Raw genomic sequence first — 135,062 nt, 5'->3', positions numbered from 1 at the left:
AGTGCTTTGGGTGGGAAGGGACCTTAAAGCCCATCCCATCCCACCCCCTGCCATGGCAGGGACACCTTCCACTGCCCCAGGCTGCTCCAAGCCCCGACCAGTCTGGCCTTGGGCACTTCCAGGGATCCAGGGGCAGCCACAGCTGCTCTGGGCACTCTGTGCCAGGGCCTCACCACCTTCTGAGTAAGGAATTTCTTCCTAATGAGGATCCTACAAGGACCAGGGATCTAGTTATCACCTCATTCGTGGTCTAACGGGAAGTGATAACTGCTCGCAGCACAGTGAGGGGATTTCACCTCAGTTTCTTTCCAGGAAAGGCTTTTTTCCATACTGTATTCCCAGGCTGCTGCAATCACCGACAGGGACAAACCCACCCACCCACGTACAGACCTTTTCTCCCCTTCCCAGTGCTCCACTCCCAACTGGGTTTACTCCATGACTCGCACGTACTGTGCTAGATAATTACATACTCAGAAAATACAGAAATGCCTAATCAGATACAGCCTTAAATGCGCAAGAATTAGGGTTGTAGGATTGCGGCGTAGCATCCCTGGAGCTCTCTGCATCTGGCTCACACAACCAGCCCACGTGCACTGTGAAAATGTTGGGTTTGGGGCACAGACTGCTTTTATCTCCCTTATTAACTCCATCCATGAATTCTTTGTCTTGCCAGCTACTGAATGGTGTCATCAGTGGTCTTTGAAATACCATTCTAAATCTGTTGAGGCCAGGAGAACAGCAAAAAGATTTGTAAGAGGGCACAGCACCAGAAAATGTGAATCAAGTTCAGCCACTTCCGTTGATATTTATGCTGTATCTGGCTTCTACATCAATGCATCTTCCATTCATTACAAAGGGTATAAATATTAGGAATTATCGTGTCATGAGGGATGTGCAATGGAGTGCTTTGGTAGACGATCACTAATAGGGTGACAGAGCTGTTTGGGAAATGAAAGAGGCTCAAGCCCCCAGTGTAATGTATCCTGCAGGATGTGTGTGGGCTTGAACTGATTTGTCAAAAGCAAAGAAAACAATTTTACTAATGGGTGTTTGATGAAAAATGAGCACGATGCCTTGGAAATTTCATTGCTGTCTTGTGCTCTCTCTCTGTGGCAGCCATGGAGAGGAGACACCTCTTTTACCTGCATTTTACTCCTTTGGCCTTAGGACTAACTCAGCCTTGCCGGATGCCAGACAGGTCATGTGGAGGGCTGAGGAGTGTGTTTGAAACACCCTCCTCCTCCAAAAGCACCTGCCTGACTCCTCCAGCGTGTTTGCTTTGGCTGGATAATCTCCCTGGAATCTCCAGCTCACTGTGTGGGAGCTGTGACTGGGCAGCAGCGTTGCTGGGGCTTCCACTTGAGCACAGAGGCACAGGAGTGATTCTCTCCTTAACAGAGGGATTCCCTTCACATGACGTTTTCTCAGCCTCTGATTCACAACCATACTGTTTAAATTATTTTCCTTTCCCTTCCCATTTAGGAAACTCCTGTAAACTTCCCTCATGCTCTGCCAGAGACCTGGCAGAAGGCTGGGAAGCTGAAAAGCAGGGTCTCCTGCACTGCCTTTCAGTGATATTTCAGTGATACCGCTTCAAATGCAGCGAGTCCCAAGTACTCTGGGCCCATAAACCCAGCTTTCCCCGGTTAAAATGTGCTCAGCTTTATAAAACTAACACCTTTTTACTGGATTCTACTATTCTGGATTCAGTAGAATGTCTGCTTAGGACTGAGTTACTTGAATAACTTTAAAAATACGAAATGTTGTCAGCCAGAATGTTAAAAAGGCAGGTATAAATACTGCCCTGGATCTAGTAATCATTTAAAGCACAATTGCAAAGCAAGCAGCACTGCCCTTCCATCTGACACTGGGGAGCCAACACAACTGGGAGGCCGGACAGGGATTTGTATTGGATCTGTTATCAAAAAATCACTCCCAACTGCAAAATCTTTATGTAGCAGTCATTAAATGGCTCCAAATTCTAAACAGTATGCCAGGCAGGCAATTAACATCATTAACTGAACAAAATGAATCCAGAATAATTAATTTGGACTTAATTGCAAGACCCAAGATGTATCTTTACCTTTTGCAGCCACTCTGAGGATCCCGGTGTTGAGCACATTGTCCCTCACAGTTTCTGGGAATCTGGAAACAATCCACCTCAGCTCAAATTTTTTGAAGGAGTTGTTTTAATTTACTCCGGAGAAAGCTGCCTGTGTGTAAAGTCACCGATCTGCTGATGAGTAATCGGGGAGCTTTTGTGTTTTAATATTTTGATATTTAAGGGAAGCAGTGTGAGGCTGACAGAATAAATCCATGTATTTACAAGCTGTTCTGCACTGACTGGGGTACAAAGAGCAAAGGAATAAAAGTTCAACAAAGAGCACATAACTAAAAGATTTTAACACAGCTCATCTTTAACTGAGCGGTGCTGGAGGAGTCTAATGCCAAGAGATGATTCCTGGTCCAAGAGCTGGAGGCTGCCCTTTCCAGTAGACCCTGAACTACGGAATTTAGAGCTAAAACCCAAGGAGACAGGAGTTCAAAGAGATCCTCCCCCCTCAATTTACATTTGGGGTTTAGGTTTGTAAATGAAGCCACGTAGGGATTTAGGAATGGTGTTAAGGAAATGGATAGGACAGGTGCTGGGCATCTAAAATCAGGAAATTTCTATGGAAATACTTGGCTGCTAACAGGATTTACGGGTATCTCCTTGTTCTAATGGACCTTTCTCTTCCACATAATTTCATTACATGTTGCCTGCCTTTCCTGTGTAGTCTCAGCATCCCTGAAACTAGTGGATTCAGTAGAGGTAGGGGCTTTGGGCATCAAAGAGTGGTATTGTAACACCAGAAAGGATCAACAGCTCCACATTTAAAGGGTGGCAAACTGGAAACCAGCAGAGCTGGACAAGAGCTGGTACAAGGCACCAATCTGGAGAAGGCAGTGGAAGTGAGAGGCCTTTAACTGCAGGGCAGGATCACCCCAGCCCGTATCTAATGAACCACACGGTATTTACTGCCTGTGTTTGTGTATCACAGGCATTTATCAGCACACTCGCTCTACCCTCCTGTTTTTTCCACTTTTTTTCTTTTTTTTTCTCTTTTCTGTGGCTTACATGTGTTAGGCATTTGAACTGCTGTGTCATTAAATAATTCAAGTATTGAAGTGCAGACCCCAAAACCCTCTTGGGCTTGGAGATATTCCTCAGCCTAGTCTAACGGGAAGGAGTTTTACCTCTACTTAAGTTGTCTAGAAGTGAGGTGAACAGGAGTACGTCCACACGTGGGAAAAAGGATAACTCAGTGCATGCAGAGCCAGGAAGAGTTGGACTCGGTGATCTCAGAGGTCTTTTCCAACCTAACTGATTCTGTGGAAGCACCACAGGTGCGCGAATTGGCCCGAATTCCTTCGTTTTTTCACTCCGGCAATGTCAGCCCTTCGCCAGCCTCGGAGGCGGCCGGGCTCCCCCGCAGCCTCGGCAGGCAGAGGGCAGCAAAGGAGCCTTTTCACGTTTTCCTTTTTTTTCTTTTTTTTTTCTTTTTTTTTTTTTTTTTTTTTTTTGTTCTCAGCCCGTTGCAGTCGGAGCTTTCCAGCCCGATTGTGCTAAAACGCTTCTGTACCAGCGTTTTGCATTTACCAGCTCGGCCTCCCCTCCCCCGCGCCACCTCAGCCCGCTCCCAGGCCCCCGGATCCAGGGATCGCCCCCATCCCCAGGAACTCGGGGGGAAAGGGGCTCTTTTTGGGGGATCTCTTCCCCCTGTCCCCTGGCCATGCCGGGCTCTCTTTTCCCCCACGCCGTTGCGTTCCCCCGCTCCCCAGTGCTCAGTTTTGGGGGTAGAGAGGCGCTCCCAGCTTGTGAGGAAAAAAATGGGGGTCTTTCCTCCACACCCCGGGGTGTGAGGGGAAAGGGGCGAGTCTGCTCTTCCAGACCACAGGTTGTGAGGGGAAAAGGGGAATCTGCTCTTCCAGACCCCAGGCTGAGGGGAAAGGGGGAGTCTGCTCTTCCAGACCCCAGGTTGTGAGGGGAACGGGGGAATCTGCTCTTCCAGACCCCACGTTGTGAGGGGGAAAAGGGGAGTCTGCTCTTCCAGACCCCAGGTTGTGAGGGGAAAGGGGGAATCTGCTCTTCCAGACCCCAGGTTGTGAGGGGAAAGGGGGGAGTCTGCTCTTCCAGACCCCAGGTTGTGAGGGGAAAAGAGGAGTCTGCTCTTCCAGACCCCAGGTTGTGAGGGGAAAGGGGGGAGTCTGCTCTTCCAGACCCCACGTTGTGAGGGGGAAAAGAGGAGTCTGCTCTTCCAGACCCCAGGTTGTGAGGGGAAAGGGGGGAGTCTGCTCTTCCAGACCCCACGTTGTGAGGGGGAAAAGAGGAGTCTGCTCTTCCAGACCCCAGGTTGTGAGGGGAAAGGGGGGAGTCTGCTCTTCCAGACCCCACGTTGTGAGGGGGAAAAGAGGAGTCTGCTCTTCCAGACCCCAGGCTGAGGGGGAAGGGGGAGTCTGCTCTTCCAGACCCCAGGTTGTGAGGGGGAAAAGGGGAGTCTGCTCTTCCAGACCCCAGGTTGTGAGTGGAAAAGGGGGACCTGGTCTTTCACCCTCCAGATTGTGAGGGGAAAAGGGGAGTCTGTCCTTTCACCCTCCAGATTGTGAGGGGGAAAAGAGTTCAGCCCCCACCACCCCTCACGGAGGTTATGAGGGAGTTTATCCCTTACTTCTCCCTGTTCCATCTGAACAGGAAGAGGGGGTAAGTACCGGTCTGAGGGGTGTCAGCGGGTTCGGGGGGCGTCCGGGCACGGGGAGGGGGCTGTGCCCTGCCCCCCCTCCCATTCCCGGCCTGGGACTCTTTCGCTCCCGCCCCCCCTCGCTCCTAAGCGGGAGTTTCCAGGAAGCGCTGAGGAGAGCCGCAGTACTGCACAGCCGCTCGATCAAGCGCGCTCCTTCCGCCGAGGCCGTGGCAGGAACGCCAAGTAGTCCCAACAGCCTCTTCTTCCTCACTCAGCAAAAGGCTCCGTCCCGCGGTCCACGCAGCCGGGACCCAGTTACAGGAACAGGGTGGGAGAAGCGTTTCTCTCCCCGCGTCCTCCCCGCAGCTTCGGGAGGGATAATCGGGATGAAGCGGTGGGGGTGGGGGAGGTGAAAAAGCCCCAGCGCCGGCTGCGGCGGAGGGATCCGGAGGCGCGGAGGAGTGAGGAGGCGCGGGGAGCGGGGGGTGAGCGGGAAAACGCGGCGCGGAGCCGGGAACAGCGCCCCCCTCCCCCTGCGGCGGGGGCGGGAACAGCCGCTGAGGGGAAGGGGGCCCGTGAGGGGTTCGCTGAGCGGGGACGGGACCCCCGCGCCAAAGTTTGGGGAAACTTTCCCCTGTTTTGGGGCCGGGATCGCGCCTCAGCGCCGCGCTCCCGCTGCGGGCAGGGAGCGCCCTCAGAGCGGCCGCGGGGCCGCCTGTGCCCCCCTTCCCTCTGTCAGCGCACCTGGGCTCTCCCTCCCTCGCTGCTTCCCTGGCCGCGGCCGCGGAGCCGCGCTCCCTGCGCCCCACAGATAAGGCCGGGGCTCGCCCCACCCCGCGGGGCACCCCGGGCTCGCCGTGCTGGATAAGCGGAGCCGCCACGTTGAGGGAAGTTTGCCCCGTGTTCCCCCCCCCACGCCTCGCCCGCGGGTGTTGTGACTTCGCACAGGACCCCACAAATCCCAGCACACGCTGCCGGGAGCCCTGCGGGGAGCTGCGATCCCGCCGTGCCCCCCCGGCCCTGCCCTTATCCCGGTGACACTCGTGTCCTCCTATTAACCCTGCGGAGAGAGGACAAAAGCTAAACTATGATCCTGCGCTGCTTCCCCCCCCCCATCCCGCTGCCGGCTCCATGAGCTTCACATCCTCCTGCTAAGGCTGAAAGGAACAAGAACAAGAGCTGCTGATGGTTGTAAGGCCTCGCTCGGTTCTCCCCACCCCCTCCGCCAGCACCATCCCCCACTGCAGCTCCCATGGACTCGTATCCTTCCCATTAACGCTAGAAGGGGAGGACAGGAGCTCTGATGGGTTTTTCTCAGGTTTTACTCTGTTTTCTCCCCCCGCACACCGACCAGCACCAGCTCCACAGCCCTGCAGAAGTGCGGAGCTGGCTCTGCTACCACATCCATGAATGCCCCTTCCCTCTGAGCTCCAAGGAAAAAGGAAAAAAACCACCCTGATTCCCGTCGTTTTGCTTATTCATTATAAGCGCTTGGCAGTGTGCTGTTAAAAACGTGCGATCTCTTGTTTCAGAAGCATCTGTGCTTTAAGAATAAGGTTTTGTCTTCTTGAATGTGGCTCTTCATAATAATCTCTTGAAGTGCTCCATTTTTGTCCTTAAAGTTCTATTTTATTACCTCTTCTGGATCAGCGAAGGTCGGTTTAACCCTTTAGAGATGAGAATCGGCAGCCACTTTAGGAAAACGTTGCCCTTCTCTTTATTAATTCATGGTTACAATAATATTTTATGGAGGATTTTTTTTCCCCAGCTCAGTCCTGCTGCATGCTGAAGGAAGCATGTGCTTCAGCACTGATTAAAGTCATGTATGAGTTAATGAGAAGCTTGCAGAGTATGTGAAGCCAGAGAAAATCTTTAACCAGCTCTGCTGTTCCTTCTACATAGCATACATAAACTTGCACGCTGTAACCAGAAGGTGGATTGAATATGTGTGAAATGCTGCAGTAGGAGACTCTTAAATCGCATCACAGGTGGATGCTCACTCAATTAATATGTTATCATTTCAGAATACCTTGAAGTTAGGTCGGTTTGTTGATTTCTAATTTTTTAAAATGTATTTTGAGACTTCCCATTTCCACATACATAGAAATGGATGAAAGATGCTATAAGTATTGTTTTGTGGATGGATTTTTAGGTTTTGAACAGCCTGTGGTCCCCTGCTCTCACTGCTTCCCAGGTTAATGGATTGATAGCACAGGAGGGACTCTGAGGTGCTGGAGGAACCAGCACTGGTGTCAACATTCCAGTTGTGGGACTTCTAATTTAAGAAACGTATTGTCATAAGGAATAAGATCAAGGCTGAATCCTGCTTGCGTTTAGGTCCAAATACAAAATACGCTTTGGAAGGAGTCTCCAGGGAGCACTGAGAGTAATTAAGTAAAAATAAAACCTTTCACTTCAGCCCCCCCCTTCCCCTTTTAACATAGACAAGTCAGTGCAATGCTGGTTTCATGCCACCATTTTCATTATGTGTCCTGATATTTCTTAATTTTGTATTGCAGCTGAAATACTCGGGTGACTTATAATTTCAGTGATTTGGGGGTATTTCTAGACCATACTTTTAAAGAAGTCATCTCACTGTGTCCCAGAAGGAGCCATTGAGCAGTCGTTCTCATAAACAGCACTGAACTTCTTAGAGCCTTGCCTTTCCAAACACCTTTTTTTTCTGTGTAATTTTCATCCTTAACTGTTGAATTCCCTTTTCTTTACATTAAGTAAATATTTATTAGTACCACTTGGATTTTTTTCATCTTTTTAGAAGAACAGAGCCTTGTCACTGAGACAATCCTTTGGTATTGAGGAGGTGACATAAAAAAGGAGTGAAGGAGAGTTGTCTTGTGCTGGGAAATGCCATTTTTGGAAAACAATACTATAGGAAATGGCAATGAAAAATACATTTTATGCTGGTGGGAACTTGTAATGAGGCTAAGAGAGGATTTAGTGTCTCAGAAAAGCAATGATTACAAGGGGAAAAGTGGGACTTTATCATCCATGTGTAAAAGTTCTCAGGCTGAATATCCTTTTGGGGACCTGAAATTTGGCTCGAGTCTGTTTATGAACATCTGTTGAATGGAATTTTAAAAAGGCACAGATTATAATCTCAGTTTCTGCTGGCTATTTAAGATGATAAAATAAAGCAAAATCAATGTATCTGCAAGGACATTTTGGGGTTTGTTTTGTTAACGACGAGCTGCGTGAATGTTCAGTAGTCTCCACTGCTGATTATTGGGCTCTATATGTGTTCCCATACATTTTTCTATGTAACATATAAAATATGCCTCTACCCCTTTCTGTAGCTGTCTGATTCCATTTGAACACTCCTAGAAAGCACTCAGGTTTTTGTAGGGTTGTTTGTGACAGCAGGCTCTTGGAGTTTGGTGTGTGTGACATTTCTTCCCCGGGAGCAGTGTTTGAAGGGGATGCTGAGAGCTATTGGGTATTCCCAGAACTGCGGCCGTTTGCTTCGGTTCACATCCTGCCTACCTGTCCTCTGCCTGGGCTGTAAATGCAACCACTTTGTGTCCCCTGGCTCAGGATAGCACCACTTCAGCTTCTATTTCTGCAGCCTTTGTGACCTCCTCTTATTCAGGGAGGACTTCACTGTAATTTTCCCTCCTATTATTTTGCCTCTTTTCACAGCCTGATGTTTTTTTGCTGTTGTTTTCTATTCCAAGCGAGGATGCTGTGAGTGCTTCAGCTCAAAATTTAGGTCATCTCCAATAGAGGAAGGGAGACCTAAAAAGTAAAAATAAGATTTCAATGTGCCTTTAAAAGTGACAACTCTTCGGGAAAAAATGTACGAGCTCACCTGTATTTTGTGGCAGGACAGAAAAGGAAGGGGCCTTTCCTCATTCTAGAATGAAAGCTGAGTCTCTCTTTGTGAGTGTGGTTTCTTTTCCATGTGCATTCCCAGTCTTTCATTTTCACACCTGATTTGAGCTTTAATCACTCAAATTATTCATAGACTTGCCCTGGAAAAAGAAGGGAGTGACCTCTTCCCATCTGGAGTAGATGGATTCACCACCAACAATTGCAAATGGATGACTTAATGTTGAGTTTGCACTTAAAATTTTTAATTCTGTGGTTTCATTGCCTCTCAGGAATTCTGTGTGTGGTCTTTTCTGAACTGGTAGGTTGGAGTTGTACCACAGATATTTATTTCTTGCAGTTTGTCTCTTAGCATTGGTTCCTGTCTACAAAGAGCTGATGATCCCCTGAGCTGCTGAGCTGCCAAAGCACCTTGCCCAGGACCAGGCCTGTGAGTTATTTTTTTTGTCTGTAATTATATCCAATGTCTTCCATGACAAGGAACCTCAAGACAATTTATGAAATCAACAGCCACGAAAGCAGTGCCCGTTGGAGGTTATGTGATTACAATTTAGCTGTTCCTCAGCCTGAGGGTGCCTGAGGGGACACAGAGCCAACTGCTCCTCAGCTCCTGTGGGTGGCTGGAATCAGCCACTGGAATTGATGGATATCTGTTGCTCTTTCTTTCCTGTTACTTTAGTGGCTTAATTTAAATAATTAAGGAACTTGTGAATCTGTTTTGTTTGGTTTCTGCTCTTCCTAGCAGCTCTCTGCAGTTTTATATGTATTAAAAGTGCTAAGCTTCCTCTGGCCTAGATGTACAATAAATACCTTAGTCAATGCAGTTAAGTCCAGTTTCCTCTATTCACTCAGAAGAGATTTGTTCCTTATCTGAATTGTTCCTCCATTCAGAAGGAGAGAAGCCTTGTGCAGCCAGAGCTCACCTCATAAATCACCCAGACAAATGGAGCTTGGGGCACAAGAAGATACAAAATGGGAATAGTTGTGATTTAGGCTCCATGAGGTTTGGAGTTCTGCTGTGGGAATGTGCTTACCAACTATTTGAAGTACAAATGTTTAAAATGGTCACCATTTTCCAGCTATTCCTTCAACTGAATTTGCAGTTATCAGCTGGGCCCTGCTCCTCAAGGGTGCCTCCCTTCGCCTTTAAACATCCTCTAACATTCAGTAGCTTCTCTTTAACAGTATTAGCCTCTCTTTGCTTGGTCTCCTGCCTAACCTAAACAATTCATCTCATTTGCCTTCAATGTAAGGTTATTTTCTACTGTTAGCTCCTTTATAATGTCTGCATTGCTTACAGTTCTGAAGAGTTGGTATCTTTCCTATTCTGAGAGTGTTTGATAAATACATTTGTTGGCACCTGTCCTTGTTTCCTCCCTTCCTCCCCTACTCACTCTAAGGACCCTTCACAGCAATCTCACCTCAGTTACGAGGGGTCCCTCTGCCAGATTGGAGCTTCCTGTTGGTGTTGTGTCATTTCTGAGCAAGGAAAGGCTGATACCTCTGAGCCCAGTGCTTGCTTCTTCTCCTCAGCCCTCCCAGGGGTCTTGCAGGCGCTTTCAGTTCTGCCTCACGTCTTTGATTTGGTGAGGTTCCCTGCTATTTACATTTCTTCACATATATCCTCTTCCTACCATCTGCTACCTTATGTTTTGCTCATCTCTGAAATGTACTGACCATATTTCATTCAATGTTGTTTTACATGATTTTCTTAAAATTTAATTAAAAGGTTCTGAAAGAACAAAGCAAATTAGAGTTCACCCATTTTGTGCAGACGCTTTAAGTGAATGGGAAGCAGCTCAATAAAGACCTTCAAATGCCTTGAATGGATTTGTAACTAAAATCCTGAGCAGTGTTTATCCAAGGAGTCTATTATTGAATTCATGAGGAGAGTTTCATTAGTGACAAAAGTTAAGGTTGTTGTTGAGGAGCAGCACCTTCTCTAGAAACTCTCTTTCTTTGGAATTCAGCAGTTCTCCTGAGCAGTATTTACTTTGGAGTGAGTGTGTGGCTGTGCCTTGTTAGATAAAAGCTGCAGCACTAAAACTGTTTTACTGAACTTAGCTCCTGACCTGCCTTCTGAGGCCACAGCTACAAAGGGATGATACATCAATCTAGTTTGTTTGATCTAATTACAGCTGTTTAACCATCCTGAGCACAAGTGCACTCACCCCACTTTGTTATGCTGATTTCAGGTATTTTCACTGTTAATCGGGTGCACGGTGCTTGGTTCTTTCTTGTATTAATTTACCTCTCAAGATATTCTGGGCAGTTATCCCACAGAGAGGTGTTCTGCTACTCAACTGTATGTTATTTTTCACAATGTGTTGACAGGGAATTCTCAGGAATTTGAGGATTCTGTGGGTCAACCTGACAAATGACTACTCCTTTTCTCCTGACATCCATTGTTTTTTTCCCTGTGCAACTTCTTTTCTGAAAGGCTGCAAGGTTCATGAAGAAGAAAGTGGTAAATCCATTTAAACATCCCTTAACATGCAGAAGCCCATTGCCACCTGTGGAAGAGCAGATTTCTGATTATTTCTAACTGAAGTCTCTGGGGTTTATGTCAAGAATATTGTCATGGGATCTTCTTTTAATGTATATATATGATCTTTTGTGCTTGTGAGGTATCCTCTGGTGAGAGCACTGAGAAAAACAAAAAGGTAATGAAAAAAAGGAGGAAATCCCCCCAGCAGAAGATGCTTTTTTGCTCCATGCTTGTGTGTGTTGGTGTTTATAGGAAGGGGAAGAGGTGGCAGATGCAAGGAAGCTCGGAAGAGTGGCATGGAAAGCATCTCCAGTGGGCAGGCAGCTGGGACAGGAGATCCCAAAAGGGCAGCCCTGTTTGTTGCTGTTTTGCTAAAGCAGGTACATTTTGTGTGGAGAGGGGAAGAGGTGTGAGATGAAAGAAATGCTCCTGGTGGTTCCTCATGATGGAAACAGAAAGACTTCAGGAAAACCAGGCCTGTGGTGTGAGCCCTCCTGGTGTTGTGGGAGGTGCAGTGCTCTGGGATTTTGGAAGCTTCTCCCTTGGAAATGTCTCTCCTTGCAGAGTTCCCTGCAGAGCAGAGCAGCCCTTGCTGAGGTGACAGTGACAGTGGCAGTGTGTGCAGGCCTGGCACACAAGGATCGGTGCTGAGTCCTCCCAGCCCCGGCTGCCCCAGGGAATGTGCTGAGCTGGTGTGTGCTCCAGGCCCACGTTAACTCACCCTCCGCTCCGTGCTTCTTCGCGCCTCTGTGGCCCGGATGAATTTACCAGGGAGCTGAGCAGGGTGTTCACTTCTCCTGCCTGTGTTCTTACACTTTTGCCCACCCTAATCCAGTTCTTGGCGCCATGATGCAAACTCTAATTATAAATCAAATCATACAACCTGCCTTCTCAAACTCTTGTCTCATTCAGAGTTTTCTTTTATCCTTGTTATTTGATGTTTGCTTCCATATTTTATTTATTGCATATAATTCAAGTGCTGCAGTAAATACAGAATTACTAATTGTAATGGATTTTTGTTACACTTATCACTACAGTGTCTGAATACTTTTTAACCACCATTAATGAATCTTCACAATATTGCAGAGATTTTCTTCTCATTTCACTGATTAAAAGTGGGGAAAATAATGACAAAAGTGCCAGAGTTCTCCTCTGGGTCTGTGTTCCCCAGAGGAAAGGAGGAGTCTTTAAAATCTAGTTTTTCTAATAATAAGACATCCTATTCTAGCAATCATTTTAATCATTCTCAGGCCTTTAGACATGTATTTGTTGCCCACATAGCCCTGGAGTTCAAATACTGTCTTCAAGCCATAGTCTGTGTATACAAACTCATCCTATCACCCCTCTCTTTGTTGGAGTTTGCTGAAAGGAAGCTTCACTCTTCTCTCCTGACAGATTCCTTGCTCTTGTAACCAGCTCAGGGAGCTTTTTCTGTGATTATTCCAGTTATCATGTGTCATTCTTGAGTAGAAACTGTACCCAAAATTCTGTAAGAGAGCTGTTGCCATAACATCTGGATGTGCCTTACCTGGTCTTTAGATCCCATTTGTCATCTTGGTTTCTGTGACTAAATAGCACTCCCGAGTCTCCATCCTTCCCTAGCTGTGCTGGATTCCCAGGTTAGAGGAGCTTTGGCTGTCAGTCCCCCTGTGAACTGCCTTGTGATTTGCATTAATCTTGTTACTGCATTCCACCAGCCCATTCCTCAGGATTCCTGTGCTGTTCCAGAACCTCATCCAGGTCCTCATTTAGGCTATTCCAGTCTCCTGACTGGTGCCCTTGGATGTTGTCAGTCACCACCTGCATCAACATTCTTTTTCAGTTCCTTGTGCTCGTGTCTCTTAAAGCCCATCAACAGCATCTCTAGCCCAAAACTTCCCATTTCAGCACAATCCAGCTCTGGATTTTTAGTCAATTTTACCCACAAAACTTCTCTTGCACTGACCTTCATATTTATCAATTTAACTGGTATTTTTACATGATGCACCAGACCAAACACTTTACTGGTTTGGGGATGAGTGAGATCTACTCTGTTTTCCTTTGCCCAGATAAATTTGCTGCCCTATCAAAGAAAGACATCAGCTTTGGCATTATTGCAACCTTTGTTGTCTTTTATCTCTTTACTTTCCTCTACATCTTTTCCCCCTCCTGAGGAAGAATAATTTAAGTTTTGCATCTCACTGAGGTCAGGTTAATTAGCCTCTCATTGTTTGGACATTACTTTCACCATCTTTGGCTTGATTTTGGGTTTTTTCCTTTCTCCCCATAATAGCATGTCAAATTTAGATTATTTTTGTACCTCTAGAAGTGGTAGAAATTAATTCGCTCATTTGCATCACAACTCAGCTGTAGTGTTTCGTCTTTGGGTTGGGTTTTGTTTATTGGTGGGTTGTTTGGTTTGGTATTTTTTTTTTATTTTTAAAGAAAGTTGCTGTGCTGTGGCTATGAAATAGGTAAAAAAAAAAAAGAATTTTGGAATATTTGTGAAGTTCTTTAATGCATAATGATAATGAGCAGTTTCTTGAGCAATGATAGCTGAATCCAGGGCTCCGTTATCCTGTGGGATGCTGATAAGTGCCAAGGGCTCGTTGCAGCCCTGGCTCATCGCTGCCCTGCAGAAGTTCTGCTCCTGCTGCTGCCTCAGCATTATTTACTGCTCTCAGCCTGTGTTTGAACAGAACATGAAGCGTGCTGGGCACTCTGCACACACGTCTGAGGCAGTCCTGCACAAAATACTCCCTAGGAGTAGACAAGGTGGGTGAGGCAATGTTAGGCAGTGATTGCAGAGGGTCGGGCAGGGCAGGGAGGGCTGCAGTGCCCCCAGAGACTGCGGGAACCCGGGCTCAGGAGAGCCCGAGGTCAGTAACTATGTTTCCCGAAGCTGGGAAAAGTAATAATTTTAAATACTTTGTTTCATAATACCGTTAATTGCACCTTTTTCTGACAGCTGTAATGACTCTGACACCTTCTGATCACGTTTCACTCAGGATCCAATTCTAAAGATTGAGATACAAGCAACAACTGTTACATGTTTGGATTTGGAGTGGGTTTTTGTATTTTGCCAGATATACTCAATAATTTCAAACATATTTGAAAATTATGTCTTTTTTACGATTCTTCAGTATGTCTGGAGCTCAGTTTTACAGAGGAAGCTCAGGCCAGTGCCTTTGTTTTAGTGAAAAATGCGTGTGATATCCCAGGCTCTACCAGCAGCGCTGTTGCTGAGGTGTGATCACGGGCCTCTCTCAAGGCAGAGATAACTGATAGATAAAAATGACCTCATTTCACAGTCCCAGAGCTGAACTCTGAAAGTTCCAGCGAGGCTGGTCAGAATGTGTTTGAATTTTTGTTTGTGAGTAAGTGTCACCGAGGTCCCTACTTGTAAGGTTGAGAAGGTGACTTCAGGCCACGAGAGCCCGAGGGGTGGAGGCCTGGAGCAGAAAATCCATCCCCACACAGGGACCTTGAGAGTGTGGGAAGTCCCAGCACTCCCGGGGGGGCTGATTACAGAATTCAGATTGGAATTACGCATTTATGTGAGGCTGCTGAAAGGTAGATAAGACAATTGCTGTTTGACCCTTTCTTGGCCAGTGTTTGCAAGCTGCTCAACGCCGTGTTGATGTGGAATGTTGCGATTGTTTTGGGCTATTCATTTTTTTCTCAGCAGTTATTTGTGCCTGCCTTTGTACAGCTGGAATGAAGGGACGTTACTAAGTGTTCTCCCCATAGCATGAATATTTAATAGTTTGTGTGTTCCTTCTCTGTGTCGTGTGTGTGCCGATATAATACCAACAAAATCTCTTAAAGTCAGTTTCTGCAAGAGATTTTCAAAGCACATCATGTAACTGAGTCACGGTGCTGAGTAAACCACTATTGTAGAATTTCACCTAAGATCTGAATTTGCCAAATGGTGATATTTTGCAGATAAGCACTGATTCTGCTAACTTCCCCTTGAGATTTTATTCCAGTCTGATCCAATTTCCCAGTATGGACAAACTGGTGTCTCTTAGAAATAAAGCAGAAATGTTTAGCCTATTGAAAAGAGGATTTTCTTTGTTTCTCAGATGTGCAGATACTCATGTCCTGGAGCTCAGAGCTGCTCTGAGTGTGCTGGGCGGATCCTGCAAAGTGCTGAGTGCATGGCTAACTTTAAGGGAGTAGATCCTTAAAATCACCGGGGCTGCCGATGTTTAAAATTACGCAGAGACTGAAGTACTCTGATGGCCCCCGGCCAGTGGCTTTCACATCTCCTGGGACTGAGCCCTGAGGAGACGCAGTGATCAGCTGCAGCTCCATTTCCTTCTCCCCTTTTAAATATAAGGTTTAAAGCCCAAATTCTGACAGCTGTTTAATTAAAGATACTCATTTTAACTGTGAGGAATGTGATATGCAGCGGCGCTACGCCTGCTTTCTTTCTTTCTGCCTCTCCTGGCATCCCAGCTCACTCCTCTCAGCGTTAGTGCAGGGCTTGCAGTTTTCACTGCTGCTCCGTTCCTGCTTTATCCTCTTCCATCTTTTCCATCTGCTTTATTCTGTTTGGAAAATGGCAATGTAGAATGTGTTTGGTGTAACCTTAATCCTGACCAGCATCTGGGCTCCGTTTGAAAAAAAAAGCATCTACTGCAAGGAAGGTTTCTGTATATGTTTCCCCACTTTACTAAAACAAAGTTGGGGGGCGGGGAGGGGCTGAACCCAAAATAACCGTGGCAAAATTATATTTATTTTAATTGACTTGTTAATTAATATGCGGGGTTTAATGTGTTTTCCTGCCTACATGGACAAACCGTGGGGTTTGTGCTCTCACCTCTGTCCGGGTGGGGGTCGAGTCAGAGGTAAACCGGATTTGGACCATTTTGGGAAAGGAGAGAAAGGGGGGAGGGAGGTGGTTATTTAAATCTGCTTTTAACAGCCTCGCTGCTAATTACTCCCAATATGTAAAAGTTAACGCCACCATAAACCACGGGATGCACTGAAATTCCTGCCTGATACTTCCTGACGTTTCCCTGTTAAACTTTCCCAGGCCCGCAGAGGTCCCGGTGGGACACGCCGGGACCGGGCAGGACGGGGAGCGGGCAGGATGGGGACAGGACAGGGAGCGGGCAGGACGGGGAGCGGGCAGGGCAGGAGCAGCCGGTGCCCCGCGGTGCCCCCCGCCCGGGCAGGGCAGCTCGGTGGGGCCGGGGCCGCTCCCGGGGGCTGCTCGGGGCCGGCCCCGGGACAGGGCAGCGGTGCCCGCGGTTGCGGCGGGCCGGGGGCACCGGGACCGGGCGCGGCTCGGGCACCGCGTCCCCCGCGGAGCTCAGGGCGCTCCCGCCCCGAGCCGGCTCCGATGCGGGGGTGGGACCGCTCCCACCGGCCCCGCTGCGCTTCCCGGGGGGGGCGGCCCCGAGCCCCGAGCCCCCTTTTCCATTCCTGCCGCTGCTGGATTCCCCCGAGCCGCATCTGCTCCGCGCTCCCAGCCCGGGGCTCTTGAACTTCAGTCCCCGGCCGCCACAGAGGTCGCTTCTGAGCTCCACGCGAAGCCTTTTTTTCGTTCATTATTTATTTATTTTCCCCCAGCTCAGGCTCTCCCTCCCTCATGGCCGGACTGGAAAGGCACGTTTAAATCCCGAGCTCGGCTTTCCCACGTGGTGTCTCGCTGAGCTGCTGCTGTCACAGCCACGCCGCGCTCTCCCAGGGCACCGGAGCTTCTCCCCTGCCCTGCCGGGAAGGCACAAGGTGATGAACGCTTTTAATCAAACCCTTTTTTCGGGACACCTCACTAAACCCCAAACTTGTGCTGAGAAATTCGCTCGCCTCGTGATCAGGCTCTTGCTTTTGAATTCCACCTGGACCGAGTGTACAGATAATGAGGGGATTAGTTCTGCTCCCCCTTCCTGGGCGCCTGCTGAAGGGATGGATGTTTGTCAGCGATTTGGGGGTTAATTCAGACAAGTTTATTTCACATTCTGGGTCTGCATACACGCAAAGAGCACGCGTGGTTTGGGGTGAAGGATTAGCGTGCAGGGGGACAAAACCAATTGTGGATGTGAATATGGGATGCACTGGATGTGTGTCTAAGCATTAAATCGAGGGGGGGCTGGGTTTTAGGTGACTTTTCACCCCATTCCGAGATCATGGTCACAATGCTCCGTGTTTCAACACTCCCTGGGCAGAAAGGGACACGGAGGGGAGGCAGGGCAGTACCCCAAAGTGCATCTGGGCTTCAGACCACGCTGCAATCTCTCAGGGAGGGTATGCCCAACCTTTAAGTATTCACTTTAAACAGGCCTAGAGCACGCCACATTTTTAAGGCCTTTTCCCTGGTGTCTCTAGGAGGCAGCCTTCATCGAGCGAGGAGAGCGAATCTTGGCAAAAAGAGCACCGAAGGATGTGAACCCCTTGGAAAATTCCACTTCCTGCCCAGCACTGCGTGTCCTTGGGTCTCTCACTCATTCCCATGCACTTAACGAGGGATTTCTGCCTCAGGCTACCGCACCAACTTTCTAAATAAACGCCGCGCACACCCGAGCGCGGTGCTCTGCAGTTAATCTCAGCCCAGCACCGGCTCTCTCTCCTCTCTTCCTACTTCCCTCCATTTTATTTCTTCGCTGGTTTTTCTCTCCAGCAGGCTCCAACTCTCTCTCCTGCTGAACTTGCCGGGAACAAAAGGCTCCGTTCCCGATCCAGCCCGCAGTTGCCGTGAGAAACTTCCTTGCCAGCGCTGTCTGTCGCTCCGCTCTCCCTCCCTCGCTCCCTCCCTGCCTCGGGAAAATGGCAGTGCGAGAGCTTGATGAAAAGGGGGGAAAAAACCCTTCTTTCTCAGCGCCTGCCTCTCCCGCAGCACCCCCCTCCCCAGTCGTGACGCCTCAACTCAAACTTCTCTAAAAATACACTTTAGGAGGGTAGATTTTCACGGGAGGGGCTGTGCTTTTTACGCCCCACTGAAAAGAGGCACCGAGGTGGGGAAAGGCCGAGGGACGGCTTTTTCCAGACAGAGAACCTGCTGCAGACCCCTCCCGCACGGCATCGCCAGGTCCCAAGGATTTGGAACACAATAAGTTTTCCTTCAGTGGGAAAATCCAGGCCCAGAGTTCAGATCTTTCTCTTTTTGCAGATTTAAAAGCCCTTTCCCCCCCCTTTTTTTAACTCTTCACAGTGGGGTTTGCAGCAGAAAGTGGTCACTCTGCCAACCCACCCGAGAGCTCCCAAATCTGGTGGCATTCAGGGAAAACAGAAGCAGAAGGTTGGCTCCGGATCCAGTGCAGGGGTTTTTGCAAACTCCGGTCCGCGTTTTGATTTTCTTTTTTGCCCTTTTTTTTTTTTTTTTCAGTAGATTTACTCTTCCTTCCCCGAGCGCACCGGAGCGCTGCTGTCCGAGGGCAGCCGGGGTGCACCCCCGGGTGTACAGAACAAACGGGGTTCGTCTTTGCCTGCACTTCATTGTTGTTTTCCTGCCCCTCCCGATGTCCCCCAGTTTTCCCCGGAATCACTAATTCCCACCCCCACCCTTACTTTCGCTGCGGGGTGAGCGCTGCTGTCCCCGCTCAGCCCCAATCCGCACACATGTGCCCCCAAACTCGCTCCGTCCCGCTTTTCCCCGCTGGGTCGGCTCGGTGCGGGCCGGGGGCGCGGGACACTCGTGGCCCCAGCCCCGGCTGCCCGCGGGGCGCGCAGGATGCGCGGGGGCTGCGCTCCCGCGTCCCTTCCCCTCCGCAAACTCCGCTTCGCTTTTTCCTCCTCCTCCTCGCCAGCGCTGCTAAAATAATGCATTTCCTCGAGTCAGGCCGAGTCCACTTTCCTGCCTTAAAATGCATCCAAAGTTTCGCAGATCGCTGTCAGATGTCACCGGCGGGCTCTCGCCGGGGCTCGCTCCCTGCTCGGGGGAACCTGGCGTGGGAAGCAGCAAAGCCCCTGGAAAATCCACGCCTGCCTTTGAGCTGCGGCATTCAGCAAAGGGACAGAGTTACCTTTGCCTGGCACTCACGGCGCACAGCCATTGTGTCTCCCCAGAAAGAGAGATTGTACAATATTTTAGCATTATGTTGAAGTGGATAAGTGAGCGTTGTCTCGCACGATGCCCAGCAAACAAATCATTCAAATAATATCAATCTTAGTGGTGATGGAGCCACAAGGAGAGTGCTTAACCCAGATACAACAACGCTGCAAGGAATAGGCTGGGCAAATATAAACACATTGAAAGGAAATGTGATTTTCTTTAGCAAAAAACCTATAAGGGAAGCTGAGGCACAGCCAATAACCCTCCCAGCTCCGTTCCGTCTTTTGCAGGGCACCCCACGGATTATAATAGATGGGTCTCTTGTTCTCGGGTCCGGCGTGCACATCCCGGCACGCCCGGTGCGGGTTTAGAGCATCCCTCCCCATCCCCGCACAGCTCCTCCATCCCTGCCCAGCTCCCCTCGCTCTGCCCTGCTCGCTCCTCCAGACTTGATCGGGAGCCGCAGCCGGCTCCGGCAGCCGGATCCAGTCCGTGTTTGTAGCCAGGGAAAGGCTGGATAATGATAACTTGTGTGTGCGAGCTGAGCCGAGGCAGCGCTGACTTTAGTCCGGTTTCCATGTCAACGATTCAGTCCATATTTGCCATCACACAGTTGGCAGAGCCCGGGTTTTTTTTTTTCGTGGAGGGGGGAGACACTACTCCTGTTTCTAGTACTCTAATCTAGACCAGGTTTCCTAAACTGCCTCAGTGCTGGGTTAAATGGCACGGCCACCTTCATGAAGGAGACTTCCAGTCAGGAGCAGGCAGCGCGGCGGCGGTGGCCCGCAGTGCCATGTGAGCGCTGTTCCCAGCCTATCTGCGAGCCGGGAGCCGGGCCGGGCCGGGCGAGGCGTGCTCGGCTCCGGGGGCACGGGCACGGAGCTCTGCCGGGCGGGGACGGCCCGGCTGCCCACAGCGAGCATGTGCCGCGGGGAAAAGTCGCTGCCGGTCCCGCGCGTGGCCGCGACATCCCGGGACGGCCGGAGGATTTTCAGCTCTTAGGTGGCAATGTTGTTAAGAACTGTGCTGTCATCTGCTTCCCAGTGCTCATGGCTGGGAATTCACTGAATGCCTCAGTATTGAGGAAAGTGCCAGGGCCTCATTGATGAGGCGTATTCCAAAATCTGCTGCAGCTTTCACAAACATTTGGTAAAGTGAGTGTCTCCTCATTGTGTGGGTGGCTGGGGAATCCAGGCTGCTTTGCACATTACTATCAACACCGGGTTTCATAGTCTGACATAGTGCTCCTTGGAGGGGGTTCCAAAAGGCGGACTCAGGTAGAGAGGTGTGAGCTCGGGATCTTTGCCTGGACGCACCCGAGCTGCTTCCCAGGCTCCTGCAGTGAAGTGGTTAAACTTTCGGTGATGCTCAGTGAGATGGTGGGGCTTTGCTCCCATAGCAGACCTATCTCTGGGGCTGGGGAGGTGGGGGATTGAGATGGTTCTGGGGTAAAATGGCAGAATTCTCTCCAGTTTGTGCTTTTTCAAGTTCACTGCCAATGAAACACCCAAGGAATGGCGTTTTGGTGCTGGGCCCCATGGACATTAACAGAACACTGGGCTTCACTTCTGAGAGTCCAGCCTGATATTGGAGGAGTTTTCCCCCTCTTTTCCTTTATCTTTCTAGTACCCAGGATTTAATCAAATAACTCCTCCGATAAGAGGATGTAGATCAATTTTCGTTCTAGTACATTCCATAGTTTCCAAACTCTTCTGAAGAAGAATATCCTGGTGTTTTTCCTTCTCTGTGGTCCACACACATCTCACTAAAGCCACAGGGCCTCCCATGTGAGATTTCAGCATTGTACTGGGGCTCCAACCCTTGAGAAGGCCTTGAGTACTATCACAATACCAATATCATCATTTATTACTTATTTTTTCCTAATAGTTTATTCACAGCTGAGGAGAAAGGCTGACCAGCCAATTTGCTGGATGGAATCTGCTCCATATTGCACAGTCAACTGTGCAGCCTGAGAAATGGCAAAGGTGCTTTGTTTGGAGCCTGAGGGGCAGTTCCTTGCTCCGGAAAACACTTAGAATTTTGCTATTTATCACCGTATCCCACCTCCCCTCCCACTTTCCAGCTTTGGAAAAACCCCTTTGTTCCTCCACCTGCACTCTAGATGATAAATATTTCATATTATAAGTTTTATAACGGGTATGAGGGCTGAGCTGCTGTCAGCAGACACTGACACATTCACCTGATCCCCGGCAGGCACACAGTGCTGGCACGGACCCAGGCCTGCTGCCCAAGGCTTCTCCTCCTGCGCTGGACTGGCGTTTGCTCCCTCCCAGAGGGATTCCCTGTGTGTGTCCTGCTGGGTGCTGGGCTGGGGCCAAGCCCTGTTTGTTGTCCCTGCACAGGGGTCACTTCTGCCACATTATCTGTTCTGTGGTGAGGTTCTAAAATGGCAGCCTCAGACCTCAGAGTCTCTTTTGGCTCCCCACCTACTGTTTTCTAATGTTTTCTCTCATCTTAAAGTAGTATTTACTTCACTTTTCTAAGTATTTTCATATTCCAGAGGAACTCCGGTACATGGGACCCAGGCCTAACCCACACCATGCCTGCCATTTTTATTGGACACCCATGTCCTGATTTCTAAGAACTTGGTGTTTATATCCCAAATAACTCCTCTTTGTGTCCCTCCCGTGCCCTGCACCACCTGAAGTTAAGCAGGCAGGTTCAGACCCCGCTGGCACAGGCCAGGCTATGTCCAGGGCAGAGCTCCAGGTACATTGCTCTCCTCCCTCTTCCCGCTCTGCCAAGGGCTCGGCATGGAGGAGGAGGTGGGAATCTGGGCCTGAAAGGGTTGCAGAAGAGCATGGCCCAGTTCCCAGTTCACCTCTTGACAGCCGGGGAGCTCCAGCCCGGCTGGGCTCTGGCTGCCAGCGCATCCTGTCCCGCTGCCCAACGTGTTGTGTCTAGATGCGCTCAGGTGGTTTTGGATCTGGGAATTCCTGGTTCCGTGCCCACCGCCCTCGCCTTGGCAGGAGCGGGGAGCCGGACTTTCTTGGATTGTCCGCGCGTGCAGTCACAGCCCTGGCGCGCCGCCAACGCCTTTTCCAGAGGGACACGGCCAAGCGGAGAGGAAATGACAACCGCTAACAGTTCGCAGAGGGCTTAATTCTAAATGGAATTTCTAGGGACAAAGAAGAGGCGCTTCGGTAACCCGCGGGCAGAAACCCCGGGGCCGGCGGCCGCCCAGCGGCCAGCACGCCCCCGGAGCGCTCGGGCCGCGGGACATCGCCCGCTGCCCCCGGGGATCGCCGCGGGCGGCTCCGGCCCGGCGGGGGAGCGCTGCCCCCCGGCCCCCGGCTCCGCCGATCCGCCGCGGGTTTTGCGGGCGGCAGCTCCGCGCCGGCGGCGGCCGGGGCCGGCCCGCTCCTCCTTTGTGACGGGGGGGAGGCTCCGCTCCGGGCCGGGCTGCGCTCCGCTCCGGGTTTGGCAGGCGGCCGCGGCGCTGGGTAAAATGGCAGCGCTGAGCCTCGTGTCGGACTGAGCCCGCTCGGCCGAGCAGAGTCGGAGCTCGCCCAGCCCGGCCCCGCCGCCGCTCGGCCCCGCTCCGGGGACGGCGCCCGCCCGCCCGCCGTGTCCCCCCTCCCTCCCTCCCGCCTCTCCCGCACCGGGAGCCCCGTCCCGGGTCCCCCCCCACCCCCCCTTTCCTCCTCCTTCCCCCCCACTCCCTCCTCCTCCCCTTTCTCCGCCGGCTGCAACCGAGGAGGTACAGCGGGGCCAGGCCCCGGGAAGCCCAGCCCAGCGGAGCCCTCCCCGCCTCGCCGAGCAGGCCGGGGGGGAATGAGCCCCCGCTGCCCTGAAGAGCCGCCCGCCGCCGCCTGAGCGGGGAGAGCAGAGCAGCGAGGCCTCACGCCGGCCGGCCAGGCAGGGAGCAGCTCGGGGGGACCGGTCCGGGGGGGTGGCCGGGCGGGGAGGGGGGGGATCATGGCTGCTCAGGTCGCCCCCGCCGCCGCCAGCAGCCTGGGCGCCCCGGCTCCATCCGAGCTGAAGAAAGCGGAGGCGCAGCAGCGGGATTGTCCCCCGGAGGAGGCGGGGGGTGAGGCGGCGGCGGCGGAGCGCGGCGAGAAGCAGGCGGAGAGCGAGGGCCCGTCGGGGAAGGAGCTGCAGGACGGGGCCGAGAGCAACGGAGGGGGCGCAGGGGCCGAGTCCGACCTGAAGAGCTCGAACGGGAACCCGGGCCCCAGGCCCGTCGCCGCCGCCACCCTGAACAATAACCTCCCGGAGCCGCCCGGTGGCGGCGGCGGCGGCGGCAGCGACGGGGTGGGGGCGCCGCAGCCGCCGCCGCAGCAGCAGCCGCCCCCTTCCCACCCGGCCGCCTTGCCCCCGCCAGCCTACGGCTTCGGGCAGCCCTACGGCCGGGGCGCCGCCGCTGCCTTCCACCAACATGGCGGACAACAAAGCCCTGGCATGGCAGCGCTGCAGAGCGGGGGCCTGGAGCAGAACTACCCGGGGCCGGCGGGAGCCCCCGCGGGGCCGCCCCCTCCGCAGAACTCGCACGGCGCCGGGGCCGAGCACGGCTTCCCCAACCACCAGTACAACTCCTACTACGCGGCCGGGCGCAGCGCCGGCTCCTACCCGCCTCCCCCCCAGGCCTACGCCCTGAGCTCCCCCCGGGGCTCCGCGCCGCCGGCCGCCAAGTCCCCCGCGGCCGCCGCCGCCGCCTTCCAGCAGCAGCAGCAGCGCTTCGGGGTCATGGGTCCCTCGGCCGCCGGCGGCGCGGGAGGAGGGGGCACCACCCCGCAGCCCACGGCCACCCCCACCCTCAACCAGCTCCTCACCTCCCCCAGCTCCGCCCGCGCCTACCAGGGGTACCCCGGGGGCGACTATAGCACCGGGCCGCAGGACGGGGCGGCCGCCGCCAAGGGCGCCGCCGACATGGTCTCGCAGTACGGCGGGGGCAGCGGCCAGGGCTGGGCAGCGGCCGGCGGGGCCCCGCCGAGGAGCCACCACGCGCCCATGAGCCCCGGGAGCAGCGGCGGCGGGGGACAGAGCCTCGGCAGGAGCCAGCAGGTACCGGCCGGGCCGCGCGGGACGGGCCGGGAGGGGCACCGGGCACGGGGCCGGGCGGGGGGCGCGGGGCTCGGGGGGCTCGGGGTGGCGGCGGCGGCTCTCCCGCCGGTTCCCCCCGCCGGGCCGGCGCTGCCGGGCGCTGCCATTGTCTGTGCTGCTCGCTCGCTCTAAAATGGCTGCCTCGCCGCCTTCCCTTCCTCCTCCTCCCCGGCCTTTGTGCGGGGCTCCCGGGCCGCCGCCGCCGGGCTCCCCGCCGCCCCGGGGGGCTCTGCCGGGGGCCCGCGGGTCGGGGCGGGCGGCGAGGGCCCGGCGGGGCCGGGCGCGGGGGGCCGGGGCGGCGAAGGGCGCGCCCGGGACATCGCGTGGCCCCGGCAGCGCCGCCGCCTTCCCGCGGCCCCGCGACCCCCGGCGCCGGCCCGGGGGGGTCCCGCGGCCCGCGGCGGGGTCCGGCGGGGCGGGCAGGGCCGCGAGGGGCCGGCGGGGCCGCGGGGCGGGCGGAGGGGCCGCGGGCCGGGGCGGGAGCGCTGCCGGGGAGCTGGGCGATGGGAGCAGCGAGTGCGGATCGCTTGGGTTTGGGATTTGAATTATGGAGGTAAAATCCTTCTGTCAAAGCCAGGAGACAGTTGGTCTTAGGTTGACATCCCATCTGTGATCTGATTGGCTCCCCATCCCCTGCTCTTGGCCATTTATAATTGCCTCTGATGTAATGGTACAACCATCCTGATGAGCTCATAAACTTCCACACTCGCCTCCTCCGCCAGCCCCGGGACGGGGCAGCCCCGCGCCCCTCTCCGCATCCCCCGGCGTGACCTTGAGCCCCGCATCGCTCTGCCCCGTGCCCCGCACGGAGCGGGGGGCCGGGGCACGTTGTTTGTACCTTGGCTTTATTTTCCTTGTGATGTCGGGTTCAGCCTGGAATAGAGTCTGTGTTGTCGGAACGGTGGCAGGGCTGCTCCGCACAATGGGCTTGCTGTTTATTTTGGTTATGTGACTTTCCCCTTGGTATAAATGATTTCTTTGATGGATCTGAGGATGCGTTTGTTCCTGCCTGGTTTTGGCCCTTTTCAGAACTGGGGCTGTTTGGGTTCTTTATTAGATGGGAGCATGTGGGGGGTTCTGGGGTGTGTTACAGCCTAAAGAAGGAGGAAAAATCCTCCAACAACCAAACAATCAGAACCGAACTTGTGGCCAAAATGCTGAAATTGGTCGATTACCAAGAATTATCAATTTACGTTCAACAGAACTGTGATACAGGGCAGGAGTCTCTAGCTCTGTGTCTTAGGGCACATTTTGACTTATTTTGAATGAGAACTGATCTGTCTCCTTCCCCCCCCATAAATACAGGCACTTCCTAGAGACTTCAGGTGCTGGTTGTGGTCAGGCTTAGCAGTGTCACAACTCTTCTGAGGAGTGGAACTAGCAAAAGCAAGCCTGAGGATTACCTTTATTGTTGGATGTGCAGAATTCCCTCTTTGCTGGAATAGGAATGGCCAGGAAACGTGCAGAGGAGAAGGCAGCACAGCATCAGACATTTTAGATACGGGGAAAAGAGGTGCTGGTGTCTTTATCTGACAGCCTCGACTCAAAGCAGGTTCCTTTCTGTGCTCAGACTCGCATCTCCAAGGCCTGTGCAGGACTAAACTTCCCTTTTCATTCTGTGTGCTTTGCTCCAACTTTAGGCCGCGGTTGGAGAGATTTGGTACCAGGTAGGGTGACCTGCAGCCTCCAGAGCTTCCCTTCTTGCCCAGGACTTCTCCTGCACTGATCTGAAGCCTGCTCAGTTGTTTGTCCCTTGATTACCAGAGGCACCCTCTGCTGCAGCACCTTGAGTGGTTGGAGTGGCTTTTCTTTCAGGTTCTGCTGTCCCAGAGAGCAGATCTGCTCTGCTGGGGCTGTCAAACATCCAGTGGTGGCTGGCACTGAGTGCTGGAGCATCCTCAGGGAAGGTTTCAGCTGCTCGGGAATGTGGCCGTGTGTTCCATGGATGCACACAGTGTTTACTTTGTAAATCCTGGAAAAATCTCAATTTAGATAAAATGTACACTAAAATACAGACTCAGGTTGAACTTCTCAGGTGTTTTCCTGCAGTTCACTTCTGTCAGTGTTCTGGTAGAAATTTGTAAAAGAAGCTTTTTTTGTCTTGGCAAATGAATTTTGCTTAATTCCATGAGCTGCTGACACAGTGAATTAGGAATACCTGAGTAAGTAGTCCCATAAACTGGAATTATTAATGAATAGTTGTTTTTAGAATTAGTTGAGCTTGAGGAAGGACAAATAGTGGATGTAGGAGGTTAACCAGCAACTCCTTTATCTCAAAAACCAAATGACTTTCCCCCCCAGTCCTTTTTGTGCCCAGGAGTGTTGGACCTAAACTGACAATTCCTCTTTTTCTGCTGGAAAAAGAAAAGAGCAGAGGTATCTAATGAAAAAAGCTTCCACGTGTCATCTGTGCTGCCCACAAAAGGTTGATTAATAATAATAACACTCCAGGCCTGAATTACAGCCTCCTGAGCTGTGTACTCCTAAACTCCCTGGATTAGGAGAATTTAGAGCTTTGTGTCTCTCTTTGTCTTGCACAGCAGTGAGCAGAGCAGGTGCTTCCCTCCCAACTCTGAGGAGCTCTGGCAATGCAGAGCAGGGCAGAGGGCAGCTCAGCTGCCGGGAACCTGCCAGGGGCATCTCGGGCAGGCTGGGGAGGAGGATGTGGGAAGAGCGCGCCTGGCAGTGCTGGGGCACAGAGCGCTTTGGGGTGAGGAGCAGGGTGGTGCCTTTAATCCCTTTCAGGGACTCTTCAGGAATTCTGAGTGATGCTATCGAGAGGATTTTGTCGCTTGGCTCATCAGGAAAGGCCCGGTAATTTCCTGTGAAAGTTGTTTGGGTGGAATGCTGCCTGCAGCGAGTGAGAGGAGTGCGTGGTCACACCAGGGTTGCGCAGGGGTGGCTCCTGTGTGTAACCTTGACGGGTGCTTCACCCACAGCCGGGGAACACGGGGATGCTCCGTGGTTTTGGGGACTTTCGGTGTTTTTTCCAGATGATCTTTCCAGCTGGGCAGCACAGAGCAGGATCAGGGGATGAGGATGGCTGATCTGTGCTGTGTGGGATGAGAAATCCGGGGTTTGCTGTGGCAATGACTTGTAAGAAGCCAGGCCATGGGTCCTGGTTTTCAGTTTTTCCAGCTCTCCCATGGATTTTTTCCTCTGCTTCCCCTCAGAGCATGTAGCAGCTCTCAGTAATACACCAGTTTTCCAGGGTCGTGGGATTTAAAGGAAACTGCTTGAGAGAAAGGACTTCCCTGCCTTTAATAGATGGGCATTTCTCAGGCTTTGGCTACAACGAAGTGTTTCCTGTAATGGGAGAACTCTTTGGATCACATTAAACATTGACATCTTGGATAACCTCCCCATAGGTGCCCCGGCATCTCAAGGCCTCTGTTATAAGTTCAGTGAAAGCAGTTTAAGAATCTTATGTTAATTTAAAAAAAAGCTTTTGGGCCTGTTGCCATACAATAGCTATTTTTTGTTGACTTTGATTCCGACTTTAGTAGCGAGTGAGGCATGAAAAACGTTGTTGGAAATATGGTTTTAAACTAAATTGGCACCAAAAGGCACTGTGCTGCCAGTGAGCTGCGATGTCTTGGAATGGGAAATTGGGACCTGGCTCCTCTTGGCTCGTGTTTTTTCCTTGCTTTGCATTGTAATGTCAGGAGCCCTGGAGTTGTGTGTTGTGCACTGGAGCTTTCCAACAAAAAGGAGAGTGCTGCATCTCCTTTTTCTGAATGAGCGATTTTAGGGCTTGGCTGTTTTAGGAAAAGCAGGAAAATTCTGCTGCTTTGATTTTTTTTTTTTTTTTAATAAAATCTTGTTAATCCTGGTGTGGACACTGGAGGTTTTGCTGCTTTATCTTTTTTAAACAGCCTGAAGTCAACCAGGAGTTGTCTGATTCTCTTAAAATCTCTCGTTTTCTGCAGCACCATCTCCCTGATGCCCAGCTTGGAGGTGTCCAGTGTTTCCAGGCAGGATGTGTGGGATACAGGACAGTAAAACTCAATCCTCACTCTCAGCTGGGGCTTTTATTTTTCCCTGCCCTTATCACCACCAGTTTACTGGGAAACTCAGGACAAACCACTTGAGTGTTGTGGTGAAATGGGGTTAGCAAGGCTTGCCTCCTGCTTTTTATGGAGCTTAATTGAGCTGCCCTGTGAATCCTTATTTATTATCTGGGCTAGGGGAGGTTTCCCCTATGGTTCTCTCTTGTGAGGATGTTGTTGGTTGCAAGACAGAACTTTGTTTTCTGGAAGGTTTTGTGTTTGACTTTCAGGCCTTTTTTGGGGGGCTGGAATGCTTAGTGGTTTCCTGGAACTGCCCAGTTTTATTCCTTTTACCTGCTACAACTTCTGTTTCCTGTTTCTGGAATCAGGAAAACTTCCTGTTTTCCCTCAACAAGCAGGCAGAACTTCTTCCCTGGTCTTAAATAATATTGGAAACTGGGCTGGGGGAGGCAGGACAGTCAAATGTTCTGTTACAAAGCTGTGCCTGACTGTTCTCATAAGCTTGGTGTATTCATAATGCTTTGGGATTTTTCTGTTGTCTCATTTGAGAACTCTGGTCAGTGGTTCCTGTGTTACAGGCGTATCACACGTTGCATGAGGGCTGTGCTAAAAATCCCAGCAGCTTTCCTTCAGAGAGAAAATAATGTCTAAAATTAGGCTTAATAGTGCAGCTGTTGGTTTTATCTGTTACCTCGTGCACGACTTTCCCACCACTTTTCTCCCTTACTCTTTTCAAAGGAACACCACCAATTGGAAATCCAGCTTTTCCCCTCTGCATCTGTGCTCTGGGTAATTAAAATATTAGAGGAGAAAATGCCCTTTCCAGTTCCTACTCTGTGTATTTAAAATTCTCTGGCTAGTGAGCCTGATTTCTTCTTTGAATTGCAACTCCTGAGTGATGGATTGCTCTGGGGAGAAGCTGATCAGCAATGCCACTGCCCAATTCCTGCTAGGAATGCTGGAAACTCTCAAGGAGCAGCAGCAGCAAAACAGAAACTGAAGGCAGCAAACCTGGTTGGGGAGATGGAAAAGATAAGCTTGTCAATATTTAGCCATTTGCTTTTTCCCCTCTGGTATGGTCCTTAAACCATCAGCAAGGGTGGAAAACAACGTTTCCCCTTTTGTCCTGGTGGGAGCGAAAGGAAGGATACCTTCCTGCTGGGAAAAAGTGTTTTTAAGAAGTCCTACAAAAGTTTTTTTTTTCTGTTGTGTGCTGGCTGCAAAAAGTTCAGTCTTTAATTTATGCACGGGCAGTGGGAAAACTGGACTGGATGTCTGTTAGGCAGAGCCATAAATCTCCAGCTGGAAGTGAATGACAAGTGGGATGGGAAGAGAAAAGCTGTTTTTTGGCACGTTGGAACAGAGCTGCTGGGGCTGTGTCCGGTCCCTGCTGCCCACCAGCTCCCGGTGGCACCAGAGGAGCTCTGCTGCCCTTCTGGCTTCCCTGGGAAAGCAGGGGAGTTCCTCATTCCTCACCTGGAGACAGAGCACGGGTCCTTCTGGGCGCTCAGGGGGACCACGCTGTGCCCGTCAGTCAGGCCCAGGAAAACTCCAGTCCCAAATTCAGCATCCTCTCTGCTTCTGGAGGGGCTGCTTTCGGTTCTTTGGGTCTGATGTTCTGCAGGAGCTGGGTTTCTTTAGGTTTCTTTGGGTCTGAAGTTGTGCAGGATGTCAGGGTTTCTTTGGTTCTTTGGTTCTGCAGGCTGTCAGGGTTTCAGGCAGCTTTTGTCTCTCCCTGTGAAGCAGGGCTGGAACGTGGGCTCTCAGTTCCCTCAGTGGCTGTTCCTGAGCAGCTGAGCCGCTCTGTGGGAGCTTTGGGAAGGGCTGGGCTGCAGGGCTGGGAAGGGTGTGAGGGGAATGTGACTCCTCCGTCTCATCCTGTGCTGTGAGTGTGACCCCAGCCTCCGTCCCTGGGTTAGCTGAGCGCATTGAGACCCCTTGGATGGAGCTCTGTGCTTGAGGCAGAGCCCAGGGCTGCGCAGGAGGAGCTGCTGCTGCCAGGACTCGGCTCCTGTTCGTGTTTGACCATTCCCTGTCCCAGTCAGACCTGGATTAATCATGGTTTAGCACATGCTGAGGGAGGGTTCCCATCCCTGGCCCTTCCTGCCCCTGAACCCCAGTGCTGTGAGCCTGAACCCCGGTCCTGCAGCTGGAGCATTCCTGAGGGCTCTTGCACCACATCCAGGAGAGCATCTCCAGGTTTGCCACAGTGTCTTTGTGGAGTGTCTCTGAGTGTGAAGTGACAGCTCAGTGAGTATTTACACAACGTGGGCACGAGTTCTCTGTAGTGAAACAGAAAGGATGCTGCATGATGACAGGTAAACTTAATAAAAGCTGCCTCAGAATTCCTCAGCAAGTATTGCTTTTTGCTTTAGGTGTTAAGAGTAAAATGTAGCTGGAGTCTAATTTCTAATAATGTTCTTTATATTTTTTTCTGGGAGGAAAAAGAGACAAAGGTGTATAGGCTCAAACAGGGGGACTGGTTAATTCTGTTAATAGGGTAAAGAAATATCTTTATGAGAGAGTGGAGATAGTGTTCATGTCTTAATTCCTATGAAATTCCCGTGAAAAATCAGTTTGTGTAAATAACTCCAAAAAACCTGCTGCTCCATTACAGTTATTGGCATTTCATGTGATAACCAGCATGTCATTATTTCCTTAAGCCAGCTCTGGTAATTGAAACTCTTTCAAGGACAAATTCAATTGCTATTAACTTTCTTTTTCTCTATTTTTTTTAAACTTGAGTAACTTTCTCTCTCTCCTGGATAATTAACATTAGGCCTAAATTGGTCCAAGAAGCTCTGGGTTAGATGTGGGCAGTGGTTTTTGGGACCCCTGCTGGAGCAGAGGCTGCTCCTTGTCCTGGATTTGTGGGTGCTTGGCCGTGTGGGGAGCCAGAGGGGACCAGAGGTGGCTTTGTTTTGGTGGGATGTGATGGACACATCTTGGATGAGGCTGGGAGGAGGCTGAGGCCAAAGGTGGCCCTGACTTTCTGCCACTTACAACTTTCCACCCTTGGAGATTCTGTGAAACTTTGCTCAGAGAGAAATTCTTGAGGCTGGGAGGGCTCTGGACTTTCCCACCCGGGGAGGATGAATGGGTTAAAGAAGTACTTTCCTCCCCTCCACTCACTTGTGAAATTTCATTCAGGTTTGACTAAGAGAAACCCTGAAAATTACCATTTCCCTCCTGATGTCAGCACGTGCTGGCGCCCTGCCTGTGAGCAGGAATGTTTGAAATCAACCCTGGGCCCAGCCCGGCCCCAGCTGCACTCCGGGCTCTGGGAACGGCTGTGCTGGGGCAGGAGCAGGGCTGGCACGGCTCACCCTGCCAGGACAGCGGGCACAGGGCTGGAGGGAGCTGAGCTGCTCTGGAGATGGCCGTGCTGCTTTGGGTTTCAGCCCTGAGTTGGATCATTCTGTGAGGGGAACGCGCAGTGTGGGCTCTGCTGCCCGGCAGTCTCGCTGTGGGTTCCTGCCTGTGGTGTCTCTCTGGTGATGATGTTTTAGAGGCCTGGAGGGGAATTGGTGAATTGATCCTCCTCCTCCAGAGCAGGACCAGCCACCCCTGAGCACAGACAGCAGCGCTGGCCCCGTGTCTCTGTGCCGTGCTGCTCATTGGGCATTAGGGAAAATACTGCAGCTCAAATCACGTTAATTGAGTGTCTCTTGTCCTGTCTCTCCAGGCGTGGAGAGCAAAAGTGCGCACACAGTAACCTGCTCAAACCCGTGGCTTTGTGCCTGTTTCCTTGAGAGAAGCTCTCTGCTTGTGTTGCAGAATGGCTCCCTTTGCCTCCAGGTTACTGTGGGAGTTCTCCTGGAGGGCTTGGACTGTCCTGCTGTGGCACCTGAACTCTGCCAGGGTCCTGGGCTCACTGCTCTCTGTGGGATCCTTCCTGGAGGCCTGTTTGCAGTTCTGTACTTCATATCCAAGGCTGGATTTAAAGTCCAAATGACTGTAGGACTATGCACCCTGTGCGAGTTTAGGAGGAGAGTCTGGTACTCATTAACTCTGTGTAAATAATTAAACCAGTGCCAGGCTAGAGGTGATCTCCCCTCAGCCCTGCTCCTTGTGAAAGGCTTTCAGCAAGAGTTCTTCCCTCTGTGCAGGAGATCCAGTGAAACAGTGCAAGTGCTGCTATTAGCTAAAACTTGATTTTCTTTTCTCTTTAAATTATCTTTGACTTTGGGGTTTGCCTGGCTGATCAAGGAAAAGACTCCCCATTCAAGGCCAGTGTACTGAGTGTGATCACGTGTTGCAGAAACTGCCTTTATGTGCTGTGGCTGCACGTGTTGTCTCTGTGCTGGGGAGTCCTGCAGCCCTGCCCCTCGGACTGCATGGGTGGGGGAGTATTTTTTATTATAAAAACCCCAAACTCATTTACTTTCTGTTCTGTGGGGCACTTGTGGTGATGGCAGTGCTTTGGATCCCCCGGGAAGGTCCTGGGGCAGCTGCTGCACACAGACAAGTTGAACATTAATTTAAAAAAAATGATGTGTGGATAAATTGGACGGTGTTTTGAGAGGAGACATTTAAGTATCAAAGTATGTCAGGGATTTTCAGGTTATGGTGGCAGACCATGAGGCTTGAAGGAGGAGTTTCCATGTTTTGGAAGCCTTTCCCTGGCTCTGCACCCTGCAGGTGGCAGAGGGGTGCTCTAAGCCATGGCTCAGAATCCAGGCTAATGCCCTTCCTACTGGATCAGAACTTCTCTCTGGGCATGGGGTTACACCTGGAGCAGTTTTCACAGGATCACAGCTTGGGGGGACCTCTGGAGCTGTCCCAGCCCAAGCCCTGCCCAGGCAGGGTCACCTGGAGCAGGTGGCACAGGGACACGTCCAGGTGGGTTTGGGGTGTCCCCATGGAGGGACACTCCAGCCCTCCCTGGGCAGCTCTTCCAGGGCTCTGCCCCCCTTTCCACCCCATGGAGAGAAGTTCTTCCTCACGTTGAGGTGGAACTTGTGTTTTATTTTATGGCCATGGCTCTTTGTCCTGTTACTGTCACCACTGAGAGGAGTCTGGCACCATCCTCCTGAGAATTTTCTCTGGTTTAAGGAAAAATCACCTTGATGGAAATGTGTTTTCCAGCAGCCTGTGAGCAGAATGTGGCTCCCTGGGACAGGGCACACTGCTTGGGAAGGGACTTTGGGGGGAATGAGAGTGTTGGCATCAAACCCACACTGACTCGGGTCGTGCGCTGGCTGCTGTGCAGAGACACTGACAGACCAACCCTACCCCAAATTATCCTGTCTGCCTGGACTTGAGGGGTGTTTCTGAGCCCCTTCCCTGTCCTTCCTGCTCGGTTCACAGGCCATGGTGGCCTCGCAAAAGCTGCTTTCCACGTTAATTGTGATTGATTACCTTGCAATCTGGGACAAGATTTCCTTTGAAAAGCTATATGCTGATTTGGTGTCAGGAATTAAAATCAGATGAAGTGATTAGTGTTGTATGAAACATCCCAGAGCAATCGAGTGCTCCTTACTTTTCAGCTGTGTTCTGGCCCTTAACCCTTCCCTGCCTGCCCTCTCCTTGGAGCGAGGTGCTGAATCTGCAGCCCCTGCTCAGGTGAATCACTCAGCTGGGGTGCTGGGGACCCTGGAGGAGTGTTGAGAACCCTGGTGTAGTGTAGCTGAGCCCCAGAGTAGGGATTTGCTGGCGCTAGTGAGGACTCTGAGCGTGCTGATGCTGCTGCCACGGAATGAGGGGCAGGAATTGAGGAGAGCTTTGTGTCTGATCACTCTGTAAATGGCAATAAACTGTTCAGAGGTGTCACTGCTGTCAAGGTACAGTCATGGCTCATCTTCCTTTCCTTTCCTCATACGAGTTGCCTTACAGTTTCTTGTTATACCTGTTCCTGGAACCAGTGAAGACTTTGCAGCGTTGGCTGTTCCTCCTGCCCCCATGGCATTGGCACGCTTGGGAGTTCTTGTATCCTCTCCCCAGCTGCCAGCACACACTCTTAACTCGCTAAGCAACTCCCCACGTTGTTCATTCTGCCTGGAAAGAAAGCTGGATTTTTCTGGATGGAGATGAAATAAAAGCCCAAGAACAGAAGCGAGCGTGGGGCAACAGAACCAGGCTTCAAAAATTACTGTAAGCAAGGCCTGGTGGGCTTTAAAAAAAAAAAAAAAAAAAAAAAAAAAAAAAAAAATTAAGTAACAAGGATGTTGTGGCACTCAGGATGTGTCTGTAGTGAACCTGAATCCCAGCAGCCTTGGCTTGGTGAAAGCTCCAGGAGTGTCTTCCGTGCTGTCTGGAGCTGCCTTGGCTGCAGCTCCAAGTTTCTTGCCCACGTAGACTTTCCATCTCCCCCAGCCTCCTCTTCCCCAGCAGCCCTGCTTAGCTGGATGCAAATAGCTCGTTTGGGTGTAAATACTGGAGATTGGTTGTGGCTTTGCTGTAAAGTTACAGAGCCCATCCTCAGTAAATGCAGATGGTAACTTGTCATTACTGCAATTTTAAATATTTTTGGTTCCGTGGAACTGAAGTGGAGGCTTGAAGGTTGAATTTTAAGGCTAAAATAAGAGGAGGCTCAATAAAATCCACAAAAATAGCACCCAGATTTGTAATCTACTGTAATGACAAGGGAAATAACGTAACTTTTCTGTTTCCTATTAGCAAAACAAAGCTTTGCTACCTTGTTTCGGGCTGGACACGGAACACGGCGTGGTCAGGAGTGATGGGAGGGGGTTTGGGATTTACTGAGTTACTTCCTAAGGAGGGAACAGCGGGGCTGGTGGCGCAGTGTGTGGCGACAGCTCCTGTACCCAGGGGTGTTTGAGGGACTCTTGGGGTGGTCAGTGATGCTGATCTGGCTGGGCTGGGGCTGTGAGAGCAGCTTGGCCCCAGGGTGGTCTCCACTGTGGGGCCGTGAGCAGTGAGAGCGTGGTGGCGCACAGGGGATGGGTTGGCACAGTCTGGGATTGCCTGTCTTCCCCAGATTGATGCCCAGCCTCAGACTGCTTGGATGGCTTCGATCTTCCACAATGCACTTTTGAATGAGTTCAGGCACTCTGCAGGAGCAGGGGAGAGGCCGAGCCGTGGCTCGGAGCAGCTGCAGGCCCCGACACGCAGCTCCTGGGGAGGCTGTGGATAGGATGGAGCTCTGGGATGAGGCACCTCCAGGAGCTGCAGCTCTGCAGGGATCAGGGTGGCTGTGTCCTCCTCCCTCGAGGTGCTGTGTGTGGCAGGAGAGGTGGGGCTGTGTGGACCCGGGGTTGTTCAGAGCCCTGAGCTGGTCCCAGAGGCTCCCCAGGAATGCCCATCCCGGCGTGGGAAGGGGTCACGGGAGTCTGCCTGTCCAGTTCAGTCTGTTCAGCCACTGTTTATTCTGGTGTAAAATGAGATGAATTTGCAAAGTGATGAGATATTCAAATACGGATGGAGCTTTCAGACACACAAGTGGGTAGAAACCTGTGCTGCTGCATTTTGCAGATGAAGATTTATCAGGAAAGTGTTCTTAGAAAGGAACCCAGGAGGCTGTGCTGGAGGTGTCTTATCAACTCCAGAGCATGCACCAGCACCCTCAGATTTCTGTGCAGAAAAGGCTTTTAATGAATTGATAAAACTGCCTTTATTCTAGAAAGCAAACTGCGCTGAGTCCTTGTGTTGGCTCTTCCTTCAGACCTCCAGTTTTGGGAAACATCCCCGGTGCTCAGTAGCAAAAGACATCTGCCCATGAGATCAGCAGGACCTGTTTTAAAGGAAGCAGGGGTTGCAGGGAATTAGCTGGATGACTGAAGTCTGCCACAGGTTGCAGTGTCTGAATGTATTTACGGGGCATCTGGAGCCCTTTCAGGTTTTCAGCGCTGTTTGGAACGAATATTTTGGGACTCCCTGGCTGGTGATGGGGAACAGCTGCTCTCGTGCTCCTTGGAGTGAGATCACCGAGGCAGTGGTGACACCGAGTGTAATTCTGCTCCTCCAGCCTAGCCCTTCCTCCTGCTGCCTTTTTTCTGGCTTGCTCTTGGCCCGGTCCCACTGCTGGGGTGCAGCAGGAGCCCCGTGCAGCCGGGCTGGAGCTGCGAGGAGACGTTCGAGAGCCCTGTTGTTGACTTGCCTCCAGTTCATTAGAGCAGAAGCAGGAGGCTGGCTGAACTTAAAGCCTGATTTAATATTCAGGAAGGAAGTTTCTTTCCATCTTAAAAGGAGCAGCACCTCATTACAAGGATCACATGTTCCTTGGGATCATCTCCCGTGGAGCTCAGGCGCACAGGAGGGATAGATAGCTTGTTACTTAGTTCTCTGGATAGAAGGAAATTGTATTTTAAATGTAAGGTGAAACTATAAATTGTATGGGGATCACACAGTCTGAATAACAAACTGCATCATCTGACCCCAGCTGCCTGGGAAATGCCTGAAATTTTCTCTGGCCATCAGCTATTGCACAGTAATCATAATCTTTTGTTAATTTTGACTGCTGCTAAATCAGTAAATGGTGTTTTTCAGAATGACCTGCCCCAGTGTAAGTAGTTGAGGCGGAGGGACAGGGATTGAGTCCTCTGGTTGTTGTTAATGTTCAGGTGATGGGGAATCCCTTGTGCTGTCCCATGGGGATGTGCTCTGAGCCTGCAGGCAGGAGAGGCGTCCATGAGGAACCATTGTGGTGCTTGTGGCAGACTTGGCACCTTCCCACCCTCCAGTTTTTGATAAAATAAAAAATAACACAATCTGCTGGTACTTGGGCATGAACACTGTGCTGCTGTCGGGCTGTTCCCAGTGAGGCTTTGGGGGGTGACTCTCATTTCACTTCCCACCACATCACCTTCTGCCGATTGACTTCTTTCAGGAGTGAGACGTTCTATAATGATACATCCTGTAATCAAAACTCTGGTCAGTTTTAATCAATTAGAAGAATCTTAGTAAGAGCTGTGCTTTGGGAAGTCCTCTGAGATGTGTGGACTGGGCTCTTGCTGAGAAACGTTAATGGGTAATTACTGGATTGTGTTTAGCAGGGAGATACAGGTCACAGGATGGCTGCTGGGAGAAACTCACTCATCTTCCTTCCACTGGTGCAATTCAGGATCTGGGTTTACAGCAGATCTCCCCCAAAAATGGTGTAATAAATGATCAAGGAGGGGTTAGACATTGAGCAGGGCAGATTTGAGGTTTGCAGGAGCTCCAGATAGAAGCAGGTGGCTGAAGTAATGCAGCAAGAGTCCTGTTCCCCTCCTGTGTTGGTGTCGTGAGCTTCTTCTGGGGTTGGGGTGTTAGCAGAGGTTTAGAGGAATAGAAAGTGTCTGGGGTCAAACTCTGACCTACTGGGAAAAGTCAGAAGAAAAACCAGGCTCTTTCTGGTTGCAGAACTGAAACTGTGGAGCAGAGGTCATCTGTTTTGGCAGCCAAACTTTCATCAGCATTGGCCATTGACAATGAGATGACGATACATCACCTCCTGGTTATGTGTCCAAATCCAAGTTAGATTCTGGGATTTGTGGGGGCGAGGGAGGAGTTTTATTTTTCTGTAGCTTATGTAAAAATGGATTTGTCCTGCATGTTTCCAAGGGATGAGCATTTGTAACCCTGTATTGCAGAAGTCAGGTTTTGGCACTCCAGGCTTATGGGTGTGAGTCTGAGCATCCCAACTGCTTCCTGAAGGGAGTGGGGTTCCCAAAGGGATGGGGCTGCCCTGGGGAAGGCAAGGAAAGTCCTTGGTGGGAGCTCAGCACAGGCTTGGGGTCTGCCCTGTGTGTGCTGAGGGACTGAAGGAAGTTGGTGGATTTCTCAGGTTTAAGAAGGGAGGGGAAAGGCAAAAAAAGGAACTGTGCATTTTTGTGACGATGTTCTTGGAGAAACAGGCTCCTTGTTGAAACTGTCCCAGTGAGGTGGTGGTACACCTCATGGAGTGTTTATTACCATGGGTTTTCCAGGTGTTTTCTTTTGGGGGTATCTTCATGTCCTGCTGGAAGATCTTTATTTTAACTGCAGCTTCCCCTGAGCCTGTTCTGTCCCCCTTTAAAGCAGACCTCCATGGAAGAGAGGCATTGGAGCATGACCCGGGCTATAAAAGGCAGCGAGTTCAGGCCGGGGTATTGACCTCAGCACAGCCAGTTGCACCTTAAATAGAGCAGATGAAAGAGCACCCCACTGCAAGGTGAGCCGTGTTTGCTCCCGAATGAGGACGGTTGTTGGTTTGTGATCATTCCGCTGGTTGTGGAGGAGTTGGAGTCGCCTCTGGGGGGGATTTTGGGAGGCACAGATGGGTGTGAGACTGTCTGATGTGCAAACACGAGTGACCAGCTCACGCTGGGGTTTGCTGGAGCCTCCTGTGTTCCCCTTGGGTGCTGTTGTGTCCCTGTCCCCATTGGTCCTGTTTTGGCGATGCTGCGGATCAGCCGTGGTTGTGTTGTCGCAGGAGAGGAGCTGCTGCTCTCAGCTGTGGAATCACCACAGCCTGCCTGGTTTTGGTGGATGCCCAGGGCTCGGTGCCAGCTCTGGGCAATGCCTCCCTGTGTTTCACGTTGTTCATGAGCCCTGTGCTTTGTGAGCTGGCACCATCACACGGGAAATGGGGTTTGTGTGGCTCAGGCCTCGGTGCTGCAGCAGCAGAACTCTCACAGTGCCCTTGGAACATGCAAAGGGGCAGGGGTTGGAAAGGGGTAGGGGTTGGAGGGTTTAGCACGAGGGTTTAAAGGTGGGAGGTCGAATCCCTCATCCCTGTCCTCCAAGTCCCACTTGCCTCAGTGCATGAGATCCCCTGGAGGGGTGAGCAGTTTGTCCCTGAGCCTGGGGATGAGTTACCCATCCCTGGTGCTGCTCAGCATCGTCCCAGCCTGGCCGCTTCCACCTCGCCCTGTGACCCCTCTCTGGCCGAGCTGGGGCGGCCCGGGAGCAGCTGGCGGCTCCCCGTGGGCTCTGCAGGCTCCCTTTGTACCGGTGCGAGCAGCCAGACAATGGCTGGTGCTGCCGGGGTCCTCCCCATCTGCTCGCGGCCCTCGCTGGGATTCCCGGCGCGGCTCCAAGGCCTCGCAGGCAGCGCTCGGTGGCCGGGGATTCCGGGCTCAACCTTGCTGGCAGCAGCGGCGTGGCTTTGCTTTTATGCAGATTAGCCATGTGCTTCTCACTCGAAGGCGTTGCGCAGGAAAAGACGTTTCCTGTGTTTGGTTCTGGGTGGGCGGCTCCGGCTCGGGGCTGAGCTGGGCTGGGGAGAGGGATTACGGAGAGCGGCCCCCCCGTCCGTCCCCTCCACCTCCAGCTACGTCACCACAACACAACCACACGCGCTCGTACTGTTGGTGTCATTCATTCAGTGCCAAGATTGCTTTAAAAAATTCCCTTGGCCCCAGTTCAAACAGGAGTACAGCTGGGATGTGTTAGATTTTAGGCAGTCTGCCCTCAATTTGAGATGAGTTATAAATAGCAGTGCCGACTTCCTTAACTACCACTCTCCGAGGTAAAATGCAGGTTAATGACTGTGGGAATCAATTAGGGCTTCTCTCGGTTAAACAGCCAGGAATGCTTTTTATTATTTTTTTATCACAAATAACGGACAACAAAGCTGGTCAGGAAAGGATTTCAAAGCCAAGGTGGGAGCTGAGGGCTTTTCTCTTATTTTTTCAGCCTTCTTATTTTTTTGAGGGGGTCAGAGGGGGAAGCTGAAGAAACCAGTTGTGGCCAACACCCACGTTTGCCAATAATTGAGTGATGCTGATTTGAAACTGGAGAGTTCAGTAAATCACTCTCCTTCTTTTTCTTCCCCTGGCCCAATAAAATACAAATATGTAATAAGGGTAATGGGGAAGGTCAGAATTCCGTTTTTCTGTACAGCTGTGGAGAGTTTGGCTCTTGCTTCCGAAGTGGGATTTGCCTCTTCCCTTTACTCACTTTCCTGACAGGACCAATAGCATGTCCTCTCCAATTTAACCAAGCCATTCATTCAAGAGGCCAAATTTCTCTTCCACCGGACAAAATCTGAAAGGAATTGTTCATGGAATCCTCTTGTCTGCCTCAAGCCTTTTTTGTTTCTTAGGGAAAACCCTGGTGTTGTTTGGAAGAAGAGCTGGTTTCAGTGCACTGCCTCATTATAGGGGCCTGACACCCTTCACATCACACAGAGTGATTTCAAGAGCTTTTGAACTCGGCAATTTCAAGCTCACTCTGGGCTTGCTGTTACAAACTCTTAGTCTAGAAATATCTTAAATTACCCCAAAATCTCCACAGTTTCTCTGGAGCACGGGTTTCTGGTCACTCTCTTTACTCACCAACCACACAGCTTTGTTTTTGGGAGTTTGACTGGTGGCAGGACGATGTTTTGTGAGTTTTGGTACTTACTGGTGTTGCACAACAGCAGAGATAGTGGGATTGAGGGAGAATAGAAGCAATTTCTATGAATGCAGGGAGGTGTAAGCAGGGGGTCTGGACTTCAGTGATCAAGGAGCAACACTTTCTCTCAATTATGTCTCTCTGTGGCAGGGCCTTTGCTTTTGAAGTGTAATCACAGTAATCTACTCCTGCGGTTTCCTATTGAAAGGATTTCCCATGTATCAGCCCAGAGAAGAATTTCCAGCCTTTTGCAGTCAGGGTTTGGTATTTCCCTATTTACCCTGCCTACCTCTGTGACAGGGCTGTGCAGAGGGGCTGTGCAGCCTCTGCTGCTCCCAGCACCCACACAGCCCCTGCATCAATCCCTGCATTCCAGCTTGGTCCTTCCCTTGAGGCACGTGGAGTTAAACTCCCCAAAAGGGTTTTGGGGCAGCAATTCCCGATGGCTGACTCTTGGAGCCAGAGCAGCAATACCAGGTCCAGTTGAAGCCCCATGTGTGGGATATTCTGAATTAATGGCATATTTTGAAGGAAGAAACAGCACATGGCAGCATCTGAGATGTACAGGGCAACCCTGGGGAGCACGAATTAGCCTCGCTATGAGTCAGGAGCGTGTGTATGAAATAGTTCCTTCATTAGGGATTAATTGGCATTTACATTCCTCCTGGTGATAGAATTTTATCCATAAGGCTGCGATCTAGATGCTCTTGGTGTTTGTTTTTAGCACCCTCTCTGTGCTAGGGCCTGGTGGAAGGGAGGCAGCTTGAGGCACGTCGTGTCCTCCTACGCTGAGCAGCCAAGGTGATGACTTGGTCACATCCTGGAAAGATGTTTGGGGTTTGTGTTTTGGGGTTTTTTCTTTTCTCTCTCTCTCTTTTTTTTTTTTTTTTTTAATGGCTGCATAAACAGTTGCAAATCTTTCTTGGAAGTTTTTTAGTAGTTGTCATGCTTCCTGTAGGAGTCATAGAAAAGTGAATCTTCACCTTGTTTTCTCCTCCCTGAAGAGATGGTTGGTCTTGTGGGTGACCACAGACAAGACAATCAGTGCAGGGGTAGCAGCATGTGGTGTGAGTGTATTTAGGAAAAAAAAAAGCTAAAAAACCCCCGAAAAAGAATGTATTCGAGAAGCTGCCCTTGGTAGAGGGCTGCAAAGGTGAGTTACAACCAGGAGGAAGTGCGTAGCAAATGGAAAAGATGTTGAAATATTTAGTCAGTAACCCCAAAGTTGCACTTTGTCAGGTGGAAGGAAGGATGTGAGTGCTTGGGGGTGGTGAGAGCAGGCTGAAGTCAAAAGCCAGGGGCTAGGAAGGCTCCTGGTGGCCCCGTTTTTACATACCAAAGGAGATAATGTGGGCAGGGAGAAGATGTCAGTAATGCAAGGGGATACCCACAAGGCAGGACTTGGGAAGCACCAGGGACAATTGCTGAGAAGATGTAAACGCAATTTGCATCTTTGAAGGTGCATGGGAGCTCCACATGGGTGCTCCATCCGGGACTGAGGCCCTGCAGCTCTGAGGGCTCCACCAGAGCCTTCAAAGATCTCTTTTTTCTGCCCCCATGAATGGAAGCTGCTTTTCCCAGCTGGCACAGACCCTGTGTGGGTGCCTGGCATTCCCAGGGCAGGGACCTGGGGCTGCAGCCTCTGCCCTTGTCCCTCCCCATCTGTGAGAGCTTGGACACGAAACACAGAATAAAACTTGTTCAGGGCTGGTTTGGTGTCAGTGCGGACGAGAATGGGAACAGCCAGCACAGCTGAGCGTGGGAGGGCATCCAAAATCTGCCTCTGCAGGGCCCTGCGCTGGCTGGGGGCAGCTTCCACAGGGTGGCCAAGGCTTTCCCGAGCCTGCCAGAGCTCCAGGAGCAGCTGGGACACGCTCTCAGGCACAGGAGGTCACTCTGGGGTGTCCTGTGCAGGGCTGAGTTGGATCCTTTGGGTCCTTTCCAGCTTGGCAGAGTCCGTGGGTGCCCTGAGCTGGGGCAGCACAGAGCCCCTGGGCTCTGCTCTCCGTCCCTTTGTGCCATCTTGACACCGATTGCTCTGAGAGAGCCAGCCCAGTTCCTGTGGAGCCGGCACCTTTCCCTTTCCCTGCAATGGGGCTTTTCCTGCCATGCCCCCTCAGTGCCAGCCCCTGGTGCCCAGCAGAGCCCACGAGCTGCCCGTGCTGTCCCTGTGCTGGCTGCTGGCTCGGGGCTGAGCCTCCCTGGCAGCCGCCCTGCGCTGACAGCTGGGCACACAAATGTGTGCTGGGGCTCCAAGCTGTGCTGGCTGCTGGGGAAGGCTCCTCTCCAGTGCAGCATGCTGCAAGGACTTTCCTTCCTTCATTACCTGGGTTTACTCTCCAGTGCAGCATGCTGCAAGGACTTTCCTTCTTCCTTACCATGGGCTTTCTCTCCAGTGCAGCATGCTGCAAGGACTTTCCTTCCTTCCTTACCATGAGTTTACTCTCCAGTGCAGCATGCTGCAAGGACTCCTTCCTTCATTGCCATGGGCTTTCTCTCCAGTGCAGCATGCTGCAAGGACTTTCCTTCTTCCTTACCATGGGCTTTCTCTCCAGTGCAGCATGCTGCAAGGACTCCTTCCTTCATTGCCATGGGCTTTCTCTCCAGTGCAGCATGCTGCAAGGACTCCTTCCTTCATTGCCATGGGCTTTCTCTCCAGTGCAGCATGCTGCAAGGACTTTCCTTCTTCATTACCATGGGCTTTCTCTCCAGTGCAGCATGCTGCAAGGACTTTCCTTCCTTCATTGCCATGGGCTTTCTCTCCAGTGCAGCATGCTGCAAGGACTTTCCTTCTTCATTACCTGGGTTTACTCTCCAGTGCAGCATGCTGCAAGGACTTTCCTTCTTCATTACCATGGGCTTTCTCTCCAGTGCAGCATGCTGCAAGGACTTTCCTTCCTTCCTTACCATGAGTTTACTCTCCAGTGCAGCATGCTGCAAGGACTTTCCTTCCTTCCTTACCATGAGTTTACTCTCCAGTGCAGCATGCTGCAAGGACTTTCCTTCTTCCTTACCATGGGTTTACTCTCCAGTGCAGCATGCTGCAAGGGGGGATTCTGCAAGCACCAGTGGAATCCTGCTCTGGTCTCCAGCGTTCTGTGGGGTTTCCAGCCTGGGCTGTGTGTGATATTGGCTTGTGCAGACCTGCAGGGCCACTCCTCAAGCACCTGAGCTCAGGCAGAGGGGGTGGATCTGTACAAACACCACCCCGGGGCTGGTGGCAGGAAGGCATGGTGTAATAGAGTCCATTGTCATGGTGATCTGTGGAAACATCTAATTGGGATTAGTTAGGTCACCAGGAGCTCAGGGAAGGATTCCCATTCAGTCCAGGGAATGGGGGTTAAGGACTGTGCTGGGATTCATTTAGAGGTCAGCATGCCAGAACAGCCCTTGCTTTAGTGGCCAAGGTGAAAAAGCCCTGTTTTGAGGTCTATAGTGTTGAGGTTTACAGTGTTTTCAGGAAATCCAATTGACTATTCCTAAATCTTGGCTCCAGGCAGGGGTAGTACAAATGAAGTCCAAGGAAAGTTGCATTTCTTCACTCATTGTCTCTGCTCCAAAGCTCAGGGACCTGGCTTTTGAGGCTGACAAAGTTTTTTATATGCATCTGTATAAATTTGATTTAGAAACTCTTTATTCTCCAAAAGGCAGTGGACACAAAGCACATGTAAAAAATATATTAAGAAATGAAACTGCAGTCTTGAGGACTGTGGATATCAGCTGCACTGCCCAGTGTTACTACATCAATGTGCATTAATTGAAATGCATAAGTGTAAATTAACAGCCTGTAGTGTTTTGGGAGACCTTGTTATACGTGAAAGAAGCAGTGTTTCTTGTGAATATTTAAAATTTCAGCCTAAATTTAACTTGTTGTGGAATATCTGGACATTAAACTACTACCTACAATGGGGAAAAGTTACTTCCACTTGTAATTGATTTTTCTTGATGATCCTTCCCCCCTTGTTCCCTGTCTTGCCATGGGAGAGATGTCTGCATTAAATGACTTCTCACTGGGCTTGTTCTTGGTGCAGTGGTGGGTTTGGGAGGGCAGCAGGAATCCTGCTGGAATTCCAAATGTACCTTTGGGCTTTAGCCCCTGGGAAGAGGCAGAGCCTCTCCTTGGCGCCGAATTGCTGAATTTCTGCGGGGTTTTTGGGGAGCTGTGATGTTTAAATGAACAATTCCTGTGTCTGGGTGTGCCTGACGTGTCCTGCGTTGCCTTGCAGCCCGCGAGCCCGATGGATCAGATGGGGAAGATGAGGCCACAGCCCTACGGAGGGAACAACCCCTACACGCAGCAGGCGGGGCCGCAGGCGGGGCCGCAGCAGGGCCACGGCTACCCCGGGCAGCCCTACGGGCCCCAGGGCCCCCAGAGATACCCCATGGCCATGCAGAGCAGGACGCAGAGTGCCATGGGCAGCATCTCCTATGCACAGCAGGTACAGCTCCACAGCCGGCACGCACAGCTGGGCAGGGACACACAGCCAGCCTGGGCACAATGGCATTTCTCCAGGCTGGGTTCCGTGCCACGCCTGCATCCAGGTGGGATCCGTAGCCTGGGGAATCCTTGTCTGAGAGAGGCGGTGGCAGAGCAGTGAATCCAGCAAGGGAAAAATAAATAGCAGGGGAGGGAGATCCTCTTTCTGCTGTGCTGAGTTAGAGACACAGCTGTTCTTTGCACAAGAAATGACTCCAGGTCAGTTTTGGCTCATTACATGATCCAAGTGGCGCCTGCTGGACTGTTTGCAGGATTCAAAAGGCAATGTTTTATTTTTTTTTTTAATGTTTGCAGCAAACCCTTTGAAAGTTTCCTTTCAATGTTACTTTTGTTAAAGGGTGGTCAGATAGAGATCCCTAAAAACTTAGCTATGATGCCTGTTAGAACTTGGTTACTGCCAAGAATAATGTCACACGTGAGTGTGTGACACGATTTCTGCTGTTTTCTGGGAAGTATCTAGGCAGTGGCAATTCCAGTGCATTTACTGCTCTTGAATTTTGCTTCTGGAGCAGAATCTGTGTGTGTGTGTGTGAAACTCCCTTGTGACTGGCTCACCTCCCTCTCTCCCCGTGCAGATGCCTCCGTACGGGCAGCAGGGCCCCAGCGCGTACGGGCAGCAGAGCCAGAGCCCCTACTACAACCAGCAGAGCCCTCACCCGCAGCAGCAGCAGCAGCAGCAGGCTCCCTACTCGCAGCAGCAGCAGCAGCAGCCCGCTCACTCGCAGCCCTCGTACCAGCAGCAGCAGCAGCAGCAGGCGCAGCCCCCGGCCCCGGCGCAGCCCCCGTACTCGCAGCCGCCGGCGCAGCCGCCCCATCAGCAGCCCCCCAGCCCGTACCCGCAGCAGGCGGCCCCGCAGCACGCCCCGGGCCAGCCCCCCTACTCCCAGCAGCAGTCCCAGTCGCCGTACCAGCAGCAGCAGGCGCAGCAGCCCGCGGCCCCCGCGGCGCTGGCACAGCCCTCCTCGTCGTACCCGCCGGCGCAGCCGCCGCAGCAGCCCTCGGCCTACGGCCAGCAGCGCTTCCCCCCGCCTCAGGTAGGCTGGCCTGCTCTGCTCCTGTGCTGGGGCACTCTGTGTGTGGGGCAAAGCTCTGGTCTGTGTGTTGGAATTGGTTAGTTACACACAGAGAGCCCCTCGGCCTACGGCCAGCAGCGCTTCCCCCCGCCTCAGGTAGGCTGGCCTGCTGTGCTCCTGCTCCAGGGCACTCTGTGTGTGGGGCAAAGCTCTGGTCTGTGTGTTGGAACTGGTTAGTTACACACAGAGGGCTGCATGGCACAATATGGGCTAAGCTCCTGTTCTGTGTGTTAGAATTGGTTAGTTACACACAGGGAGCTGGGTTGTACAACATGGGGCAAAGCTCCTGTTCTGTGTGTTAGAATTGGTTAGTTACACACAGGGAGCTGGGTGGCACAACATAGGCAAACCTCCTGTTCTCTGTGTTAGAATTGGTTAGTTACACACAGAGAACTGGCTAGTTACAGACAGAGAATTGGGTGGCACCGCATGGGGCAAAGCTCCTGGTCTGTGTGTTGGAATTGGTTAGCTACACACAGAGTGCTGGGTTGTACAACATGGGGCAAAGCTCCTGTTCTGTGTGTTAGAATTGGTTAGTTACACACAGTGAGCTGGGTAGGACAAAATGGGCAAAGCTGGTGGCTTCTCCTGTGGCTCACGGAAGTGGTAACCAGCAAAAGCAAAAGTTGGCTTTGGGGAGGAGAAACAAAGCTTGGGACCTTTGAGCAAACACTGCAATGCATCCAGAGCAGCCTTTGGGAAGTGGAAGGGTTTAATTGACTTGCCTTGTTTGTGTAAAGATGTACCTGGAGTGAGGGTGAAGGTGAAGGTGAGGAAGCAGAGGGCAGATCCCGGACAGCCTGTGGCAGAGTCTGTGATGAGGGAAAGCTGGGAATGGCTGTTCTGTCATGCCCTGGACCTGTGCTCCCAGCTCTGAGCACTGTCTGTGTGTGCTGCTGGCTTTCAGTGCTGGCTCTCACCTCCCGTTTTGGGCAGATGTCACCAAGGGGACATAAATCTGCCACAATGTGAGAATATCCCAGAGCGATTCCAGCAGAGGCCTCAGTGTATTTCCGTTTGTGACTTTTTTGTGTGTGTTGGTTGATGTTTCAGGAGTTATCTCAAGACTCGTTTGGGTCCCAGGCATCCTCTGCTCCCTCAATGGCTTCCAGTAAAGGGCAAGAAGAGATGAACTTGAATCTTCAGTCCAGACCTTCCAGCCTGCCGGTGAGTGGGCCTGGCCCGAGGGCAGTCAGCAGCACAGCAGGAAAATGAGCACTGGTCCTGTTCCACGTGGAAATGGGAGCCATGGAGGCTGCCTGTGCTCTTTGCTAAGTCATTAGCTTCCTGCTTCCCACTGGAGGCTGAATGTAATTTCCAAAAGGAATGGATTTGAGAGGGGAGTTTAACCCTGAGTGCTCTGGTCTGCAGGTGCTGCCTAAAGCAGTTCATTCTGTGAGCTCTCTGTGTGCAGTGCCTGAAGTACCTCACTGCTGTCAGAGCAGGCCTTGACCTCCAGGAAAATCCTCATTTTACCTGATTTTCCTGTTCCTTGGCCCACTGTGCACTGGTGAGTGGCACTGGAGCATCAGTGGGCTTCTCTGGTCCGGTCTGACTGAACAATTGGTGAAAAAGACAAATCCATTGGTATCTGGAGTGAGAAAGATCACAGTCCCATGTAGCTCCTTCCTTGGCAGATGGAGAATTGGATTTTCTTTGGCATCCTAAATCTGAATGTGCAGTGGCCAGTTGGGGATGAGGTTAGTGCCCAGTGTTCCAGCAGGTTTGGGGCCAGAGTAGTTTGGTTTTGTATTAAAACATCAAGAAAACAGAAGGGTTGAAAGTTTAGTTAGCTTGCACAAGTTGGTCTGTGCCCCTGGCTTGGAAGAAAAGTTTGGAGCTGCTGAGTTCCAATTTTGCTGGTAACTTTTGTTCTAACCAGTAGGAAGGGAGTGAGGTTTCATTTTTTTCTTTAGCCACTGGCTAAGTCAGTGCTGGGAGCTGCAGCTGGATTGGCCAGAGGAGTGAGCTGTGTGTAGAACTGAGTTATTTTTGCTCCCAGCCATGAGAACAGCTTTGTTACCAGCCCCTTGAAATAATGCCTTCAGATTGTGGGTACAAATTGTCACCCAAAATATAAAGTGATTCTAGTTCTGACCACCTAATGGGAGTAGTTGTGGGTTGTTGCATTTTCTTCCCTTTTTTTTCCCCCTTTTTTTCCTTTTGGACCCTGATTACAAAGATTTAATTTGTTCTGAGGCCTGGGGGGAAAAAAAGAATCTTTTTAAATAGCATGTTTCTTTCCACTCTGCCTCTCCACAAGTTCTTCCATGTGACCCATCTTCTGGCGAGGAGCTCAGCAGAAGTGAAGGCACTGAAGTAATTGAAGCAATTGCTGTAGCTCAGAAGGGTGGGAAGGCCTTTCAGAGGCACTGCTGATGGAGCCTCCCTGGATCCCACTGATCCCTCTGCCTTGGATTATAGGAATTAGGAACCAGCCTTTGCAGAAGTGGCTCCTTCTCAGCACCAAGTGGGAGTTTGTGTTATACCTTGTGGTTAAATATATTTGGCCCTTTTCAAGTTGTCCCCTCTCCTGAGTAGTCTCAAGAAAAGAAATCCATCCCTGCTGCAAGAGTAGAGGAACCTAGAAACAAGGGAATATCAGGTTTTCCTGGCTTTACCACCAAATAATTTGCATTTAAGAAATCAAGCAGTCTTTAGCTTACCCAACCCTGGTGTATTTTTGGCCTTTCTCTTCCTTAGTAGGCAAAAAATTAAAACAAGGAGACTCACTTGTACATCTTTCCTAATTCCTTGTTGTCTCTTTGGGGTCCTGTAGGACAGGAACAGCAGCAGCTGAGAAGGGCTCCAGACAGGGATGCTGTGGGGTGTTGAAAGGCATCTTTGGGATGCTGGCAGCCAAATCCTTCTTTCAGTTTGCAGTGATCAATCTCCTGCACAGGGTTTGGCCTGGGGGTGCTCAGGAACACAAGATCTCCATGGAAGTGCGCTATCAATTTCTTTTTATCTTCCTGATATTGCTCAGTCTGTCTAGTTGGGAAAGTTTTATCCTGCTCAGGAAGATTCCCAGATCCCTGTTTTGCCATTATGGATGACTTAGAGGAGCAGAGTTTGTTTGTGGGCTTTTAATTTTATTACAGAGTCCTGAGCCCTTTCCCAGGCCTGGTGGGTGCTGTGGAAAAGCTCACTGGGTATCCTGGAACTGGGGCAAATCCTGCCATGCATCATCTTTATTAAACAGGGATCAGCCCAGCAGGAAAAGGAAAAGGAGGTTCTGCTTTTTGGGTTCTTGGGAGGTGTTGAATTTATGTGCCCAGTGCCTTCACAAGTCCTGGGCCTTTGCACATGGATATTGTGCATAGTGTTCATGTTGGAATTCAGGGCAATAAAGGGAATATTCCTCGGGCTGGAGCATCACCCTTCAGGAGGTGCTGGTCCCCTGGCAGGGACATTGTCAGGTTGTTCAGCTCTGGGATCTGCCTGAGGAATGTCCTGTGGATCCCTCTGGGTGGGGCCTTCAGGATTCCTTCCACAGGATCGTGGTTGTTGTGTCATTAACCAGACTTTCTCCCTGGTGCCTTGTAAAGAGCCCTGCCTCCCTGTGAGTGTCCTGGCTGCTCTCCCTTCCTGTGGCAGGCAGGCTGAGGAATTTCTCTGTAAAATTCACTCCTTCCCCAGGGAGTCTCCGTCAGGATTGCAGCCAAACTAAACTTAGATTGCAATTGCACAGGAGTAGAGTATTCTGTGTCTGGGTGTAATAGAGGAATAGTGATCCTTGGGATAGATCTCTTTCTCCCAGGAGATTCCCTAGTTCCCTCTCCTTAGCAAAAAATTCTTCCTGGAGAGTTGTGTCCAGTTTATTCAGTGCTAGCTTCAGCTTTTGAGTCCTGGGTTTTGAGGCTGAAGGAGTCACCCATTTCCAGGTAAAAACTTCCTTTGTGCAGCCATGGAAGCAACTCTGGGGGAAGCAGATTGGATCCATTTGGGTTCGGATTGCAGATCTGCTCTGCTGCAGAGCTCTTTGGAGTGTTGGGTTTGTTGGGAGGGATTTTCTCTCTCATTATGGAACATGGGACAGGTTTTACCTCGCCCCAGTCTCTCTCATGGGCTGCCATGAAGGAGTTCCTGATGTCTTTGGGAAGGATGTGGGGCATGAGGCGGGGGTTCCACCAGGCTGTTCATCCCGTCCCAGCCACAGAACTTGGCATCTCTGGTGTTTGAGCTCCCAGGTTGGCCCCAAAAGCCATTGATAAACCAGGAGGACAGAGTCTGGCAGGGTTTTGCAGGTCCTGACACAGCAAGGTCATGTTTAAATTTTTGTGGCAGCAAACTGGGCAGTTGGGGCAAAAATTTTGGAATTCCTACCCCAGAATGTTCTTACTTTGGTCAGTGTAGTGGTGAGCCTGAGGGAGAAATCTCCTCCCTGTCCTGGACAGTTTATTTTCATCTTTTTGTAGAGTGGGAGCAGTTTTAACCTCAGTATTCTGCTCTTTTGCCCTATTGGGAAACCATTTTGTTTATTTAGTGATGTTTCACTCTGGTTCATCTGTGAATTTTGATCTGAAAAGCGTCCTATCAATGGCAGAAAGGATTTTAGCCAACTGAAAATATTCCTGATCCAAGGTTAATTTCTGGGTGTGGGTTCTGGCCTTGGGTCCTTGCGGTGTGGATTGAAGGAAATGAGGTTTTGTTGGGTGGGGAGAGGAGTGAGGCCGCAGAGCTTTGGCAGAAAAATCTTGTCCGTGAGTGTCCCCAGCAGTTGTGGGGTGGTTTTGGTTGGATTATCTCTCCCTCAGCGGAGCAGTTGCTGAGCTGGGGCACTGCAGGCTGTCAGGAAGCCCTGCCTGGGCTCTCCATCCTTTCCAACTGGTCATTTCAGCTGCTCTGGGAGTGCTTGAAGTGGAATAAAGTTGAGCTCTGTCAGCTGCGTCCCCTGACCTGGAAATAATCAATGCAACAGGCTGAAATGCAGCAAAAAACTGTCAGAGCTGCCGTGGAGGGAGGCAGGCAGCCTGTTTCCTTAAAATTTCAGCTTAAAATGAATAATTTCGGCAACTTTTTCAGGGGGCAGGGAGAAGGAACCTTTTATAGTTGAATCTGCTGGTCACTTCAAGCCCTTTTTTTTTTCCGTCTCCTTTTTTTCTCTTTCCATATGGGACTTCCTGCTTCTGTTTGGTTTGTGTTTGGCCTTTTGAGCTCCTCTTATTGCTTGCCTTAGGAGAGGGATTAGCAGTGTGTGCATTTCAAAGCAGGGCAGCGCAGTGGATATGCAGATAAAGCCACCAGCACCCCGGGCTTCCCCAGGAGCACCTGGAGCTCTGGCAGTGCAGATCCCTGCCTGCCTTCAGTTTGTGCCATCTGCAGGGTTTTATCCAGGCTGTGGTGATTCTGTAAGGTAAAAATGTATTTTTCCTTGTTCAGTGCTCCTCTGCCCAAGGTTTGCATGTTGTGTGGCTGTGCCCAGCATTCCTGCGCGGTTCCTTGAGGAGGCTGTGCCTTTTCCCCCAGGTTTGTGTGTTCTGTCAGCTGTGCAGAGCATCTCCAGAGCCACCCCGACCTTCAGCTGCTCAGTGACGCCCCTCACACTCAGCCCTGCCCCAGGGCAGCTTTGCTGTGTGTCCGTGGGGCAGTTCTGTGTCCTGGCAGCCCTTCCTGGGCTCTGAGGGGAGCTGATCCCCTGTGCCAGGGGTTCTCCCCGCGCTGGGGCCGCTCCCCTCCGCAGAGCATCCCAGGGGAGCGCTGCAGGAGCTGCGCTGCGTGCTGCGCTCCGTGCCGGGCTCGTTTCCTGTTTCTATTCTGGTCTAGAGCAGCTCAGCTCGGCTTCCTGCCTGCGCCTCTGCATTCCCCACAGCCCAGCCCTTCCCTCAGCCGCCCTGCTCTGGCCAGCACAGCCGGGACCCCCATGGGACCCTCCCTGGGCCAGCCATGGGTGGGAGCTCAGCGCTGGGCAGGAGGGGCTGCAGGGTGGGCAGCCCTGGCCGGGGGCCTGGCTGTGCTCTGGGCTCTGCTGCTCACACCCCTGTGTGCCACGGGCCCTGAGCCCCTTCCCCAGGGCAGGGTGAGCCCCCGAAAAGGGCAGGGTGAGCCCCCCAAAAGGGCAGGGTGAGCCCCTGCTCTGCCCAGCCCCTGCCCTCCCCAGCCCCTGCTCTCCCAGCAGCTCGGGCTGCAGGCCGGGGAAGTCAGGCTTTCACTTCCTCTCTGCTGCTGCCTTTTAGGCTCACTGCACACCCTTTAAAAGGTACAGAATCCTCTTGTGAGTGTGATGTTGGATGTTTGATGCTCACCCTCTTCCCTTTCCATGGAGTGAGCCCTGCCAGAGGGGAGCCCACCCCTCACCTCCTTCCCTTTCCATGCAGATCAGCCCTGCCAGGGGGGAGCCCACCGTGCTGGGAGGGAGGGGCTGTGCTGGTGGGACCCTCCTCTGGAGGGTGTTCAACCCTGTGGTGCTTCAAACACCACCACACCTGAGCTCTCGCTCCACAGGAGTAATTTCCATCTTGCTGTGCTTCTGGCACGCTGGATTGACTTGTCTTGGAGACATGTGGGATCGTAAATACCACGGGGAAAACTCTTGCCACGTGGTGCCCACGTGTGGGGCATGGCAGGGGCCCAAGGCTTGGGATGCTCCCATGGGCTGGGATGGGTCACACCAGGATCCCAGTCAGCCCTGGGAACTGGAGGAGGTGTAGGATTGGTTTTTATTGCAGTTTTGAATCTGGAAAGAAGAAGCTTGTATTAAGGGAAAGGGAAAAAAAAGGTTTAATTTCCTGAAACGACAAGAAGTGACATCTCCAGGCATGGACTGTTCTGGCGCCCTGACCCCGAGGGCAGCCTGGCCTGGGCCAGGTTTCCATGGATCTGGTGCCTCTTCCTGTGCTGCTCACTGCCCTGGGCCAGGAGCAGTTCCCTGATTCCCTCCAAACGTGCCTCAGCCTCCCCATCCCAGCCAGAGGGGCACTGCAGACAGCTCTGGGGATGATGCCCCAGTGCCAAGGGGCCAAACCCTTCCCACAGGCTCCAGGGAGTTTGGGAAGGAGCTGCAGCCTCCAGCTGTCTCTTAGAATCCACCCAGGATCACAGGTTGGGTTGGGTTGGGAAGGACCCTAAAGATCATTTGGTTCCAACCCCCTGCCACAGGCAGGGACAACTTGCAGGGGAGGAACCACTGGATCCGCCACACCTGCACATGCCTGAGACCTTATAAATCTTGTTCTGTCCTAAAATCTTCCTTCTGCTTTTTTAGAAATTGATTCTGTCACTGTTAATTGTTTCAGAGGCTGATGAGAATACTATAAGATAAATCAGCTTTAAGTCCAAAGTATTTCCCGAACAGGGTCCTTTTAAATGTTGTAGTAATTTCAGCCTCTTGCCTTTGCTGCTTCCCTTTGCCCACCGTGGCTGGGGAGGTTGGCAAGGTGGCACAGTCACATGCTGGGATGACTAAATGCTCTGGAGTGCCAGTGTGTGGAACATGAGCCTGGAAAGTGCCTTCCAGAGAAGCTGGGCAATGGGAATATCCTCGTGCCTGGCAGTGCCAGGGGAGCTTCCTGCCTCCTCCCGATCCTGGGTTTCCTCGGAGCTGCGGCTTGTCTTCAGACTTGGATGAGGAGATGTAAAATCCTGTGGAAGGAAAACAAAAGCTCTGTGAATAAGTAGGTCTGTCAGCTGAGGCCTGCACTCATCTCCCTCCTGCACCTCCTTTCCCACTGATGGCTTGGAGATCCCTGCATCCCCACACCTGCCTGAAATCAGGGAGAGCATCCCCTGGTGCTGCTGCCATGTTGCTTCCTCCTGTGCCCAGATCCTCCTGCCTCTTTCCTGAGCTTGTTTTGGGGTCAGAGTTGCTGTGGGGGCTGGAAGTGTCACCCTTCTGTGCTGATGGATGGGACAGCTTCTGGGACAGCTGAAGTGGCGCCGACCTGGCTGGGAAAATTCGGCATTTTTGTTCTGCTTTGGATGTTTGATGTGGTACCAACCTTTGTGTAAAGCTGGGAGTCCTTTTTGTCAGCTGAGCAGCCTCCAAAGGGTTAAGTGGGAGCTCCTGTGTGGGGTTTTGCTGCTGCACCTCGCAGGGTCCTGTGGAAGAGGCCGGGTGGGAATGCTGCCCTTCCACACGGCGCTTCTCCCTCCAGCGACATCTTGTTCTGTGGATGAATCATGGTGCTCCTTCTCCACTTTGTGCTGCAACCACAGCTCTCAATCTCTGCTCTCCAAAGACGGGGAAGATGAGATTTGCTCGTCCGCTCCATGCTCGGAGGGGGAGGAAAGCCCCCTCGCCCTCCCCTTTTTTTTTAATATATTTTATTTTATTTTATTTTATTTGGAGGGGGAAGAGAAGGAGGGGTGGCACGGGGAAGGAGCAGGAGATGTGATTAAAGCTCCTGCCGAGGAGATCTGTGGGAGTGGAGTATCGACCTCTGAAAAATCAATGGCTGCTGCGGTAGCTGTTCCGCAAGGCTCCGGTGCAGGAATGTGGCACAGCCAGCAGCCCTTCCTTCCCCTGCCCTGCTCCTGCTCCATCCCCAGCCTGCTCCCTGCCAGCCCACCACCCTCACCCACCTCTCCCGAGCTGGATTAGAGCGGCAGCTTATTTTTGCAATCAGAGTAGAATTCCTCGTGTGGCACCGAGCCCCTCCTCCTGCCAGCCTCCCTTCCCTGCAGTGCAGCTCGAGCCAGCAGCTTCTCCCAGTTTGTCTGAAGCCAGCCTGGAAGAATGAGCTTTTCAGCTTCTTTTTTTGAGCGAGGAAACTGCACGAATCTCCCTGGCATGTTCCAGTCCCCATCTTAGGTTTGTAATTGCCAGCGCTGCTGCCTGAGAGGAGCTGGAACTCCTTGGAAGGGAAGGGAATATGGACTCTGCAGCAGAGCCTTGCTGAAGCCTTGCTGCTGTTTGTTTTAGTGGGCAGGTGTTTTCCCCTTGAAGTAGTAAAGTCTAGCGCTTCCTTCCTCTCTGTAAGGACTGTGGGGAGGCGTGAGTGGCACGTGAGGGCTCCAGGTCCTTGTGGCTCACTCAGTTTGGTACCAAACTCGATGTTTTTTCTCTTGCTGAGCTCAGTTCTTGTTGCTCTCATGTCATCCCTGCTCAGATCAGAGGTGGAGCTTCCAGAGACATATCCAAGAGGCCAATCCCAGTTATTTCATTGCAAATAAATCCCTTTGTTCCTTCTGACTGCTGGGCTTGTCCCATTTCGAAGGAGGGCGTCACCTTTGTGCCTTGTCCAGCCCATGCCCACAGCAGGAGTGATCCTGAAGGTGCTTTTGGTGCTGGGAAGATGGACTTGTGTTCCTCTCCGCAGTGACTGGCGGTGGAAGAGCAGACTGAGGGGAATGATGCCATCCCTGGCACAAGCTGCATGTTTTTGGGATAGGACAGAACTTGGAAAAATCTCTGTTCTGACTCTTGATTTGTCAGCTTTGGGGACACTGGATGAGAAATCTCTCTGGATGAGAAGCATCAGCTGGGTTTCCAGTGGAGCTGAACTTGTTCCCAAGCTCCAGCTTCTGGTTTCTGCTGGGGGAACAACCTGGAAGAGGCACAGCAGGAAGGCACTGGGGCTGCAGGGCCTCTCCAGACCCTCCTGTCACATCTGGGAAAACCTCAGGTTCCTTTGTGGGGGTGCTGTGAGTGGAGCATGGGGAAGTCTCCAGGAGAAAGTGTTCTGTGGAGCATGAGAGGCAGGATTTGTCTGTGCTGCCAAAGGAGGAACGAGTCTATCCATGTCCCCAAAATAGCAGGGAGATCCTGCCAGTCAGCTGTGTGATTGTTGTGATGGAGAGGATTGAGGTATTTTGGGTGTGGAAATAAAGGGGAAGGAAAGGACAAGCTTGTGATTTTTAAATGTTGGTAGTTCTTGAGTAAGTGGAAAAGCAACTGCACAGAAAAGGAGCTTGTAATAGAAAGTGAGTATTTCAGTCAGAAGGAAGGAAGAAGCTTTTTCCCTTTCAGAGAGAACTGGGGAATAAATTTAGCCATTGTTCTCTGGTCTTGCTTGTGAGCATCCTATGGAAACAACTGGCCTTACAGAATTTATAAACTGCAGCACATGCCCATCTCAGACCACAATTTCCCTGGGTGCTGTGTGGTGACCTGGTGGTGTGAGATCAGTCCCTGTTCCCCCACACTTCCCACGTGGAAGGGCCGAGGCTGGGACGGGCAGGGGAGGCTGCAGTCCCTGCTCAGGAATCCCCTCTGCTCTCTGGTCAGTGGGATGGGCCGGAGCCGAGCCTCGAGTCTCTCTGCTCCTCTGGCACTTTGTTACCTTGATCTTCAGCGTTTCTGGCTGTTTCATCTCTCTGTTTGTTTAGCAAATGAGCTCTATCAGATAGAGGGGTGCTGGTTCCTGCTGCCAGATAAAAGAATCCCGGCTGTTTGCAGCACAAACCCTCGGCTCCTTGTGCTGCCAGGCCGGGACTCGCAGGGATTTGTGTGCAGGCTGAGCTGCCCTGGTCCCTGCAGCAGGGTCTGTGTGTGAGCAGGAGGTGCTGCCCTGGTCCTGCAGCAGGGTCTGTGTGTGAGCAGGAGGTGCTGTGCTGGTCCCTGCAGCAGGGTCTGTGTGTGTGTGAGCAGGAGGTGCTGTGCTGGTCCCTGCAGCAGGGTCTGTGTGTGAGCAGGCTGAGCTGCCCTGGTCCCTGCAGCAGGGTCTGTGTGTGAGCAGGAGGTGCTGTGCTGGTCCTGCAGCAGGGTCTGTGTGTGTGAGAGCAGGAGGTGCTGTGCTGGTCCTGCAGCAGGGTCTGTGTGTGTGTGAGCAGGAGGTGCTGCCCTGGTCCCTGCAGCAGGGTCTGTGTGTGTGAGCAGGAGGTGCTGCGCTGGTCCCTGCAGCAGGGTCTGTGTGTGTGAGAGCAGGCTGAGCTGCCCTGGTCCCTGCAGCAGGGTCTGTGTGTGTGAGCAGGAGGTGCTGTGCTGGTCCCTGCAGCAGGGTCTGTGTGTGAGAGCAGGAGGTGCTGTGCTGGTCCCTGCAGCAGGGTCTGTGTGAGAGCAGGAGGTGCTGCCCTGGTCCCTGCAGCAGGGTCTGTGTGTGTGAGCAGGAGGTGCTGCCCTGGTCCCTGCAGCAGGGTCTGTGTGTGTGAGCAGGAGGTGCTGTGCTGGTCCTGCAGCAGGGTCTGTGTGTGTGAGAGCAGGAGGTGCTGCCCTGGTCCCTGCAGCAGGGTCTGTGTGTGTGAGCAGGAGGTGCTGTGCTGGTCCCTGCAGCAGGGTCTGTGTGTGAGCAGGAGGTGCTGCCCTGGTCCCTGCAGCAGGGTCTGTGTGTGTGTGAGCAGGCTGAGCTGCCCTGGTCCCTGCAGCAGGGTCTGTGTGTGTGTGAGCAGGCTGAGCTGCCCTGGTCCCTGCAGCAGGGTCTGTGTGTGTGTGAGCAGGAGGTGCTGCCCTGGTCCCTGCAGCAGGGTCTGTGTGTGAGCAGGAGGTGCTGCCCTGGTCCCTGCAGCAGGGTCTGTGTGTGTGAGCAGGAGGTGCTGTGCTGGTCCCTGCAGCAGGGTCTGTGTGTGTGAGCAGGAGGTGCTGTGCTGGTCCCTGCAGCAGGGTCTGTGTGTGAGCAGGAGGTGCTGCCCTGGTCCCTGCAGCAGGGTCTGTGTGTGTGTGAGCAGGCTGAGCAGCCCTGGTCCCTGCAGCAGGGTCTGTGTGTGTGAGAGCAGGCTGAGCTGCCCTGGTCCCTGCAGCAGGGTCTGTGTGTGAGCAGGCTGAGCTGCCCTGGTCCCTGCAGCAGGGTCTGTGTGTGTGAGCAGGAGGTGCTGCCCTGGTCCCTGCAGCAGGGTCTGTGTGAGAGCAGGAGGTGCTGCCCTGGTCCCTGCAGCAGGGTCTGTGTGTGAGCAGGAGGTGCTGTGCTGGTCCCTGCTGTCAGCAGCACTGACAGCCCCGCGCTGGCACCGGCTCTGCTCGGGCATCCTCTCTCTCACAGCTGGAACCGCTCCCTCCCCGGGTCCCCGTGGGCTTCCGCTATCAGGTCACATCCCAAAATAACACTGGGCAGTATTTCAAGTGAAGAAACTCAGGCTTTGGGGCTGCAGCCAGCCTGGAGTGTGAGATTCTGTGTGAAATAGTTGGAATCCCTCCAGCGTTTTTGATCTGCATGGCAGATGAGCAATAAAATGCATAAAAAACACATTGGAAACACGTGAGGAAATTCTCCAGACCCTGACGTTTCCTTGAGTTGGCAGAGCTGCTGCTGCCGAGCCTCACCTCCTGTCTGGGCTGCCTGGCTGTGCTGTGGGAGAGGGGAGAGCCCTTGTGCTGCTGCTGTGCCTTCCCAGGGCTGCTCCTGGTGCTCGTGGGAGGCAGAGGAAACCTCGCAGGCCCTCTGCTCTTGGGCTGCGTCCAGAACCCCCTGACGGCAGCAGGGCTCCGTTATTTCCGTCAGCTCTCGTTGGTTTTAAAGGTTCTCTGCTAACGGGCTGCAGGGAGGTGCAGGGATTTCCTTTCCCCCGCTCTGGGGGTGGCAGAGCTGGAGGTGTCTTTCAGGTTTAATTAACCCCTGGTGCTTGACATCCTGAGAGGGAATTTGATGGGAGGGAACCAGCTGCCCCCCGATGAGCTGCTGGGGCTCAGACACTCCAGTCCATGTTTTCTCCTTCCCCTTGCAGGAGTTTCCCTTCTGAGCAGCTCAGTCCTGCTGAATAACACACTCAGAAAATGCTGCTGTGCTGGCAGAACCCTTCTTTGCTGGGAAATGACTTTATTGTTGGAATTCATAAAACTTACCTATCTTTGGAGGTGAAAGTCACTTCAGGAGTTACTCGATTTTCACGGTCCTGTTTCAGCTCATGTCCCAACAGCTGGGAAAGGGGGATCTGTAATTCACTTCCAACTCATTGAAACTGATAATCTGGGAGCCTGATGCGCAGCTGAAGCTCTGGGGGTCCCTCCTGGTGTGTCAGCAATGGGGCACAGCCACCCAGGACCCACCTGCTTCATTAAAATGGGATGTTTTTAAATGCCTTGAGTACTAAAGCACTGATGCACAGGCAAGGTGAAAGGCATGAGCTCTGCAGATTGTTATCTGCTTCTTAGGAGTTAATTTTCAAACCGTTTTTAACGTTCCTTTGTTTTATGTCTTGCAGATATTTGGTGATTCAAAGTAAAACCACCTTCACGTATTGAAGGGACATGCCAGTATTTCCATCCAGTTGTAAGCTGGCCTGAACTGGTTTCTGGACATTGTGATCCCTTCATGGGCTCCGGGGGGAATCTCTTTGTGTGTCTTGTATCAGTTGCTGCAGTTGGGTGCAGTAAATCTCAGTGAGAGGAGTGTTTTGCTCTTGATTATTTGTGTTGGTTGATGCTTTTTAATGCAAAATGTTGGAAATAATGTCTCTTTACTCCCACTTCAGATGGTTTCTGCAGTAGGAATGTGGGATTTGTCAAAGTTGTCCAGGGAAAAACACCCAAATAGCTGCATAAAGGAGCAATGCTTTTGATGTTACAATAGGAAAGTAGTGAAAATTGCAAGAGATCTCAGACACTATTTTTAGGCTTTTTCTGCAGTTTTTTAGCTTTCATTGAAATAAAACAAAGCTTTTTTTTTTTTTTTTTCCCCTCAGGAAGATAATACTTGAGCAGTAAGCAAATACACCTCAGAGACTGTGGTGCAGGAAATGAGCTCTCCAACAGGAGCAGTAATGGAAGGGGAGGGAGGACACACTCTGCACTAAATCATCCCACCAAGTGTCTGGGCTCTGCAGCTCCAAAGCAACGCTGGCCAGCATTTGGTAGAAGTATTTTGTTCAAATTCCATTAAAACAGAGGAAATTGCTGTGCTGGAGCAGCTGAAGGTGGTGCTGAGGCCCAGCTCTGCCCTCTGGATGTCCCAGTCCCACAGGGTGATGAGGTGCTTGGGTGTCACCGTGTTGGCTTTTATTCCTCCACAATTCCACTTCTCCCTGAGTTCCACGTCCTGGCTGTGCTGTCAGAGCCTTTGACACCCCTGGGTTGGGTCTGGGGGCTCTGCTCCCCCAGGCTGGTGGGTTGCAGTGTCTGCTCCAGGTCCCTGTGCTGTCAGAGCCTTTGACACCCCTGGGTTGGGTCTGGGGGCTCTGCTCCCCCAGGCTGGTGGGTTGCAGTGTCTGCTCCAGGTCCCTGTGCTGTCAGAGCCTTTGACAGCCCTGGGTTGGGTCTGGGGGCTCTGCTCCCCCAGGCTGGTGGGTTGCAGTGTCTGCTCCAGGTCCCTGGGCACTGCCAGGGCTGGGAGCACGTTCCCTGCCCTGCTGCTGGACCAGGAGCTGTGCTCTCAGTGGGAATGGAACCAGGCTGGCCAGGTGATTTATCAGCTGCCTCGGCCTTTCTCCGTGGGGTTTAAATGAGGTTGGCTCTGCTTGTGCTGCTCAGCTGAGTTCTGTGCAGGGAGAATGACCTGGGATTCCCTCGGGGCTCACCCAGAACCCTTCAGATCCAGAGCTGATTGCTCTGGAAGACTTAGGAAGGGTAAGTGAAGTCCTGGTAAGCTTTGGCCTCCACTTCTTCACCTGCCGTGATCCTTTGAACCTCTGGCAGCGATTTTATCTAATCCCTGGAATAGTTACAACTTCCCAGCTTTCTGTTCAAATAGGCTGCCACTTCCTCTGGCTGGGGCTGCTCCTGACTCATTGAGTGCAGGCCAAGCCTGAGCAGCTGATGCACCTTGTTAGCAGCCAGCCAGCACAATTGGGCATGCTGGATCTGATCTGCACATCAGCTCCTTGGAATTAGCCCCATTCCACACTTGCCAGCTGGTTCTTGATGCTGTGGCAATTGGAGGGTTCAGCTCTCATAGGCTTTTTGTGCTTTTCTTTTGCAAGGTGAATACATACAGGAGGAAGGGTGTTTTCTAGCCTTGCCTTTGAGAAAAGCTAAACTTTACAGGTTGATGCAGTAACTGCTAATTTTTGCTGTCTTTGAAGAAAGGGAAGTGGGAACCCTGAAGAGTATTTTATGGTTTTCTTTTAAATCTCTGTTTAGTTTGTTTTTATCCATCTCAAGTGAGTAGTTTCCCAGCTCATAGGAGGTTTATGAATTAATTATGGTGAGGCAGGAGTTTTCTGTCTTTCAGAGGCTGAGCCACGTTTCCCTTCCAAGCCATGATCACATGGACTGTCTCCTGTGTTTGCAGCTTTACGTGTGCTGTTGATGCATTCTTTACCTTCCCACCTCTGAACTGAATTAAAAGGAGAATTAGCCAGTTGTTTGGGCCAGCAGCAAACCAGCTCAGGAGCTCCCGGGTTCAGGCTGGCAGCAGGACAGGACACGTCTGGCAGCTGCCTTTGGTACCAGCAGCAAACAGAGTTCACTGACTCCTGAGTGCAGCATGCCCGGGGACAGATGCTCCTCCTGAGCAGTGTGTGAGAGAGCAGCCCGTGGCTCTGTGGTTTCTGATGTGTTTCTGTGCCCTGCAGGACCTGTCTGGTTCCATAGATGACCTGCCCATGGGGACCGAAGGAGCCCTGAGCCCTGGAGTAAGCACATCAGGGATTTCCAGCAGCCAAGGAGAGCAGAGTAACCCAGCTCAGTCTCCTTTCTCGCCACATACCTCTCCTCACCTGCCAGGCATCAGAGGACCCTCCCCGTCCCCAGTTGGATCTCCAGCCAGCGTTGCTCAGTCCCGCTCCGGCCCCCTGTCCCCTGCTGCAGTCCCAGGTAACCTCTCACCCTGGCTCTGCTGGGGCTGAGCTGTGCTGCCCAGAGCTGCCCTGGGCGCTCACTGAGCTCCTCGGAGCTCCTTGGTGTGTGTGAGAGGTTTCTGGGGTGGCTGGGGTGCTGGAGAGCCAGCAGTGCCCTTGCTCCGGCCTGAGTGACCGCTTGCTGCTGTTCTCCCCTTGTCCTGGGCTCGTTTTGGTTCTGGGATGTGCCTGCTGGGTGTGTGGGGGTCTGTGCTGACGGCGTGTGTCCTTTTGTGGCCCAGGCAACCAGATGCCTCCCCGCCCTCCCAGTGGCCAGTCGGACACGATCCTGCACCCCTCCATGAACCAGTCGAGCATCGCGCAGGACCGAGGTGGGTGCCACCCTGCTGCCTCCAGCCCCCTGCCCTGGGCACCTGGCTTCTGGGGGCTGAGCGCTGGAAAGCTGCCCCAGGAACACAGGCTGAAGTGTCGGGGCACCTTGCAGTAAATTCAGCTCTTGGTGGCTGTTTGGCCTCTGAATGTTCCATCCAAACTGGTGCTTTGGCTCCTAAGATGTTTTCTCTGGCTTTTTAACATGCTTTAAGCTTCAAAACAAGGGGTGCTCACAGCAATATTGTGTGCCTTTGCCCTTTGAGAGAGTAAAATTTTTGGGGGGGAAAAATGCATGTAAAATTTCAGCTCTCCTGGCTGAAGGTATAGAGTTGTCACCCTGAGAAAAGAAACAAGTGAACAAAAACCAAGAACAAGAAGCCCCAAGGATTTGCAGAGCTGTACTGGCTTCTGCTGTGACACTAAGGGTTTTTTTTCCTGACTAAAACAGGAAATTGGATCTGTTATCTGCTCAGATAACACAGGCTCCTTAATGCAGCCACTAAAATGTGTGCAGGCTGTTGCTGGAAGGATTCTGTCGGTGCTGGGGGCTGTTCCCTGGCACACGTGCGTGCACCGGCAGCTCGGGATGCTTTGCACTAACGCTGTTTTCCCTCCTGGCTTGCAGGGTACATGCAGAGGAACCCCCAGATGCCCCAGTACAGCTCCCCCCAGCCCGGCTCAGCCTTATCCCCCCGGCAGTCCTCGGGAGCGCAGATGCACGCCGGCATGGGGCCCTACCAGCAGAACTCCATGGGGAGCTACGGACCCCAGGGCGGCCAGTACGGACCTCAAGGTGGGAACGGGGCCAGCAAAGGCCTCTCTCTGTCCTCGTGTCCTGTTGGGGCCCCAGGTTGTTCAGAAAAGCTGTGGCTGCCCCATCCCTGAAAGTGTTCACGGCCTGGTTGGAGCAAGCTGGGATAGTGGAAGGTGGCCCTGCCCATGGGATGATCTTCAAGGTCCCTTCCAAACCACTCCACGATTCCATGATAAATGTTTTGATTTGTCCCCTCTTAAACTGTGGGCAATACCAACCAGAGCTTTGCTCCTGCTGAGATTGATGGGATATGTTGCTTTCAGGGATAGCTGTACTTCTAAAAGTAGGATTCTTCCAATTTATTTAGGAATAAGCAGGTTGTGCCTCCCATGTAATTGTGACAAAGGGATGGCTCTCTTTGGAGAGGAAGATGATGTCTGTTTTGGGAAGGGTTAATGTGGGATTTTCCATCCTGTCCTGGGCCATTTAGCTCTCTATGCTGGGCTGAGGTTTGGGAGAGTTTCAGGCAGCTTCTGAATCGATGTTGTTACTTGGCTGTGTCAAAACACATTTTACGTGGCTTATATCCAAGTACTTTGACTTTGTGTTGAGGTGTGAACACTCCCCCTCATCTCTGTTAGCGATCTTTAAATATTTGCCGATAGAGGATTCCTGTGGTGATTCACGAACGGAACGGGGTGAGTGACGCCGCGTTCCCCTGTGCTCTCTCCCCAGGAGGGTACCCCAGGCAGCCAAACTACAACGCCATGTCCAACGCCAACTACCCCAGCCCGGGCATGGGGGGCAGCATGAACCCCATGGGGGCGGGCAGCCAGATGCACGGCCAGAGCGGCGTGCCCCCGTACAGCGGGCTGCCCCCGGGCAGGATGGGCCACGGGGCCATGGGCAGCCGGCCCTACGGGCCCAACATGGCCAACATGCCCCCCCAGGTGGGCAGCGGGATGTGCCCCCCGCCCGCCGGCATGAACCGCAAGGCGCAGGAGGCGGCCGCCGCCGCCATGCACGCCGCTGCCAACTCCATCCAGAACAGGTAGGGGGCACGGCTGGCACGGGGCTGGCACACCGCGCTGCACGGGGCTGGGCACAGGGCTGGCACACCGCGCTGCACGGGGCTGGGAGTGACTGGGGAAACGCTCACAGAGGTTTGTGGAGGTGTCTGTCCTTTGTGGAGGTTTTTGTCCTTCATGGACATTTGGTTCCCAAGTGAAGTGTTAAAAAGGAAGAGAGTAAACCCTGCAGGAGCTCTGTGTCTGTTGGAGTGCCCAGAGCAGCTGTGGTTCCCCCATCCTTGGCAGTGCCCAAGGCCAGGTTGGACACAGCCTGGAGCAGCCTGGGATAGTGGAAGGTGTCCCTGCCCCATGCTGGGGGTTAAATCTTTAGGGTCTGTCCAGCCCAAACCATTCCAGCACTCCATACATCATTTATGACATACTTAGGGAGTTTTTAATGCTCACAGGGGAATTATTTAACTCTGAGATGCCTTCAGTTGGTTTTGCATTTTGCTTTCTGGTGTTCTCTGTTCCCTGGGTGACTTGGAGATGCTGCCCCTGTGCTGCAGCCCCTAAACCCAGCAGCCACCCAGCTGTGTGTGTGATCCAAGGCATTGCTTGTCCACTGTGAGGAACTTCTTCCTTTTAGGGCCTTGATGAGCAGCTGTGGGAAAGGAGCTGGAATTCAGCTCTGAACTTTGCACAGTTCTCTGTGGTTGTTTTCCCCTTTATTGCCCATTTCAGAGTAGGTGTGTGTGGCCTACCAGAATGCCAGGGGAGCCATGAACGTGCTCTTAAATTGGGTTCCCCCAGAAGTGGTGGATTCTTTGTTGTCTGACTGGACCCTGCTCTTTGTCCTCACCTGAGGGCTGCTCCTGCAGCCTCTTGCTTTTACCTGTGCCTGCCAAGGCTCAAGTTCCCAAACCCCAATAAAGGCACCCAAGCCTGTCCCTTTGAGGAAGGAGTCTGAGCCACAGTTGTGTGTGGGATACATGGAAAACAATGCTTCCAGCCCAGGACATTGATTCTAAATCCTCACTACACTGCCCAGGGCTGCAGAGTCTGCAGGTTAAAGGCAATTTCACAACTGAAATGAGGCTCAGTTTGTGGATCTAGGGAACAAGATGAAGGGTGAAAATGTTCAGAGCTCAAGTCCCACTTTCCAAAGGGTTTGCATCCCCTTTTCTCTTGAGAGTGTGGCTTGGGCTCTAGGTATTGAGCTTTACAAGAGCACCTGATCTTTGTTCTTGGTTTGGGGCAAGTTACTTCTCCTTCTCCTTTTAAAGTTTCTTTTAGCAAAGCTGCTTCCTCAGAAGGCAATATTCCAATAGTGCCTGGTATGTGGAGTAATTGTGTGTTTCTTGCTCCTCCAGGCCTCCTGGTTATCCCAACATGAACCAGGGGGGAATGATGGGCACTGGACCTCCTTATGGGCAGGGAATTAACAGCATGGCTGGCATGATGAACCCCCAGGGCCCCCCCTACCCCATGGGGGGCAACATGGCCAACAACTCTGCAGGTAAGCCAGAGCTTTAGGACCTCGCTGATGTCATTGCATGGAAGGAGAATCAGTGTTAAAGATCCCTTTAACTTCCCAGGGATGGCAGCCAGCCCTGAAATGATGGGACTCGGGGATGTCAAATTAACACCTGCAACTAAAATGAACAACAAGGCAGATGGGACGCCCAAAGCAGAATCCAAGTCAAAGGTAAAACGTTCTGGGTTTTGTTTTTATTGACTCCCATCCTCCTCAGCATCCAGGGAAATAAAGCCATGTGTTGTGTTGGATTGAACAGTGGAGGGGAACGCTTCCCAGTCCTGTGGGAGACATGGATTTCACCTGGAAAACAAATTCAGTATTAGGAATTATTACCTGCCACAGTGAAACTGCCAAAAGCAGCGTAAACAAACCTGAGTTTGTTGGTGGAGTGGGCCTGGAGGGAGTCGGCTCTCAGCTGGGACGTGGTAACTAAAGTGGTGCAGTTGTTTCGCAAACAGACCTCTCACTAATCCTGTATCAAAGCCAGAAGAGGGAGGCAAACAAGTTCTTCAGGGAGTGTTTTTCTTTGCATTGCTGCTGCCAGTTTCAAAAGACCCACCAAAAAAGCAGTTTCTGAGCCCCTGGTCTCCTCCTTTGCTACCTGAAGGAAAACAAATGCTCAGCAGGTTTGATCCCCGTGCCAGCAGCAAGGAGATCCAGGAGATCTCTCACTTCTGCTCCTGTGTTCTGGCATCTGCCTGTCTTATTTATGGCAAAAGAGGAGTTGAATGCTCTTAGCCACAAATCAGGGCTGGTCTGTGCTGTGAAGGAATCTCATGTGCCATGAACACGCTCAGTTCTGGGTCTGGGGTTCACCTGGAACATACCAGGTTTGAGGAACACCTCTAGTTCAGGAGCTCATTCTTAAGTAAGGATTTGGAGTGCCAGAGCCATCTCTGCCTCCACTCCAGGTGGTGAAGGACACAGGAGACAGGGCCAGGGACATGGAGGAGCTGCTGTGGTGCCGCTCAGTCCTGATCTCTCTTTCCTTCTCCTAGAAGTCCAGTTCCTCTACCACGACCAACGAGAAGATCACCAAGCTGTACGAGCTGGGAGGGGAGCCCGAGAGGAAGCTGTGGGTGGATCGATACCTGGCCTTCACTGAGGAGAAGGCCATGGGCATGACCAACCTGCCAGCCGTGGGCAGGAAGCCCCTGGACCTGTACAGGCTCTACATCTCTGTCAAGGAGATCGGGGGATTGACTCAGGTCAGTGACAAAGATCAGCTCTGGGGCCAGATGTGAGCCATGCATTTCCATTTAGCCTTAACATTTTATCTGTTTTATTTCTGTAAATAAAACCCAGCACCCTTTAAGGGAGCCAGATGTCTGCTCCCCCTTTGTCTGTGGCCAGATCCAATCCAAGCCCTTTTTCCCTGCTTGCCCAGTGCAAAGATTGGTGACACTGTCTTTGTCTTTGCATCTGGCTGTCAGCTGACCTCGTGCCTAATTTGATTTGCAATCTGTCCCTGGAAATGTGAAAAGTTTCCTGTAGGTGAAGAAGGGAGTTCAGTGGTTTTGGGGTTGCTGTGCTTGGCCCTCAGTGCATCCTTTGTGTGAGCTGGGAAGGGTTGATGTCTCCTCTGGGAGGAGGTCCAGCTGGGATTTGGAGTTCAGAGCCTCCTGTTTGCTCGTGCAGGTCAACAAGAACAAGAAGTGGCGCGAGCTGGCCACCAACCTGAACGTGGGCACGTCGAGCAGCGCGGCCAGCTCCCTGAAGAAGCAGTACATCCAGTGTCTGTACGCCTTCGAGTGCAAGATCGAGCGCGGCGAGGACCCCCCGCCCGACATCTTCGCAGCTGCTGACTCCAAGAAATCCCAGACCAAGATCCAGCCCCCGTCTCCAGGTGAGGCCAGGCCTGGTTTGAGCAGGGCTGTGTGAGCAAGAGGTCTCTGGCACGTGCTGGGGGCCAGGCTGGGCCAAACTGCCAAAGCCCCCACCCTGTTCTCTGGCTGTGCAGGATAAAAGTGCTTTGGTAAAGTGGCAGTGGGTGAGACTGGGAGTGAGTTGAGCCTCTTGGGATTCAGTTTGTGTGTCCAAGCTCTGGATTAAGCTTGAGAAAGAGGAAAATCTGAAAATACACACACGCACACACACCTCTGTGCTTGCTGTTGCGTCTCTCTGGAGGAGAGAGATCTCTGGAGTTTCCCTGCAGGGTGGCTCCAGCAGCAGCCCCCGTTACTGCTCCTGTTTGGGAGCCCACTGCAAAAGCTGAGCTGCTTTGGACTGTGCCAGTGATTCCTTCTGGAGGAGAGGCTGCCTGTGGGTGTGCACTCGCCCTCCTCAGGAATTCCTGCTCTCAGCCCTCAGCAGGAGCCAGGGAGGGCATTCTGGGGCTCTGGGCTCTGAGCACTGGAGGCCTACAACATGCTTTAGGAAACTTTAAAATGCACCTTTGCTGTTGTTTCAGATTTTAGGGGGTGCTCCTGTTTCTGAATATTTAAGCATAATGCTCAATTCAGATTTGTTAAACAAAAAAAAGAAAAGACATGCAGGCCAGCCATGCACGTTGTGCTCTTTAGTCTTTGGAAAGTCTGATCCTTTCTGTCTCATTTGCATTGAGTTCATTGCTTGAATTGCTGCTGAATTTGCCAACTCTCCTTTAAGCTTGAGTTTTCCAGTTTGTCTTATAACTAAAAATCTTCAGATGCTTTTTCTGGTCAGGAGCCTGCTCATGTAGGTGAAACAAAAACTTGGTCTGCTTTGAAGTTCCTATAATGTTTGCAAAAAAATGCCTTTTTGGTTGTGAAACCTGGCACCCTGCTCGTCTGGCTCCTGAGGAGCAGAATAATGAAGCTCTTTTGCCTGCAGTGCAGTTGTGTCCCAGCCCTGCTGGACCCTTCAGGGACTGTGGGCCTGTCCCAGTGCTCTGCTGGGCACCACATTTCTCCTTCCAGCTACAGGGGGTTTTGTAAAGAACTAAATCCTGTCTTGTCACTGGTCAGGAAAGCTGCCCCATGGAGCTTCAGCCTTGTGTGTTCTGCAGGATAAAGTAAATTTTGTGTCATTAGACTGAACTCTGTCCAAAGTGGGTCTGAGTTCTGCCCGAACTAGACCACAAATCCAATCCCACTTTATTTCCAAAACCTCTTTCTTGCCCCCCAGTGCAGTGGAACGAAGATGTTGGGAGCATTTGGAGTTTATTTGGAGAGAGCTGAGACTTTTAGGAAGCCACTTTAGACTTGCTGTAGCTCTAGGTGTGTGTCAGAGTGGATTAGGTGCTGCATCAGGTTTTGTTTTGTTTTAGCTCACGTGGTGTTTGGGAAGGGCCTGGCTCTGCCTTCTGGGCTGAGCTCCTGCTTCAGCAGAAGGAATTTGCAGGGCTCTTACCCCAAACTCTGCACGTTTGGGTCGTGCTCTGGGAGGACCCTGCTGCATTTCCAGCTCAAACCCTTCTCAGGGTGCTCCAGCTCCCACACTGGGAACGTGCAGGGCAGCACTGCAGCCTGGCTGGTGGCTCTGATGCTTTCTGCTGAATCACTCAGCTGTCCCTGCTCCTCTTTCACTTTCCTTTTCTTCCTCCCAGGGCCTGGGGGTGTGGGGCAGACAGAAATTGCTCAGTCAGCCCAGCTCCAGGCTGAGGAGCCCTAGGGCAGTGTGGATGCTGCTCTTCCAGGCCCCACAGTCCTGTCCCCAGGGAATCGCCTGGATGAGAATAAATTCCCTGTTTGGGAACCTGTGGACAACAGAGGGACGTTTTGAAGCCATTTCATAATTTGGTTGAAGGGCTCTGCTGTCCCACAGACGTGGTTTGCTCTCCTTGCAGACCTCACGACCTGTTGGCATTGGCTCGCTCTTCATTTCAGCCTGTTCTGCCCAATTAACTCCTGCAGAACTTCGGGAATGGTGAGGGCTGCACTGTGCTGCTCTCCATTAACCCTTCCCAAGGCTGCAGAGGCGGAGCTGCTGGTGCCAGGGCTCGTCCATGCAGTGTCCATCACACCCTCAGCAGCCAGCAGTGCCCCAGAGATGGTGGCCAGAGGGCGCTGGGCACTCCCTCATGGGCACTGGGAGTTTCCTCTGGCAGAGTCCCCGGGGAGGCACCTTGGGCTGGAATTCCCAGAGCGTGGAGCTGGCCCTGCTCCAGCTCCGGGTGCGTTTGTGAGTGGGAGGGACAGCGGGAGCTGGGGACAAACACCAAATGGCAGCAGGCAGGGAATGTCTGGGGAATGTCTCGGGGAATGTCCCAGGGCCTCCTCCAGAGCCGTTCCTGGGGGATTCAGCGGGGCTGGGCTGCCAGGCAGGGGCTGTGAGTGAAGGAGCTCCTGCTGCCCTTCCTCCTGCAGCCCTCCCGGCCCAGGGAGTCGCAGAGCACAGGACAGGGTGCCAGGAAGGTGGGGTGTAAACAAACATGGCCTGGACGTGACCTCGGAGGATTTTAATGAATAGCTGAAATGACTCATCAGCCGGCAGGGCTGAGGCTGAGGGATATCGGGTGCTGGGGACGGAACTAATGGAAACATTAATTAAGAGTTCAGCTCTTGCCAGCTGCGAGGAGCGGCTGAACCTGAGCTGATGCTGTCACAGCGATCCCGGGCCTGGGGAGAGCTGCTGCAGCTGCAGCACAGCTGGATTACTGGATTGCGCAGGGGAGTTTGGTCAAGGCTCAGTGGAGCAGAAAGCTGGGGCTTGCAGGGAACCTGCTGGACGGGTTTTGTGCGCATTCCCTGTTCCAGGAATCCTTGGGAGTGGTGCTTCGCTGGTGAATTCACTGCTCTGGGAGGGCAGAGCAGGCAGAGCAGCCTCCTTCAGCTGAGGTTTCCATGGCTGGGGAGATCCTGGGGCTCCCAGGACGGCGTTCCAGCCCTCCATCCTGGCTGGGGGACGTGAAGGTGACAGGCACATCGGGCGTTGTTGTCACTTGGCAGAAGCCCCACGTTCCTGCCACGTGGTGCCCTCCAGAGCATCAGCTCTGACAGGATAACGTGGGAAGCACCACACAGGGCCATGGTGTGGAAAAGGGAACGGGGTTAAGATGAGCAGAGACACAACCTCTCAGCTTTGGGTTCTTCTGGGGAGCCTGGCCCAGCCTGTCCTTGAACTGCCGAGCTCCTCGTGCTTTCTTGGCCGTATTTCATCTGTCTCTTCCTCAAAGGACTCTGGGAGGTTCAGGGTTGCATCCATAGGGTGCGAGGCCGCTCACCCCACGTTCCTCCTCTTGCAGCGGGTTCAGGCTCCATGCAGGGCCCTCAGACACCTCAGTCCACCAGCAGCTCCATGGCAGAAGGAGGGGACTTGAAGCCACCAACGCCAGCCTCGACGCCTCACAGTCAGATGCCGCCTTTGCCAGGCATCAGGTATGGCACCACTGCTGGGGGTGACACCTCTGGGTCATTGCTGCAGATGATGGGGCCTTGGGTGTCTGTTTTGGTGGGACTCCACAGCTTGGCTCCTTCCCTCATGGCTGACAGCAACATCGTGTGTGAGTGTTCTACAGTTTTGGGGCTGGGTCTGAGGACAGTGTTGTGGAGGGACAGTTCCTCTTAGCTCTGGCCCTTGGAGGGGATGGCAGCACCTGAGAGGGAGCATGTGAGGAAGAGTATCCTGAGGACTGTCATGGACCTCTGTAATGTGGTGTTTGTGGGGCTTTTTTGGAGCAGGAGTAACTCGGTGGGCCTTCAGGATGCCTTTGCAGACGGCAGTGATCCCACGTTCCAGAAACGGAACTCCATGACTCCAAATCCAGGGTACCAGCCCAGCATGAATACCTCTGACATGATGGGTCGCATGTCTTACGAGCCAAATAAAGATCCCTACAGCAGTATGAGGAAAGGTGAGGGATCCTCCTCTCCTGGAGCCCCCATCCCTGCCTGGCTGGGTGCTGGAAACGCTGCAGGACAGCCCCTGCTCGCCCTTCCTGCCCAGAGCCTCAGGTGTCTTTCCCTAAGGGGGTGTTCAGTGGTTCTTGTTCTCTTGCAGCTCCAGGAAGCGACCCCTTCATGTCCTCAGGGCAGGGCCCCAACAGCGGCATGGGTGACCCTTACAACCGCGCCGCCGGCCCCGGCATGGGCAACATGGCCATGGGCCAGCGGCAGCACTACTCCTACGGAGCCCCCTACGACAGAGTCAGGTGGGTGCTGCCCACCCTGCCCACCCTGCCCACCCTGCCCTGCCCTTCCTGCCCTGCCCACCCTGCCCACCCTGCCCACCCTGCCCTGCCCTTCCTGCCCTGCCCACCCTGCCCACCCTGCCCACCCTGCCCTGCCCACCCTGCCCTGCCCTTCCTGCCCTGCCCGCCCTGCCCACCCTGCCCTGCCCTTCCTGCCCTGCCCACCCTGCCCTGCCCACCCTGCCCTTCCTGCCCTGCCCTTCCTGCCCTGCCCTGCCCACCCTGCCCTGCCCACCCTGCCCTGTCCTCCCCGGGGCACCTCGGGCACCTCTGCCATGGCTGTGCTGAGCAGCCTGTGCCACGCAGGCTCCTGAGTGCCTGTGAGGTTCCCTCTGTCTCTTTGCCTTGGTCCTGAGTGCCCGTGGGGCTCTCTCTCTCTGTTTCCCTGGGTCCTGAGTGCCCGTGGGGCTCTCTCTCTGTTTCCCTGGGTCCTGAGTGCCCGTGGGGCTCTCTCTCTCTGTTTCCCTGGGTCCTGAGTGCCCGTGGGGCTCTCTCTCTCTGTTTCCCTGGGTCCTGAGTGCCCGTGGGGCTCTCTCTCTGTTTCCCTGGGTCCTGAGTGCCCGTGGGGCTCTCTCTCTCTGTTTCCCTGGCCCTGAGTGCCCGTGGGGCTCTCTCTCTCTGTTTCCCTGGCCCTGAGTGCCCGTGGGGCTCTCTCTCTGTTTCCCTGGCCCTGAGTGCCTGTGGGGCTCTCTCTCTCTGTTTCCCTGGCCCTGAGTGCCCGTGGGGCTCTCTCTCTGTTTCCCTGGGTCCTGAGTGCCCGTGGGGCTCTCTCTCTCTGTTTCCCTGGCCCTGAGTGCCCGTGGGGCTCTCTCTCTGTTTCCCTGGCCCTGAGTGCCCGTGGGGCTCTCTCTCTCTGTTTCCCTGGCCCTGAGTGCCCGTGGGGCTCTCTCTCTGTTTCCCTGGGTCCTGAGTGCCCGTGGGGCTCTCTCTCTCTGTTTCCCTGGGTCCTGAGTGCCCGTGGGGCTCTCTCTGTCTCTCCCCACAGGACGGAGCCGGGGCTGGGGCCCGAGGGCAGCCTGGGCACTGGCACCCCCCAGCCCAGCATCCTGCCCGCCGCGCCCGACTCGGGCATGTACTCGCCCAGCCGCTACCCCCAGCAGCAGCAGCAGCAGCAAAGGTCTGTGCCAGGGGCTGCTGTCCCCAGCCAGGGCTGCCAGCCTGTGACAGGGACACTGACACATCTCTCTCTTCTCCAGACATGATTCCTATGGCAATCAATTCTCCACTCAAGGCACATCCTCGGGCAGCCCCTTCCCCAGCCAGCAAACCACCATGTATCAGCAGCAGCAGCAGGTGGGTGATGCAGGGATCCCAGCTGGCTCAACTGGGAGTTCTACCTGGGCTCTTTGTGAAGAGGGGAAGATGGAAACTCTCAGGGCTGTGCTTTTGCTTTATGAATGTGAGGAATTGGGTACCTCATCACAGAATCACACTGTGGCTTGGGTGAAGGGACCTTAAAGCCCATCCAGGGCCACCCCCTGCCATGGGCAGGGACAACTTCCAGGGAGCTCCAAGCCCTGTCCATCCTGATTCTATACATGAGACTTTTTTCCCATTTGAAAACAATTGTAAAAAGTTTTAATTAACGTTCCCAGTGCTGTGTTAACAAAAGAGTGTTCTGAGAATGGAGGTTGTGTTGTTTGCATGCTCTGGTCAGGTAGCAGAAGGTCAGGGAGCTGTATTGGGTTCCTCTGTCCCTCTGGAACTTTGTGAATCCCATCCTGTTTCTGTAACACTTTTGGTCCAAGTGATGACTTTCTTTGGAGCAAGTCCTGGATCATTCAGGAGAGCTGTTTCAGGTGGATTGTTCTACACAAACCAGGGGATTGTTTTGGTCCTTCCCTTTCCCATCCTGCAGCCAGAGGCTTCAGATTCCATGGCCCTGCTGCCTCCTCCTCCTCCTTGCTGTTCCCAAACCCATCAGGTTTGTTTCAGGACAGTTTGAATGAACGTGGATCCCTTCCCATAATCCTCACATACGACTTGCTCTTTGTATCTGTGCCAGGACCCATAATGTCTTCCTGATAATTTTAAGTCCTATGGTTTAGGAGAGTATAGAGAGGGCACTCACTGAGCTGTGCTAAGAATAATTCCAACTGCTCTGCAGTTTGGCTCTGCAACCAGAGCCACGGGGCTCGGAGCCAAGAGTTCGAGTTACTCTGGAACTTGTCATCTTTGAAGCCCTAGAGCTCCATCTGAAGCCAGTTACGACCATGGAGTGTCTGAATAGCCTCCACAGCAGCTACAGCTCAGACCTTGGAGGCAAGAGAGAGCCTGGATTTTAATTTGGGCAGCAGTTGGCTGTTTTCTCCGTTTGCACTTTAAAGAATTGGGGGTGAGAAGCCTTCTTGCTCCTTTCAGCAAAGTGTTTTGAAATCCACAGGAAAGGAAGAAGCAGGAAGTACAACAGTTTTTAATGCATTTTGTCTGATACTTGAGCAGAAACCTGGGAAATGAGAGAAATGGGGTCTGATAAAATTCCTGGATGTGGAAGGAAGCAAGTGCCAGTGTCTGGTCTGGCTTGTGGTGAATGCAGAGTAGAGCTGAGCCTTTTCTGCAGGAAAGTCCTTTCTGTGGGCAGACTCCTGCCCCCGAGGCATCCTTGTGGAATCCGCAGGGAACCTCCCCAGGCAGCCACAAGGAGTTGGCCGTGGCTTGTGAAATGGAACAAGTGATCCAACTTTCACATGGGGTACAGCCAGCAAGGAGACAGAGCCTCTCCCAGGCCATGCCGTGGGGCAGATCCTCTGGCTCTGGGGACTCTGCCCAGAGGTTTGGCTTTTTGTTTCATGGAGTCAGTGAGGTTGGAAAAGACCTCTGGATAAATGAGTCCAAGGTGTGACCGATCACATCACCCAGGGCAGAGCACTGAGAGCCACATTCAGGCGTTTCTTGGGGAGCTCCAGGGATGGTGATTGCGCCACCTCCCAGTGCAGCCCCTTGCAGAGAAACAATCCCGAATTCCCACTCACCCGACCTCGTCTGTGCCTCTCTGTCCCCGCAGAACTACAAGCGGCCGATGGACGGCAGCTACGGGCTGCCCGCCAAGCGGCACGAGGGCGAGCTCTACAGCGTTCCCTACAGCTCGGGGCAGGGCCAGCCGCAGCAGCAGCTGCCCCCGGCGCAGCCGCAGCAGCCCAGCCAGCAGCCGCCGGCGCAGCCCTCGCCGCAGCAGGACCTGTACAACCAGTACGGCGGCACGTACCCGGCCGAGCGCCGCCCCGGCCAGAGCCAGTTCCCCTTCCAGTTCGGCAGGGAGCGCGTCTCGGCCGCCCCCGGCTCCGGCGCGCAGCAGAACATCCCCCCCCAGATGATGGGGGGCCCCCTCCAGCCGGCGCCCGAGGGTCCCCAGCAAGGGGCCCTGTGGCAGGGCAGGAACGAGCTGGGCTACGGCAGCTACCCCAACCGGCAGAGCTCGGGCGCGGCGCCGCAGGGCCCCGCCTACCACGGGGTGGCTCGAACGGATGAAATGCTGCATTCAGACCAGAGGGTCAACCACGAGGGACCGTGGCCTTCCCACGGGAACCGGCAACCTCCCTACGGCCCCTCCGCCCCCGTGCCCCCCATGACCAGGCCCCCCCAGTCCAACTACCAGACCCCCCCCAGCATGCAGAATCACATTCCTCAGGTATCCAGCCCGGCACCTCTGCCCAGACCTCTGGAGAACCGCACTTCTCCCAGTAAATCCCCGTTCCTGCACTCGGGGATGAAGATGCAGAAGGCGGGGCCGCCCGTGCCTGCCTCGCACATCACACCAGCAGCCGTGCAGCCGCCCATGATCCGACGGGACATCACCTTCCCGCCCGGCTCCGTGGAGGCCACGCAACCCGTGCTGAAGCAGAGGAGGCGGCTGACGGCAAAAGATATCGGTAAGGGGAACCTCCTGCCCTTCTGCTGGAGCCTTCTGAGGGATTGGTGCTGCCTTGGCCCTTCCGTACAGAGGGGCTCTGCTGGCTTTGGAAAAAAAAAAGGCATTTTTACAGGTTAATTGTGTCCTGAGCCCTTATTCTGGCATTGCCTGTGGGCAGGTTGGTGGTAGATGTCTACCATCATCTTAACCAGGCTCTGCTCTTCACAGGTTCAAATCAGTATCGAGTGTCTCCTTTTTGTTTTGAAACTGCAGGAGCTGGAAGTGTCATGTGTTTATGTTACAGGAACTCCTGAAGCCTGGAGAGTGATGATGTCTCTGAAGTCGGGGCTGCTGGCTGAAAGTACGTGGGCCTTAGATACCATAAACATCCTGCTCTATGATGACAACAGCATAATGACCTTCAACCTCAGCCAGGTGGGTGCAGATGCTCTCTGGGACAGGTCTTTGAAGTGCTGATGCTGCAGGGGTTTCTGTCAGCCAGGTGTCAATGAGCAGCTCCTGCAGCCTCTGTACCTGGAGCGTGGGGTGTGAGCAGCTGTGAGTGGTCACTCCCTGGCCTGAGTGATCTGTGTGTGTGCACAGGCCTTCCCTGGGAGTTGTTTTCTGATCGCTGTTCCTTCCTCCCCCCGTGTAGCTGCCAGGCTTGCTGGAACTCCTGGTGGAATATTTCCGGCGCTGCCTGATCGAGATCTTTGGAATCCTGAAGGAATACGAGGTAGGAGACCCAGGGCAAAGAACACTATTAGATCCAGAAAGGTTCTGCAAATCTTCAGCTTCCTCCCCTGAAGAAGGGGAGGAGGACGACGAGCCACGGAGCCTGAACTGTGAGGAGGAAGAGGAGGATGAGGAAGAGGAGGAGGCCGCGTTTTCGAGCAAGGACAAAGTACCTCTGGAGAGCAGCGAGGAGAAGCTAGTGAGTAAATTTGACAAGCTTCCAGTGAAGGTGGTGCAGAAGAACGACCCCTTCGTGGTGGATTACTCGGACAAGCTGGGCCGGGTGCAGGAGTTCGACAGCGGGCTCCTGCACTGGCGCATCGGCGGCGGGGACACCACCGAGCACATCCAGACACACTTCGAGAGCAAGACCGAGCTGCCCTTGCCTCACAAACGAGCTTCCTGCTCCTCTGCCCTGAGGAAACGTTCAGCAGCCGAGAGCAACCCGAGCCCCAGGGAAGGGGAGGCTCCCGCGCCCGACGGCTCCGCGGAGAAGAGGATAACTGCCACCATGGACGACATGCTCTCGGCACGCCCGGGCTCCCTGGCGGGCGAGGAGGAGGAGGGCAAAGCCTCGGAAACGGCCAAGGAGAGCAGCAAGTTTCCCTTTGTCATCAGTCCAGCTCAGAGCCACAGAAATATAAAAATCCTGGAGGATGAACCCCACAGTAAGGACGAGACGCCGCTCTGCACCCTCCTGGACTGGCAGGACTCTCTGGCCAAGCGCTGCATCTGCGTCTCCAACATCATCAGGAGTTTATCGTTTGTGCCGGGCAATGACTTTGAAATGTCCAAACACCCTGGGCTGCTGCTGATTCTAGGGAAACTGATCCTCCTTCACCACAAGCATCCAGAACGCAAACAGGCGCCCCTGACCTACGAGAAGGAGGAGGAGCAGGACCAAGGGGTGAGCTGCAACAAGGTGGAGTGGTGGTGGGACTGTTTGGAGATGCTGCGTGAAAACACACTGGTCACATTGGCCAACATTTCTGGGCAGCTGGACCTCTCCCCTTACCCGGAAAGCATCTGTTTGCCTATCCTGGATGGACTCCTCCACTGGGCAGTGTGTCCCTCAGCAGAGGCCCAGGATCCCTTTCCGACACTGGGACCCAACGCTGTCCTCTCCCCTCAGAGACTGGTTTTGGAAACACTCAGCAAGCTCAGCATCCAGGACAACAACGTGGATCTGATCCTGGCCACGCCGCCCTTCAGCCGCCTGGAGAAGCTGTACAGCACCATGGTGCGGTTCCTCAGTGACAGAAAGAACCCGGTGTGCCGGGAGATGGCCGTGGTGCTGCTGGCCAACCTGGCGCAGGGGGACAGCCTGGCCGCCCGAGCCATCGCTGTGCAGAAGGGCAGCATCGGCAACCTGCTGGGCTTCCTGGAGGACAGCCTGGCCGCCACGCAGTTCCAGCAGAGCCAGGCGGGGCTGATGCACATGCAGAGCCCGCCCTTCGAGGCCACCAGCGTGGACATGATGCGCCGCGCCGCCCGCGCGCTGCTGGCCCTGGCCAAGGTGGACGAGAACCACTCGGAGTTCACCTTGTACGAGTCGCGGCTCTTGGACATCTCCGTGTCGCCTTTGATGAACTCTTTGGTTTCACAAGTTATTTGCGATGTACTGTTTTTAATTGGCCAGTCATGACAGCTGTGGGATCCGAGCCCCCGTGTGCGTGTGCGTGAGTGGAGAACTTAGAAACTGACTGTTGCCCTTTATTTATGCAAAACCACCTCAGAATCCACTGTCTGCCCTGCGCTGTCCTGCTTCTCCCTCGGGGAAGGATCTCCCCGGCCCCTCTCCCCCTCCCTGCCCCTCAGATTTGTCCCCAGTCCCTTATTAAAGGAGACAAAGTTCTGTCTACATAGAAGACTTTTTTTATTTTAACCAAAGTTACTGTCGTTTACAGTGAGTTTGGGGAAAGACGACTTGCCGTGTTATCCCATTGACAGGCACCACTTTCATAACTGTTTTTAATGGTAAACTCTGAAGGACAAAAAGTGACTGCTGAACTCTGTGTGGTTTATCGTTGTACATTCACAATCTTGCAGGAACCAAGAAGTTACCAGTTGTGAACAGACCTTGTCCAAGGGAGGCCTGTGCAGTAGCGTGTAGAACTCCATGTACTGTACACCTTAAACTGTAAACATACTGTAATAATGTCTCACATGGATAAAAAAAAAAGAAAAAAACGCTGGATCAGCAGCAAGCTGTAGTTTTTAAAAATGTTTTTAGTTAATGTTGAGGAGAAAAAAAGGCTTTTCCCCCAAAGTATAATGTGTGAACCTACAACACCCTGACCTCTTTCTCTCTTCCTCCTTGATTGTATGAATAACCCTGAGATCACCTCTTAGAACTGGTTTTAACCTTTAGCTGCAGCCCAGCGCTGCCACGTGTGTATATATATATGACGTTGTACATTGCACATACCCTGAGACTCCTGCAGTTTTGTCCCCTCCCACCCTTTATAGTATGACGAGTTAACGAGTTGATGACCTGCAAAAGCGAGACACAATTATTTAATCTCTTGCCAGACATCCCTCCCTGGAGGATGCTGTACAGGTCTCTGTGTATAAAGTCATTGCTGTCTCAGCAGCCAATCAACTTATAGTTTATTTTTTTCCTGTTTTTGTTTTCTTTCTAATCGAGGTGTGAAAAAGTTCTAGGTTCAGTTGAAGTTCCTGATGAAGAAACACAATTGAGATTTTTCAGTGATGAATTCTGCATATTTGTATTTCAGACGATGTAGCTAAAAACTTGATGTAAATTCCTCCCTTTTTTCCTTTTTTGGCTTAATGAATATCATTTATTCAGTATGAAATCTTTATACTATATGTTCCACGTGTTAAGAATAAATGTACATTAAATCTTGGTAAGATGTTTGTAAGGGTTTTTTTTATTGGCAGGACAGGGAGGGCAGCTCAGTGCTGGCGATGCCCGAGGCCTGCCCTGCTCTGATGCTGCTTGCTCTGACTTTGCCTTCCCTGCTGGAATTTTTCCTTAGGAGCTGCCCAGGCTCGGGATTTGCAGCGTGAGGTGAAGCTGTGGCTGCCAGGGAGGGAAGGGAGGCAGCTCCCTCCCAGCTCTGTAAAATGGAAAATTTTCCTTCTTGCATTTTTCACATTTTCTTGGGAGCGTGGCACAGACTCTTGGCTTCCTCCCGAGCCGGGGCTTTCCAGCAGACAGAGCTCCCAGGCTTTCCTGCTCAGGCTCTCTGGGTGAGGATCTGCAGTTTCAGGGCTGTGGAAGGAGGTATTGCATTTAGCCCCAGGCTCTGTCCTCAGTGGATGCTGCAAGTCGGGTAGCTGGAACTGCTCATTAAAGGAAAAACAGCTTTTTTTAAAGGCAAACGTCATTTTTGTTCAGAAATTCCCCTTGTTTTATCTTCCCAGTCCTCTCCTCAGGAGCTCTCAGTTCCCAGAGCCTTCATTCCTCAGACTTCAGATTCCTGGGAGCGACTGCACCAAAATCAAAGAGCTTTTTCCTGAAAAGTCTTGTCTGTCAGCAGGAGTGGTGGGAGCTGTTCCTGTCAGGAGAGTCCTTCAGAGGATTGCTCAGAAGGCAGGAACTGTGCTGGGTTTCCTTGGCTTTGGGAAACGCTGGCACCCCGGATTCTGCTGGACTCCAGGGCCCCCCCAGCTGCGCTGACAGTCCCTCGTGTGTTCCAGGAGCTGCACCTGATGAAAGCACGTGGGAGTTCTGCTGCTTTTCCTGGACAGAAAGGAGCCAGCAGTGACCTGGAGGCAGGTAATGGCTCACGGCTGGGAGGGAGGAGAGGCAGGAGTGCTCCTCAAGGCCCATTTCACCAGAATTCTGCACCCAGCTGATCCGAGGGGAGGCATTCTGCTCCCTGTCACTTGTGTGGGCACAGCCACAGCCCCTGGGCACTTCTCAAAGAGTGCAAATGAAGGGCAGAGATGAGAAATGGGTAAAATGAGAAAGCGTGGCACTGGGGGAGGCACAGCTGCCTGCAGCTCAAACCCTCGGTGCTTTGGGCCCGATCTGTACCCAAATCCTCCCATCCCAGGAATTCCTTCAGACACCTTTGGACCCCGGTCACTCTGCCGTTCCCCATTTTTTTGCCATCAAAGAAAAGGTGAGTTCTTCCAAGGCTGATGCCCAGTGAAAGCGCTCAGGGCTCCTTAATGGTTTCTCCTTCAGCCCCGGCTGGATCCGGGCCGGCCCGGACCCTGAGCGCTTTACTGAGGGCTCCGGCCGAACTCGAGTTTTCCCCTTTGCTGGCAGAAACGGGGAACGGCAGAGAGGTCGGGTCAGAGAGAGGCGTGTAACGAACTGCCCTAGGAATGGAACGATTCGGGTGCAGACCGTGAGGGATTGGCGTTCTGGCCGCCCCGCCCGCCGGGGCTGTCCCCCTGTGCCCTCCTGACACCCCGCATGGCGCGGCTCCCGCGGGCCCGCCCTGCCGCCTCAGGTGCTTGTGCTGCTGCTGGTGGGACACAGCCCTGGGCCTGTTCCGTTTCTCAGTCCCGGTTTCCAGCCCCGGTTCCGGTCCCGGCCCGGCTCCCCCGCCAGCCCTCAACCAAGATGGCGCCGCCCGCCCCTTCCCCGCACGCGCGCGCCGCCGGAAGGGGCGCGGCCGGAAGCTGCGCGCGCATGCGGCAGTGGGCGGTGCCAGGGAGCAGCGCATGCGCCGCGGGGGGTGGGGCGCGGGCCCTGCTCCCTCTGTATCTCCGCAAGGGGGCGCTGCGGGACCGGAACCGGCACCGGGATCTGAACCGGGACCGGGATCGGGATGTGAACCACGACCGGGGCCGGAAACGGGATCGGGATCTGAGCCGGGACCGGGAACCGGGACCGGGATCGGGATGTGAACCACGACTGGGACCGGAAACGGGATCGGGATCTGAGCCGGGACCGGAGCCGGGGTCCCCGCCGCCTTCAGCCCGGCCCCAGGACCGGCAGGAGCCGCGCGGTGAGGCCGGAGGGGCCGGGTCAGGCGCGGGGTCGGGCGGGGTTCGTGTCCGGGCAGCGCCGTGCGGCCTCGGCCGCGGCAGGAGCGGCACCGATGGGGCCGGAGGCGGCCCGGGACAGCCCCGTGTGCCCGGGCCCGGTCGGTCCGTGCCCCCTCCCGTGTCCGGCCGCTCCTCAGTTTAACGGGAGCTGTCCCTCCCTGGCCTCTGACCCAGAGCGGGCTCCGTTCACCCGTGCGCTGCTGCCCGGGACAGACCCGCTCCCGTCCGCACCCAGAGCCAGGGCAGCGCTGCTGCAGCCGCAGCCGGAGCGGGCGGGAGGGATGGCCGAGAGCGCCAGGCCCGCAGGAACAGCACCAGGCAGACGGGAATTCCAAAATCGTCCTGCTTAGGAGGGGTTTAGAACGTGTCTGTTGGGTCTCACAGCAGGCTGGAGTGGTACCGGGTGCCCGGACCGTGCTGGGGACGCGGGCAGCAGCAGCATCCCGGACCCCGCCGCTGTGGCGGGCGGCTGCTGCCCCCGGCTGGTCCCTGCCCCGCACTGCGCCGCCCGGAGCCGCCGCTCCCGGACCGCTCCCGCACCGGCCCTGCCCGCATCCCCCTCTCAGCGCCGCTTCCAAACTGAGAAGTTTGGAAAACTTCCGATTCGCAGCTGAGAGCCAAGGGAAGCGCAGGACCCAGAGAGGAAAACATCTCTAATTCAGACTTTGCACGTTTTTCTGCTGGAGTATTTTTAACGCCCTTCTCCCTCTCCTTTTTGTGTTCGTGCAGGTGCTGTTTCCCACAGCATTTGTGGGGCAGAGCCGTTCCCGACGCTGCGTTCTGGATCCAAACGGGGCTTGTGGGCTGCAGCTCTTTTGAAGGCTTCGCTCTGTCACAAGGTGCGCTGCATCGTGACAGGAACAGGCTTTTTAAAGCTGTTTGCTTTGAGCTCTCTTGGCACATTCAGATGAGGCTTTTTCTCTGCTTTTTGAAAAAAACAACTATATTTAAAGTGCTGGGACAGTTTCTGCCACTGTGCTTTAATAGGATTTGCAGCTGTGAGTGTGCTTTAAAAGGGTTTACAGCTGGGTTGAAGTGTCCCCTCGCTCAAAATAACGTCACAGCTTCGTGATGCAGGAGAATGTGCCTCCCACCAGTTGCTTTGTGAGTGCTGGGGAGCACAGGAGGAATAGGAGCAACCCCAAAACTTTTATTAGTGGTTAAATAGGAAGCATAACCCTGTGGCTGGGGATTGGAGCTGTCAGTGAGCCGGTCTGGATCTTGGTTTTTGCCTTGCTGGTGATTTGCTCTCTGCCCTCTCGTGCAGTTTCAGCCTGGCAGGGTTTTCTCTCCACAATGGCACGAGGGAAATATCAGTGATTTTGGGTTGTGGAGTGATGGATTTGGGGCTCTCTGTGTGCTGCAGAGGGCTGGAGCAGACACAAGGGCAGGATGTGGTGTCATGGCACCCAGCGAGAGCTGTGGGCTGTGTGTTTCTCTAACTGATCAGCAGTTGGTGGCCGGGGAACCAACGGAAGAAATGTTTTATCTAAAAGAGCTGCAGAGCAGATCCTGCCTGCCTCCCGTGTCTCAGGGCCAGGGGATCGGAGCTGGGCCACCACGGCACCCAGGACATGCAGGCACTGAACAGAGAGGCTGAAATCCCTCAGGGAGGTTTGCAGGGAGGGGGTGGACAGGTGGATGCAGAATGTGCAGTGTGCCCAGCAGACAAGTGCCACGAGCTTTGCCAAAATACAGGAGAATTGCAGGTGGTGGCACAGAGTTTGTGTGCTGCCAGTGCTGCCTGTGCTGGGGGAAGCTGTGTGCCCGAGTTCCACCCTGCTCTGGCAGAGCTGCTGCCGTGGAGGCAGCTGAGTAAATCCATTCCTGGCTTCCCAGGGGCAAACAGGGAGCAGGAGAGAGGAGGGAGCTCCTGGCAGCCCCACTCAGCAACTGCTCACACGGGGGTTACGCTCACAGTCCACAGGAATTCTGTCTCCATTCCAAGAAAAAGAGGCTTAGATCCCATTCACTGGCACTGGATGCGTGTGAGGATGCTTGGCTCCAGCTGCTGGAGCTCCTGCTGAGGCAGCTGAGCAGCCTGTCTGCTCCAGGATTTACCCCAGCCCGGGCTCAGAGAACATGCCACAGCCTCTCTCTCAGTGTCTTGGCCAAGCTTAACAAGTCAGGGAGGTCTCCGCATCATCTCCCAGATCCCTGATCTCTTCCATAAGCAACTTTCCTGTTCACAGAGACGTGCACCTTGCAAGTGCCTGACGGTAAATGAAGGCACAAAACTCACAGAAATCCCTTTCTTTGTCCTCTGTGTTCACCCACCCAGGTTTCCCGAACTGGAAGGAGGATTCCCCTGGCCGCGGTGACCTCCTGGGCGGTTCCTGGCCGCGGGATGGAGCTGTGGAGCAGGGCAGACCCCCAGCTCCGGGAGGTGGTGTGGTTCGCGCTGCGCTGCCGGGCCCTGGCGCTGCTGCTGCAGGCAAGTGCGTCCTCCAGCCAGGGAGCTCTGCTGGGGTTTGCTGCTCCCAGATCCTCCCTGCTGTACCCCAGAGATCCGTGAGCTGCTTCTGCACAATGGGGAAATCTTCCTCTCTGGAGAGACAGCAGACTGTCCGCAGCCAACTTACAGGTTGCTGTTAAGTAAAATTGCATTAATTTCCTCGTGACTTGCTGTGTTTTCATGCTGCTGCTGCAAGAGGCTGGTTTGGCTCAAAGTGTGTTTATCCACAGAAAAGGAACAATAACCTCCTCCTGTACCTTCCTCCCAAGTCTTATTTCCAGAGACGTCCTGCTCTGAGCATGGGAGAGCTTGGTTGTGACAGCCAGCACAGGGCCCAGTCATAGCCGTGAGCAGCTTTCCCTGGCCATTTCTGCAGGCATTCATGCTGCATCCCAGAGCATTATTCTGTTGAGATGCAAACACCCCAAAAGGGTTGTGTGTGCACCTTTTCACAGCCTCGTGGGCATCTTGGGCTCCGGCCTTGGTTGTTGGAGCACCAGGAGCTCTCCTGCCCAGTGCTGGGTACTGGAGCATCTCTGCCAGCCGGCAGCCCTCTCTGCCCTCTGCGCCAGCCGGCAGCCCTGTCTGCCACCTCTGCCAGCCTCCAGCCCCGCACTCCCCCTGTTTTCCAGGCCGTGTTTAACGCGCTGATCCCGGACCACGCTGCCGACGCCTTCTCGCCGCCGCGGTCGGGCGCGCGGGGCCCGTGGGACGCGCTGCTGGAGCTTCTGCTGGGCGGGCTGGGCCGCTGGGACGCCGAGCATTTCCTGTTCATCGCCGAGCGCGGCTACCTGCTGGAGCACAACTGCGCCTTCCTGCCGCTCTTCCCGCTGGGGCTGCGGCTGCTGGCGGCGCTGCTGCCGTGCCCGGTGCCGCTGCAGCCCCGCGGCCGGCTGCTGCTGGCGGCCGCGCTGCTCAACGCGCTGCTGGCGGTGCTGGCGGCCGCCGCGCTGCTGGCGCTGGGCCGGGCCGTGCTGCGCAGGCCCCGCCAGGCCTTCCTGGCCGCGCTGCTCTTCTCCCTCAGCCCGGCCGGCGTCTTCCTGGCCGCGGCCTACTCGGAGAGCGCCTTCGCCGCGCTGGCCTTCGGCGCCATGTGGCAGCTGGAGAAGGGGCGCCGCTGGCTCGGCGGGCTCCTCTTCGCCCTGGCTGCCGGGGCCCGCGCCAACGGGCTGGTCAATGCCGGCTTCGTGCTCTACTCGAGCGTCAGGCGCTTCGTGCTGCAGCTGCAGGGCACAGCGGTGTCCCTGAGGGAGCTGCCCGTGCTGTGGAAGCGGGCCCTCGGCCTGGTGTGTTCGGCAGCCCTGGTGTGTGCCGGGATTTCCCTGCCTTTTGCCTTGTTCCAGTACTACGCCTACGTGAGGTTCTGCGAGCCCGGCGCGGGCCTGGCCCAGGCTGTTCCCGAGGCGCTGCTGCGGCTGGCATGGGACAAGGGCTATCGTGTGGCAGGCGTGGGTGAGGCCAAACCCCCCTGGTGCTCCCAGCGCTTCCCCCTGGTCTATTCCTACATCCAGGACGCTTACTGGAACGTGGGCTTTCTAAGGTACTTTGAGCTCAGGCAGATCCCAAATTTCCTGCTTGCTCTGCCTGTCACCCTTCTGTGCTCGTGGGCTGCCTGGACCTACGTCAGCGCAAACCCCCGGCACTGCCTGACTCTTGGTCTAGAGAGGAGCAAGGCTGAAGAGAGGGGAAAGGCAAGAGATGGATTCTGTGGCCCTGCTGCCTTTGTGTACGTGGTGCACAGCACAGCCCTGCTGGCGTTCGGGTTCTTCTGCATGCACGTGCAGGTAGGACAGGGGGGATTCCTTGTGGGGCTGGGGCAGTGACAGCACAGCAGTTCGGGTGATTTCTCCTCTGCCTGTCGTCCCCAGGTGCTGACCCGGTTCCTTGGCTCCTCCTCTCCCATCCTGTACTGGTTCTCAGCTCACCTGCTTTTGGAACACGAACCTTTACTCTGGAGCACAGGGACTGATAACCCAGCCTCTGGGAAGCCTCCTCTGGGTGAATCCCACAGTTCCTGTGGGAAAGGGACCTCGGACAACCCCGTTGTGAGGCTGCTGCTGAACTGGCGATCGATTACCCCCCTCAGCAAGTGCATCCTGGGGTTCTTCCTGGGCTACTGGCTGCTGGGGCTGGTCCTGCACTGCAACTTCCTCCCATGGACGTAGCACAGGCCAGCAGTGGGGGAGGCACTGCTCAGAACTGAAACTCAGCTGCTCTGAAAGCCTGAGGTGGCTGTGGTGACTCTGTCCTTGCAGTTACAAAGGCGTTACTCCTCCGTTACCACGTCCCAGGCGGGATGTTCTCTGTGGCGTGATGCTGCAGCATCCTGCCCCGCTCAGCTGGCATTGCTGACGGCCAAAATTCCCATCACCTGCCTGGGATGGGGAATGCACCTGGGATGGGGAATGCACCTGGGCTCCTGCATCTCCCGGGGGGATGATGGCAGGCGTGGATTTGTGGTGGGATGCTCTGATGGATTTGGGATGTGCTGTGGGCACGGCAGGGAGGGTCCAGCTGTCCTGAGCTGCTCAAACTGTTCCGGTTCTTTTTCCTTGGTGCCGGTTCCGAGCTCCGAGCCAGGCTGGGCAGGGGCACGGCGGGGGTGGCGGGCGCTGTGGGGGCACATGCACGACCCCAATAAACGTGAAAGTTACCGGACAAGCGGCTCCGCCGAGCCGGGGCCGGGGTCGGGATCGGGGCCGAGGTCGGAGTCGGTGCACGGGTTCCGGGATCGGGGCCGGAGTCCCAGTCGGGATCGCGGGTTTCGGTGCCGGGCCGGGCCCGCGGCGCTCCCGGTGTGGCGGCGGGGTCGGCAGGGGGCGCTGTGCGGCGGGGCCGGGCCGGGGCTCGGGGCGGGGCCGGGCCGGGGCCGGGCCGGGGCTCGGGGCGGGGCCGGGCCGGGGCTCGGGGCGGGGCCGGGCCGGGGCTCGGGGCGGGGCCGGGCCGGGGCTCGGGGCGGGGCCGGGGCGGGGCTCGGGGCGGGGCCGGCGGGGCCGGGCCGGGATCGGGGCCGGGCCGGGGCTCCGGGTGCCGCGGCGCGGCCATGAAGGACTGCGAGTACCGGCAGATCTCGCCCGGGGCGGCGGCGACGCCAGGCCCGGGCCCGGGCGGGCCGGCGGCCGCGGCCCCGCGGGCCGGAGCGGCGCGGCGGCCCCGCAGGAAGTGGGAGGTGTTCCCGGGCCGCAACCGCTTCTACTGCGGCGGCCGCCTCATGCTGGCGCGGCACAGCGGCGTCTTCGCCCTCACGCTCGGCCTCATCCTGGCCACCAGCGGCCTCTTCTTCGCCTTCGAGTGAGTGTGGGCCCGGCGGGCTCGGCGCCCCGGAGCCGTGCGGGCTCCGCGCCTCGGGGCCGCCCCTTGCGGCTGCTTGTCCCCCCGTTAAGGCCTGCCGGGGTTCGCTGCACCCCACGCTGGCCCCGTGCCGGTGGGAGGTGGGCTGGGGGTTCCCTTTTCCCCTGGGATCCCCGCTGTCCCTGCTGCCCGCTGCCCTTCCCCACGGTACAGCCCCCAGAGCCCATTTGCGGGCAGTTACTGCCCCATCGCCTGTGCCCAGGTGTGTTTGTGGAGGGCAGGGGTCGTTCTGCGCCTTGTTTGCTCAGTCTGGCCCCAGGGAGGGGTTTAACGTCCCCCTAGGATGCCCCCCTGGCCTTTAAATACAGCCCCCAGGTCTCCCCTTTTGCTCCCAAGAAGAGAATTGGCCCAAAATTGCACCCAGGAAACCCCCGAGGCTCGTGGGCTTTGTCCACCGCTGGGATCTAGGCGCAGCATTTCTTCTAAATGGTGAAACCCTTCGGGGTCCCACTTGGAGGGTCTGCGCTGGAGCTGGGCCCCCCTTGTGCAGCACAGTCTGGGGAATCAGGAGCTGCACCTTTCCTTTCCTTTGGAAGCTGGTCCAGGGAAGCTCCCTGCTCCTGCAGCCCGAGGAGGGGAGAGCCCGGAGCATCCCGGTGTGTCCGGTGCTGCCCTGGGGGCTGGGGAAGGAGCACCCTGGGTTCCTCACGCCTCGGAGGGTTCTGGTGCCCTGCCTGTCTCTGTCCCGGGAGGGATGGGAGCCGCTTTTCCCTGGAGCGGGGGGAGCCGCGCCTGCCTTTGGGTCTCGGCGTTATCCCTGCAAGGCTCGGAGCAGAGCTGCCCCAGCCTGCTGGTGGGGAGATGAAAGCACTTGATCGGATTAGAGGCTCTGAGGAGTCAGATGAGCTGAAAGGGACAGGCAGCTGCGGCAGGCAGGCACGGCATCCCGATGGAAAAACCCTTTCTCAGCATCATCCGTGCCCTGACAGCTCCGTGCCAGGTCGGGGGCTGACGGGCAGCTCGGCACAGTGAGGGCTTTGTGTTCCGGGCAGAGCACACAGGACATCTGCTCTGCCTCCCTTCTTGCCGAGTCACTCTCTCGTGCTTGAGGATGCCCTGGGGCTCTCCCAAGTTGTTATTTTTGCAGAAAGCCTGTGTTGCACAGGCTCCAGTTTGCTGGGTTACGGCAAATACATCTGTCTGTGTCTGCATTTAATGGTTTCTGTGGGAAAACCTGGCACAGGTGCCCAGAGCAGCTGGGGCTGTCCCTGGATCCCTGGCAATATCCAAGGCCAGGCTGGACAGGGCTGGGAGCAGCCTGGGACCGTGGAAGGTGTCCCTGCCATGGCAGGGGTGGCGTGGGATGGTGTTTAAGGTCCAAACCATTTGGGAATTCTATGATTTGAGGGATTTTTGTTCCCTAGTGGGGCAGAGTGGGCTCTGGAGGTTCCCTCAGGAAAGGGCTGACAACAGGCTCACGTCTCTCCTTTCACTGACCTTTGTGTGGATGGCTGAGGGGCTCAGGCTTGGACTGAAGGGTTTTGTTGCTTGGTGGGTGCTTTGTTCTGGACAGCTGAGCTGGGGAGGTGAAACAAAAGTTGCTTAATCCTCTCAGAGTGCTGCAGAGCCTGAGCACTGCCTGCAGCCCTCGGGCCTGGGGCAGCCCATCGTGTGCTGGCTCTGGGTGCTCTGCAGGAGGGGACAGTGGCTCTGTGTGTGCAGGGCTGTGTCCTCTGCTGTCCTCAGCTGCTGCCTGTGGGTAGCAGAGCTGCCCTGGTGTGGGGTGTGATCACACCAGCCCCATCTCTGCAAAACCAGCCCCAGGCTGGCTGCTGAGCCCACTGCCCCGTGATAGGTGGTTGTGTGATGTCCCAGCTGACAGCGGGTCTGTGCAACGATTGATAACAATTCCATTTTATTTATCCTCCAACAGCTGCCCCTTCCTTGCCAGTCACCTGACCCTGGCCATCCCCATCATCGCCGCCGTCCTCTTCTTCTTTGTCATCAGCTGCCTGCTCCAGACGAGCTTCAGGGACCCAGGGATCCTGCCCAGAGCCACCCCCAGCGAGGCTGCAGACCTGGAGAGGCGAATTGGTGAGAGCTCTGGTCCCTGTGTTTAGCTCTGTGTGTGTCTGTGCACCCTCCATGCTCAGTGAGGCCCCTTCTTTGGGTCTTGGCTCCTTTGGGTTTGTCCAGGGGGGAGAAAAATCCCGAGTATCAGGTTGTGGGGCTTGACAGTGTTTACCAGTCGTGATGAGAGGTGCAACAAGCTCCTCTGGCAGTGCCTCGAGAGAATCTGCAGAGCAGCTCAGCTGCTTTTTGCTCCTGTCCAGTCCCAGCTTTTTCCCAGGCAGCAGAGTTGAAGGACAATTAATGCTTTTTGATATTGCCATTGAGCCTGCTGTGCTGCAAGGTGTTCTTTAGAGCAAGCTGATGTTTGTCCTCTTCTAAAAACTGCTCTGTCACGCTGGTCTGGGGACAGCCAAGGAGGTGTTTGCATCCAGGAGCTGAGGACCTTGTTGATGTGACAGGTCGGAGCAAATGCTTTAGCAGAGCTGATGTGAGACAGCTTGAATCTGTTCTGGTGAAGACAGATGCAAGGCAGTAGTTCTACATCTGACTTTAAAGATGGTTTTTAAATATCCCCAGAGTGGTGATCCATGTTTCTATTTATAAGGGCCTAAAGCAGTAATCTGGCTGCAGATGCTGCCTGATGTGCCAGCTGTTACTGCTAATATAATCCACTTATTATCCTCTTAACATGCTCGCTGTTGCATCACTGTTTTCAAAGAATTCCTCACAGTTGGAAAGGTACTTTTTTGGGAGTGACTAAAAGGAATAACCCCCAAAACTGCAAATATGATACCAGGGGTTTCCAGCTCTTGCTGTGTACAGGAAAAGTCTCCAGCCCACAGGGAATAATGGAGTGCCAGCACACAGCGATGTAACTTGCAGTGGCCCTAAAAATCCTCAGTTTAAACCTGGAGGAGGAGGAACCCTCTTGTGCTGTGAACACAAACATGTCAAATTCCAGCGAATCTACTGGAGCACTCGAGACCTGCTGCTGTCCTTCCCCACAGTGATGGAGCCGAGTCCCTGCAGGCTGTGGGGGGACAGGCTGTGTGCTGGCAGTGCCAGGGATGCTCCCGTGGCAGAGCCACACGTGCCTGCACAGCCAGGCTGCCTGGTGTGACCTGCTGGACACGCAGAGATGAGCTGGTGTTCCTGGGCTGCTGCTGCTTCACACTCGCTGTTTGTAAATTGCTTGATGTTCCACAGCACTGGGCGCTCACTGCTTCCTCTTGGCATCCCAGCAGCATCAGCACTGAACAAAGACAGGCCATAAATAACGCTGGAGCTGACTGGAGCTCTTGGCTGCCCACCCTGCAACAAATCCTGTGCTCTGTTAAAGCCAGGAGAGCGTGTGCCACCCCCTTCCCCAGCTGGGAGGTGGCACAGGGCTGTGAGTGTCCCTCCTTGTCCCTGCAGACAGCATGGGCAGCTCCACGTACCGTCCCCCAGCCCGCACCATGGAGGTGGTGATCAACAAGTACGTGGTGAAGCTCAAGTACTGCTACACCTGCAAGATGTTCCGGCCGCCACGCACCTCGCACTGCAGCGTCTGCGACAACTGCGTGGGTGAGCAGGGCTGAGCTGGGCAGCAAACAGGCTGTCCTGAGCTGGGAGGGAGCCACAGGCACCACTGGGGGCAAGGTGGGCAGTAAACAGGGTGTCCTGAGCTGGGAGGGACCCACAGGGATCACTGGTCCAGCTCCTTGCCCTGCCCAGACACCCCAGCGGTGCCACCCTGCACATCCCTGAGAGCATTGTCCAAACGTTCCTGGAGCTCTGGCAGCCTTGGGGCCGTGCCCATTCCCTGGGGAGCCTGGGCAGTGCCAGCACCCAGGGAATGTCACTCTTGTCCCAGTATCCAGCCTGGCCCTGCCCTGACACAGCTCCATCCATTCCCTCCGGTCCTGTCACTGATCCTGTCACTTGTGTTCCTGGACAGATTGTTTTTTGCTTCTCCTGAAGGATTATGAAACAGGATACTGCATGGTCTGTCTCCTTTGCATTTAAATTGGAAGCAGCACTAGTGCAGTGTCTCAGGGCAAGGGGCAGCACATGCAAGACTCCGTGGCTCTATTTTCCCTGGTTTTGGGAGAAGGGTTCTGTAAACAAACACAAGGTTTGCTGCAGGCTCCTCGGTGTGTGTGGCCAGGCCGGTACAGACACCATGGAAACTCTGTGCCTCTCACTGCTGCACAGAGGTTCTGCCCTTGGGGTGCAGATGGGTTTGCAGCTCCTCATTTTGGGGGGCTGAGCAGAGTGTGCTCCGTGCTGGGTGCGGGGTGGCAGGAGCCCTCCTCACCTGGAGCCTTTGTTGCAGAGAGGTTCGATCACCACTGCCCCTGGGTGGGCAACTGCGTGGGCAAGCGCAACTACCGCTACTTCTACGCCTTCATCCTGTCCCTGTCCTTCCTCACCGCCTTCATCTTCGCCTGCGTCGTCACCCACCTCACCCTGCGTAAGTCCTGCCCGGGGGCTGTGGCTGCAGCTCTGCTCCCTGCTCCATGGGACACAGCACAGGAGGGTCTGTGGGGTTACACCAGGGATCTGAGGGATTAGAGGGTCCCACGGGTCTGCTTCACCTCGCTGCACAGGGCCTTTGGGGGCTGGGGAGGGGATTTGCTTCCCTGAGCAGGTGAGCCGCTCTTACCCTGGCAGGGAAGGTGACTTTGCCACCAGCCCCAAATCTCCTGGAGCTGTGTCCCTGCACTGACATTCCTGCAGCATCCCATACTGTGGGTGTTCCTCGGGGACACGGGGTGGAGTTCTGGCTGCAGGGGCAGGGCTGCTGCTGGGATGCCATTCCCTGTTCTCCCTTGCTTTGCAGGCTCTCAGAGGGATGGCTTCCTGGCCACTCTGAAGACAACCCCTGCGAGATATCCTTCTGCTGGCAGCAGCTGCTCGGGGTGCCCTGCACCGCTAATCACTGACAGAGAGGGGCCAGGAGCTCTTTGCACATCACCCTGGTGTCCCTTCCCCACAGTAATTCAGTCCCCTGGCTACCTGGGACTAAGGGTGGGTTGTGTCCCAGTTTGCAGGTTTAGGTGGAAAGGGAAGAGCTGGAGCAGGCTGTGGATCCCTGCAAACCAGCCCAGTGAATGGGAAGCTTGCCCAAACCTCCCCAGACAGTCCTCTGCCTCTCCTTGAAGGATGATTTTGTTCCTGGAGACTTCCTTGACTTCTGTTTCACTGTGCTGGAGCTGGTGATTTGTTTTTTCTCAGTCTGGTCCATTTTGGGCCTCTCAGGTTTTCACACTTACTTGGTCGCCTCCAACCTGACGACGAACGAAGATGTAAGTACCTGGATGCCTGTGCTGCTGCCAGGCTGCCTGTGACCCATCCTGAGCAGCTCTCAGGGCACTCTTGGCTGCCCCAGTGCAGTGTTTCATGCCTGTGCTACCCCAGTGCAGAGCACACAGCCTGTGCCCACGGCTGCACTTTCAGGTGGCTCAGTTAGGGCCATCACGTGTGTGTTTTTTCCAGTCTGTTTGTGGCCTCGCTTAAAATTAGGAGTTGTGAGATTAAAAAAGGGAGGCTGGCCCAGGGGAGTATTTGGGTGTGAGCTTGGTGATCTGGATTCAGCATCCCGTGTAACCACGGGTTTCCTCTGAGACCCTGGGCCAGTCCCTTTGTGTCTGGCAGTTCCTCATCTCTAATTAGCAAGCAATCTACAGACATCTGATGAGATTTACCTTCAAATCTGGGCTGTGCACAGGCTCCAAGGACCAAATGAGTGCCCTGAGTGGGGCAGATTGTATAGAAAAGCAGGATCTGTCTGATCCTCAGAATCAAAATTCACCCTTCTGGCCAGAAGTTCCTGTAATCCTTGCTGGGAGCTTCCAGCACTGCAGAAAGTGTGTTTGCATCCCTTTTGGATTTGCTTTTTCCCTTTTCCCCTCCACCTTACATTCAGAGGTGTGGCAGAACAGCTCATTCAGGGCTGTGTGGGTGAAGCTCTCAGTTTGTACCCAGCTCTGGGAGCACCGTGGCTCCAGCCTCGTGCTGCAGCTGGGGGGAGGAAGCAAAACAAGAGGAGGAAATGTGCTGGTGGAGGCGCTGGTGCTGCTCCAGTGCAGCCTGAGGCAGCTGCCCAGCCCCTGTGCCACAGCCAGTTTCAGAGCAGGGCTGGGGACAGAGGAGCCCCTGGGCTGGGAATCCCCTGGCTGGTTGTTTGTGCAGCCTGAGGGGGCAGAGCCCTGCTCTGGTGGGTGCCAGCCTGGGCACCACGAGGGCAGCAGGAGGACGGGGCGGTGTGGCAGGAGGTGACGGGGGTGACAGCAGTGACGGTGACATTGCCGTGCAGCACGGGGAGGGCACAGCTTGGGAGCTCTGCAGCTGCAGGGCTGCACTCCAGCAGAGGCAGCACGTGGCTGTTTGTGCCTGCAGGTGTCCTCCCCGTGCTCTGGGGCAAACCTTCCACCCCTGCACGGATCCACTGTTGTTGCGTCACTGTCTGCTCTCCATCCTTCCCCTCCTGATCTCTCTCCATCCCTTTCAGATCAAGGGCTCCTGGTCAAACAAGAGGGGCTCGGAGTTTGCCAATCCCTACAGCCATAAAAGCATCCTCACAAACTGCTGTGCAGTGCTGTGTGGACCCTTCTACCCCAGGTAAGAGCCCTGGGAATTGCCCCCTGCCATGGGAGAGCACAGGACAGCTGCAGCGTGTCACAGGATGGGGCAGCTGGGCAGGGTCAGGCCCTGCTCTGCTCCTCAACTCTGGGAGCCTGCCTGGGGCTCCCAGCCTGCTGGGGATGTGGGGATCCCTGGGGGATCCAGGCTGGAGTCCTGGAGCGGCTCTGTGGTGCTGACAGCAGCACCGTAAAGCGTGGTTTATATTTTGTGGTTTATATTTTGTATCGGGCCCTGCTCTCTGCAGTGTCCCCAGGCTTTGTGGTGGGTTCAGAGGTGCCAAAAGGCAGGGCTGCCATTCAGAGCTGGTCAATCTGCATTCAGGGAGCCAGGCTGGGAGGTTGTGGGGAGGAGAGCAATGTTCTACTCCAGTTTGTTCCTCTTACATGGTGCTTTCATGTTGTGAAGCCCTTTGGCCAGTTCCCCTTTGGGTTTGTGGTGGCTCATGGGCTGGGGTCTGTGGCTGCTGGGATGGACAGGAGCCCTGTGCTCCAGCCTCCTGTCTGTGCTGTGCTCTGCAGCTCCTGGGAGAGGAGCCTTCCCTGTGAGCTCCCAGGTCCAGTCTTTGCTCCCTGAACTGCTCTTCCCTTCCTGTTTTGCAGTTTGATAGACAGAAGAGGATTTGTCCAGCCAGATGTGGGGACCCCGTCCAGTCCCAAGAGTGAAATCCCTTCCCTTGGAGCCAAAACTGACACCAGCATGGTAGGAGGCATTCCCTAGCAGTGCTGTGATGTGCCCAGTGCCTGCTGGGCCTGCACCTTGCTCCGGCCAGTTCCCTCCCCTGCCTCATGCCCGGCCTCAGGCGGGCAGCCCTGGCACCCAGAGCTGCCAAAGACTCGAGCCATGCGTTGCCTTCTTTTTTTACATTTATTTATTACTTTTTGTTCGTTTGTTTCACTGTGAGGTGGCCTGTCAGGGGTGGTGCCTGACAGAGCCCAACAGCGTGTGGGACCCTTGGACTCGTGCTGGAACAGGGGGTCCCCAGGAGCCCCCAGACCCTGAGCTGCAGGGAATTGCTGTGATTCCTGCTGGGAATGGGATGGGCCAAGGCTGGGAGGTGGCACTGGCAGATGGTTCCCACTCGGGGCTGGGCTGGAGGAGGCGTCACCTCCCTGGAGTCCCTGTGAGCTCCATCAACACTCCCTGTTCCCCTGGAGGCAGGTGAGGATGTCCTGGGCGCTCCCTGCTGCTCCTGTGCTGCCTGGGGCTGTGCTTTGGCCCTGCCGGTTGGTCAGACACATTCTGCAGCAAGGACACGAGGCAGGGGACCCTCCTCTAGCAGGGAAGAAGAAACACTCTGTGCTCTGTGACTCTCAGGAGATGCACACGGCTGCAGGGGTCAGGTCTGGGAGCTGGAGCTCCCCAGGGTTGTGTCCTGTGGGTGGGAGACCAAGAGGCAGCAGAAAAGTGTGTGAATTCCTGAGGGTCCTGAATTCCTGAACTGCACTGAATTCCTTCCCTGAGGTTTCACGAGGAAGCAGTGAGGGGTGCTGGTCTCTGATAAGCTCATGTGTGCTCTTGGTTTGGGTTTCTGAGCAGCAGAGTGTCCCCAGGGCTGTCCCCAGCGCCCTGGGGGCCGTTCCAGCTGCTCATCCCCGAGCACCCTCTGCACCCAGGCAGCCAGCTGCGTGTCCCTGGGCTGAGGGCAGAGTCACAAACCTTGTAGCAATACTTGAATCGTGTTACTCGAAGCTGCTGGATATTTTTGCACAATTTGTAGGACTTTTTTCTACGTAGAACATTTTCTGTGCTGTGCAGGGAGCGCTGTGCACGCTGGCACCGGGGCAGAGGCTCACAGTGCCGTGCTGCCTGTCAGGTTTCCTTGGATCAGACAGACCAGCCTCACCCTCGGGCAGGGGCAGCACATTCTGGGGGGCAGCCCAGCCCCCCTGAGCTCACCAGCGTCGTGCTTTGTGCTCTGCAAGTGCCTGTGCCAGGGGGATGGCAGAGGAGCAGTGAGGAGGGGGTACCAGGGGCCAGGCTCCTTCCTGTTTTTATTTAAACCAGTTTCCTTTGTTACTCAATAAAACTTTATTTTGAAAGAGTTAACTGCTTGGATGATTATTTCCTCCTCGGAGACAGAAGGGGGCAGGTGTGTCCCGCTGTTTGGCATCTCAAGGTGCCAGCTGCCCTCTGTTGGGCTCAGGCCTCACCTGGAAGCTCCTGCAGGGAGGGATGAGCAGCAGCTGGCGCTGCTGTGGCTCCTCTGGAGTGAAGGGAATTTGCTGTCCCACATTTCCAGGCTGGGCAGGGGCTCATCCCCTCCTGCTGCTGTCACCTCAGTGTCCTGTCCCCAGCTGGCACCTGTGCCCCATCTGTGCCAGCCTGTGGCCCCGTGGCAGGTGTGAGGTGCATAACCTCTGGTGTCTTCCCCAGGAGGATGCCTGCCAGGACTTTGCCATTTCCTGCACAGCCTGACGGGATTTGCCCCTCCTCGGACGTTTGCCCTGATTTCTGAGGGTTGGCTGGTAAGAAAGCGCTTCCTTCTCCCTCTCACCACTGCAGCCACCCATCCTCACTGCATGACAGCTCTCAGAGCCCATCATCCCAGCCGTGCTGCCATCCCCGTGCCCCATCCATCCCACCAGAATCCCACCCACGGGGGCACGGTGCCAGGGCTGTGGGTCAGGGGGCACAGGAACGCTTTGCCACAAGAGGAGAGGTTTGGTTTTTCCTGGCTTTGTGCTGGGCTGGAGCCACCTGGTCTGCATGGGGACATTGTGTGACATTTTGGGACACTGTGGGGCACTGTGTGACACTGTGGGGCACTGTGGGACGCTGTGTGACACTGTGGGGCACTGTGTGACACTGTGTGACACTGTGGGACGCTGTGTGACATTGGGGACACTGTGGGGCACTGGGACACTGTGGGGCACTGGGACGCTGTGGGACGTGTGGCAGAGGGCTCTGCAGCCCGGGGCTGCCCGGGGCCCAGCCTGCCGTGGCTGTGTGAGGGAAGCCCAGCCAAGCAGAGCTTTGGTGTTTGGAGGAGCCGTGGCCCCTGGGGTGGGTCTGGACCCCCATCCCTGACCCGTTCTGGGCCTGGGTCACCCCTCTGGCCTCTCTGCCCGTTTTCCTCTCTGCAGCACCCGGTTCCCCCTCCTGTGGCCAAGGTAAGTTCCTCCAGGGCACCTGGGATGGGATGTGTCACCTGTGGGCCGTGAGCTGCCCCTCTGCCCCTCCCGGCAGCCCCCCGAGGGCTCCTGAGCCCCCTCCTCGCTGTGCCCCAGCCCTGCCGGCGGGCCTGGCTGCTCACCCTGCTCCCGCTGCTCCCCAGCTCCATTCCTGGCACTGACTCTCTCTTTATCCTCTCCCCTCTGCTCTGCCTCGCTCCGGGCGGATCCAGCGCCACCAGCAGCAGCCTGAGCCTCTCGTGGGGCGCCCACGGGAGCCGAGCCCACAGCCATGACCACCGGAGTGCCTCCGCTCCGTCCCTCCGTGCCCCGGGCGGCGGCAGCGGAGCCCAAAGCCATAGAGCCCCCGCAGCGAGGAGAGCGGTGAATGAGCGCAGTGCCGAGCCGTGCCGTGCCGTGCCGTGCCCGGCCACCGCTGGGCGCTCGGTGCCGGTGCCTCCCCGCCTGGAAATGCCGTGTTGGGATTTCGGAAGGAGCAGGATCTCTCCAGAGCATTTACAGCCAAACCGGGGGCACCAAACCCTCCCAGCCCCTCCAAGCCGTGTCCGTGTGCCACAGGACTTTCCCGATGGGAACCCGTACCTGGTCAGTTCATCCTGCAGCCCCCGGGCCAGCTCCCCTGCCAGCCTCATCCCAGCACGGCTCTGGATTTAGGGGAAGGGGCTCCAGCACCTTGAGCAGCCTCCCTGGGCTGAGAGCTGAGTGGGCAGCCAGGCCTGCCCCAGCCCTGTAGGACTCACCGTCTGTTTATGCCTTTTACTTTTGTAACGAAATGAAAGTTTCTCCTATTTAGCGTACTCTGTGTCTGGCTCTGCTCGGCGGGTGGAGGGGAGCGGCTCCTGCCTGGGCAGGCCCGAGCAGAGCTGAGGGAAGCCACCGAGGGCTGGCCCTGCTGCTGTGCCGTCAGCCCTGGGGACGGGAGCCAGGAGCTCCCCACACCGGGCTGTGGCACAGAATGGGGCCGGTCTGTGCCCGAACCGGGCTGTGGCAGAGAATGGGGCCGGTCTGTGCCCGAACCGGGCTGTGGCACAGAATGGGGCCGGCCTGTGCCCACACCGGGCTGTGGCACAGAATGGGGCCGGCCTGTGCCCGAACCGGGCTGTGGCACAGAATGGGGCCGGCCTGTGCCCGAACCGGGCTGTGGCACAGAATGGGGCCGGCCTGTGCCCGAACCGGGCTGTGGCACAGTCTGGGGCCGGCCTTGGTGGGGCTGTGGGTGCCATGGAGGGGCTGTGGGCACCTTGGTGGGGCTGGGCACCCTCACGCTGCTGTCACAGGAGCCCCTCGATGGCACCCTGAGCACCCCAAACCCAGCACGTGTCAGGGGCTCAGCCAGGAAGGGGTGAACAGCCCGGTGAATTCCTTTTTCCTGAATCCCAGGGTGCAGAAGGGGTGGTGTGAAGGCTGGGGGTGTTTTCCTGGCCTTGAAGCGCCTGGGAAAAGCATCCTCACGTTCTCCCTGCCTCCTCCATCGCAGCGGGGCCGGTGCGGGAGCTGAGCGGGCGCGGGGGGATCCGGCCGGGTGTCGGCAGGCGGGAACAAAGCAGCGAGAGCTCACGGAAAGAATCACAACCCGCTTTCGGCCTGGCGCGGAGCCGGCGGCCCCACCCTGCCCTTCCCGCACGCTCCCGCACGGAGATAAGGCCGGGCCGGGGCCGGGGCCGCGGCAGCGCCCGGCGTGTGGCAACAGGCTCGGAGTGAAACTCAGCGCAAGGCGCAGCTCAGATCCCTATCGGGCACCGCGGCCCACGGCCAGCCCGGAGCAGCCCAAATCCTGCAGGGGGAGAAGGGTAAAACCCTGCATTTACAGCCCGAGAGATGCGGAGCGGCCCCGGTGCGATGGGGAAAGGCAGTCCCGGGCTGGAACTGCTGGGGATGGGCTGGAACTGATGGGGATGGGCTGCAACTGATGGGGATGGGCTGGAACTGATGGGGATGGGGTCTCCCCTCTCTGGGAATGGCCTCTCCCCTCGCTGCTCCCACCATGGGGATTTTGGGGGGTCCCACCTGATGCTCAAAGGCGAGCGCTGACCGTGCCCCGCTTTTTGGGCCGGTCCCTCCGCGGCGCCTGGGAGAGGTGCGGAGCCTCTGCCTCGGTTTCCCCACCTGTGGGAATAAATACCTGCCCGTCAAGCCCTCGCAATTACCGCCGAGGCAATCTCCACATTAAAAACGACTGTGATATGACTTTTTCGGGGGGGGTGGGACCCGTTTTCGCGAGCGGCCACACCCCGTGGCCCATTTCCCAGGGCTGGGGACGAGCCAGCGCTGCCGCGTCGCCGTCCCCCCGAAGGACAGCGCGGCTCCGCCGCCTCCCCAGCGCTCTCAGCAGCTCCACGGGCGCGTCCCGGTGCCGGGGCGGGCGTTGGCTCTGGGGAGAGCCCCGGGGCAGCCGCGGGTGCCGCACCCACCGGGAGGGCAGGGCGTGGGCCGCCCCCCGCGCCCCCTCCCCGGCCCCGCCGCCCGCGGGCGATGATTCACCGCGATTTTCCTTTTAAGGCCGCGCTCGGCGGGGAGGAAGCAGAGGAGGAGGAGGAGGAGGAGGACACTCCTTGGACCCGGCTGGCTCCTCCTGCTCTCGCTCGAGGCTCCGACGCGCAGCCAAAAGCGAATCCCGGCGGCGGCGCTCGGCAGAGGCTCCGACGGCTCCCGGCCCCGCTGCTCGCCCCGCGTCCCAGGCATGGCAAGAAACCAGCAGGTGCAGAAGGCCAAGCTGGCCGAGCAGGCTGAGCGCTACGAGGACATGGCCGACTTCATGAAGGCCGTGGTGGAGCACGGCGACGAGCTGTCCAACGAGGAGCGCAACCTGCTCTCGGTGGCCTACAAGAACGTGGTGGGCTGCCAGCGCTCGGCCTGGAGGGTCATCTCCAGCATCGAGCACAAGACCGAGGAGGGCGACGACAAGGCGCAGGTGGTGAACGAGTACCGGGAGAAGGTGGAGCAGGAGCTGAACGCCGTCTGCAACAACGTGCTGGGCTTGCTGGACAAGTATCTCATCAAGAAGGACGGCGACACCGAGAGCAAGGTCTTCTACCTGAAGATGAAGGGCGACTACTTCCGATACCTGGCCGAGGTGGCCAGCGGGGACGACCGCCTGTCGACGATAGAGAAGGCCCAGGAGGCCTACCAAGAGGCCATGGACATCAGCAAAAAGGAGATGCAGCCCACGAACCCCATCCGCCTGGGGCTGGCCCTCAACTTCTCCGTGTTCCACTACGAGATCGCCAACGCCCCCGAGCAGGCCATCTCCCTGGCCAAGACCACCTTCGACGAGGCCATGGGCGACCTGCACACGCTCAGCGAAGACTCCTACAAGGACAGCACCCTCATCATGCAGCTGCTCAGGGACAACCTCACGCTATGGACAGCCGAGTGTGCCGGCGAAGACGGCGGCGAGGCTGGCGAAGAGCCCAAGAACTGAGCGCCCCCTGCCCCGCTCCAGACCCTTCGGCATCTCTTCGTGGTTTTTTTTTTTTTTGGTCGTTTTTTTGATTTTTTTTTTTTGGTCGGTTTTGGTGGGGAGGAGTCTCAGCTCCCCCCAGCCTGGATACCGGGAGTGGGGGTGGTTTTGGCAGGGTCCCTCCCTCCCTCTGCCCCATCCTCTGCTCTGGGGAGGGGGAGAAGAGGGAGAGGGGGTGCCTCTGTCCCGGAGAGCTGCCAGCCCCCAGCTATTTAACATTTTTTTGTGGGGGTGTCCGGTCTGGCTTGTGCCGGCTCCAAACCCCCTGTCCCAGAGGGCTGGAGCAGCGGCAGGAGGAGGTGAGGGGCTGGGCCGGGGCGAGGGGGGTCCGGGCAGCCCCCCCATTCCGGGAGGGCGTCTCGTGTTGCCTCTGTGCTCCAATAAACCTTCTCCTGCACCTCTGCTCTCGTCTGCCTCGTCTCTCCCTGCGCACATGTCCGGGCAGCTCCAGGCCTGCCTCGCCCCCTTCCCCTCCCAGGGTGGGGGCAGCCGGGCCCCCCAACACTGCCTGCTCTCGATGTCCCCCAGCCCTGGCTGCTCGCTGTGCCCCCCATTCCCCCAGCAGGACCTTGGGCTGAGCTGCGCCCCGTGCAAGGGCTCAGGGGTCTGTGCATCCCTGGGATGGGCGTTTTGGCATCCCCACAAAGAGCTGGCTGCTTTGAGGTGCTCAAAGGTCCCGAGTCCCTGACCCAACCCCGTTAGTACAAACCCAGAGCTCCCCAAAACCTGCCCCTGACACCCCTGTGAGGGTCCCCAAGTCCTCCCCAATGGCCCCTCTAATTCCAAGGAGGAAAATCCACAAAAGCTGCACAGGGACAGCCCTGGGGTGGGGACACCCCTCTCGAGGTCCCACATCCCTCTCGAGGTCCCGCACCCCTCTCAAGGTCCCACACCCCTCTGGAGGTCCCGGCGCTGGGACAGGTGAAAGCTCAGCACTTCTGGCCCTGGCACGGGGCCACGGCGAGGGCGCAGCTCCCTCCGCCTTCCCCCAGCAGCGCGTTTCAACACGAACGATAATTACAATAAAATACAGTCACAGCACCCTGGGCTATGAGCTCACAGAGCCAGCAGGGCCGGGCAGGAGCTGCCTTTGATGGGAGCCCTGGCAGGGAAGGAAAGGCGCCTGACTCAGGACGTGCTGCAGGGGGACGGGGGGGACACGCCAGGCCCCAGCCCTGGCCTGGCCAAATCCCAGCCCGAGGGGTGCAGGGACCCCCTGGGATTTGGGGAATGAGGCACGAGCAGGGACGTGACCCCCTTGGCGCACGCAGGGACTGGGGGAGCGAGGGGCTGGCCTGGGATGTAATGAGGGCCTGGCGTAGGCAGAGCACAAACCAGCACTGCTCACCTGGATGGGACACCTGGAGAGGGGATGCAGAGGGGATGAGCCCCCGTGAGCCCCCTGGGCCTCCCCAGCCCCATCACAACCCCCCTGGTGCTGCCCTGGCCCCCTGGATGGGGTCCCCCAAAGTGTCAGGGCTGGTCCTGGGGGACCCCAAAGCGTGGCCTCCCCCTGGCCCCAAGCTCTGCCAGCCTGGGAACAGCCCCGGCCCTGTAATTAGCCAGAGCGGGACTAACGAGCCGAGGGCTCGCGCTGACCCCACGGCCCGGGGACACCCGGACTGGTTAAACTGGGCACGGCGGGGCTGGAGCTGGCGGGGCTGTGCCCAGCAAGGGGAACCGGGCTGTCTGTCCAGCCCTGGGGCTCTGGGTTCCCCCTGGCTCCCCAGGAGTTAACTGATTTCAACAGCTCCCGAAATTGCAGTGTGGCTGGGCCGTGTGGGAGGAAGGTGCTCCCCGCTCCCAGCCGGTCCTGCAGCTTTTCCAGGCTGGGAGGAGGAGCCCTGGCTCCCAGGACGCTGCTGTGAGAGGCTTGTGCTGCTGGGGAGCTCCCTGGGGTCCTTCTGTCCCCCTGCTGCACCCAGGATGGGGGCACCCAGGTGGAAGGACCAGGGGGACATCGGGACCTCCATCCCCAGCCTGGTCCTTGTCCGGTGTCTGTGGGATGCTCTCGGCATTCCCATCTGCAGGAGCATCCAGAAAAGCTCTCAAATGGATCAGTTTTAGTGTCCTAAACACCCTTAGAGCAGAGGGACTGGGTGCCAGGGCCAAGGAGTGTGCCCACCTCGCAGTCACTGCCCAGCAGGGCCCTGGCACTGCCCCTTTGGTGGCCGTGGGGACAAGGCCACCAAAGCAGGGCTGTAGGGCCAGCAGGGACGTTCTGCTGCCTGCCAAAGGCTCTGCCCAGCCTGGGTGGCAGCTGCAGGACCCACAGGCCTGCCCGTCCTTGTCACCAACCTCCCCCAGGGCTCTGTGCCCAGGGCTGGGGCTGGGCACCACCAGTCTGGGCACCCAGACATGGAGTGCCCATCGTCCCTGGCCTGGGCAGCCTCCTGCCAGGCTGGCACCACTGCCTGCTCTGGGGACCTTGGCGTTTTTGGAGGAGGTTTTATCCCCATTAGAAAGCACCTCTTGATGGGGGAACAGCTTCTGAGCAGGAGCTCCGTGATGGAGCTGGAAATCAGGGCTGGAATCCAGGGGGTACCCAGGAAAGCCCAGTTCTGTGGCTGTGATGGGCGCTCAAATCCCTCCGTCCCCAAAACGACACCCTCAGGGTCAGTGCCACGGTCAGGGTGGGCTCAGCAGCAGGAGCAGCTCTCTCAGGGTGGGCTCAGCAGGTAGGACGAGCTCAGGTCAGGGTGGGCTCAGCAGCAGGAGCAGCCCAGCAGAAAGCTGAGCCCCCTCCCAGGGACGTGCCAGGCTTGGGGTGACTCATCCTGGCCCTTGGCCCCGCCGATTGCTCAAGGCAGTGACAGCAGCCGGTGTCACCTCCCTGGCAGCCCGAGTGTCACCTCCCTGTCCCAGGAGCCCCGCCGTGTCCCCTCCCAGCCCAGGGTGTGTGGGGTGCAGGGACTGGCTCCTGTCACCCTGCATTCCAGCAGGGCAGGAGCAGAGCTGTCCCCTCCGGGCTCTGGGTCCCGGTTCAGCCCCTGGTCCATCTCTGAGAAGTTCCTCGGTGTTAAACTCTGCAGTTTTGGGGCTGAGGCTCTCTGAGGCCTGAGCTTTTCCCGGCTGCAGCACAGCAGAGGATCCTGAGCTGAGCTGAGCAGTTTCCGTCCCAAGGCTGAGGCTGCAGATATTCAGGGCATTCCAATAAAAAAGCCAAAAAGCCACAAAAGCTTTGATGGCTCTTGCGTAACCCAGCCTGACCTGACCGTACCCTTTTAAGCCACCAAATCTCCCAAAGCCAGGAAAAAGCCACTATAAAATTAATATTTTTATGATCCCGTCTCCCACCCCTTCACAGCAGCTACAGAGCTCCAAAAGGAGCAGGACAAGGCCACGAGGCACAGGGTGAGGATGGGATTTCAGCTCAGGTATGGTTAGATTGGCTTCCAGAGCCCCAGCACTGAAATGCAGCTGCTGGGTCCCAGCCAGGAACACCCAGGGAAATTCCTGGGCTCTGGGGAGAGCTGAGGGCCTGGCAGCACTTGGGATTTGCCTTTGGTATCTGAAATCTCAGTTTCATTGGGAAGGGGTCTGGGTGAAGCACAAGCATTGTGTGTCTGCACCCTCCTCTCCCTGAGCTCCTCCTTGTCTCCAAATCCTGGCCACAGAGCTGGGAGATGAGGGAAAAATTCATTTAAATTCCTTGCCCAGCTGCCCAAGACCCCGTTCACACTTAGATCCATCAAGGATCCAGTCTCCAATCCCTCTGCCAAGGGCCAAACCATCCTGTGAGAAAATCCTGCTGCATTTTATGCAACATCTTGGGCAAGAGGCGATGCTGAGTCTGCAGAGCTGGGACTGGGAGCTGTGCCCGCTCCCATCCCTGTGGGGCTGCCAGGAGGCACCCGGGGGCTCCCTGATGTGGACACCCCCCCTGGCACCCCCAGCCCTGCCAATTCACCCCCCAAACCTCCTGATCCACCTCCAGTCCTCCCAATTTATCCCCCAGCCCTCCCAATTTACCCCCAGCTCTGCCAATTCACCCCCAGCCCTCCCAATCCACCCCCAGCCCTCCCAATCAATGGCCCAGCTGCTGCAGGGAGCGCACTCGGAGCCCCAGAGCTGCAGCAGCACAGCCAGAGGGAATCCCAGGGCAGCAGGGGAAGCTCCAGGATTTGGGACGTGGAGAGAGCAAGGCCAGGAGAGGGAAGGTGGACGAGGACACCCAGGGCTGCTCCTGGGAAAGGCCCGAGATGCAAACCACGAGCTGAGTCACACAGGGGCTTTCTCAGCCCAAAGGAGCCGAGCTGGCACTCTGTGTGTGTGCCCTGGACGGGGCAGGAGCTGTGCCCAGCCTGCTGCCCCCAGCCCTGCCAGGCTGAGCCTGCTCCCAGCAGGGCACAGGGCACAGGCCCTTTGGCCTCGGGCTCCACAGCGCTCCTGCCTTTATTTACTCAGCTTCAGCAAACTCCAAGATGAAAGTGAGACCGAGGAGCGTTTTATTAAGAAAGAGTCCATCATTATTTCTAAGAAAAAGAAAAACAAACATCTTTCTGTCCTCGGGACGGCGTGGAGGCGTGCTGGCCTGGATTCTGCCGGGAGTGTGGGGCCCCTGCACGCTCCTCCTGCAGCACACCCAGGCCTGCTGCCTCCACTCTCACTGCACACCGGGCAGCTCCTGCTGGTTTTTCTTCTCTGGATCTGTCTTGGTCATGATGGGGGAAACCTTATCTCGCTGCTTTTCCTTGCTCTCCCTGCCTTCCCTGGCTCAATCTCTCTGTTCCTAAGGGAAGACCCTCGGCCACCTCCCTTCTGCCAAAGCCCTGCTCTGGGCAGGAGGCCTGAAGCTCAGGGGGTCAAACCCACCCAGAGAGGGTCCAGACGCTGCCTGGAAAGGTTTCCAGTGGCTCTGAGTCACAGCCGAAGCTCCGGGTAGGAAAAGGAGAGGTGTGAAAACAGAGGAGCCGGGGAAGGGCGTGTCACAGATCCATCACCTCCTCTTCCACAGCTTTGTCCTGAGATTGCACATACTTCTCCTGCACTGCCAGGGTGCTGATAACGCAGTAATTAAGGAAAACGAGGGGCTGGGCTCAAACACTCCCTTCTGCAGGAGCTCTGAAGTTCCCAGCGAGGAACCAGCCCAGCCTCAGATTAGCCCCAAGGCCATCGGGAAGAGGCAGCATCACCTGAGCTGCTTCTGGCTCTCCCTGATCCCAGGCCTGACAAGTCCAGGAGAATCAATTGTATGGTTGAAGGAGAAGGAAAGATCCACCCAAGGGAAGGTGAGAGAGAGGAAAGTAGTCAAAAGGTTCCTGACAAGTTCACAGTATGAATTCCCAACCTTTGGGGGGTTTGGTGGGGACAGGAGTCTGCCCCGGGCTGGGCTGAGCACACCCCACTCCCCAAGTGTGTGTCACCCTCCAGATGATGAACCCGGGCCTGCAGATTCAGCCTCTGTCCCCCAGGGACAGGGAAATGGAGCCCAGCAGCAGAGAGGATACGAGGAGAAGTGGAAGTCGGCGCCCACAGCCGCCGACATGAGCGCCTGCAGGCTGCGCTGCTCCCGCTCCCCGAAGGAATATCCATTGGCCTTGTCCACAGCCTGCAGCACCTGCCTCATGCTCTGCTTGTCCTGCACAACACGAGAGAGCTCCTGTGCCTGCTGCTCCCCACAGCCTGCAGCAGCTGCCCCATGCTCCGCTTGTCCTGCACCAGAGAGCTCCTGTGCCTGCTGCTCCCCACAGCCTGCAGCAGCAGCTCCCTCCCTCCCTCTCCACGCTGGCCTGGGCCCCGTGGGGCCACCTGACAGCGCCCGAGGGCCGGGGACACCAATGGGGACAAACACGGACAAACAGGGACACCAAGAGGGACACCAAACAGGGACACCAACGGGGACAAACAGGGACACCAAGAGGGACACCAAACAGGGACACCAACGGGGACAAACAGGGACAAACAGGGACACCAAGAGGGACACCAACGGGGACACCAACAGGGACAAACAGGGACACTGTCACTGGCCCTCCACCCTCTCATTCCCTTTCATCACCTTCCCCCAGCCCATTTGCCTGCTGACACTTCTGCCAACTGCCTGATGAAGGGCATTTCCAGCCCTCCCTCCCTCCCCCTTCTCATTATTCGCTGCTCCCTAATTTAACAGGGCTTTAGGTGACCCTCAGCCCAGGCTGGAAATGCAGGCCAGAAGAGCTGAAGGAAGGGGGAGCCTGGATTGCCCACCCCAGGACACAAGGCCCAGGTAGCCCCTCAGCCTTTTTCTTTCCTTTGGCTGCCACAGATCATTTACAATCTGGCTGTGCTCTCCTGCTTTCCCCGAGTCTCTCCAGAGCTGAGGTTTGCAGCCCCGTGGCTCTGAGCACACAAAAAGCAGCTGCAGCACATGCAGGGCTCCCTGCTCCCTGCTGCTGGCCCACCTGGACGTTGAGGGGCACGAAGGACACCAGGCTGTAGTCCTCAATCACCTCCACCAGCTTCTCGTTGAGGCGGCGGAAATTCCTGAAGAAGGGATCGGAGGCCAAGTGGTCCACGAGGTAAGAGAGGTCCAGCACCTCGGTGTAATAATCCAGGTTGAAAGCTGCAGGGCGACAGGGAGCTCTGAGGGCAGGCTGGCAGCTGAGGAGCACAGTGGGATCTGCAGTTCCCCACCCAGCCCCATTCTCACACAGCTGATTCGCACCTGGCACCCCAATTCCACTCCCCTGCCCCTCAAATTCCATGTGCAAGGCCAGAATGGAGCTCTGAGCCCCCCTGCATGTGGAAGGAGCCAGAAGAGCTGAGGTGAGAGCTCCCTTTTCCCCCAGAGCAGGCTGTGGTCAGCAGATCCTCACCCAGTTTCCCGTAGTGCTCGATCAGGTCCATCTTGGAGAGGACGTTGACGTGGGGCAGCTCCACGTGCAGCATGGTGGACAGCGAGGTGCAGAGCACGGAGATGAACTTGCCGGGGTCTGTGCAGTAGTGGGAGTCCACCAGGTGCACGGCAGCCAGCTGGGCAGTGAAGGGACACAGTCAGAGGTGCTCTTGCCCCGTGAGCAGCCCACCCTGCCCGTGGCACAGCCTGGAAGGGGCACAGGAGAACCTGCCCAGGCCTGGCTGCACCTCCTGGGGAATGAGCTCCCACCTCCTGCCCACTAAACAGCACCAGAGAATCCTGGCTTGGGTCAGAGGGGAGCCAAAGCCCCCCCCCGTGCCAGCAGCAGTACCTGCAGCTCACCACCTTCTGCTGGGAGAGTCCCCTGCGGTTGGCACTAATAATTAATAATTGCACTAACGAGCACTTTGATTCCCTGGGTTTTGTGTGGCTGTAACGATGCGGTCCCAGAGCTGAGGAAGTCACTCCAAGTCAGGGCTCTGGGGCTGAGTCACAGCAGCAGAGCCCAGCCAGTCTGGGGCTCCCAGGCAGAGCAGGACCAGCCCTGCACAGGTCTCATTTTAGCAACTCCAGTCCCGTGTCCACTCGCCCCAATGAAAATAAGCTCTAATGTGCAGATTCCCAGTGACATTCCCAGGCAAATGAAGCTGCCCTTCTTGCTCAGAGCACGCAGGGTTTGCAGTTGGTGGTGCAGCCCCGCCGCAGAGCAAGCGCAGCGTCAGCAGCTCGGGGCTGCTCCCACCTGCAGCTCCCGTTGTGCAAGAGCCCAGAGCCCGGCCCAGGGCTGCTGCAGGGCCCTGCTGGGGCTGCAGGGCTGTGCTGGGGCTGCAGGGCCCTGCTGGGGCTGCAGGGGTTGTGCTGGGGCTGCAGGGCTGTGCTGGGGCTCCAGGGCTGTGCTGGGGCTGCAGGGCCCTGCTGGGGCTGCAGGGGCTCTGCTGGGGCTGCAGGGCTGTGCTGGGGCTGCAGGGGTTGTGCTGGGGCTGCAGGGCCCTGCTGGGGCTGCAGGGCTGTGCTGGGGCTGCAGGGCTGTGCTGGGGCTGCAGGGCTCTGCTGGGGCTGCAGGGCTGTGCTGGGGCTGCAGGGGCTGTGCTGGGGCTGCAGGGCTGTGCTGGGGCTGCAGGGCTGTGCTGGGGCTGCAGGGGCTGTGCTGGGGCTGCAGGGCTCTGCTGGGGCTGCAGGGCTGTGCTGGGGCTGCAGGGCTCTGCTGGGGCTGCAGGGCTGTGCTGGGGCTGCAGGGCTCTCCTGGGGCTGCAGGGCTGTGCTGGGGCTGCAGGGCTCTGCTGGGGCTGCAGGGGCTCTGCTGGGGCTGCAGGGCTCTGCTGGGGCTGCAGGGCTCTGCTGGGGCTGCAGGGGCTCTGCTGGGGCTGCAGGGGCTGTGCTGGGGCTGCAGGGCTGTGCTGGGGCTGCAGGGGCTCTGCTGGGGCTGCAGGGGCTCTGCTGGGGCTGCAGGGCTGTGCTGGGGCTGCAGGGCTCTGCTGGGGCTGCAGGGCTGTGCTGGGGCTGCAGGGGCTCTGCTGGGGCTGCAGGGCTCTGCTGGGGCTGCAGGGGTTGTGCTGGGGCTGCAGGGCTCTGCTGGGGCTGCAGCAGGGCCTGGCACGGCCCCTGCATTCCTCAGGGCAGTGCCCAGGCTCCCGGCACACACAGAACCCACCCTGCTGAAACCCCCCTGGGCTGGGGGAGGATCCTGCAGCACAGCAGGACACACTCCTGCCCAGCCCTGGGAGTGCTCAAGGACAGCCTGGGGTTCTCTGCAAGGTGTCCCTGCCCATGGAATGGACTGGAACGAGACGGGCTTTGAGCTCCACTCCAACCCAACACATTCTGGGATTCTGTGTGAAGTGTGAGGAAGAAATCTGTGCTCCTGCTCCCACTAAAAGCCCTGACAGGCCATTCTTTTGCCAATCTCTCCTAGTATAAAACAGGGCAAAATTCCCCTCCTTCCCTGATAAAGCCACGTCACCTAAAGCCCACAAACCTCCTGAAGGCAGCAGCCACGAGCCCCCCCAGCCCCAGGGCTGTGGAGCTGCCTGCGGCTCCCCCAGCCCATCCCTACCCTGAAATTCCACTTGGCCAGCTGGGCCAAGACGTTCTTGAGGGCCTGGTGGTGGGTGTAGAGCTCCACCTGCCCGGGGCAGTCGAAGAGCAGGTAGTGCCCGCGCAGCGCCCGCAGCCGCTCCCGCAGCCAGTCGGCGTTGGCCTCCAGGTACTCCATGCAGTAGAGCAGCCCCCCGTTGGGGCCCAGCCCCAGGCTGCCCATCACGTCGGGCAGGGTGACCAGCTCGCCGATGTCCAGGGCGCAGGGCCCGGGCAGGGCCTCGTTGGCAGGGTCCAGGTTCACCACGGCCACGGGGCGGCCCAGCCGCGCCAGGAACTCCCGCATGGCCTGGCAGTAGGTGCTCTTCCCCGAGCCCGGGGGGCCGATCACCACCTGGCCAAAGGCCAGCGAGCTGGGCCGGCTCTCCTCAGCCATGCTGGGTCATCCTCCTGCTGCTGCCGGGCTGCGGGGACACGGGGACAGGCTCTGACACAGGGGACACACGGACAGTGCCCCAGTGAGGGTCTGTGTTCATAGGGACGGGCTCTGATAGAGGGGAGAAGCAGGGACAGTGCCCAAGTGAGGTCTGATCTGTGTTTACAGGGACAGGGTCTAATCGAGGGAACAACATCCCATTGAAGGCATGATCTGTGTTTATAGGGCCCATTTATCCCCACCACCCCATTTGTTCCCGAGTTTCCCTCGTGCTCCCTCTTCTCCGTCACGACCCTCCTTCCCCGCTCCCGCTTTCTCCCTCCCATCTCCCGTCCTTGCCCAGTCCGCTTCATCCCCGGTTATACCCCCCCCCCCATCCCGGTTATCCCCCTTGTCCCGGTTTCCCCCCGCTATCCCGGTTATCCCTCCCCCATCCCTGTTATCCCTCCCATCCCCGTTATCCCTCCCCAGTCCCGGTTATGTCCCCGTTATCCCGGTATTCCCCACCTCGGTCCCGCAGGCCGCTCACCGCCGCCGGTGCCCCCGCGGTGGGTCCGGGTGCCCGCGGGCCCCGAGCGCCGCGTTCCGGGCGCGGAGCGGCCGCCGCTCCCACAGCGCCCCCTGGCGGCCGGGGGGACGCGCAGCCCTGCCCGGGACTCGGTCACGGCAAGGGTCGCGGGTTCGAGTCCCGGCGCCGGCTCTTGTCCCTCCAGCACCGCCCCAGCCCCGCTTTTTAACAAATCACAGAATAAATTGGGTTGGAAAAGGCCTCTAAGACCATCGAGCCCTAGCTCTGACCAAACACCACCATGGCGCTGAGTGCCACACCCAGTTTTTCCTTAAACATCTCTGGGGACAGTGACTGCACAACCTGGCTGCCTGTGCAGCCTGTTCCTAAATCTAATCCCCCATTCTGTGAATAAATTCTTCCTAATGCCCACTCTCAGCCTTCTCCCAGGTGGCCACACCCTCCTGGCAGGTATAAGGAGGAATTCCTCCCTGCATTTTCCCCCTTCAGCCCTTCAGGAAGTCACACAGGGCCTGGCCTGCCAGCACTGGGTCAGTGGGACAGAGCTGTCCCCTGTGCCAGTGCCTGGAGAACAGGGCAGAGCAGCCTGGAAAGCACCCGCTACCAGAGCCACAGGGAAGGCAGAGAATCCCCCTGCAGGCCGGCAGGACCAGCCTTTCATCCCTGCCAGAGCGGGACAGCCACACCCCAGGAACGCTCGGGCAGGGAAGGAGTTACCCTGCCCTGCCTGTACTTGTCCTTCCCTGCCTCCCAGGCTGAGTTCTGCTTCCTCAGCCTCACCAACGCACACATTCGGTTGATCCCAGCACGAATGTAAGTGTTAATCACCCTAAATCCTTCTCCATTCACACAGAACACCACTTCCTTTCATTTGATAGAAAAAAACCCACTGTGGAGATTTTAATTACAAATCTATATTTTTACTAAAAATAAATACAAAACCACCCTGCTTACACTCAGGCCAGGAGCCCGCCTGGCCTGGGGAGCAGGAGAAAGGCTGTGACAGTCCCTGCTCAGCGTGGCTGGGCCCTGAGGCTGCCCAGGGCGGGCTGGGACGCTCGGACAAAGGCCATGTCCTGTCTGTACTTCATGGCCGTGAGGGGCTGGCGCCTCAGCAGCTGGTCACCCATGTCCTGGGGCTCAGGCTCATCGTAGATGGTGGAGATGACAACAGAGCTGTCACCACGGGGCTTCTTCCTCCTCACAAAGGTTGGCAGCTTCTCCCCGTGGTACCTGCAGGGAAGCAGGAAGGTTTGGAGGGAGCTGCAGAGGCCATCAGGCATCCCTGAGCTTCCCAGCTCCTTTCCTGGAATGGTTTGGGCTGGAAGGGACCTTAAACCCACCCAGTTGCACCCTGTGCCATGGGCAGGGACAGCTCCCAGAGGCTCCAGCCCTGCTCCATCAAGGAGCCCCAGCTTTCAGGAGGAGCAGCCTGTTCGGCTGTGGAGGCTGTGGAACTGCCCAGCTGTGCAGGGATCACCCCTGGCACAGCCCTTTGCAGCTCCTCAGTGCTGTGAGCCTGGGCACAGGGGGGAACAGGGGCTGGGAGGGCTCTTGGGAACTCACCCCAGCCCCCTCTTGCACCGGGGGTTCTGACCCTCGTTGTCCAGAGCTTCAGCCATGCCAGAGTTGCTGCTGCCCAGGCCCAGCCCCTCTGTCCAGCCCTGCTGCTCCAGGACCTTCCTGCCAAAGCCCTGGGAGAGAGGAGAAAACCATCACAGGCTTGCTGGGCAAATCCCACCCTCATCTTCCCACAGCCAATCCCTCTCCTCCTGCCCCTCCTGAGAGGCAGGCAGAGCTCTCCCACCTTGGTGTGCCTCTCGAAGGTGCCGATGTGCTGCCCCGACACAGAGCCATCCTCCAGCCCGGCCCGGAGCCGCTGCTCCAGCCACATCTGCACCGAGTCCCGGGCGTCCTTGTCCCCTCCATCTGGGGACAAAGCAGCCACAGTCAGCACAGCCCAGCCCTGCCAGCCTGGGCACCACAGCGTGCTCCCCAGAGCACCAGCACAGGAGGCAGAACCTGTTCTTTTTGGCAAGCCTTGCTGCCAGACCAGAAAAACACAGTTTCAGGTTCACTGACAGCCTGGGTGCTTTCAAAGAATGACAAAGAGCTCCTGAATTGTGCACGGTCAGAAGTTCTCTGGTTCCCCTGGGGAGGGTGGCTCAGCTCTCATACCTTTGTCGTAGTAGATGCTCATGTCCACGTCCCAGTCGTCGGCTGTCTGCTCGTCAAAGTCTGCCAAGAGAAGGGAAGCAGCACTTTGGGTGAGCTCTGGCACAGGGCAGCTCTTTCCCTGTTCCCTGGAGCAGAGCCTGACCCTCCCGGCTGTCCCCTCCTGTCAGGAGCTGTGCAGAGCCACAAGGGCCTCCTGAGCCTCCTTTGCTCCAGCTGAGCCCCTGCCCAGCTCAGCCCCTGCCCTGGGCACTCCCCAGCCCCTCCATGTCCCTGGACACAGCTCTGCACTCAGGGTGGTGCCTCAGCAGTGCCAGCACAGAGGAAATGGCCTTAGAGACCCACTGCCCACCCAAGGGGCTGCCAGCAGCACCAAGGGGGTCTCAGCTCTGTGCCCGAGGGAGGGCTCAGCAGCCAGGGCACGGTGCTGGGCGCTCCAGCTGGCACAAACAGCAGGGTCACCTCCGTCCTGCTCCTGCCAGAACTGGGCATCCGTGTAGAACACGAGGCCGGAGCCGCCCTTCTCCCACTTGAGCTCGATCTCCTCCTCGAAGAGGCGCTCGCGCAGCCGCTCCTGCTGCGTCACGTCCTCGTGCAGCGCTGCGTGCCGCTGCCACTCCTCGCACGTGTCATTGTCCTGTGGGGGACAGCAGGGGTGGGATGGGGCTGGGGACACTGCATAGCCCCCATCTCACACGTGTCATTGTCCTGTGGGGGACAGCAGGGTGTGGGATGGGGCTGGGGACACTGCACAGCCCCCTCCTTGCACATGTCATTGTCCTGTGGGGGACAGCAGGGCGTGGGATGGGGCTGGGGACACTGCATAGCCCCCATCTCACACGTGTCATTGTCCTAAAGGGGACAGCATGGCAGGAGATGGGAGTGGGACACTGCACAGCCCCCTCCTCGCACGTGTCATTGTCCTGTGGGGGACAGCAGGGTGTGGGATGGGGCTGGGACACTGCACAGCCCCCTCCTCACATGTGTCATTGTCCTAAAGGGGACACCAGCATGGCCCAGGATGGAGCAGGGGGACACAGCACATCCCCCCCCTCACACGTGTCCCTGTCCTGCAAGGACAATCTGGGATGGAGCTGGGGACACAGCACAGTCTGGGATGGAGCTGGGGACACAGCACAGTCTGGGATACAGCTGGGGACACAGCACAGTCTGGGATACAGCTGGGGACAGCAGCTGAGCCCTCTCCTGCTCCCTGCCCGGTCCCACCGCCCTCCCCTGGGGCAGCCCTGCTCAGGCCCCAACACGAGGGATGAGCTCATCCCTGACTCAGAGCCCTGCCAGCTCAGCAGGAGCCATCCCAGAGCAGCCCCAGCCCCAGCTGATGCCCATGTAAGGAGCAGGGCTGCTGGACCTCAGTCAGCACAGCAGGGAGCTCATTCCACTGCAGCCGATCCCTGGAGATTGCGTGGGCTCCAGGAAGCAGCTCCTGGCACAGCCATAGAGCTGCCAGCCCCGTCCTGGGCACGGCCACTGCCCAGCCACAAGAATGGCTGCAGAGCCAGGAACAGCCCGGGAGAAACAGCTGCAGGGGTCTGTTCAGTCTGCAGGAGGAAAGGTTGAATAAAAAGCTGGGAAAAGGAGGGAACAAAGCGTCCCTGTGCCCCACGCTGGCAGGAGAACAGAATGGGGTGCAGCTGCAGCAGAGATTTGGCATCTGAGCTAATTCTGGCGCAGCAGAGGATGGGAATGGCTGGCCTGGGGATCTGCAATGACAGAGCTCTGGGAGAACAGGCCAGACAGGCGTCTGCCAGGGACAGGGCTGGGATGGCTCCTGCCCTGCCCGCTCTCCAGGAGCCTTTGTCACTGAAGCCATGTCCCCAGAGTGACTAACCCCCAGTGCAGCAGCAGCCGAGGTCAGCCCTCTGTGCAGCTCTGCACGTCATCCCAGCACAGCAACGGGATGGAGCAGGGACACAACCCAGCCTCTGCCACCCCATCTGCCAGGGAGCAGGGCAGGACCTGCTGGGCAGCACCAGCCTCCCCTCTGCTCAGATCAGAGCCTTTGGGATAAACCCCTATGACCCCCCTGAGCAGTTCTGGGGGCTCAGGGCCCCTGTCCCTGCCCCGAGGGGCTCAGTGCACCAAGGGGTGATCAATCCTATTTCAAAGCTGGTTCTAACACGCCACTTATCCAACTAAGAGGTGAAAAATGAGCTCAGAGATGGAATCTGCCCTCACAGCTCCCACAGCCCAGCCCACAGGATGGTGCTGGAATGTTCCACTTACGTCATCGGAGTTTGACTCCTCTTCCTCCTGCTGCTGCCCCTCCTCATCCTCCTGGGGCTGGGCAGGCTGAGTCAGCGCCACGGGCTCATCTCCCTCGGTGATCTCATCCCCCGCAGCCGTGTAGACTCGCTCCTCCTCGGGCACGGTGTCGGTGCCCGGGTACTGGAAGGGCACGTTCCCATACCTGCGGGAGGAGCCCGTCCTGGGAAAATCCAGCTGCAGGCGGGAGATGACGCGGGGGGGCAGGCGGCAGGCGCGGATCAGCTCCAGGAACACGCCCAGGGGGGTGCCCACGTTCCCGCGGGGCATGAACGAGGGCGGGTTCAGCTCGGGCAGCCGCCGCAGCTCCGCCTCCGTGACCGCCGGGCCGGCGGCAGCCCCGGCCGGGCTGGGGGGAGCCTCCGGGCCTGCGGGGACAACGAGGGGACAAGGGGGGCTGTGAGGCGCTCACGAGTAGGCGGAGGATAAGCAGAGCCCACACGGGCTCCTCCTGCCTCGGAGCAGATTTAACGCGTTAGGGAAGCCCCAGGAGGAGCTTTAACCACCCGGTGCCCCAGGGTCCCGCCCGTACCTGTCCCGGCGCTCAGGCGGACCCTGCGGATGAGGCAGCGGCCGGGCAGCGCGGCGCCGTCGGGCCCGAGCCAGCGCTTGCCCGAGTACATGCGGACGAAGCGGCGGGCACGGCCGGGCCGCACGGACACCAGGCAGCAGCAGGTGCGCGGCGCCGAGGCCCCGCCGCCGCCGGCCGCTGGCGGGCGCTCGGGGCGGTGCCGGTAGTGGAAGCAGAGGAAGCCGCCGGCCTCCAGGAACTGGCTGAAGTAGGCGCGGAGCTGCGCGGAGCGGAGCGCGGCCGGGATGCCGCTCACCAGGCAGTACCGGGCCGCGCCGCCATCGCCGCCATCGCCGCCGGTACCGCTGGGCGCCGCCATCTTGGCCCGCCGGTGCTGGCGCGCTGTGATGACGTTGCGCGCGGTGATGACGTTGCGCGTGCAGTGATGACGTTGCGCGCAGCGTGTGAAGGGCGCCGCCTTGTGGCGAGAGAGCGCACGGCAGGCGGGGCGTCCTTGGGAGGTCACAGGGGTGGGGACAGGGACACTGGGGGATCACAGGGGCTGGGGGGTCACAGGGAGACCCTGGAGGGGTCACAGGGATTGAGGACCAAGATCCCCCATTGAGGGGGGTTTAACAGGCCCGGGGGGCAGCAGGGCTTGGCCAGACCCCTGGGGTGTCTCAGTCTTTGGGTCACAGCCCCGGGGGTCTCAGGGGGTCTCCGGGCTGCCCTTCTCACCCCATACCAGGGCTCTCTGGCCTTGTCCCCCCCTGTTCAGTCCCCTGTCTGCATTGCCAGAGAGACTATCCCTCTTTATTCCATTCTATCTTTTCCATGCCTGCATTTTTTTTTCTGCCCACCCCAAATTCAACACCGTTGCTAAAAAGGCACCACTGTGTTCCAAACCAGCAAACATTTTATTAAAAAAAATAATTTATTGCATCTTATATACAAACCACACAAATGTACACATAAAATACTGCCACCTCAGCTGCTGGAGGCAGGAGGAGCGAGTTTTCCAGGTGTGCACCTGGCTCTGTCTCCAGGGAGGGAGGTTTGGTTCTCCCACTAAACCAGCTCTGCTTGGGTTTGACTTTTCACACAGACAGGAAAGCCCAGAGCCCCACAGGAGGTGCAGTAGGTTTAGGCGCTGCCAAGTGCTCTTAATCCTGTTGCATTTCATGGAATTAGGGAGGAAAGAGAGAATCTCAGGAAAAGAGGGGTGAGTCTGTCCACCCTGTAGGATTTAACACTCTGGCTTTTTCCCTGAAGAAATGTCCTGAGCATTTCTAAGAGTCCAAGCACGGAAGCCAGACCCAGAGCTAATTTTATAATCATCCCTCAGTCAATGATCTCACTGAGGATCCCACCGTGGCATCAAGCTGAGCACAACCCTCACTGCTCGGAGCTCACAGCAAGATGAGCAAAAACCGGGAGCAGGGCAGGAAACCCTTTGCTCACTCACACTGTCCGGGCTGGAGAGAAGCTCAGGGGGAGCAGGAGCTGCTGTGAGCCTGCTGAGCCTCAGCTGCCTCGGCAGGGCTGCTCCAGCCTGGGCACACAGAGATCCTGCAGGGATCCCACAGCCTGGGCACACAGAGAGAGATCCTGCAGGGATCCCACAGCCTGGGCACACGGAGGGAGATCCTGCAGGGATCCCACAGCCTGGGCACACAGAGAGAGATCCTGCAGGGATCCCACAGCCTGGGCACACAGAGATCCTGCAGGGATCCCACAGCCTGGGCACACGGAGGGAGATCCTGCAGGGATCCCACAGCCTGGGCACACAGAGAGAGATCCTGCAGGGATCCCACAGCCTGGGTACACAGAGATCCTGCAGGGATCCCACAGCCTGGGCACACAGAGATCCTGCAGGGATCCCACAGCCTGGGCACACAGAGAGAGATCCTGCAGGGATCCCACAGCCTGGGTACACAGAGATCCTGCAGGGATCCCACAGCCTGGGCACACGGAGGGAGATCCTGCAGGGATCCCACAGCCTGGGCACACAGAGAGAGATCCTGCAGGGATCCCACAGCCTGGGTACACAGAGATCCTGCAGGGATCCCACAGCCTGGGCACACAGAGATCCTGCAGGGATCCCACAGCCTGGGCACACGGAGGGAGATCCTGCAGGGATCCCACAGCCTGGGCACACAGAGAGAGATCCTGCAGGGATCCCACAGCCTGGGCACACAGAGATCCTGCAGGGATCCCACAGCCTGGGCACACAGAGAGAGATCCTGCAGGGATCCCACAGCCTGGGCACACAGAGATCCTGCAGGGATCCCACAGCCTGGGCACACAGAGAGAGATCCTGCAGGGATCCCACAGCCTGGGCACACAGAGATCCTGCAGGGATCCCACAGCCTGGGCACACAGAGAGAGATCCTGCAGGGATCCCACAGCCTGGGCACACAGAGAGAGATCCTGCAGGGATCCCACAGCCTGGGCACACAGAGATCCTGCAGGGATCCCACAGCCTGGGCACACAGAGATCCTGCAGGGATCCCACAGCCTGGGCACACAGAGATCCTGCAGGGATCCCACAGCCTGGGCACACAGAGGGAGATCCTGCAGGGATCCCACAGCCTGGGCACACAGAGAGAGATCCTGCAGGGATCCCACAGCCTGGGCACACAGAGATCCCACAGGGATCCTCCAGCCTGGGCACACGGAGATCCCACAGGTCCGGAGCTCCAGGGGCACACGGAGATCCCGCAGGTCCGGAGCGTTCCTGTCCCGGCTCAGCGGGCCAGCGGCAGCCAGGGCGCCCGCGGCCAGCCCGACGCCTCGAAGAGCATCTCGGCCAGCAGCTCGCCCATGGCCGCGTCGCCGATGACGGGTCGGAAGAAGAGCGCCGTGACCAGGGCGGCGGGCACGGAGCCCAGCGAGGCGGCGAGGCGCAGGGTGTGCGGGAAGCGCTGGCGGTGCTCGGGGTGCGGCAGCTCCTGCAGCGCCCGTTGCGCTTCCCGCTGCAGGCTCTCGATGTACAGGGCGGCCCGCAGCCCCGGGATGTCTGCAGGAGACAGCACAGAGAGAGAAAGGTCAGGGATGGCCCACAGAGACAGGCTTCTCCGGTTCCCACCCCTCCCCGTTCCTCACACGGCGCTGGAGAGGCACCGCTGTTCTAGGGATGCTGGGTGAAGCAGAGACAGCGCCTAACAGGGAAAGTCGTGCTCTAAAAGCAAAGCAATCCAGGATTCATTGTCCGCAGGGCGGGCAGAGGTTGTGACATCCTCCCTTCCTGCTTCCCGGTGCATTTGGGAACGGCCAGAGTTAGGGAAAAGGTGACCAGCCCTCTCTGCTCTCACACCTGCCCATCTCTGAGCATCTGCAGGACATGAGATGTGTTCACCTGGGAAGGTGGTGGGGCTCCTATCCCTGTCCCTGGCACTCAGTGCTCTGGGCTGATGGGGAGTGGCACAGGGTGCACTCCATGGTTTTGGAGATCTTTTCCAGCCTCTGTGGCTCTGGGACGCTGTGATTCTGTGCCCAGCTGCCAGCGGGGGCCAGCAGAGCCACGAGGGCCTGGCACTCACCTGGATTGAAGAGGATGGCTCCCCTCAGGTAGGTGAACTCGCTGGGGCTCAGGTCCAGCCTCCAGAAGCTGTTGAGGCAGCCCTGCAGCCTCTGCACGGCCGCCAGCGTGGGCTGCGCCCCCTCGGGCTCCTGCCCCTTGCTCTGCCCGCTGAGCAGGATCTTCTTGAGCATGCTGGGCGCCGGCGCCTCCGTCACCTCGAAGGTCACCATCTCCTGCACCAGCCCCAGCAGGAAGAGCGGCACCCAGCAGCCGTCCAGCAGCAGCAGCTGGTCCTCGCGCGGCAGCAGGCGGAAGGCGGCCACGTTCTTGACGAAGCTGACGGTCTTGAGCAGCACGTGCGAGGCGGCGCGGCAGGTGAGCTGCGGCGTGCGCAGGCACACGGCGCGGCGCTGCCGGCACGGGCACCGCTGCCGCGGCCGCAGCTCCCGGCTCAGCAGCGTGTACAGGATGGCGGGCTGCCGCTCCTTGCCGCGGCACCGGCACCGCTCGCAGCCCGCGTCCACGCCGGAGCTCATGGCTCTGCCGGCTCCTTCAAGAGAGACGCAAAATCCCTTCCAGAACGAGTCCCGGCCTGGATCGTCCCTGTCCTGCCGGCCCCTGGCTGAGCCAGCCAGCTCTTATAAGGCCGGGACACGGTGAACACCCCTCGGCAGCCTTGACCGGCCTGATTAAGCGGCCCTCATTAAACCAGCCGACCAACCCCGTGGCTGCTGGGCGGATTGGCCGGGCCAGGCGCGGTCAACGGCCGTTTTTCTCAATGAATCGGCGGGGAGGGGTTGTGTGGCCTTATCAGGATTACCCAAACAGGATAAACAGAGTCATTAGCCCAGGCTGTACCATGGCACCGAGGCCCCATCGAGCAGCTGTCGCTGCCAGGGTTCACAGACAAACACGGGGAGCTCGTCTGAGCCCGGCGTTCAACAGCCTCGGCACCCGGCCTTGGCAGCAGCAACCTGGAAGTTGTGTTATCAGCAGCTGTTTGCCTGGCCTTGCTCGGGAGCCGCTTGTTGTGGTGCAGGAAGAGAAACCCGGTGAACCGCCAGGCTGTGATGGGCCCAGGGGTCGGGTCTGTCAGAGGGCTGGAAAGGGAAAACGCTGCCATGTGCAGAATGAGAGAAAAGTAAGGGAAAAAAGTCAAAATTCTCATAATTGTCCTAGTGGAAACATGGTCCATGTGTCGTGTCTCTCAGAGGGCTGGGAAAGGGAAAACACTCCCATTCGCAGAATGAGAGAAAAGTAAGGAAAAAGGACCAAAATTCTGGTATTTTCCTAGTGGAAACATGGGCCAGGGATTGTGTATCTCAGAGGAAACACAGGGCTGGGAAAGGGAAAACGCTCCCATCTGCAGAATGAGAGAAAAGTAAGGGAAAAAGGCCAGAATTCCTGTATTATCCCAGTGGAAAGGGACCCAGAGGGGCTGGTGGACAGCAGCTGACCATGAGCCAAAGTGGGCAATGGTTGTTGGGGGGCCCGGCACTCAGGCCCTGGCCCAGTGTGGGCCCCTCACTGCAAACACAGACAGACATTGAGCAGTCCAGGGAAGGGCTCGGAGCTGGGAAGGGGTGGGGCCCAGGAGCGGCTGAGGGAGCAGGAAGGCTCAGCAAAGGAGGCTCAGGGGGCCCCTCCGGCCCCGGCTCCCCGGCAGGACGGGCCAGGCCCGCGCCGGGCCCTTCCCGCGCCCCGCGCCCCGCGGCCCGCCCGGCCCGTCGCCATGACAACCCCGCCGCAGAGCGCGGCCCTCCCTTCCCCGCGAGATTGACAGCCGTCCGGACCAATCAGCGAAGAGGGCGGCGCGGCGGCGCGCTGGGATTGGCGGGCGGGGAGGGCCTCGCGCTTCCGTGGGCGCCGGTTCCGGTTCCGGCGGCGGCCCGGTGCGGGAGCGGCGGCGCGATGGGGCTGAGCGCGGAGGAGGCGGCGGAGCAGGAGGACCGCTTCGACGGGATGCTGCTCGCCATGGCCCAGCAGCACCAGGGCGGCGTGCGCGAGGTAGCGCCGCCGGCAGCGGGCGCGGGGAGGGCGGGCGGGAGCGGAGGAGCGAGCGGGGAGCGGCCCGGCCTCCTCGGGCCCCGCCCCGGCACGTGGAGCAGGGCCCGCACGTGCGCCGCTCCCGGAGCGGCGATAACGGCCGGGCCCGCTCGTTAATGAGTGCGATGTTAATGAAGCGCCCCCGGCGCGGCCTCGCAGCCCGGCCCCGGTGCTCCGGGAAGGCTCCGGGTGCGCGGCAGTGCCGGTGATGGGGCACAGCACCACGGGGCAGCATCGACCTGCCCCGGTCACCCTCCCGGCACAGCCGCGCGAGGCCTGGCCGTGATCGGGGCATCCCCCCGTGCTCGGGATCTGCTCACCCGCCCCGGTCCCACCGGCTGCGGGCTCCGGGATCCCGGTCCTGACCGGCACCAGGGCTGGAGGGTGTGGGAACATCGCGCCCACATCCCACTCAAAAATTCATTAAAAACGCTCCTGTAACAGCCCCTCATGTGGCAAAACCTCGGAGTGAAACCCCCACGGGACGGGATTCCTGGGAAATAAAGATCAGCCAAGCTCAAGGAGAATGTGGGTTTCCAGACGGGGTTTGGAGCTCCTGGTTCATGCATCAGTGGTCCCTGGCAGCTGTAGAAACAAGGAGTTTGCATGCTTTTAGGTGTGCAAAGAAGCAAAACATGCTATGGGTGTATATATATGTATGGATGGGTGTATATATATGTATGGGATATGTATGCATGCATAAATCCGTTCCTGCCTGGGGTGTGGGAGCAGGAGCTGGGAATAAGCTGCTGCCTTAAAGCAAAGCCCTCCAAGCCCTCTGTGCAGGAATCCGGGCTGGATGTGCCCAGCTGGGTGTTCTGGAGGCAGAGCTCACGGGGCTGGCTCCAGGGCCCTGCTGGCACAGCCACAGATAGGGAGGACAAAGGATCAAGGCTGCTCCAGGGACACGAGGTGCCTTTCAGTGCCCTGGCCTCACTGCTCCCTCTCTTCCCACCCTGTTCCCCAGCTCGTGAACACCTTCTTCAGCTTCCTGAGGAGGAAGACAGATTTCTTCACCGGGGGAGAGGACGGAGTAGCAGAGAAGGTAAACAATAAACCTGCAGGCCTTTAGCTCTTCCCCCTTCCATCCCAGCCGTGTGTGTGCCGTGCCAGGGCTCCCCTGCCTGAACAGCTGCCAGCATCTGGGTGCACGTGGGCACCAGCAGCTCCCGAGGGAAGGAAGGAGACCCAGAGCTGCCCCTGTCAGGTGAGGAGCACCCAATTAATTCCCTGCTGGCTGGTGCCTCAGTGCAGGTTTCTTGCCAGGCTCTGGCCAAAGGCTAGTTTGGAAAGCAAACCTGCCAGACACACTGACACAGCAGTGACACAGCCGGTGATAACCCCCTGTGTTACCTTGTTTGCTCAGCCAGGAAAAACACAAAGTCCAGGGCTCTGCACACGCAGCTGCCCCTTGGCCGAGCTGAGCATCCCCTCTCCTGCAGGGAGCCCTTGCTGCAGCTGGAGGGCTTTAAGGTCCTTTCAGCCCAAAACATCTGTGATTCTCTGAAAGAAAGAAAGAAAGGTGAACCCCACTGTCACTTTTTATGGAATAGAGAGCAGATGTCCCCCGTTCCTGGGGGCTGTGTGATCCCACCTGAGCTCAGAGGTGCCTGGCTGCTGTCCTTGGCAGTGCTGGCATCTGTCACAATGCTTTATTGTGCTCTGCCACCACAGGAACACCACAAACAGGGAAGGAGCTGCTTCCCCAGCCCTGCTGAGCCCTTGGCATGCAGGAGACAGGAGAGGGTGGGAAGGTCATTGTGTGTTTTGGGGGCTGTTTCAGCAGGCTCGGGGTGTGGGCAGTGACAGGGACAAGCTCAGGCACTGCAGGTGGTTTCCTCACCCAGGTGGGACATCCTGGGGGATGCACAGCTTGCATTCTGTACTCCCGGAGACACTGGGGCCAAGCTGTATAAACAGTCCTTGGTTGTAAAGCCAAGCAGAAACACTCAGTGCTTGCTTACAAACTGCACTTTGCTTGGAAAAGGCTCTGGATTTTCCCCCAACCCTGAAACTCCTGGGATATATATATATATATATATATAAAAATAAATAAAAGTTCCCCCTGTGAGTCCTGTCTGAGGATCTGTCCCTGTTATTTATTTTCTGGGGCAGACCTCAGCTCACCTACGTGCTGCTGTGTAAACAATCCTTGCTCCTAAAGCCAGGCAGAAACACTCAGTGCTTGCTTACAAACTGCAGTTTGCTTGGAAAGGCTCTGGATTTCCCTCCCTCCCTGAAACTCCTGGGGTATGTTTCAATAAATAAAAGTTCCTCCTGTGATTATTCCCATCTGAGGATGTGTCCCTGTTGCTTCTGGGGCAGACCCCAGCTCACCTACGTGCTGCTGTGCACAGCAGCCCTGGCCTTATCGAGCCTGGGGCAGTGCTCTGGCTCCCTGCCTGTGTACTCAGCTTTCCCTTGGCAGCCAGACCTTGGGATTGACTCCCAGAGTCACAACAACCTCCAGAGACCTGGGAGCAGGGCTGAAACAAAGGGTGTGTGGAGGAACTCACCCCTCAGTGTAAAAACAAGGGCTTCAAGCGTTTCTCCTCCAAATCACGGCACTCCAAATCGGGCTCCATCTGGAGAAAAGCCCACAGAAAGGTCAGAAGTAGGTAAAGAAGCTGGATCTAGTGTGTCCAGCTGTCCTGGAGGTGTGGAGTAGCTTCAGGTGGCTGGGTTGGACATCAGCTCATCCTGTTGGAATTGCACAAAGGACAAAATTAGTGGAGGATTTTATTTCACTGTTATCTCCTGGAAACATACTTCCTGCATAACTAGGAAGGACTACATTTAAATACTTCAAATTTTCCCCTTTTCCTCCCTTTTCACTTCCTCCTCTGCTTTTTAAATTGAAAAATCTCTAGATTGTGAGTCCAAAAAATTGAGCAAAGATGAAAGGAAGATTCCCAACATCCGTGTGACTCAGCAGATTTTTCTGTGCTCCTCGGGAGAACAAGTGGGATCGGTTTATGAGTGAAGTGGGTGGTGTTTGACCCCGTGTGGGGGTTCAGGTGCGAGGTGGATGGTGTTTGACCCCCCGTGCCCTGTCCTCAGCTGATCACAGAGGCCTTCAGCCACCACAACAAGCTGGCTCAGAAGGAGCGGCGGGAGAAGAAGGCGCGGCAGGAGGCCGAGCGGCGCGAGAAGGCCGAGCGAGCGGCGCGCCTGGCCCGGGACAGGGACAGGGACAGGGAGCAGCCCGGAGAGCCGCGCATCAAGGAGCTCACCGACGAGGAGGCAGAGAGGCTGCAGCTGGAGATCAACCAGGTGAGGGCCCAGCAGGTACTGCAGCTGCAGTTCTGTGCTCCCCGCGGCTGCGAGGGGCTAGAGCGGCTCACGCTTGTTCTTCCCTTGGCAGTACCTCTTTGCTAACCTCCCCCTAACCTTCCTAAGGGCTGAAAATTCCCTCTTTTCAAAGTGGGTGCTCTTCAGCTGGAGCTGAAGGGCTGAGGCCATCTAGTGCCAGCTCAGGAGGTGACACAAAGTGCCAGCTCTCAGCTGAGCGTGTTCCTGCTCTTCTCTTTCCAAACAGAAGAAAGAGGCACAAGGGCAGGGTAACAGTGTCCCAGTGAAGCCCTCGGAGGAGGAAGGTGAATCTTCAGATTCCAACAAACAGGTAAAACTCGTCTGGAAATACTTCAGATGCATAAAATGGTTTGGGTTGGAAGGGACCTTAAAGCTCATCCCGTTCCACCCTCTGCTGTGACACCTTCCACTACACCAGGCTGCTCCAAGCCCTGTCCAAAATACACACTTTGAAAATACAAATCAGAAAATTTGGCTTTAAAAATGCACAGCAAATTCCTAAATGTGCCAGTACAGTGTGGGGGTTTTTTTGTAGTCATGTTTTACCAGAAGCAGCTATTAATTATGGAGCTAAATTTAAGTGGATATAAAATACAAACAACTGACCTGCAATCCTTATAAAACCAAAGAGCTGTTGTTACAATGGAAACTGGAAGAGCTTTATTCTTTATCTTGGATTGCTCAGGGAACAGATGATGAAGAGGAAGATGAGAAGGATAAAGGAAAACTTAAGCCCAACTCTGGCAATGGAGCTGACCTTCCAAATTACAGATGGACACAGACTCTCTCAGAATTGGATGTAAGTTGTGCTTTATGGCCAGGATCTGAGGAATCTGAGACAGGGAATAAAAGCAGGTGCTGGTAAGAGGTGAAGCCATTTCCCTGTGTCCCAGTTGCCTCTGGAAGTTTGTTGGAAACAGCAATGTTTCAATAGCTGGCAGAGAGCTTGGTAACTCAGTAAAATTCCCAGGAGCTCTGGTTTTTCAGCTTTTGGTCTTGTTTTAACCAGGCATCGAAATCTGCTTCCCTTTTTATGGTCCTTTCCTTTCACCTCCTGCTCACTCAGTACCTCAAGGAGAAGAGTCCCTGCTCTGCCTGGCTCTGGTGAAACCAAGGCAGGAAGGCCTGGAGCAGCAGCACGGCGGGGTGAGGAGGACTTTCCCTGCCCAGCTGCTCAGATCTGCTCCTTTTTGCTGCAGCTGGCTGTGCCCTTCAAGGTGAGCTTCAGGCTGAAGGGCAAGGATGTGGTGGTGGATATCCAGAGACGCCGCCTCAAGGTGGGCCTCAAGGGCCACCCTCCTGTCATTGACGGGGAGCTCTTCAACGAGGTCAAGGTGGAGGAGAGCTCCTGGCTCATCGAGGATGGCAAAACAGTCACTGTGCACCTGGAGAAGGTACAGCAGGAGGGGCTGGGCAGGGGCAGACCTGGCCCTCAGCCTCTTCAGCCTCTTCTGGGCCTCAGCTGAAACAGGGCCACCCTGGTGTCCTGGGCACACTGGCAGCACAACCAGTTCTGCCTGGTTTAAGTTCCTCCATCTTCAGCCTAATTTTGTGCTATTCCAGGACACCCAGTGTAATTCTCAGCAGTTCAGAAAAAGCTGGAAGGAAATCAGTCATTTTAATGTTGTCTTTAGTGTGTTTTGACATCTGTTAGTGACGTGAAAATCCAGGGGCAGACCTCCTTGTGTCCCTCCTTGTGTCCCCTCTGGGCCTCTCCAGCTGGTTTGTTGTAATCCCATTTATGTCGTGCCAAATGGGACATCTGACATTCTCTCAGATCTCCCAGCTGTGAAAATTTAGTTTGCCTAAAGTAATTTGAAACAAAAATACCCTTTATCTATGTTCAGATTTTACTGCTATTTAGAAAACTGTCAAATAGAGTTTGATTCCATAATTTTTTTTCCTGTGACTGAGACTTAAAAACCCTAGAACAAGTCCAAGAAAGATAAACTGGTTTTGCTTCTTCGTCCTCTAGATCAACAAAATGGAATGGTGGAACAAACTGGTCTCCACAGACCCAGAAATCAACACCAAGAAAATCAATCCAGAGAACTCAAAGGTAAGAATTGTTTGTTTTAAGGGACAGAGCCTGCTCAGGAGTTACCTCAGCTGAGCCCAGAGGTGTTCCAATGTGGATCTTGCTTTCAGTTGTCAGACCTGGACAGCGAAACTCGCAGCATGGTGGAGAAGATGATGTATGACCAGCGACAGAAGTCCATGGGCTTGCCCACCTCTGATGAGCAGAAGAAGCAGGATATTTTGAAAAAGTGGGTGCAGCTCATTCCTTTGCTTGGCTTTGCCTCCCTCTCTGGCACAAATAAGGGAGCAGCAGCTTGGCCTTCAGTCCCAGCCATGCTCACCTCTGCACATCTCTGTATTGTTGGCCAACCACCAGTGTCTGTAAAGGCCTGTGGGGGTAGAAAGCCCAGTGAGGAAATCTGGGAATAGCCTAGCTCTGGAATTGCCCTAATCTGCTGATTTCAAGTCCAGAAGGCACGTTTGGAGCTGGAGGTGCCATCTCTGCTGAACTTTACCATGGTCTTGATTGGTGTCTAATCTCCCTCGGTAGCCAGCTAATCACCCCTCCCTCTTCCCTCCAGACAGTTGTCCCCAAGCCACTTTTATGGCTTTATTGCCTTGTTTGGCATAAGTGCACTGTGGCAGGGAAATGATTCCTGGAGCTCCCAAGGCCATCTGGGAAGGTGTGGAGGCAATTCTGGGTCACACAGCTTCTTCAGCAAGTGCAGCCCCACACCTTATCTCTGGGTGAAGGATTGCTGTGGCTGACCTGACTCCTTGCCTCCCTTGGCCTCATCTCTCGTGCCAGAAGCTTCTCTGTGAGCTGAGTGGGGTGTGAGCAGAGCAGGGACCAGGCTGCCCTGGTGTCAGTGGGATGGGAAGCACCCTCTGCTCTGGGAGGGCACGTGCAGGACACCTCGCTGGCAGGGCCTCTTGTTTGGTGCTCTGGAAGCTGGCAGAGGATGGAGAGGAAGTTTAGACTTTGTCCAGGGCAAAGGTGGCTCAGTGACACCCATGTGGGCACTGGTGTCTGCCAGGGGAGCTGTCCTGGCTGCCAGACAAGGACAGGATCCTCGCAGCACAGATGGCCTGGAAGTGGAAACGCTGTGGGGGCGTTCCAGGGAAACCCTGAGGTGGGAACACAGAGGAGACCAAGCTGCCCTGCCTTGCAGGGTGTGTGAGGCCTCCACAGGGCTGTGATGTGCTGTGTCCCTCGGGGAGCAGAGCAGAGCAGCCTCTGTGTGCACTGGGCACTCCTGGGCACAGGGCACTGCCCTCACAACTTCCTGATGTGCCAGTGAGTCCAGATAACCCCTGGAAGGTGTCCCTGTCCATGGCAGGGGGTTGGAACAAGATTATCTTTAAAGTCTCTTCCAACCCACACTATTCTGTGATTATTCCCTCTGCTGGGACTGCAGTACATTTGAAATCAGATTTCACCTGGTGTGAAACCAGATCCCTCTGGTCGTGTCCTCCCTGAGATTTTGCTGTCAGAGCACTGGGGATACTGCCCATATTCCAGTAAAGCTGCCAGCCCTAATCTGCCTTCACCATCTCCCCTGTGCCCCACAATCTGTGGTGGCTGCTACGTGTGCAGCCCGAGGCAGCACTGAGGGTGAGTGTTTGATAATTAACAGGTCCCGTGCGCCTGGGCTTGCTGACCTGGCAGGAATGCTGCTCCCACTGACCCGAGGAAAAGGTGTTTGTAGGGAAAATCCAGGGAATGTGTCCCAGGGAGCTCAGCAGAGCTCCAGAGTGCAGGAAGCAGGGACCCTCCCCTCCCCAAACTGAGCTGCTTGGCTTTGCTGACTCACCCAAACTCCTGTCTTTGTTTTCCTTGCAGGTTCATGGAACAGCATCCAGAAATGGACTTTTCAAAGGCTAAATTCAACTGAGCTGTCCCCCTTCCCCCCCTCTTTCAGTCAGCCCCTTGAATGGGGCAGGAAATGTATGGTTGGATATTCCTCACCTTGGGCAAGTTAAACTTCAGCATCCCCCACCCGAGCTTGCAGGAGGGCCCTGCCCAGCCACCCTGGGTGTCCTGGCAGCAGAGGCCCCAGAGCAGCTCCAGACAGAGCCGCCTGCCACAGCTCCCAAAGGCAGTGAGGAGAGGAGGAGGGCTAGAGCCAGAAGGGTGTTGGGGCTGAGAGAGCCAGACCTGAGAGGTTTTGGGACAAACCCTTGAGGTATTGCTTCGCTTCCCTGGGCTGCTCCGAGCTGCTCGTCCGCTCTTTGCCACCGGCACAGGAACTCCTGAGTTCTGCTCCCTCCTGCTCTCCTGTGAAAACAAGGGTCAGTTTATTTTGTAAAACAAATCTTTCCCTGCCTTCTTGGCAAGGGAGAACAGCAGTTGGAAAGCACAGCTATTGCAATGGAGACAGACCCTGCTTCTCCTTGCTGCTGCTCCTGTTTGTGCCACAAGTGGGACAGCTGGAGCACCCCGGGCTCCCAGCACAGATGGAGGGTCAGGCTGCTGTCCTGGAGCCAGGAGAGGTTGGGGCTCTGTGGCTGTGGGTGGGGAGGATGTTGGGGGCGTTGGGGATGCTGTTGTTGCTGGGAGTGTCTCCTGCCTCTTCCCCATGAGCCTCTCCCCTCTGGCTGTGCGAGCTCCCGCTGACGAGTGGCATCACTCTGCATGTTCTGTCTTTGTTGAAACTGCAGTGCAACATAAAGGAAAACAAGTGGAATATCCCAGGCAGAGTGTGTGGTTTCTCTGGCAGAAGGGATCAGGGATCCAGGCTGGGAGGGACAAGGGAGGGATGCCAGGGGTCCAGGCTGGGAAGGAGAAGGGAGGGATGCCAGGATCCAGGCTGGGAGGGGGAAGGGAGGGTGCCGGGGTGCTGTGCCCGTGCTCTCTGCAGCTGCCTGGGAATCCCTCTCGCGCTCCCAGCTCTGGACTGACGGTCTCTCCCTCCCTCAGGAGGTGGCAGTGGGAGCTGTGTTTTGCTCAGGAGCGCTGCTGAGCCCCATTCCCAGCTCACACCCCAGGGTGGCTGCTCCAGGCTCTGCTCTCCACAGGGCAGTATGTGACCACACCAGGAACCCCCCCTTGCCCCAGGTCTCCTTAATGCCCAGCTAACAAGGAGAGTGTCAGGAAATCCTGGGCTCTATCCCAGATCCCTGCTGCTGTGCCTCTTCCTTTGCCTCCCCCAAACATTTCCACCTCCTGCCCAAGGGATGGGCACAAAGGGCTGAAAATCTGTTTGGGCAAAGTCCGGCCTGGCACAGCTCCTGGCGTGGTGGGGTTGTTTTCTGAGCAGCAGAGCACTGTTTGCATGAAGAGTTTTACAGACTCTTGCGGTTAAAAAGCAGCTCCCACCCAGCAGAGCAGTGACCTTGAGGGTGAGCAAGGACCCAGATTGGGGCAGCTGCCTCTGGGCTGGATCCTCCTGCCTGTTTGTGTTACAGATCACCTACACCCACCTGCCTGTCTGTACTTTGGCCTTGATAAAAGAGCAGCATCTCCTGTTTTCATAAAAAAAAAGCTGAACTCTGCTGGATTTGAAGGTTTTAGCCCCAGAATGAGCTCCCTGCCTGGCTTGTGGGGCAGGGGAGCTGGGAGGGCTGAGCTGCTCTGGATGTGATGAGCTTCTCCCTGTTCTCAGCTCTGTGGGTGAACCCCAGGGAAGCTGGGGGCTTTTTGGGAGGAAGGAGGGTCAGTGGGAGAACGGGGCCAGCCCTGGTGCCCTGACCCTGCAGGAGGTGAATGGCCAGGCCGTGTTTGTGAACGTGGCTGATCCCAGAGCTGCCCCTGGACTTCGGCCCCTCGGCAGCGGAACAGAAGGTGTTTCAGTGCCGGCCTTGTCCTCTGCAAACAGCCCCAGGCACCACTGCCCCAGCCAGAGGGAGCTGGGAGCACCCTCTGGCTTCCCAAGGCAGCTGCCCCTGGGATACACCCTGCTGGGTCCAAGGAGCTGCTCAGGGCTTGAGGAACGCAAAGCCCCACCTCAGTCTGAGTCCCTGGAGACCTCAGAGCGTGGCTTTGTCCTGTGCCCACGGCAGGGAAATGCTGGGCAGCTCCAGGGAAATGCTGGATCCACAGCACCAGGGAAATGCTGGGCAGCCCCAGGACCCACAGCGTGCACACCTTGAGTGGCGCCTGAGCCCCAGCAGAGCGGGAAGGGCAGTGCTGGACAGGGACAGGGACAGCTCACCGAGGTCCCTCTGGCTCCATACCTGTGCCAGGTCACCTGGAGCAGCTGTTCAGGTGCTGCCACCAGCTGGAGGGCAGAGCCTGGAGCTCCTCACCTGCCCAGGACAGAGCCCTCAGCTCCTCACCTGCCCAGGGCTCCTCCTCACCTGTAAAAGCAAGGCCTTTGCAGGCACAACAGGCTCTGCACAGAGCTTTCTATAGGGTAAATTTTTCCCCAGTCATTTGGGTTTTATCTTTAACAGCAGCTCCTGGCTTAGCTTTTATTAATGAATATTGCAGCTCAGAGCATTTGGGAAATATCCCAGACTCCAGGACTGCTTTGGGAAGAGCAAGGGAACAGCAAAACCCCGAGGAAGGGAACAGGAACAGTGAGGATGTTACCGTGTTGTTTTAGGAGGAGCCTCAGCTGCTCTGTTACTGCAAGGGCCAGGCTGTGAGGAATTAGGGTCCATCCATCTGCTTCCTGATGTCTAAGCCACACTGAAATCAGTAATTCAGCAGCTCAGGGTGGGGATGTGCGGAGGAATTTCTTCAACACTCCTGCAGCCGTTCCCTGCAGAGCTCCCGAGCTGCCCTCACCTGGTCCCAGGGCACCCTGGGCAGGGGCACAGCTCGGGCTTGGGCTCTGCTTCCCCTGTGTGAGAGAACACCTCCAGAGCCAGGTAAGGCTCTCCTGTTTGTGAGGTCTCCACTTGGGCAACCCAGTCAGCTCACTCAGCTCACTCGCCGTGTTTACTTTGTGATAAACAACCAAGTGGCAACACCACAGATGCAGCTTCCTCCTGCTGCAGCCTCAGCTGGCACCGAGCCCTGGGGCAGCAGTGCCCATCTCCTGGCCCCCAAGGCCTGCCAAGGGAAGGACAAGGTGCTGAGTGCCCACGGGGAAAGGCAGGGCCAGCAGTGCCTCACAAACCCTCTGCTGACACTCTCAGGAGCCTTTCCTTTGAGGCAAACCAAGGGGTTTGAAGGGATTTTTCAGCAGAACAGTCAAAGAGCCCAGTTCTGAACCACACAGTCAGGAGTGAATCAAGTGCCACAATCCTGCCCCAGGCTCTCCAGGGGAAACATGGACAGAGGAGTGGCGAGAGCTGCAGGCAGTGTGAGCTCCTGGGCTCCAGCAGAGTGATCCCCATGGTCTGCTCATGCAGGGGCAGCCCAGCAGCCACCCCAGCCCCAGCACTGGCCCTGAATCAGGGATGAACCAAGAGGCACAAATTGAATGAGCTCCACAGAGCTGAACCTTCTCCCCAGGCAGCAGCAGGGGACACCAAGGCTCGGCAGGGAAAGGCAGAGCTGCCCACTGAAAACACCATGGGTGGAAGACTTTGGGTTGGTGGGACCAACACAGGCACTTTAAACAGAGATTTGGGTCCCTGCAGAGCAGGATTCAGCCTGCACCTCAACATCAGCACCAGCACAGAGACACCACAGTTATTCCCTATCCAAGTTCACTCAGGCAATGCAGGAAGCAGAACTGTACAACAGCTCCTCAAAGCAGGGAAAGGGCTGAGCCACGGAGCTGCTGGAGCTAACTGTGATTTACAGGAATCCTGAGCACAATCCTGAGCACAGGAATCACAGAGGCACAAGTTCTCTGCTACTTCCTTGTCCATCTTCTCCTCCCTGGGCACACATTCCACCTCCAAGTTCATTAGTTCTGCAGTTTGCTTCCTTGATTGTCCATAAAAACCAAAATATCCAGTGAAGTTCAGACAGCAGGAGGAATCTGGCTTCAGTAAGGATCAGGGAAGACTGAGAAAAAAAAAATTAAACTTGGCACAAGACGCTCCACATGGAAGGAGGAGGATTGTGACTGCAGCACAGGCTGGAATGCCTCCTGCTGCTCGGGTCCTTTAACAGTACACCTGGAGCAGAGGTGCCCCCGAGGAGTCAGTCTCTGTGTCCTGGAAAGAGGAATCTCTGCTGGCTGGAGAGCCTTGGGAGGAGAGAGAAGAGAAGAGATGGTGCCATTAGCCCAGGGGAAGCACAGCAGCCTGGCACTGGGGAAGCAGCTGCCACACAAGGCTTTGTGTACCATGAGGGAGGAGAAAGCCACACAAAGCCATGGCAGGGAGCAGCCCTGCCTGCATTGCAGCCATCTCCCAGGACAGAGCTGCTGTGCAGGAGGAAACTTGTCTTGTAGCCCTGGGCTGCTCTCTGGGAGGATAGAGCTCGGGGCAGCCCTGCCTGCTTCCCTTTTGCACAGTTCCTTTTGTTCCCAGTCTCACCCAGCTGTGACCTCTGGCAGTCACACCCCAAATACAGCCCCAAACTTTGTCAGGGTACACAGAGACTGAGAGCTCTCAGGCCAGGTCCTGTGCAAGGACAGGGAACTTGGATTTCACCCTTTTCAGAAAGATCCACCAACCCAGGGAGTGTCTGAGCTCCATCACCTCCAGAGCCCAGGAGAACTGAGGGGAGCCTGAGGAGCAGGGTCAGTTCAGGCTGTGGAGGTGAGGACACAGACGGGGGGGCTCAGGCTGTGTGGAGGGTGAGGACATGGAGCAGGGTCAGTTCAGGCTGTGTGGAGGGTGAGGGCATGGAGCAGGGTCAGCTCAGGCTGTGTGGAGGATGAGGACACAGGCAGGGGAAGCTCAGGCTGTGTGGAGGGTGAGGACATGGCCAGGAGAAGCTCAGGCTCTCCCCTGCAGCCAGGCCCAGCCAGGTGTGTGTGTTACCTGCCTGAGACGGCTGAACAGTCAGCATTGGGAAATTCATTAAAGTCCATTCTAAGAGGTTTTTAAACTCCTATTTCGGTAATGACTTGGCATGGAACTGAAGACAGGTTTTAGTTACTTATAGAGATCTCTGTTGTGGGCAGAGTGAGTGTGTCCCATGATTAGACCAGAGTGTCATCAACCTCAATGTGGCAGAAGCAGTGTCCTCAATCAGGGCACTAAGGCACCCCCTTTTACGACAGTCGCGCTTTACGGCACCTTTTACGACAGTCGCGATTTACGGCCGTATTTACGACAGTCGCGCGTTACGACACCTTTTACGACAGTCGTGCTTTACGACAGTCTTTACGACAGTCGCGCTTTACGGCAGTCTTTACGACAGTCGCGCTTTACGACACCTTTTACGGCAGTCGCGATTTACGACAGTCTTTACGACAGTCGCGCTTTACGACACCTTTTACGACAGCCGTGATTTACGGTACCTTTTACGACAGTCGCGCTTTACGGCACCTTTTACGACAGTCGCGCTTTACGGTATCTTTTACGACAGTCGTGGTTTACGGCAGTCTTTACGACAGTCGCGCTTTACGACACCTTTTACGACAGTCGCGCTTTACGGCAGTCTTTATGACAGTCGCGCTTTACGACACCTTTTACGACAATCGTGATTTACGGCACCTTTTACGACAGTCGCGCTTTACGGCAGTCTTTACGACAGTCGCGCTTTACGACAGTCGCGCTTTACGGCACTTTTTACGACAGTTGCGCTTTACGGCAATCTTTACGACAGTCGCGCTTTACGGCACCTTTTACGACAGTCGCGCTTTACGGCAGTCTTTACGACAGTCGCGCTTTACGGAACCTTTTACGACAGTCGCGCTTTACGGCAGTCTTTACGACAGTCGCGCTTTACGGCACCTTTTACGACAGTCGCGCTTTACGGCAGTCTTTACGACAGTCGCGCTTTACGACACCTTTTACGACAGTCGCGCTTTGCGGCACCTTTTACGACAGTCGTGATTTACGGCACCTTTTACGACAGTCGCGCTTTACGGCACCTTTTACGACAGTCGCGCTTTACGACAGTCGCGCTTTACGGCACCTTTTACGACAGTCCCGCTTTACGGCAGTCTTTACGACAGTCGCGCTTTACGGCACCTTTTACGACAGTCGTGATTTACGACAGTCTTTACGACAGTCGCGCTTTACGACTCATTTTACGACAGCCGCGCTTTACGGCACCTTTTACGACAGCCGCGATTTACGGCAGCTTTTACGACAGTCGCGCTTTACGACAGTCTTTACGACAGTCGCGCTTTCCGGCACCTTTTACGACAGTCGTGATTTACGGCACCTTTTACGACAGCCGCGCTTTACGGCAGCTTTTACGACAGTCGCGCTTTACGGCAGTCTTTACGACAGTCGCGCTTTACGACTCCTTTTACGACAGTCGTGATTTACGGCACCTTTTACGACAGTCGCGCTTTACGGCACCTTTTACGACAGTCGCGCTTTACGGCAGTCTTTACGACAGTCGCGCTTTACGGCACCTTTTACGACAGTCGTGATTTACGACAGTCTTTACGACAGTCGCGCTTTACGACTCATTTTACGACAGCCGCGCTTTACGGCACCTTTTACGACAGCCGCGATTTACGGCACCTTTTACGACAGTCGCGCTTTACGACAGTCTTTACGACAGTCGCGCTTTCCGGCACCTTTTACGACAGTCGTGATTTACGACACCTTTTACGACAGTCGCGCTTTACGGCACCTTTTACGACAGTCGCGCTTTACGGCAGTCTTTACGACAGTCGCGCTTTACGACTCCTTTTACGACAGTCGTGATTTACGGCACCTTTTACGACAGTCGCGCTTTACGGCACCTTTTACGACAGTCGCGCTTTACGGCAGTCTTTACGACAGTCGCGCTTTACGGCACCTTTTACGACAGTCCCGCTTTACGGCAGTCTTTACGACAGTCGCGCTTTACGGCACCTTTTACGACAGTCGCGCTTTACGGCAGTCTTTACGACAGTCGCGCTTTACGACTCCTTTTACGACAGTCGCGCTTTACGGCACCTTTTACGACAGCCGCGCTTTACGGCAGCTTTTACGACAGCCGCGCTTTACGGCACCTTTTACGACAGTCGCGCTTTACGGCACCTTTTACAACAGTCGCGCTTTACGACAGTCGCGCTTTACGGCACCTTTTACGACAGTCGCGCTTTACGGCAGTCTTTACGACAGTCGCGCTTTACGGCACCTTTTACGACAGTCGCGCTTTACGGCAGTCTTTACGACAGTCGCGCTTTACTACACCTTTTAGGACAGTCGTGATTTACGGCACCTTTTACGACAGTCGCGCTTTACGGCACCTTTTACGACAGTCGCGCTTTACGACAGTCGCGCTTTACGGCAGCTTTTACGACAGTCGCGATTTACGGCCGTATTCACCACAGTCTCGATTTACGGACCCTTTTACGACAGTCGCGCTTTTCGGCACCTTTTACGACAGTCGCTCTTTACGGCAGCTTTTACGACAGTCGCTCTTTACGGCCGTCTTTATGACAGTCGTGCTTTACAGCACCTTTTACGACAGGGACAACAGGCTCTGCACAGAGCTTTCTATAGGGTAAAGTTTTCCCCAGTCATTTGGGTTT

At 55.9% G+C, this 135,062-nt stretch overlaps 8 protein-coding genes across 12 annotated transcripts; 5 read left to right on the top strand and 3 right to left on the bottom strand.

The window, feature by feature from the left end:
- Positions 1-22,929: 22,929 nt before the first annotated feature.
- Positions 22,930-78,726, top strand: ARID1A (AT-rich interaction domain 1A). Its single transcript, XM_054292255.1, has 20 exons — positions 22,930-24,058; positions 44,595-44,807; positions 45,442-45,900; positions 46,993-47,106; positions 61,258-61,498; positions 61,764-61,853; positions 62,480-62,647; positions 63,344-63,659; positions 64,992-65,137; positions 65,217-65,326; positions 66,157-66,366; positions 66,797-67,004; positions 70,323-70,455; positions 70,759-70,931; positions 71,078-71,228; positions 72,253-72,384; positions 72,464-72,560; positions 74,272-75,136; positions 75,422-75,552; positions 75,773-78,726. Exons 1-20 carry the CDS (start codon positions 22,973-22,975, stop codon positions 77,495-77,497), a joined length of 6,768 nt encoding a protein of 2,255 aa, XP_054148230.1. The 5' UTR covers positions 22,930-22,972; the 3' UTR covers positions 77,498-78,726.
- A 1,821-nt stretch (positions 78,727-80,547) lies between these two features.
- On the top strand, positions 80,548-85,670 carry PIGV (phosphatidylinositol glycan anchor biosynthesis class V). 2 transcript variants are annotated; one of them, XM_054292310.1, is made up of 5 exons: positions 80,548-80,783; positions 81,553-81,662; positions 83,105-83,257; positions 83,911-85,062; positions 85,147-85,670. In XM_054292310.1, the coding sequence occupies exons 3-5, from the start codon at positions 83,171-83,173 to the stop codon at positions 85,441-85,443; spliced, it is 1,536 nt and encodes a 511-aa protein (XP_054148285.1). In that variant the 5' UTR covers positions 80,548-80,783; positions 81,553-81,662; positions 83,105-83,170; the 3' UTR covers positions 85,444-85,670. The 2 variants fall into 2 exon arrangements, with proteins under 2 accessions (XP_054148285.1, XP_054148284.1); XM_054292309.1 differs by having other exon boundaries at positions 80,642-80,783; positions 83,101-83,257.
- A 651-nt stretch (positions 85,671-86,321) lies between these two features.
- Positions 86,322-96,845, top strand: ZDHHC18 (zinc finger DHHC-type palmitoyltransferase 18). Of its 3 annotated transcripts, XR_008484056.1 has the most exons (10): positions 86,322-86,569; positions 88,503-88,663; positions 90,059-90,208; positions 90,960-91,097; positions 91,467-91,515; positions 91,830-91,932; positions 93,138-93,247; positions 93,871-93,970; positions 95,645-95,736; positions 96,615-96,845. XR_008484056.1 is itself a non-coding variant. In XM_054292239.1 (9 exons), the coding sequence occupies exons 1-9, from the start codon at positions 86,322-86,324 to the stop codon at positions 95,684-95,686; spliced, it is 1,101 nt and encodes a 366-aa protein (XP_054148214.1). In that variant the 3' UTR covers positions 95,687-96,011. The 3 variants fall into 3 exon arrangements, 2 of the variants coding, with proteins under 2 accessions (XP_054148214.1, XP_054148215.1); XM_054292239.1 differs by lacking the exon at positions 96,615-96,845 and having other exon boundaries at positions 95,645-96,011; XM_054292240.1 differs by lacking the exons at positions 95,645-95,736; positions 96,615-96,845 and having other exon boundaries at positions 93,871-94,709.
- Positions 96,846-98,908: 2,063 nt separating this feature from the next.
- On the top strand, positions 98,909-100,163 carry SFN (stratifin). Its single transcript, XM_054292329.1, has one exon. It carries the CDS (start codon positions 99,083-99,085, stop codon positions 99,821-99,823), a length of 741 nt encoding a protein of 246 aa, XP_054148304.1. The 5' UTR covers positions 98,909-99,082; the 3' UTR covers positions 99,824-100,163.
- A 4,124-nt stretch (positions 100,164-104,287) lies between these two features.
- GPN2 (GPN-loop GTPase 2) lies at positions 104,288-109,732 on the bottom strand. The gene is made up of 6 exons (XM_054292312.1): positions 109,697-109,732; positions 108,751-109,195; positions 106,657-106,813; positions 106,243-106,403; positions 105,313-105,443; positions 104,288-104,863 (listed from the first exon to the last, which is right to left on the bottom strand). Exons 2-6 carry the CDS (start codon positions 109,165-109,167, stop codon positions 104,791-104,793), a joined length of 939 nt encoding a protein of 312 aa, XP_054148287.1. The 5' UTR covers positions 109,168-109,195; positions 109,697-109,732; the 3' UTR covers positions 104,288-104,790.
- Positions 109,733-110,592: 860 nt separating this feature from the next.
- GPATCH3 (G-patch domain containing 3) lies at positions 110,593-115,047 on the bottom strand. Its single transcript, XM_054292353.1, has 7 exons — positions 114,690-115,047; positions 114,119-114,525; positions 112,334-112,508; positions 111,875-111,934; positions 111,504-111,625; positions 111,263-111,390; positions 110,593-110,929 (listed from the first exon to the last, which is right to left on the bottom strand). Exons 1-7 carry the CDS (start codon positions 115,045-115,047, stop codon positions 110,710-110,712), a joined length of 1,470 nt encoding a protein of 489 aa, XP_054148328.1. The 3' UTR covers positions 110,593-110,709.
- Positions 115,048-117,415: 2,368 nt separating this feature from the next.
- Positions 117,416-118,727, bottom strand: NR0B2 (nuclear receptor subfamily 0 group B member 2). Its single transcript, XM_054292195.1, has 2 exons — positions 118,211-118,727; positions 117,416-117,687 (listed from the first exon to the last, which is right to left on the bottom strand). The coding sequence occupies exons 1-2, from the start codon at positions 118,725-118,727 to the stop codon at positions 117,416-117,418; spliced, it is 789 nt and encodes a 262-aa protein (XP_054148170.1).
- A 1,324-nt stretch (positions 118,728-120,051) lies between these two features.
- NUDC (nuclear distribution C, dynein complex regulator) lies at positions 120,052-128,257 on the top strand. 2 transcript variants are annotated; one of them, XM_054292318.1, is made up of 9 exons: positions 120,052-120,198; positions 121,205-121,282; positions 123,298-123,510; positions 123,776-123,859; positions 124,235-124,348; positions 124,749-124,943; positions 125,525-125,608; positions 125,698-125,816; positions 127,412-128,257. In XM_054292318.1, the coding sequence occupies exons 1-9, from the start codon at positions 120,103-120,105 to the stop codon at positions 127,461-127,463; spliced, it is 1,035 nt and encodes a 344-aa protein (XP_054148293.1). In that variant the 5' UTR covers positions 120,052-120,102; the 3' UTR covers positions 127,464-128,257. The 2 variants fall into 2 exon arrangements, with proteins under 2 accessions (XP_054148293.1, XP_054148292.1); XM_054292317.1 differs by lacking the exon at positions 120,052-120,198 and having other exon boundaries at positions 121,037-121,282.
- The last annotated feature ends 6,805 nt before the right edge of the window (positions 128,258-135,062 follow it).

Source organism: Melozone crissalis, unplaced genomic scaffold (assembly GCF_028551555.1).
Source record: "Melozone crissalis strain CALT ecotype California unplaced genomic scaffold, PUWL_Pcris_2 ptg000108l_1, whole genome shotgun sequence".
Lineage (NCBI taxonomy): Eukaryota > Metazoa > Chordata > Aves > Passeriformes > Passerellidae > Melozone > Melozone crissalis.
Note: the sequence above shows the minus strand (reverse complement) of the source record. Positions and strands in the feature narration are given on the sequence as shown.

Coding starts and splice junctions, on each gene's coding strand:
- ARID1A (XM_054292255.1), top strand. CDS start 22,973: ATGGCTGCTCAGGTCGCCCCCGCCGCCGCCAGCAGCCTGGGCGCCCCG. Junction 24,059..44,594: donor GCCTCGGCAGGAGCCAGCAG/GTACCGGCCGGG, acceptor GTTGCCTTGCAG/CCCGCGAGCCCGATGGATCA. Junction 61,499..61,763: donor GTCCCCTGCTGCAGTCCCAG/GTAACCTCTCAC, acceptor TTTGTGGCCCAG/GCAACCAGATGCCTCCCCGC.
- PIGV (XM_054292310.1), top strand. CDS start 83,171: ATGGAGCTGTGGAGCAGGGCAGACCCCCAGCTCCGGGAGGTGGTGTGG. Junction 83,258..83,910: donor CCCTGGCGCTGCTGCTGCAG/GCAAGTGCGTCC, acceptor CCTGTTTTCCAG/GCCGTGTTTAACGCGCTGAT. Junction 85,063..85,146: donor TCTTCTGCATGCACGTGCAG/GTAGGACAGGGG, acceptor TGTCGTCCCCAG/GTGCTGACCCGGTTCCTTGG.
- ZDHHC18 (XM_054292239.1), top strand. CDS start 86,322: ATGAAGGACTGCGAGTACCGGCAGATCTCGCCCGGGGCGGCGGCGACG. Junction 90,209..90,959: donor CGTCTGCGACAACTGCGTGG/GTGAGCAGGGCT, acceptor CCTTTGTTGCAG/AGAGGTTCGATCACCACTGC. Junction 93,248..93,870: donor TGTGGACCCTTCTACCCCAG/GTAAGAGCCCTG, acceptor CCTGTTTTGCAG/TTTGATAGACAGAAGAGGAT.
- SFN (XM_054292329.1), top strand. CDS start 99,083: ATGGCAAGAAACCAGCAGGTGCAGAAGGCCAAGCTGGCCGAGCAGGCT.
- GPN2 (XM_054292312.1), bottom strand. CDS start 109,167: ATGGCTGAGGAGAGCCGGCCCAGCTCGCTGGCCTTTGGCCAGGTGGTG. Junction 106,404..106,656: donor CGAGCACTACGGGAAACTGG/GTGAGGATCTGC, acceptor GTCGCCCTGCAG/CTTTCAACCTGGATTATTAC. Junction 104,864..105,312: donor GCCGACTTCCACTTCTCCTC/GTATCCTCTCTG, acceptor CTGCGTTATCAG/CACCCTGGCAGTGCAGGAGA.
- GPATCH3 (XM_054292353.1), bottom strand. CDS start 115,047: ATGGCGGCGCCCAGCGGTACCGGCGGCGATGGCGGCGATGGCGGCGCG. Junction 112,509..114,118: donor AGGAGTCAAACTCCGATGAC/GTAAGTGGAACA, acceptor TGTCCCCCACAG/GACAATGACACGTGCGAGGA. Junction 111,935..112,333: donor CTGGCAGGAGCAGGACGGAG/GTGACCCTGCTG, acceptor TTCTCTTGGCAG/ACTTTGACGAGCAGACAGCC.
- NR0B2 (XM_054292195.1), bottom strand. CDS start 118,727: ATGAGCTCCGGCGTGGACGCGGGCTGCGAGCGGTGCCGGTGCCGCGGC. Junction 117,688..118,210: donor AGCCATCCTCTTCAATCCAG/GTGAGTGCCAGG, acceptor TGTCTCCTGCAG/ACATCCCGGGGCTGCGGGCC.
- NUDC (XM_054292317.1), top strand. CDS start 121,037: ATGTGCCCAGCTGGGTGTTCTGGAGGCAGAGCTCACGGGGCTGGCTCC. Junction 123,860..124,234: donor CTTCAGATTCCAACAAACAG/GTAAAACTCGTC, acceptor TGGATTGCTCAG/GGAACAGATGATGAAGAGGA. Junction 125,609..125,697: donor TCAATCCAGAGAACTCAAAG/GTAAGAATTGTT, acceptor TCTTGCTTTCAG/TTGTCAGACCTGGACAGCGA.